The 144,179-nt window shown below is 40.3% G+C and overlaps 7 protein-coding genes across 16 annotated transcripts in view; 1 reads left to right on the top strand and 6 right to left on the bottom strand.

Annotated features, from left to right (window-relative positions):
* top1b (DNA topoisomerase Ib) overlaps window positions 1-17,275 on the bottom strand; it is a 26,001-nt gene extending 8,726 nt beyond the window's left edge. The window contains exons 1-13 of one of the 3 annotated variants that reach the window (XM_082145082.1): window positions 17,096-17,275; window positions 16,823-16,865; window positions 10,299-10,374; window positions 9,503-9,584; window positions 9,214-9,263; window positions 8,979-9,068; window positions 8,807-8,903; window positions 8,627-8,721; window positions 8,417-8,532; window positions 5,186-5,307; window positions 4,886-5,008; window positions 4,619-4,806; window positions 440-584 (exon numbers count right to left, since the gene is read on the bottom strand). In XM_082145082.1, the coding sequence (XP_082001208.1) occupies window positions 440-584; window positions 4,619-4,806; window positions 4,886-5,008; window positions 5,186-5,307; window positions 8,417-8,532; window positions 8,627-8,721; window positions 8,807-8,903; window positions 8,979-9,068; window positions 9,214-9,263; window positions 9,503-9,584; window positions 10,299-10,374; window positions 16,823-16,865; window positions 17,096-17,128 (1,260 nt within the window). In that variant the 5' untranslated portion in view covers window positions 17,129-17,275. The remainder of the gene's footprint in view (window positions 1-439; window positions 585-4,618; window positions 4,807-4,885; window positions 5,009-5,185; window positions 5,308-8,416; window positions 8,533-8,626; window positions 8,722-8,806; window positions 8,904-8,978; window positions 9,069-9,213; window positions 9,264-9,502; window positions 9,585-10,298; window positions 10,375-16,822; window positions 16,866-17,095) is intronic. The other 2 variants (XM_082145083.1, XM_082145084.1) reach the window with 2 other exon arrangements.
* A 9,505-nt stretch (window positions 17,276-26,780) lies between these two features.
* Window positions 26,781-49,169, bottom strand: LOC309480556 (protein spire homolog 2). Of its 2 annotated transcripts, XM_082145132.1 has the most exons (16): window positions 48,462-49,169; window positions 45,537-45,568; window positions 45,262-45,441; window positions 44,994-45,119; window positions 44,769-44,828; window positions 41,802-41,963; window positions 41,261-41,341; window positions 37,339-37,465; window positions 37,186-37,262; window positions 36,792-36,837; window positions 36,367-36,434; window positions 35,482-35,601; window positions 31,843-31,910; window positions 31,741-31,768; window positions 31,534-31,658; window positions 26,781-27,084 (listed from the first exon to the last, which is right to left on the bottom strand). In XM_082145132.1, the coding sequence occupies exons 1-16, from the start codon at window positions 48,727-48,729 to the stop codon at window positions 26,916-26,918; spliced, it is 1,737 nt and encodes a 578-aa protein (XP_082001258.1). In that variant the 5' UTR covers window positions 48,730-49,169; the 3' UTR covers window positions 26,781-26,915. The 2 variants fall into 2 exon arrangements, with proteins under 2 accessions (XP_082001258.1, XP_082001259.1); XM_082145133.1 differs by lacking the exon at window positions 44,769-44,828 and having other exon boundaries at window positions 26,782-27,084; window positions 48,462-49,166.
* Window positions 49,170-49,696: 527 nt separating this feature from the next.
* ncoa6 (nuclear receptor coactivator 6) lies at window positions 49,697-85,168 on the bottom strand. 3 transcript variants are annotated; one of them, XM_082144959.1, is made up of 15 exons: window positions 84,958-85,167; window positions 77,574-77,828; window positions 75,872-76,027; window positions 73,598-73,720; window positions 73,306-73,434; window positions 71,368-72,237; window positions 70,642-70,773; window positions 69,186-70,548; window positions 68,979-69,094; window positions 63,102-66,533; window positions 62,947-62,994; window positions 52,784-52,817; window positions 52,409-52,450; window positions 51,958-52,103; window positions 49,697-50,211 (listed from the first exon to the last, which is right to left on the bottom strand). In XM_082144959.1, exons 2-15 carry the CDS (start codon window positions 77,779-77,781, stop codon window positions 50,159-50,161), a joined length of 6,852 nt encoding a protein of 2,283 aa, XP_082001085.1. In that variant the 5' UTR covers window positions 77,782-77,828; window positions 84,958-85,167; the 3' UTR covers window positions 49,697-50,158. The 3 variants fall into 3 exon arrangements, with proteins under 3 accessions (XP_082001085.1, XP_082001086.1, XP_082001087.1); XM_082144960.1 differs by having other exon boundaries at window positions 77,574-77,825; XM_082144961.1 differs by lacking the exon at window positions 52,409-52,450 and having other exon boundaries at window positions 84,958-85,168.
* A 2,494-nt stretch (window positions 85,169-87,662) lies between these two features.
* On the bottom strand, window positions 87,663-115,024 carry ggt7 (gamma-glutamyltransferase 7). Of its 2 annotated transcripts, none has more exons than XM_082145116.1 (16): window positions 114,871-115,024; window positions 111,785-111,981; window positions 110,895-111,121; window positions 108,827-108,978; window positions 107,676-107,790; window positions 107,448-107,515; window positions 104,291-104,364; window positions 102,970-103,163; window positions 102,720-102,807; window positions 99,887-100,014; window positions 93,448-93,536; window positions 93,156-93,308; window positions 92,818-92,935; window positions 90,447-90,584; window positions 90,272-90,371; window positions 87,663-88,824 (listed from the first exon to the last, which is right to left on the bottom strand). In XM_082145116.1, the coding sequence occupies exons 2-16, from the start codon at window positions 111,972-111,974 to the stop codon at window positions 88,655-88,657; spliced, it is 2,004 nt and encodes a 667-aa protein (XP_082001242.1). In that variant the 5' UTR covers window positions 111,975-111,981; window positions 114,871-115,024; the 3' UTR covers window positions 87,663-88,654. The 2 variants fall into 2 exon arrangements, with proteins under 2 accessions (XP_082001242.1, XP_082001243.1); XM_082145117.1 differs by lacking the exon at window positions 114,871-115,024 and adding an exon at window positions 114,330-114,801.
* A 439-nt stretch (window positions 115,025-115,463) lies between these two features.
* tp53inp2b (tumor protein p53 inducible nuclear protein 2b) lies at window positions 115,464-125,045 on the bottom strand. 4 transcript variants are annotated; one of them, XM_082145247.1, is made up of 4 exons: window positions 124,738-125,045; window positions 122,121-122,461; window positions 120,119-120,548; window positions 115,464-119,159 (listed from the first exon to the last, which is right to left on the bottom strand). In XM_082145247.1, exons 2-4 carry the CDS (start codon window positions 122,242-122,244, stop codon window positions 118,892-118,894), a joined length of 822 nt encoding a protein of 273 aa, XP_082001373.1. In that variant the 5' UTR covers window positions 122,245-122,461; window positions 124,738-125,045; the 3' UTR covers window positions 115,464-118,891. The 4 variants fall into 4 exon arrangements, with proteins under 4 accessions (XP_082001373.1, XP_082001374.1, XP_082001372.1 ...); XM_082145248.1 differs by having other exon boundaries at window positions 115,464-119,156; window positions 124,729-125,040; XM_082145246.1 differs by having other exon boundaries at window positions 124,729-125,038.
* A 15,476-nt stretch (window positions 125,046-140,521) lies between these two features.
* LOC309480240 (actin, cytoplasmic 1-like) overlaps window positions 140,522-144,179 on the bottom strand; it is a gene marked incomplete at its 3' end in the record, with an annotated part of 11,408 nt that continues 7,750 nt past the window's right edge. Inside the window, exons 6-7 of the mRNA XM_082144652.1 lie at window positions 140,679-140,798; window positions 140,522-140,536 (exon numbers count right to left, since the gene is read on the bottom strand). Coding sequence (XP_082000778.1) covers window positions 140,522-140,536; window positions 140,679-140,798 — 135 coding nt within the window. The remainder of the gene's footprint in view (window positions 140,537-140,678; window positions 140,799-144,179) is intronic.
* Window positions 140,850-144,179, top strand: part of LOC309480533 (uncharacterized protein) — a 5,406-nt gene continuing 2,076 nt past the window's right edge. The window contains exons 1-9 of the mRNA XM_082145086.1: window positions 140,850-141,318; window positions 141,998-142,111; window positions 142,202-142,279; window positions 142,401-142,478; window positions 142,566-142,658; window positions 142,874-143,219; window positions 143,408-143,690; window positions 143,787-144,020; window positions 144,130-144,179. The exon at window positions 144,130-144,179 is cut by the window's right edge and continues 36 nt beyond it. Of these exons, the coding sequence (XP_082001212.1) occupies window positions 141,146-141,318; window positions 141,998-142,111; window positions 142,202-142,279; window positions 142,401-142,478; window positions 142,566-142,658; window positions 142,874-143,219; window positions 143,408-143,690; window positions 143,787-144,020; window positions 144,130-144,179 (1,449 nt within the window). The 5' untranslated portion in view covers window positions 140,850-141,145. The remainder of the gene's footprint in view (window positions 141,319-141,997; window positions 142,112-142,201; window positions 142,280-142,400; window positions 142,479-142,565; window positions 142,659-142,873; window positions 143,220-143,407; window positions 143,691-143,786; window positions 144,021-144,129) is intronic.

Below are 144,179 nucleotides of genomic sequence, written 5' to 3'. Positions count from 1 at the left end.
GTCAAATCTGTTTGTACAGTCAATCGCAAACCTCTTTCCCGTTTTAGATGTGTTTGGGGTTTTTCTCGGCATTCATGCTGAAAACAAATGCTGTCACTCAAGTCTTTTTGCCACTCAGCGTGTGTAACTGCAGTCACTCCGGCCGACGGTGACGTCACGCTCACACCCTCCATTACATACAGGTGACTGACCAATATACTGGCCAGGCCAATAGGCTAAATATTCAGATAAACACTGAATCTGAGATTTGAGTCTGTCATGCTGTAAAACACCTGCTGTTCTTGTTATATTCCACAATCCACAGTTTTAAACGTGAGGTGTTGCAGAGAGATAGAGGACACTTCAATCTTGGTGTGGGACTTGACATGTTGTGAAAGGACACGTTCAAGTGTTGTTTTTAAAATCAAACCCTTGTCTGACGTAAAGAGCCGTTTCTGACCTTGATCCTGGAGCTGGGGTTGAGCATGATGTATTTGATGGAGCCCTGAATGTTCTCCGTCCACGACACCAGCCATGTGACTTTGTTGTCATGACGAACTTCCTTCCACCTGGTGCCTGGGGGGGGTCTGGGGTGAACCGAATCTCTGAGGACAACAGACAATGGGAGACGGTCACACTCGCCTTAAAACACTTTCAAGTTTTAAAGCTTGTTGAAAAAAAATCTTGTTTTACTTGAAGATCTGGAATCTAATGTGGAAACTCTGAAATGAAAAACTAAGTTATATTGGGAAATGACATTCCTTCTGTTGGAGATCTGTATGAAAGATGTTATCAGAGTTTGAACATGACACATCTGCTCAAGAAAAACAGGATCAGGCCGGCCACAACACACACACACACACACACACACACACACACACAGGAAGCGGCCCTCTGACACACTCACAGGATAAACAACTCCTTCACGAGGGCCACAACAACATCACACTGACCGCTCTGCAACTACAACAATAGCCAGCTAAATATACGGGCTGTGGGCCAGTACTTAAAGCTCTGCCAAACACTTCTCTACCAAGAATTACATTTACTAGAGAAAGAATAATCCAGGAGGATCCGGAGCTCAAGTGCTTTGATCAGTGATTTTCATCTCAGAAACTCTCCATCAATTCCAACCAGAAGAAGCCTTTAGGTTACATTAACCACTTAGCTAACCCTTGTGAAGTGTGCCTAATTGTACTGAAATAGTGTACTTCAAATCTTAAAGTATGTTTGTTTTGTTTTTTTATAAAACTGTTTTCACAGAAAATATATTAATGAAATAAAAGCCCACTTAAGTGCACTTAAAGAGAGTACACGTATGACTGTTTTCTTAACACACTTAAGTACGCTTTTAAAATATGCACTTTGTATTAATGTCAAATTCATTATGACAATCCAACTGTCTCCATTGACCCTGCATTGCGAGAGGCTTCCTCCTTGTCATTTATGACTTATAACAAAAGACAGAAAAATGCCTAAAAGCTGCTGTGTGACAAGATGTACAGCAAACAAACAAAAAAAAAAGCCAGAAATAAGTTTTTATCTGTCGACCCCAAAAAACAAGCATTTAAGGACACAAAAGAGGATACAGGCAATTGAAACAGAGCGCAAGGTGTCATATTACTCTGAGAACTACGTCCACTGGAGCTGGGAACGTAATCTGCGACAGTATAGTTTAGCTTAAAAAAATATAATATATAAAACTGACATTTGGATATTTGACTTACCAGTGACAAAATGTTTACTGCATGTCAGGATCCCAATTTACTCATTCGTTCCAGCCTATACCCACTTTTGTGTCCTTAAACGCTCATTTTTTGGGGTCGACAGATTATAAAAACTTATTTCTGTTTTTTTTTAGCTTGTTTGCTGTACATCTTGTCACACAGCAGCTTTTAGGCATTTTTCTGTCTTTTGTCATAAGTCATAAATGACAAGGAGGAAGCCTCTCGCAATGCAAAGTCAACGGAGACGGTTGGATTGTTTTCCCCCCAGGTAGGCGTGGTCTTCAGATTATGACGCGTTGCGTCTCTATATAGACGTAATTATGAAATTACATATAAATGACATCTACTTAAAGTCCTAATTAAGCGGGTCAAAAAACACTCAAAATGTAACTAATTGTATTTAATATAAGTTTAAACTCTAGTACATTTTCATGCAATTGCAATTAACATGCAAAGAAAAGTATACTATTTCACTTTTATTTTAACAAGGCAGAAAAAACGAATGGCAGACCACGTTTGGTGGCAATTTTTTCACCAATCACTGGAAGCAGCAGTATTGGCCGATATGATCACGGATACCGATCACCGAAATAAATAATACTATTCTTAACAACAATGTATTTTAAGTATTAAAAATGTAAGCGATGAGAAAGTATCATGAATTGACAACTCTTTATTTATTGCAACATCTTCCATTCCCTCTCTTAGAGGTGATTAGGAACAGCATGGAGCTTAACAAATATAGCATTCCTGTGAAATAAATAATAATGATAAAAAACATAAGTCTTTACCAACAGAAAGTAATCAAATGTTAACCAACACTGCATAGTCTTTACTGTATAAATATATATTAATCCTAGTAAATCTACTAAAGAGCAGTGAGTGATTTTCTCTTTGTCTTTTGTTGTTTGACACATACAGCAGAAGGTTTATTAGGCTGCTGTCACTTTAAGACTGAATGCACAGATCCAATATACTACACATACATATGCGACTATTTCCCAACTGTTTATGTTCACTTAAGACATAACCGAAGGTGTTTAAGTGAATACTCACCAAGCTGGGCATTTTGAAATATTTCTGAGTGTATTTAACTGTTTAGGCACAAGCCTGAAGCGTCTACTACAGTTGCACACGCACAGAAAGCCGCTTGGAGAACAGTATCTCTTTCACAGCTTAATGCAGTTTAACTCTTATTATTATCAAGCACATCCTGCAGTTTAACAACAGTAGACAATATTGCTGATTTGGACGTTAAAGGGGTCATGAACTGAGAATTAAAATTTTCCTTGATCTTTTGACAGTTAAGAGGTTGTTAAAATATAAAAATCCAGTACGTTTCAAAACACAGTGTTTGCTTTGTTATTTATGGTGAAAGCATTCGTGGGAATGCAGAAATCGCGTTGCAATGATGAGATCACTGCATTCACGTGATCAGTCTGTTGATCAGGTGAATGCAGTGATCTCATCGTTGCAACGCGATTTCTGCATTCTCAGAGCTGTCATCTGCTCACTGCTCATCACTGCAACCTTTCATGTGATGGGAATACTTTTCACGATTTGTTATTCGCGACAGCTGTAATAGTAAAAAAGTCGTAAAGGTATTCGAGAGGGTTCCACATGTAGTACTTATTTCATATGCAAAGATGTCAGCCAATCACAGCAGTGGGCGTTTACACTGAAGTCTCACCGCAGACACACCCCTTCAAACATAGCATTCAAATCAGAGGATAAAATCAGTATAAAAAAATAGCCATTTCTTTGTACATTTTTATTTGTACAATTTTACTATTTTTCATGTAAAAATCGTATTAACATTATAAGTGCACCTCAGGAAACATTATAAAATAATAAAAATAATCCAGTTCATGATCCCTTTCAGTTTGGTCTTTTAGGGAGGAAGGAAAGCGCACCGTTGTTGTAACGTTGCGGTTGAAACATAGGAGGAAGCAGGATCCACGTGCAGCACACAAAGACAAACTCAGACTAGGGAACAGGACTCGGGAACAGAACAACCAACATACAACATCAAGAACTCACAAAGACTGAAACTAGACACAGGGCTTAAATACACAGGCAAACAAGCTAAACAAGATAACAAAGGGGCGTGGCTAATTAGAAACACCTGGGGAGACTAATAAACAGGAAAAACTACAAAGGACTACAAAACATGGCACAGGACAGGAAATTACAAAAGTCCACACAAGACAAGGGGAACACAAAACAGGAATCATAACAGAGCCCCCCCACTTAAGGAGCGGATTCCAGACGCTCCTCAGGAAACAGTCCAGGAGGGTGGTGGAGCGAAGGCGGACCCGGGAGTGGGATGGAGGGCCAGGCCCGTGGAGCGGAAGAGGGCCTGGAGACTGCGGCAGGACAGGAGGCCAGGGCGGAGCAGGCAGTGCAGCACACTTTATTTAAACAAACTCAAAACTTGACAAAGACAAACTCAGACTAGGGAACAGGTCTAGGGAACAGGACTCGGGAACAGGACTCGGGAACAGGACTCGGGAACAGGACTCGGGAACAGGACTCGGGAACAGAACAACCAAAAGACTGAAACTAGACACAGGGCTTAAATACACAGGCAAACAAGCTAAACAAGATAACAAGGGGGAGTGGCTAATTAGAAACACCTGGGGAGACTAATAAACAAGAAAAACTACAAAGGACTACAAAACATGGCACAGGACAGGAAATGACAAAAGTCCACACAAGACAGGAATCATAACAGCTGTGAAGGAAAGAAATGCACTAAAACCGCACAGCTCTAGTTTCTGTCGTTGCAATGTCTCCGCTCTCCGCAAAGAGAGACTCATCTATTTGTGTTATTCAATTCGTTTTTTAAAAATAATTCTACTATTATTCTACACCATGAAAATAGTAATAATACAGCATGATTAGGGACTCACTTGCTGCAGTTGATGATGATGTCCTCGGGTCGGATGCGGCGTTTCAGTTTGCCCATCTTAGGATGGTCCCCGCGTCCTCTGAACAGACCTGGAGGCTCGATCCGGAAGTTGCCGATCCGCTCCCTGTGGTTATCCATAACGCAGAATCCATACTCCTGCAGAATGCGTTCATTCTCTTCTTTGGTTTTCTTTGAAAATAAGATGAATTTTTCAGTTTAATAGCCAGTTTGTATTTCAGCAGCATGTATGTGTTGGTGGCATTCTAACCTGTTTCTCCTCTTTTGACATCTGTTTTCTGGCCTCAGATTGTGCTTTAAAGTATTTGTGCATCTCAGTGAAGTCACATTTCTTCAGCTCAGCGATCTTTGACTTCTCCTCCGATGTCATTTCCTTACAAGAAACATTTGTGGGACAATGTTTCTATAAGACACTGTGACAATGTTTCTATAAGAATAATGACATTTTCAAACTTTTGCACATTTCCATCGGCTGATAAAACTATTCCCTTAAAACTGGCAATTGTGAATAGTATGAGAGCAATAATATTAGAGAAGTAATGTTTGTTACCTTCCTCCAATCTTTGAAGAAGTTCTTTTTAAATATGTCTTTAGTTGTGTACTCGTGGTCAAGCATTTTTGCATAAAACGTAGCCACTTCCTCTGCACCAGGGCTCAATTTCATGGCCTTTCCTGTGAAACACAAGATAATTATCTCAACATTTAAATATATCCTCATTATACACCACACTATACAAGTGTTCTGTTGACTGATTTGCAGAAGTCCAGTCTGCCATGAAGCGAGAGACAGAGAAAATGCCAGAGGCCAATTTCGTCCCCGAGCCCATCGCGGAGTCTGGCCAGGGGCCTGATGTATAAACGTTGCATAGGCACAAAATGTAGTTATATTGTATATATACTTAGCTTGCGGGAAGGCAGCCGGAAGACGGATGTCCCTGGTAGAGAGCCAGATCTTCTGCACTGGATGGTAAATGAGTGTCGCTGCTCTTCTTGCGTCGGCCTGGATCTTGTGTCTCCGTACTGCCCTCTGAAGGTGGATATGAGCTGAGTCCCACATCCTCTCGCTCTCCTAGAACCAGTAGTTCACCGCTGGAACGTCTGAGGGCTCACCTGACCAGGGAAACATGGGCGGTTGGTAGCCGAGTATGCACTGGAAGGGTGTAAGCCTGGTGGTGGTCTGACGAAGGGAGTTCTGTGCATACTTGGCCCATGGTAGGAAACGGTTCCAGCTGTGTTAATGGTTGTGGCAGTATGACCACAGGTAACATCTGATTTCCTGGATCTTGCGTTCTGTTTGGCCGTTTGTCTGAGGGTAGTATTCTGAAGACAAGCTTACCGACACCCCGAGCAGATGGAAGAAGGCTTTCTACACACATGAAGTAAACTTAGAGCCTTAGAGAAACAGTCAACTACAACTAGGATGCAGGTGTTTGTGTCAGAGGGTGGTAAGTCTGTGATGAAGTCGATGCCAAGGTGAGACCAGGGTCTATTGGGAATGGGTAATGGTAAAAGTTTGCCTTCTGGAAGGTGTCTTGAAATAGCGCATGTGGAACAGCCTCGGACCAAATGTTGTACGTCCTGGGTCATACTGGGCCACCAATAACGTTCACGGAGGAGCGAGAGGGTTTGCTGGTAACCTGGATGCCCTGATCCTGGAGACGAGTGCACTGAGTTCATGAGGGTTACGCGTAGAGTTGATGTTACATACGTGCAGCCGTCAGGACCTCCCGGCGGAGCTGGCTCCTCTCTGGTGGCTATAGCAATCTGTTCGTCCATCGCCCACTGAATAGGACAAGTGAAGAGGGCTGGAGGGAGAATGAGAAAGATTTAGAGAATGAAGATGGGAGAGAGCGTCAGCTTTGGTGTTCTTGTGTCCAGGACGATAAGTGACTTTGAAATTGAATCGGGTGAGGAATAAGGCCCATCTGGCTTGACATGGGTTAAAACGGCGAGCATTCTTGAGATATTCTAAATTGCGGGGGTCTGCAATCACCTGAAACGAGTGGTTTGCTCCCTCCAGCCAATGTCTCCATTCTTCTAGGGCGAGTTTGATTTCGAGGAGCTCATGGTTCCCAATGTCGTAATTTTGCTCAGCCAGGTTCAGTTTCTTTGAAAAGAAGGCACATGGATGAAGCACTGCTGACTCACCCTGCCGCAGAGAGAGTACTGCTCCGACTCCGCTGGTGGATGCGGCCACTCCTATGACAAAGGGGAAGTCAGGATCAAGATGTTTTAGGATGGGAGCAGTACAAAATGCATTCTTCAGCTGTTGGAAAGCATTGGTGGCCACTGAATTCCAGGACAGAGACTTGGGTTGGTTCAGGAGGAGTGTGGTCAATGGTGCAGCAATTTGACTGAAGTTGGTGATGAACTTTCGATAGAAATTGGCAAATCCTGAGAAGCATTGAAATGCTTTGACGGAAGTGGGTTGTGACCTGTCTTTAATGGCGGTGACCTTCCACTGGTACATCTGAATGCCAGATCCATCAATGATGTAACCGAGGAATTGGATGGAGGGACGATGGAATTCGCACTTTTCCAATTTCAGGTAAAGGTGGTACTCCCTGAGTCGTTGAAGGACCTGCACAAAGTGCCTGCGGTGTTCAAGCAGATTCTGAGAATAGATGAGAATGTCATTGACGAATTGCTGGATGAATGAATTGCTGGAGCATGTCTCGGAACACCTCATCCATGAAAGCCTGGAACACAGAAGGTGAGTTAGTCAGTCCATATGGCATCTTCTATTCTTTTCCAGTTTTTCCAGGGCTAATGGGACAAGGGGAAGAGGACAGCGATACTTGATTGTTTGATCGTTGAGAGCCCTGTAGTCAATGCACAGCCTGAAGCCTCCATCCTTCTTGGCCATGAAGATGCTCAAAGCAAAAGGGGAGGTAGATTGTTTCAGGGCTTCTTTGATGTATTCATCCATGGCCTTCTGCTCCGGGATCAACAGAGGATAGACTTTCCCTTTGGGCATGGTGGCTCCATGTACCAGCTCAATCGCACAGTCCCATGGCCGATGAGGTGGAAGTTTAGTGGTCAGCTGCTTGCTGAAAACATCCAGGAACTCCCCGTACTCCTCTGGGAAACACAGCATGGAGGAAACATTCGGGCTTTCGATGGTAGTTGAATTCAGGGAGATGGAAGTTTGGGAGGAATGGATGGACATAATTTACTGTGATACGGTAAAACCAGAGTAGACTAATCACAACAGACTGGGTAATCCCACCAATCAGAGCAGAGTAGACCAATCATAACAGACTGATCCATCTGACCAATCAGAGCAGAGTAGACCAATCACAACATACTGATCCATCTGACTAATCAGAGCAGAGTAGACCAATCACAACAGACTGGGTCATCTGACCAATCAGAGCAAATAGACCAATCACAACATTCTGATCCATCTGACCAATCAGAGCAGAGTAGACCAATCACAAAGTAGGCTCTCAGAAAGGAGGGGTTTAGAGAGACTGAATCCTTTATCAAACCGCTTTGACACTGTAAGAAAAGAGGTGCATCTGCCTTGTATATTATGTGTTAGTAATATATATAATATATTATGTTTAGTAAGTGTTTTTTTTTACCTTAGATGCATGTAAACTTACTGTAGGAGACCTAAAAAAATAGGAACCTTTAAAATAGTATAATTGGGGCACTTTTTACAAAAAATGTATCAAATTGTAATTAAATCTCTAATTATTTTAGGATAGTATTGCATAGTATTTGACTAGAACATGATAGCAGACAGCTGGTGGGGTCAAAGGCCAACGCTACTCACCATCATAATAAAACCTGATATGGCCTGGCAGGGGTTCATATGGCGGGGGGAACACAGGACCTTTATGTTCCAGAAACTTCCATTTGGAGCCATCTGTGTGTCTCTCCTCTTCCCACCTAAGTAACAGAGGAAGAAAAAGACAGATATTGCATAAAAGATGAAGGGAGCGACATTTCAAGATTGTCTCAAATTCCAATTTTCTTGTCTCACCATTTCCACTTCTCCTCCGGCTCATTTTTGGCTTTCTTTTTCCCTCCAGTGGTGTCTTTCTTTTCCACTTTGGTCCTCTTCTTTGGTTTCCTTTCCTGGGTCAGTGAGATATGACTTCAATAACAGTACAAAGCCAAAGAGAAAAGGTGTACATAGTTCAAGACAAAGAGCAATGTTTACCTCCCTCTCCTCATAATCACTGTCATCTTCCTGTTTACGTTTTTTCACTTTCTTCTCATTCTCCACTTTAACCTTTTTGTGCTTGTGTTTATACCTGCTTTACAAATAGAAATAATTTTGTTTTTACATGCCATATGCTAAGGATCATGGGAACAGATCTTATTGCACATACTCATCTTCATCCCTCTCCCTCTTGAGTGACTTCTCATGTTTGATGGAGTGATGATAGCCATTATCCTCTTCCACTTTAATTGACGGTGGGCTGAAACAAGAGACGTACTATTTTTAAAAAATTTTTTAGGTTCGATTACAAGTTCAGCAGTTTATCTTGGTTTATATATAAAATTATACATCTTTTATATTTTACAATGTGGAAATGTAAACATTGCGGTACATCACTGTCTTACCTTACAAAGCCATTCTCTTTATCTCGATATTTCCCATCAGAACTATGGAACTTCACAAGAAAACAAAAACGCATCCAAAATAAGATGTACAGTACTGTGCAAAAGTCTTAGGCATGTTAATACACCCCCCCCCCCCCTCCCCTCCGGGGGGGGGAGTATTAACATACCTAAGACTTTTGCACAGTACTGTATAAACACATAAAGCATGTTCAAATACTTAGAGACACAAGGTGCATATTTAATTAATTATATTATTTGTAACTCTTTGGTATGGCACAATTGAATCGACCTTTTCTTCTTTTCGCTTTTCTTTCTCAAGTTGCTCTTTTTCTTTCTCTCGATGCTTCTTCTCTGAAGAGCTTCTGTGTTCGCTGTAAAACAAATGGAAAAAGATGAGATTCTCCTTTAGGACAATAGATAAAATAATCTCCAATGAATAATAAGTAAGGGTTAATGCCCGACGAGGTGTCCATTGTCAGGTATTAATGGACGACGGCGAGGCGTGAACCGTCCGACGCGCAGCGGAGGTCCATTAACTGGACCTGGACCTGGAGCTCCGCCGAAGTCCATTAATACCTGACAATGGACACCTCGAAGGGCATTAACCCGCTTATACCATGGTCATTTGCCAAATAACACATTTTTAAAACATTAGTTTATATTTTAATTAGTTTTACAATCGAAATCTAAAGTTTTTACAAACAATAACTTGGTTTCGGAGATATTTATAGTCCGCTCAGCTCGAAGAACCCTTCAGTTTTGTTTTGATACAATAAATTGTAAACAGATACTTTGACTGCCTGTTGCTATGGTTACTCACAGCTGATGTAGCCAGCGCATTTATTTATTAATTTCGAACGGTAAACAGTCAGTTTCACCAGAACTCCTTTACTAGGTGTCCTCTATCACTTTTTAATGGACACCCTGCAGCCAATCAGACTCGAGTATTCACCCAGACCATGGTATAAAAAATAATAATCATCTGCTAGACCTGAAAGTACAGGGAATGAGTTGTACACAATGTTAGAATTATTTCTGCCTTGAAACCAATGTGAAAATAAAGGGAGTAATAAAAAAAAAATCACCTGTTGCCGTTCTTTGAGTTGTCCCGCTCCCTCTTATGTTCTCTGTCTTTATGTTTGTCCTTGTGTTTGTGTGAATCTGAGTCAAAAATAATAGTTTTTTATAAGACTTCCCAGATTTAAAGGTGTCATACATCTGAATGAAAAAAAAATTCATTTAAAATAAAATTTAAATAAGGACTGTGATACATTCCAAGACTCCTCAAATGTATGTGATATACAATTACTTGATGTAGTATCATGTAAATGGCATAAATAAAATATCACACTGCATGACACTATATCATAACAATAACCAGTATATTTCTGTTATTATGGTATTCTACTAACAAAAAAGTAACAGAAGAAAACCACACAGTACCTTGTTGTACCATGTAAAAACCATAGTGTATGAATATGGTAATCATAGATTATGTCGGTATACTGTAGATTTAGGATATAAAGTAAAATAATAATTATAAATATTATAAATATGTCCGCATTATGCTTATTAAGCTATTATACACTTAAGTTTTAGTTTAAAACCATTAGAATTTCATTTTTAAATTGTATGTGCCTGTTTTAAACCTTTAAAAATGTACAACAGTGATTGGCATAAAACACATTACTCACAGAGTTCAAATACACTTATAGGAGCAAAATGTCACAATAAATGTACTTGTCGTGTATAAAAGCATTGTGCTGTTCTCATTCGACGACTCCTGTGCAACCTGCTTTTGTGCTACTGAACCATTAAAGACCATCTAACCAGCTTTCTTTTATGAAATAAGTAAAATATGATGCTTTGGCAGTACACTAAATTATGAAGCCAATCCAATGACTGTGAAGAGGGTTTGTTTATAAGCATAGATCAACATATTAATCTCTTAAATTTACTTTAAAATTAGCATACTTCCCAAATAAATAATTAACAAATATGAGCAAAATGACACAGCTCAAGTGTGGGATTTTTCGAAGCTATCCTACACCAGAGCCATTGAAAAACAGTTGCGACATGCTTTGATCTCTGGGTCATGTGGTTTATAAAGATAAAGAGACAACTTTAATATGATTTCTTGAGTTTAGGTGTTCTTTACTTGGGTCACACTCATACTCCTTGGCGGTCAAAAGTGACTGAATACTTTAAGTCTAATTTATTAGTCTAAATATTTTTTTTGCAAATATGTTTTATACATATATATCTAATTACAATTAGTGTAGGTTAAAATACGGGGTTAAAACAGAGTTTTTTTTTATTAGTGCAGAGGGTAATTAGAGGTTTCTGGTGGCCGGAAAAATAATATTCATATATAACGCATGACATCTACGTATTCTCAAATTTGCATTTTTGTAGTTTACACTTCGACGATAACAGTATTGTTTTCAAAAACTTGCACTTTCAATCCTGTTTCCAAAAGTTTGCGTTTTTTAGGCCCCAAAAAACCCTGTTGTTATGTTAATGACCGGCCAAAACACATAAAAAGTTCTTAGTTGAAAACTGTGTCGTGCAAACGGCCCCTTAGTCTAGTTTCTCAAAAGAGTGTTGCCGGTCAAAAATGCTTACTTATTTTTTGGGGGGTTTTGCATTTAAATATATATTTTATATATTATCAAACACTAGATTTTTGTAGATTAGATTTTTTTTTAATGTTACATTTAAAAAAGGTTCATTTCTCACAACCTAATGTTACTGTATGATACTCAAGAAGTGAATATTAATGAATGCAAGCAAATACTGAGTTTAACCCAAGAAAGAAGTTAAAAATAGTGCTACCCAAAAAACAAAACAAGGCAACCAATTGCATTCAACGAAACTCTTTATTATATAATATATCCAGTGAGGTGCTAGATAAGTTATTCCTTGAATGGGCAGTCTTCATAGAAACTCATTCGACCTCCTACAGGGAGAGAAAGATTGCAGAAAGACTAAAAACGGTTACAAATATGACAACTAGCATTTGGTTATGGTAGCTATTGAAATGTTGCTCACATTTTCTAACTGCAATTACCTGCAACTATTTATTATCTAACGATAGATATTAACTACAATGCGCTTCATAAAATAGCACTACTGGCTAGATTCCTGAGAGCTCAACTAATGCGTTAAAATGTAGTAGTAATTTCATCAACTTAGTGAGTGTGCTTGAGAAACACTGAAATTAATGGGGTTTAATGCTTGACTTATGGGTTATTTGGAACAATTAGTTGCTTGGAACTATTGGTTGTTTTGAACTATTGGTTGTTTGGAACTATTGGTTGTTTTGAACTATTGGTTGTTTTGAACTATTGGTTGTTTTGAACTATTGGTTGTTTGGAACTATTGGTTGCTTGGAACTATTGGTTTTGGAACTATTGGTTGTTTGGAACTATTGGTTGTTTGGAACTATTGGTTGTATTGAACTATTGGTTGTTTTGAACTATTGGTTGTTTGGAACTATTGGTTGCTTGGAACTATTGGTTTTGGAACTATTGGTTGTTTGGAACTATTGGTTGTTTGGAACTATTGGTTGTTTGGAACTATTGGTTGTTTGGAACTATTGGTTGTATTGAACTATTGGTTGCTTGGAACTATTGGTTGTTTGGAACTATTGGTTTCTCCAAAACAAACGTTCCTTAATTCCCATGAAAGTTTATGGGAGTGTCGTAACTCTGTTTTTCAACAGCTCTGCCCTACACACAAGTTATAATATCACTAGGGACTCCGTGTTTAAAGGACTCCTCACTTCATTTTATCTAATTTTGCAGGCTTGAAATCAAACTCGAACTCAAAGAGACAAACAGATCGAAGAAAATTGGTGCTTTTTATTGCTTCAAAGTTGAAAATAGGCAGAGTATGTAGGCTTATGAGTGCCCTCAAACTGATCTGATGGCATCACTGTACCTTCACAATTATGTGTTTGTAAGGTTTAGGCAGTTTGAAGGGGTGTTTAGGGAGTAATATCAGTGTACATGAGGTTCAACAACAACTGTAAAGCGAGATAAGAAGAAGCCACAACGACTGCAGTCAGAGCAAACCTTCACTAATGCTGGAATGCAACATTCTCTACTACTCAAGCAATTTTTTTATCTACTCTCTCTCTCTCTCTCTCTTTCCATATATATATATATATATATATGGGGTTCTCAAAGTGGGGTCCCTTGGGGGTCCTTGACCAATAGCCAGGGGGTCGTGAAGTTATTAGTTAAACCATATTTTACGGACTATAAGTTGCGTTATTTTATCATCTGAAAGGTGCTGTGACTTACATTCCAAAGTGACTTATATAATGCACTTAATGTCAAATAAGCAAAACGTAGAAACTTAAAAGCGTACTTAAAGGTTTTATACCCGTAGTTGTCATGTCTGTGAGGCAAGTAGGCAATACGCTGAGTTTCTGTTTCTTTTGTGACGGGCTCCAGAAAGCAGTTCACTTTCTATTCAAAACAAATATGAATTTATGTTTAACGTGGATATTTGGGACACAAGTGAAGTCTTGTGTGCAAAATAAATAATAGTTAGTATCCAAATACATGTGACTATGGAACCAAAGAGAGGAGAGAGGAGGCCAAAGATATTTTCTGTTTCGCTTTAAATAAATTTGTTTATTTGATGGCTACTATGAAATAAACATAAGGGCAACTAAATACATGTTCATAATGTTTTTGTAAATATATTGTTTTATCTAGTAATTTACATTAATTTTAAATATAATAATACAATGCGACTGACACACCAATTTTTTTTTTTTTTGTCAACAACTTTGAAGGTGCTGCTGTATTATTAAGAAGTCCATATGCCTACAGATGGGGGCCATTTGAGCCAATAAAACAAGTGTGTTCATTACTCCCATCCACATTAACTTTGGGTTTAATCACTGTTATAATGAGTCGTCCTTGGAAAACAATTGTTACCCTATACAGGCTGGGGGTCCCTGGCCACAAAAAGTTTGAGAACCCCTGCCAGTATTACCATGCTACAAATTTCCAAGACAATATGGTACTCCCAAGGTGCTAAAATGTCAGTACTTTTTGTTAATGTTACTACTAAACATAGTTTAAGCCAAATACCATAGTTAGTTAATGCTACAATAAAATAATGTTATCAGGACTGTTCAAGGCAAAAAAAGATAGCAAAACCTTTCCTATTACGATTTTACAGTGACAACTGTGGTAACTATGGCATGCAGGGCCGGCCCGCGGCATAGGCGGTATAGGCAAATGCTAGGGGCGCCACTCATCCATAGGGGCGCCAGAATGAGTGAACGAGTGAATTTTTTTATTTTTTTATTTATTTTTTTATTTATATATAATACTATTTTAAAACCATTAATTCGAAATACTACCAAAAAAAAAAAAAAAAAAAGTCCGGCTCACCAATCGTCCCCCGCCCATCGAGTGCTTGAAGTGCGTCAGAAACAGAGCGCGCGCGATCAGTTGTTGGTAATTTGTTGTGTAGCGTGCGCGACTCCGCATCCAATGTAGACAGCACTGCTTTTGTTAACACACAGCTCGTAGAAACGGGCCTGGCAGCTCGCGCCAGTTCTAGACGCAGTGAAAGTTTCCTGATTGTGACGGAAGGCCGAATTTACATGAAACATTATAAATGAGCATAGTCTGCGATAGATACAGTGCCAAAAAGAAGAGAAGAGGATAAAAGGGGATAAAGACAGAGGTAAAGTGATGTAGTGAATGAACAATTTATGGCATAGGAGTAAGATACTGTAATTTCATGGCAGTTATTTTTACCTTAAACTTAATGTTAGCAGTTGTTCTGAGTTCTCCAGAGTCCCCAGACTGTGTGGTTTTGTAACAATCATGTCAGTTTTAAGACGCATTTTTTATTATCACTTTTTTATTAATGTTTTACTCTACAGTTGTGCAGTTGTGGGGATACAGTACAGGCCAAAAGTTTGGAAACATTACTATTTTTAATGTTTTTGAAAAAAGTTTCTTCTGCTCATCAAGCCTGCATTTATTTGATCAAAAATACAGAAAAAATTATAAATATTGTGATATATTATTACAATTTAAAATAATTGGTTTTCAATTTATTATACTTTAAATTATCATTTATTTCTGTGATGCAAAGCTGAATTTTCAGCATCATTACTCCAGTCTTCAGTGTCACATGTGACATCCAGTCTATCACATGATCCTTTAGAAATCATTTTAATATTCTGATTTATTATGAGTGTTGGACACAGTTCTGCTGCCTAATATATTTGATGAATAAAATGTTAAAAAGAACTGCATTTATTTAAAATAAAATAAAAATATTTTCTAATTATATAAATCATCTTTACGATCACTTTTTATCAATTTAACACATCCTTGCTGAATAAAAGTATTGATTTATTTCAACCAAAAAAAAAAAACCAACTGACCCCAAATTACTGACCAGTAGTGTATATTGTTGTTACAAAAGATTTCTATTTTTAAAACATTTAAAACATTTTTTTTTTTACTATTTATTTATCAAAGTATCCTAAAAAAGTATCACAGGTTATGAAAAAATATTAAGCAGCAGAACTGTTTCCAACTTTGATAATGAATCATCATATTAGAATGATTTCTAAAGGATCATGTGATAGACCGGATGTCACATGTGACACTGAAGACTGGAGTAATGATGCTGAAAATTCAGCTTTGCATCACAGAAATAAATGATAATTTAAAGTATAATAAATTGAAAACCAATTATTTTAAATTGTAATAATATATCACAATATTATTTTTTTTTCTGTATTTTTGATCAAATAAATGCAGGCTTGATGAGCAGAAGAAATTTCTTTCAAAAACATTAAAAATAGTAATGTTTCCAAACTTTTGGCCTGTACATTTTATGGCATAGTAATGATATTTATTTACAGGTTTATTCAAAATAGCAAAGTTCACATTAAATCTTTATTGTAAATCGTGCTATAAAAGATAATGGGGACTTGACTTGAATGCTATGTAATGCTCTTGGTATTTGTGTTTAGGCTGTAATGTACACACATGTGTGTGTGTGTGTGTGTGTGTGTGTGTGTGTGTGTGTATATATATATATATATATATATATATATATATATATATATATATATACATATATATATATATATATATATGCTAAATCATGAACACAATGACGGGGTGAAATGGGCTGTGATGCATGGGGCGCCTGGTAAAATCTTGCCTAGGGCAGCAAATTGGTCAGGGCCGGCCCTGATGGCATGTTTGTGGTTGTAATGGTGAGCGAGTTGCCTGTCACATGAGTTATTGCTGCTCATATTCAGTCAGAGAAGAGAAAATGGCGCAGAGACTAAGTCCTCACGCATCCTTTCCCCACTTTCACCAGCCAAATTCAGCCCGTTACCCTTCAAAGTCCACACGATGACAGTCATTTCCCGATAGTCGATCTACTACTCTATGTGAATGGGATCTCAGTGTGATGCATTTCAGGTGTCAAGTGTTGTTTTGCAGCGCTGTTTCTGAACAATAGACAGCAGAGAGCGCGGCTGACGGGACTTAGTCTCTGACGCCATTTCTGCTCCATCTCACTGTGACTGTCACGAGCGCTGCTTCATCACCTGTAAACACACACTTACTGTAGTCCACAGACCCGGACTCCATCTGAAACACACATGTTTACAGCATTTAAACATACCATGTCGCATTTCAATAACAAAAACACATGCAATTAGAAGATATTTGCGCATAAAGTTGGCGTTGTGCTATTCACATATTTTCCATGTATGCACAATCTTAACTTTTCGTTTGTAAAGTTTACGTACAATTTCACTGCAAATAAATATGTCCTGCGCGAATAGTTTAATATAGATAACATGTTCGAAATGTGGTACCTGATGGCGTTTATGTGCATGATCTCCACTCATGTTGAGACTCTGAAGATGAATAATAAGATGATGTAGGTATTATCTAGAAATGACAAAGATGCCAGTATTTTAAAAGCTTTGACAAAAAAAAAAAGACGACTGTCGTCGAGTTAAGTCTGACTGTACCGCTACTGCGCATGCGCTGCATGCTGGCGTTTAAAACACGTCGAGTTCACAGGATCCTAAAGACTCTTCAACTAGACGAGACCACAACATTATGCAAACTTACATCTCAAGTTAAGATCTAAAGCCAGGTTTAACTAGGTCGTTTATCGTGTATTACGTCGAATTTAAGTCTTATGAAACCGAAATATGTGTGTAGGGTAGAATGGTGCTAGTTTTTCTGAAGACTGAGTCAAAAATCCAATTACACAAAATCTTGTTTTCTCCAGAAGTGATTTTTTTTTCTTTCTTTTTCAAACAGCTATCTCAAAAACCCCTTACGAAAACTGCACTATGATACGGGTCCAAGCATTGAAGGTGGAGGAAAAGGTTCATTTTAATATCATGCTGCCTCAGTATTTTATGTGCAGGCAAACAAACAACGCTTTAACTTCTTCTTCTTCTTTCTTTATTTATAAAGCACTATTCCAACAACAATAAGTTGTACCAAAGTGCTGTACAGCAATTAAAAACAAAACAAACAAAAAAACACAATAAAACAACATCACACTAAAATCCACATAGTAAAACATAGATGCACAAGAGCTCATCCCTCTACACCTAAAGAGGACATATGAAATAAGTGAATTTTCAAAAGGCTTTTAAAAGAGCCTATAGTCGGAGCAGACCTAATATAAAGTGGTAGCATATTCCATAGCTTAGGGGCAACTACAGCAAAGGCCCGATCACCCCGTTGCTTGTATTTTGTGCGTGGTACAGACAGCACTGTTCCTTTCTCAGCAGATCTTAAAGATCTAGAGGGCTTATGGACCTCAAGAAGTTCGGAAAGATATGATGGAGCTAGTCCATTTAAGCTCTTATAGGCATAGACTAGCATTTTAAAATCAACTCTATCTCGAATGGTCAACCAGCCCAGGGAGGCCAAAACAGGAGAGATATGATCATATTTACGGGTCCCTGTCAAAAGTCTGGCTGCAGCATTTTGTACCGCTTGCAGCCGACGTAAAGATGCTTGGGAGACACCAGTGTATAATGAATTACAATAATCCAGTCTTGAAAACACAAAAGCATGGATCAACACCTCTAAATCTTTTTTAGTTAAGAACGGCTTCACCTTTGCCACGAGTCTTAAATGAAAGAAAGCAGATTTCACCACTGAGTTTATCTGTTTTTCAAACTTTAAGGAGGAATCCAACATTACCCCAAGATCTTTTACCACTGGTGTACAATAGGGGTACAGTTCTCCTAAAATAGGAAGATCACTCAAGGCAGGACCTCCAAACCAGACAAGCTCAGTTTTGCTTTCATTTAAGTGTAAAAAATTATTTGACAACCAAGTTTTTACCTCCTGTAAGCAGATTTTAAGGGAATCCAATGATGATTTAAAGTTGCTGGATTTCATTTACAATATTTCTTTGTTTTTGTGCTCTTGTGTGATTCCAAAAATCATTATCATAAAGTAAATGACCACTAAAATAACTCATATAACTGTTTTTGTATTTATACAAGGTTATATTTATATAGGTTATAATTACTAATGATACTTAGCCTACTTCCTCATGTAAACAACACATTTTTCGTTTATAAAAGACAGGTAGTCAATGACATTTTAAGATTTATGAATACTATATTGCTGAATTAGGAGTTCTCTTACGAGAGGTCTCTCGTACTGCGTAAGATATCTTACGCTAGGGGAAAATCCTTTTTCCGCGAGATATTGAAGCCAAAAATTATCCTTAATTTTGTAATAATGCAAAACGCGTTGCAGCAGCAATGCAGACATAGGCGAGACAGCTCGCGCGCCTATTGGCTGCTCTGCGGCAACTGCAGCAGCCTATCGAGCGAGGCCTGGCGTGACGTCAGACCCAATCAGGGCACTTCGCGCCCGCTGCGTCACGTCCCGCCGAAATGGGCGTGGTCTAGGCCTATAAATATCGCTCGCAGGCAGCTATTATCTGATTTTTCATCCTTCAAGCGAAGCACACGCATCGCTGGAGCTGGATTAGGAGCCGCGCCGTCGAGAGAGAGCACCTTCAGCGGGACGAGTCACTGAAGTCGCTGGCCGCGCCGCCTTCCTGCCTTCCTGCCTTCCTGCTGCGCTTTCCGGCGCTTATATCCTTCTCTTTATTACACTGTATTTCTGTGTGTGTGTGTCGCCGCTGCGACACACATTTCTAAAAGAGCTAGCGTCTTTTTAAAGATGCCTTCCTGCGGCTCGTGCAGAGCCACACTCAGCGACGGGGACCGCCACGTGATCTGCGTTTCCTGCCTGGGTGAGGAACATGCAGCTCTCGCGCTCGCTGACGGCGGATGCCCTCACTGCGAGCTGATGGCAATGGCGACTCTGAGGACTCGCCTAGCCGTCTTCACCGAGACTGCTCCCCCGCCCGCCGCGGCGTCGCGCCGTAAAAAGCGCCGTGCCCAGCGGGCCCCGGAACCCTCCCTCAGCCGCCAAAGCTCGCCGGTTCGCCCGCTTGCTTCCCCGGCTTCTTCTGTTTCGCTTCCTGACGGACAGCGGCCGCCGTCTGCCGCCGCTTCCGTTGATATCGCGGATGAGGAAGCCCTGCTGGGAGAGGATGATTCCTGCTCTATCCTGGCGTCAGGCAGTGAGGATTGGGCGGGCTCTGAGGACCCCGCGCCCCCTGCCCGCACTTCGTCAGGCAAAAGAGCTTCCATCGAGACGGAACTCATGCGAGTACTCGCACAGGCCGCGGCGAGCCTCGGCCTCGAGTGGTCTTCGCCTGAGCAGCCCGCTCACAACCGGCTGGATGGATTTTTCCTGCCTGGGGAGCGCGCTTCACCTGTGTCCAGACCGGCGCCCTTTCTTCCTGAGTTACACGAAGAAGTCGCCAAGTCCTGGAGCGCCCCCTATTCTGCTAGAGTGCGTCCTGCTGTTTCTTTGGCATTCTCCGCCGTTGACGATGCCAAGAACAAAGGATACCTCTCGCTGCCGCCGGTTGAAGAGGCGATAGCGGCCCACTTATGCCCGCCCTCCGCTGGACGGCGCGCTAAGCCGGCCCTACCCTCTAAAGCTTGCCGCACGACGTCGAGCTTGCTCCACCGCGCTTTCTCCGCCGCCGGGCAAGCTGCGTCAGCGTTGCATACCATGGCAACGCTCCAGATCTTCCAGGCCGATCTCCTCCGTAAGCTGGATGAGGAAGGACCTGACGCGATCTGCGTGCCGGACTTAAGGAGTGCCACGGACCTCGCCCTTCGTGCTACTAAGTCCGCAGCGCAAGCCATTGGACGGACTATGGCTTCTCTCACCGTGTCTGAGAGACATCTATGGCTGACGCTCTCGGAAATGGCCGAGTCTGAGCGCACCGCGTTCCTCGACGCCCCGCTTTCCGCCGCAGGCCTCTTCGGATCCTCCGTCAAAGATTTCGCGGAGAGATTCGCAGAGGTACAGAAAGCGTCTCAGGCTATGAAGCACTTCCTCCCGAAGCGCTCCAGCTCTGCAGCAGGCCGTGCGAAACCGTCTGCTCAGAGCTCACAGCCACAGCCACCGTCCACTGCCTCCACTTCACAGCGCCGCCAGGCCAGAAGCGCGAGACCGCGCTCCCGCTCATCCGGTCGCCGCCCCGCAGGACGCGGCCCGCGACCTAAGGTTACGGTGAAGCCCGAGGCCCCGAAGTCGTCCTAGCACAGCTAGGAAAACGACGGTGTTCCAGTCCCGCTGCGGCCGGACTCACACCAAAGCTATTCGCTCGTCCAGTTCCAGAAAATGTGACTGTTCCAGTGTTTTCTGCAGCCAACAAGTCGGTTCTGTCACCCGCTTGCCTGCACACAAATGCCGTTTTCACGGCTACCCAGATAAATCCCCAAAAGAGCGTATTTTCTGGTGTCCCGGCCACGGCCGATGGTGTTTCGTGTGTAGTAAGAATGCCCACTGCCCAGTGCCCATCCCTACACATAAGCACAGCCTGTCACACAGGGCTCGCGCACATAAAACCGACTCAGGTCGGTTGCGCTTCAAACATGGTGAATGTGCCCACTACCCAGTGCCCACTAACACCACGTTACGCATGTCTCACGGTTTCTGTAAAAACGAAACCAACATGCACTCGCTTCACGCAAGCGAACGATGTTTTCGGTGTGATAAATGTGCCCGCTGTCCCGCGCCCACATCCACACATAGACATAACAGTTCCCACGGGAACCGCCCAGCCCCCCCCCTCGCGGTTAACCACCGTAGAGGAGTCGAGCGCGGGCAATCTGCCCGCTGTCATCAGCGCGCCCCATGCCTCAAATGTCACGAGCGACACGCTTGTGTTACAGCACACAGAAGCTTCTCCATCGCTGAGCGAGCGGAGCGCGCTTCGTATTCGACCCCTAGCTATCCATGCAGACGCATGGGCAAAGCTGCCCGGGGTTTCGAAGTGGGTGCTGAACATTATAAAAAGAGGCTATTCGCTGCAGTTTCGCCGACGCCCTCGCCGCTATGTGGCGCGCGTCGAGACCACGGTAAAAACAGAAGTAGCACATCTACTTCGAGCCGAAGTGACGAAACTATTGAGAAAAGGGGCCATAGAACCCCTCTCTCAAGATCAGAGCGAAGGAGGGCTATACAGCAGATACTTCCTGGTACCGAAAAAAGACGGGGGTCTCAGACCCATACTAGATCTAAGGCAACTGAACAAAGTGCTTGTGAAGCGACAGTTCAGGATGCTCACGACCAGGCAAATCCTTGTGCAGATTCGCCAAGGAGATTGGTTTGTGTCAATAGATCTGAAAGACGCGTATTTTCAAATACAGATAGCGTCACGTCACAGGCGATTTTTGAGATTCGCCTTCGAGGGCCAGGCATATCAGTACACAGTCCTGCCGTTCGGTTTGTCCCTAGCACCCCGTACATTTACGAAGTGCATGGACGCGGCGCTCGCACCCCTCAGAATGAGAGGCATGCGAGTGCTGAATTATTTGGACGATTGGCTGATTCTAGCGCAATCTCGCGCAGTGCTCATAGAACACACGACCATTTTACTCGATCACCTCGAGGATTTGGGTCTGAGTGTCAATTGGGCGAAGAGCTCCCTGTCACCCAGTCAGAAAATATCTTTCCTGGGCACAGAACTGGACTCACTATCCATGATAGCGCGACTATCACAACGGCGCGCGGTAGACATTCGACGCACAGCGAACTCTTTTCGCTGCGGCGCGTCTGTCCCGCTCAAAAGATTTCAGAAGATGCTAGGTCTCATGGCCTCAGCATCGTCAGTACTCCAGCTGGGTCTGCTCCGCATGCGCCCGCTGCAGTTTTGGCTGAAAGCGCGAGTCCCACGCAAAGCGTGGGCACCCGGTTTGCTTCGCCTCAGGGTCAATCAGAAATGCGTTACAGCGCTGAAACCCTGGAAAGCGAACGACTGGTACCAATCAGGTGTAAGCCTGGGGACTTCCTCGAGGGTGAAAGTGGTGTCCACGGACGCGTCCACCTCGGGATGGGGAGCGCTGCTCGAGGGCAGACAGAACGGGAGAAGCTCCTGCACATAAACTGCCTCGAAATGCTGGCAGTAGACAACGCGCTGACGCGTTTTTGTCCCCAAATAAAAGGTCACCACGTCTTGGTCCGCTCGGACAACATGTCTGTGGTATCCTACATAAATCGCCAGGGCGGCATCAGATCCGAGAAACTGTACAGGCTGGCAGAACGCCTCCTGGTATGGGCTCAGTGCAACCTGCGCTCGCTCAGAGCAGCGCACGTGCCAGGGATCATGAATATAGGACCAGACAGACTGTCCAGGAACAACGTTCCGGCAGGCGAATGGTCCCTACACCCACAGACAGTCCAACTGCTGTGGAAGAAATTCGGCAGAGCGGAAGTGGACCTGTTTGCATCTCAAGAAAACGCTCACTGTCAAGAATTTTTCTCCAAGAGCAGGAGCGCGCTGGCCCATGTGTGGCCCCGCCGCCCGCTCTATGCTTTTCCCCCCGTCTCTCTCCTGCCTCAGGTGATAGAACGGATCAGGGAAGAAGGATGCTCAGTACTGCTGGTAGCACCGTTCTGGAAAAACCAACCTTGGTTCCCAGCCGTGATGCAGTTAGCAAGTACTGCCCCGTGGCCAGTACCAGTGAGGAGAGATCTCCTCTCACAGGCCCGCGGCTCGATCTGGCATCCTCACCCGGATCTATGGTCCCTTCATGTCTGGGCCATCAACGGGTACATGTTGGACTCCCTAAAGGAGTATTAAACACGATCACGCAGGCTAGAGCTCCGTCTACAAGACGACTCTATTCTTCGAAATGGTCAGTGTTTTCGGGCTGGTGCACAGCCCGTGGTGTGTCACCCACAAATTGTGATGTGACGGAGGTGCTTTCCTTCCTACAAGAGCTGTTGGATGGGGGCAGGGCCCCCTCCACGCTCAAAGTTTATGTGGCGGCTATAGCAGCGTTCTCAGAAACAACGCTTGGTCAGTCAATAGGAAGGAACGATTTAGTCATCCGCTTCCTTAAAGGAGCTAGGAGACTGAATCCTCCCAGACCTCCCTCAGTCCCCGTATGGGACCTTTCTACGGTTCTGGAAGCCATGAAAGGTGCGCCATTTGAGCCTTTACAGTCAATCGATTTGAAACACCTGTCTTTCAAAACGGTGTTTTTGCTGGCTCTCGCTTCGGTGAAGCGCATAGGGGATCTGCACGCGCTCTCTGTGAGCGCGGCGTGCATGGAGTTTGGGCCCAATGACTCAAAAGTTATACTCAAACCTAAGCACGGTTATGTTCCAAAATCCCTCAACACACCGTTTAGGGCGCAGATTATCTCTCTGTCAGCCCTACCGGTCCCTGATGAGGAAAGAGACGCGAGCCTCCTTTGCCCAGTCAGGGCATTACGAGCTTATGTGTCTCGCTCGTCTGTTTTCAGACAGACGGAACAGCTCTTTGTTTCGTTTAGCGGACGTTCTAAGGGACTAGCCGCGTCGAAACAGAGCCTATCCAGATGGATAGTTGATGCTATAGCGCTGGCATACACCTCCAAGGGCATGCAGTGCCCTTTGGGTGTCAGAGCGCATTCCACAAGAGGCATGGCCTCTTCGTGGGCTTGGTCGAGTGGGATTGCCTTGCAAGATATTTGTATGGCGGCAGGCTGGGCCTCCCCGTCTACATTTGTAAGGTTCTATAACCTAGAGGTTCCCGCCCTGCAGGCCAGGCTGCTGTCGGTCTAGACTACCAGTATTATCTGACCTGATGCGTTCAGCTCAGAATGCTGCGTTTACTGAGCACAGCTCAATTTTCGACAGTTTAAAGCTGGGCAAACTGTGTAAGACCCACATTTTTTTCCATCAGTTCAGGCCGTACCCCGCCCTGTCTGTATGATGAAATTTGCGTCCCTTCGACGCTACTTTATGTGGAAAGTGAGGCTGCACCCCTCCTTCTTCCCGGACTCTCTGTGAGTTCACTGAGTGATTGTGCACTATATGTACCCCGGGCTTTCGCCCTTGGGTCTTTGGTGTCAGATCTCAGCACGCACGGCGTTTTACACTGGGTCCCCTAGCGTAAGATATCTTACGCAGTACGAGAGACCTCTCGTAAGAGAACGTACTCGGTTACTAACGTAACCTCGGTTCTCTCTAGAAGAGGGACCGAGTACTGCGTATCTTGCCGTGCATGCACACGCTCTGGTTGCTTCGATGATGAAAAACCAGATAATAGCTGCCTGCGAGCGATATTTATAGGCCTAGACCACGCCCATTTCGGCGGGACGTGACGCAGCGGGCGCGAAGTGCCCTGATTGGGTCTGACGTCACGCCAGGCCTCGCTCGATAGGCTGCTGCAGTTGCCGCAGAGCAGCCAATAGGCGCGCGAGCTGTCTCGCCTATGTCTGCATTGCTGCTGCAACGCGTTTTGCATTACAAAATTAAGGATAATTTTTGGCTTCAATATCTCGCGGAAAAAGGATTTTCCCCTAGCGTAAGATATCTTACGCAGTACTCGGTCCCTCTTCTAGAGAGAACCGAGGTTACGTTAGTAACCGAGTACGTTTACGGTACAATAACACACTACAGGCATTATTGTAAGACATTAATTAATCAGGAAATGGTCATTTAGTTGATCCTTTAGTAATATAGGCATATGAAGGCTACCTAATAAAAAATAAAGTTTTAAGTGGTTCTTTGAAAATAGTTCTTTATAAATTATTATTTAATCTTATTGATGTGGAAAGGAAATGCTTACTATCAATAAAAGCTGTTTAATAAACCATAAATATTATTATGCATTATTTTTAACGAGTAAATATTAAAGAATTGAATGTCAAGTGACAAAAAACATTTTCTTTTTTTTTATCCCAACTAATAAAAAAATAAAATAAAATAAAAATTGGTGAGGAAAAGGCACAGGCTATACACAGGCTGAACTGAAGTACTAAACCAAAACCAATATGTTGTACTGGTTTGGTCACTTGTCAGCCAAGCCCGACTTGGTTTAAAAAACTTAATTAGACAAAACTTATATATGGTGTTCAGTTTTTTTTAGTTTTTTTTTAAGTTTTTTTTTTTTTATGACCATTGAGTCATGTTTCTACAAATATTTTTTTCATTTTGAATTATCTCCTGAATAGACTCCTCAGACAACTTGGGCAGATTTGCACCAAATTTGGGTTGCATCATCATCTCGAGACCCTCATGACAAAACATCCCAGACTTGAAAACTGAGTCAAATGGGAAATTCTGAGGACAAACAATTCACATAACATTTTGCCCATAGGAGGCGCTACAACTGAAAAAACCCTCATAACTCCTATGTTATGTTCAATTAATGAAAATCAGTACGAGTCGTCTTTGGGGGAGATTGTGACAAAAACAAATGAACAATGAAACCACACTGACATACAGAATTCTCTAGACTGTATGGTGTAGAATATTTGTTTTGTCCTCAAATACATGACTGGAACAAGCAAATGAGTGGGAGACCACAGTGCACACTGATCTGCCATGACAATAAAACCAAATGCATAAAATCACGTGGGTCCTCCAAAACAGCTCTGATGCGTCGAGGCTTGGACTCCACAAGACCTCTGAACGTATCCTGTGGTTTCTGGCACCAAGACATTAGCAGCAGATCCTTCAAGTCCTGCAACTTGCGCGGCGGGGCTTCCATGGATCAGGTTTGTTGGTCCAGCACACCCCAATTTGGGAAATTTGGAGGCCAAGGCAACTCCTTAAACTCTTTGTCATGTTCCCCAAACACATTTTTGCTGTGTGCATTATCCTGCTGAAAGAGGCCACTAGTTAAGTGGCACATGCACAATTTACATCCACACGAGTGGCCGGACCCAGGGATTCCCAGCAGAACATTGACCAGAGCTTCACACTCCCTCCACCAGCCTGCCTTCTTCCCACAGTGCACCTGCTGCCATCACTTCCCCAGGTAAGCATCCATATGATCCAAAAGAAAACGTGATCCATCAGACCTATCATGGGCAGCATTACGGTTTTCAGAAATCTGAGCTACAGCAGCTCTTCTGTGTGATCAGACCAGACCGTTTTAGTAAAAACATTCAGCACATTTATTTAATTTAGTTCACAATGTAAAACCTAAAAATGAGCAAAGTGGTGAAAAAAAAACGTTTCGAACCAACATGGTGCCGCACTATGAACAACCCAACAACAAAAAACAAACACCGCTGATATACAAATAAAGGAACAGATTAAAGTGATGAAAAGGGAGGGTGGTCATATCTCCTGAGAGTCTTTGATGGGACAGCTGGACAGAACAGAGTCACAGGCCTTCGATAAATCCTTCTGGCAGCTCACACAGATGTCCTGACTGTACCAGTCGCGCATAGCCCGAGCGTGAACAGATGTCGAGTCCTTCCCGCGCGACACGAGAACCAGAGGAATCCTGTGGCAAAGAGCAGACACACATTACACAGAGTACAGTAGAGTATCGATCACATACAACTGATAAACACATTAATGAAAACACACAGGTCGGACCAATCTGTGCATAATCATTCAGCAAGTGATGAAATCGGATATATTTGAGCGATTGTAGTCAAATGTCCAGTATTTCTATATCGATGGCCATATTAATAAAGAGCGAAACTGGAATCATAACAAAGCTTCTTTTTTTTAAACGTTATTAACAGAAACTGAGAACATTGATATCAAATTAACCATTCATTTTTCTATTCAAGACTTAAAATCTATGTTCTTCAATAAAAAAATAAAAATAAAAAATAAAGTTACTGAGGGGGAAAAAAGAAATGCATCTTGATGTGTGTTTTTAGCAAGTTTCTTTATAATTAAATCATTTAAATAAGATCTCAAGTCTCAAATGATGAAAAGGATTTTTCCCTCTGGCTATGAACAAGACCAAGATAGCCATGTTTACATGTAACAATCAGACTGAAAAGCCTTAATGTAAACACCTCAATCGATCCGAATGAAATTTCAATGGGATTGGAAGGGGTGGGTGTAAACCTGCTCATAAATGTTTGAATCAGACTGTTTTCATAGGTTTTACATCTTAGGAACATGCATATCTTATTCAATCTTTTCCACAGGCCAGTTTACTATTAAAAAATAAATAAATAACACGTTATTATTTCTGAAAATAACCATAAGTAGTGCAGTTCAGCCGAGCGGCAACCTTCCAGTCTCTCTCTTGAAGCTAATGCGGAAGTGACTTAAACTGCAATTCATCGACTGGCCGCTAGAGAGAGGCTGGAAAAGAGAGTCAATCCCATATATCCCTCATGTTAAAATGCCCAACTTTACAGCAGAACAAAATATATGTTTACAGCCTGGTACAGAAAGTGGTTTTGGTCTATATAGCTAATTTTGCCCTTTCATGAAAACTGAGGGGGGTGAATTTTTTTATAACTCATCCGTTTAAATTATATTAAGCATTAAAAGTTCTGCATAATTAAGGGCGTGGTCACTTGATTGACAGGTGGATTGCTGCTGCTGTCACTACTAGCCGTTTATCTGCTGTCTGTTAGCATCACGTCACCTCAGCTAATCCCAGCTACTCAACTTGGCATCGCTGCTGTGTTTGTACTTTTTTTTCGGGATTATTTCATACACGCATTATACCGTCGCCCACGCCGTTGGATTCAGTCATTGTCGAGTAACGAGAGAACAACCAGCGCTGGTTTTCAGTTGTTTTCCTCTGTGAACATGCACTAATGGATGTCTGACAATTTTGTTGCTATTTGGAGTTTTCATATTTAAAAATGTCTATAGATATTGAGGCTACACTCGTTCTGAGGTACCGTCGCTCTCACGGATTCTGACTATGGTTTGACCCATTTGAGAGGCGGCCAAAATCTGAATTTAAAATGGACGGAATAAAGCTCTCTACGAACTTGACGTGCGACGCCGCGCTGACTGACATGTATGCACATGAATCAGTCACACGCTCAGAGCAATATTGTAAGTTACTGCATAATAAATTAACTAGCAGAATAATACAGCATCACGATAGTGTCTCACTTTTAGCTAGGTCTTTTAACTATTATAATATTTCGAAGGATAAAAACAGGAATGACGTGCGGTGACGCACTGCCAAGATGGCGACGGCTGGCTCCGCCCACTTTTGGCCTAAATGCTCTTCAGAAAACTACTGGTGACGTCAAGGACACGAACTCTTTTTTTTACAGTCTATGAGTTCAACATGCATACGTTTATAGCCTATGCTAAACATGTTTAGGCGTGGGCGGTGTGAACAATTTTTTTGTACACACTCACCTGGCCACTTTAGCTACACCTGTTCAATTTCTCATTAATGCAAATATCTACTCAGCCAATCACAGCAACTCTATACATTTAGGCATGCTACAGACATGGTCAAGACAATCTGCTGAAGTTCAAACTGAGCATCAGAATTAAGAAAGGTGATCATCACAATCTGCTGAAGTTTAAACTGAGCATCAGAATTAATAAAAGGTGATCATCACTGTCTGATTCTTGAAAAATACAGCATGTTAAACTTTGATAATATAATTGTGTATGCCAATGTGCGATTAGTTTTTAAAATTTTAAATATTGCGCCTCCTCCCCTGAAAACATTTGTCCAGCTCTGTTCGGAACAGATGACTAGGAGCTCCAGGTCCACGAGTTGCAATGATTGCAGTCTGCCTAAACGTGGCTCGGCCTTTGCACAGACGGCCTTCTCATTTAAAGGCATCAAAGAATGGAACAAACTCCCTCAGAGTCTGAAACTTAACTTAGACCTGAGGGATTTTTCTCACAATACAAGGAAAGTGCTATTGGAAAACCAGTCGTGTCAGCATAGATAACTGTGTATGTAAATATGACTTTTAGTGATGTTTTATAGTAGTAATTTTGGTATGATTTACTTGGACTGATGGTTGTAATGGGGAATGGTTGAATTAATTAATTAATAGTTGTATTTGAGTGACTAATTATATTTTATATTGTATATTTTGTATTGTAATTCACCTGCTCGGGGACTCCAGATGGAAACTAGCTTAAGCTAAATCTGGTGCAAAGCATCTTTATCCTTTAATTAATGTTTTTTGCACATTGTCCCTGTTGAAATAATAAAAATAATAAAAAATAATAAAAAAATTACTTTGAACGGGGCATGGTTGGTGCCAGATGGGCTGGTCTGAGCATTTCAGAATTTCTGCTGAACGTTCAACACGTCCAAGCTTGAAGCAGAAGAGCATCTCTGAACCCACAACACTTCCAACCTTGAAGCAGAAAAGCATCTCTGAACGCGCAACACGACCAACCTTGAAGCAGAAGAGCATCTCTGAACCCAGAACACGTCCAACCTTGAAGCAGAAGAGCATCTCTGAACCCAGAACACGTCCAACCTTGAAGCAGAAGAGCATCTCTGAACGCTCAACACGACCAACCTTGAGGCAGAAGAGCATCTCTGAACTCTCAACACGCCCAACCTTGAAGCAGAAGAGCATCTCTGAACGCTCAACACGTCCAACCTTGAAGCAGAAGAGCATCTCTGAACGCTCAACACGTCCAACCTTGAGGCAGAAGAGCATCTCTGAACGCTCAACACGCCCAACCTTGAAGCAGAAGAGCATCTCTGAACGCTCAACACGACCAACCTTGAAGCAGAAGAGCATCTCTGAACGCTCAACACGACCAACCTTGAAGCAGAAGAGCATCTCTGAACGCTCAACACCTCCAACCTTGAGGCAGAAGAGCATCTTGCATCCAGCCCGTATCCATCGTCATGTGGAGCAACCATTTCGGACAGGGACCCTCGGCCAATGTGCATCATGTGTATGGGCCCGAAATGCCCTCAAAGGTCTCTTTCGGAGCCACAAATATGAAAATATCCCTTTTTGGGATACGTATATGGTTTTAGAGGCCCTTTCTCAACACCCTTATGAGCCGTTGGAAGGCATAGGGTTGAAGTTTCTCTCTCTTAAGACGGCACTGCTTGTAGCTCCGGTGACAGCAAAGTGTGTGAGTGAATTAAAAGCCCTGTTTGTCAGCCAGTTTTGAATGCAGTTTTTTTTTCACCCTAACCATGCTTTCGTACCTAAAGTGGTAGACTCGGCTTATAGAGGTCCAACTATAGAACTTACAGCTTTACGCCCTCCTCGGTTCTCTTCTCCGGGGGATCAGGGTTTCAATTTGTTATGTCCGGTATGGGCGCTTGGTGTGTGTATATATGTGGAGAAGACAGCAGATTTCAGAAAGAATGACCAGATGTTTGTGTCTTGGGCAACTCCTCACAAAGGGAAGCCGTTGTTCACGACAGCGGCTGTCCCACTGGATTGTAGATGCCATTTCTCTAGCATATAAATGCAGAGGTTCTCGACCACCTGAGGGCTTAAGGGCTCACTCCACTAGGGGCATGGCTACAGCCTACTTGGGGAGGTTCTGTAGAGGATATCTATGCACCGGCAAGTTGGGCTCCGCCACATACCTTTGTGTGGTTTTATAGACTGAATAGGAGTGTGAAAAAATTTGCCTGCAAGTAGTGGAAGCAGAGCACTGCAATACTACACAAAATGGCTGTCTAACACACACGTGCACAAAACTGTCAGAAGCGTGCTAAAGTGGTAATTTATTCATCGCAGATTGATTTTTTTTTTTTGTAGCACGTGCATTATATATGTCGGACTGTACAGCCCTACAAAGTTAAACAAAAAGATTGGAGTAAGTTTGACACAAAAAAATTTCTACTTCAAAATCTAATGTTTAATTTAATGTGTCACTTGCCGTTTCTTTGTAATCATTTGTGAAATTTACTAGCAATTTCTGAGTGAAAATTGTTTCTACACCTCATTTTTTCACGATATCTTGCAAAAACTTTGTGTACTTGATGCAACAGATATTGTCTACTTACCAGGCTGAATTCCAGGACCAGCGCTCATTCCAGAAATTTCTCTGGCTTTGCTCACCATCTTTCATTACGATTTGCTTGAAGAAGCTCAGCGGAAGGTTCACACAGTGCTTGGAGGGCAGACGCATCTGTTACAGAGAACACATGCAAATGAACAGCCAGACGTCATTAATGGCATCCAAATATTCAATACATCAGAGCCAGGCTTACCTCAATACAACACCCAGGACACACAACCCTGTGAACACACAGCAGAAGTCACAAGACAGCCAGTTTCATCGTGAGCAGATTCAGAGAAATGAGTGATCTTACCGCCGACACAGAGAACAAATATTATGCCACGTGAAATAAAGACTTCTCATTGCACAGCATGAGCAAACCTAAGAAAAACAGACTTTTAGGCTACGTTCAGACTGCCAGCAAAAATCTTGATTGACAAAAATATATATATATTTTTCACATATCCAGATTTTATCCAGGTGGGTTTTTGAAAGTCTGGCCAGCAAAAAATAGTTATTTTTTTCTAAATTGATTCAAACCACATTTGGAGATCTGATTCCAATCAGATTTTTACAGATGCATCTCAGTCTGGCTGCTTAAATCGTCATTCTTAATGCGACGCACAACAATAACGCCAAAACCGGTGTATTCATACTATATTCAACGGTATGTCAGAAGATTTCGGCCGTGACTACAGCACAGAACATCACAATATACAGTTGCAATCGAAATTATTCAACCCCCATTGAAAATCAGGTTTATTGGCAAAATTTGCAGACGTTCAGCTGTTTGCAATAAACAAATCAAAAACAAAAGTAACTCAAAGTAACAAAAGTAACTGTTGAGCTATTTCAAGTAAGTGAAATAGCTCAACAACAAAGATTAAGCGATTTCCCCAAATTTAACTGAAAATGAAACTTTTAATAAACGGAGCAATTGCAATTTGGTCCTCACACCACCGGTGCTCGGGTCCAAATGACTTCTGCCGTTTCAAAAGTATTCAACCCCCTGAGTAGCATCCCCTCACAAAAAAAAGGTGTCTCAAGCACATCTGATGCAACTAATCAAGGGCTTCATTAGTTGCACCAGGTGTGCTTGAGCTAGAATACATAAAATATCTGAACTGGCTAGGTTTGTTGAGTGTCATGTTTGACTGCAAGCTAGAAAAGAATGGTCCAGAAAGTTGAGAATATATCAACGCCCTTCACAAACAAGGAACAGGACACAAAACGATAGCGAAGGCACTAAATGTTCTTAGAGACACAGTTGGAAGCATAGTTTGCAAGTTTAAGGTAAAGGAACTAGTGATGGGAAGTTCGGACCATTTTACTGACTCTCTTGTTCGATCTCGTTCATCAAAATTAACGAATCTTTTTTCGAGTAATTTCGTTCATTTAAGGGGCTTTAAATGTTATACTTTTAACAGGCAAATTCCCCGAACACATCCACCTACGCAATCTTGATCATATTCTGAATTAAGAAATCCATATAATGCAGTCAAAAATAATTTACAGGGAACATAATGACTTTACCTTCCGAGTCTTTCGTTCATTTGTCACATGACAAACGCAATGAACGACTCATCACTAAAAGGAACAGTGAGGAACCTCGACGGGGCAGAAAAAGGAAGCCATCAACAGCTCCAACCAGATTTCTGAGAAGGCAGGTTCAGAAAAACCCTCGAGTGACTGCAGCAAGACTTGGTGGCAACAGGCACTGAGGTTTCAGTACACAGTAAGGCACGTTTCTCCAAGACAAACACCACTACTGACCCAAAAGCACAAGAAAAGTCAGCTCCAATTTGCTCAATCATATAAATAAGCCACAGAAGTTTTGGGATTCTGTTCTGTGGAGCGATGAAACAAAACTTGAACTTTTCGGCCCTGTGGATCAGCGGTATGTCCGGAGGAAGAAGATTTGAAGCATGTGCTGGTAAGAACACTGTCTACAGTTAGGCATGGTGGGGTTCGGTGATGCTCTGCGGCTGCTTTACATCCTCTGGCACTGGAAACCTGCAGCGCATGGAAGGCAAGGTGGTTTTATTGAAGTATCAGGGAATCCTAGGAGAAAACGTCATGCCGTCAGTGAGGAATCTGAGGTTTGGACGTCATTGGACCTTCCAACAGGACAACAGCCGCGTTTCCACTGTCGGGCCAGGGCCGGGCCGTGCTAGTGCCAGTCGCGTTTCCACTGTCACTTCCGGGGCTTGATCGGGGCTTACTCGGGGCCAACGGCCAGGATTTCTGGCCCGTCGAATACCTTGGGCCAGAGCGGGCCAGCTCGGGCTAGAGGAGTGGTTGCGAACAGAGGCGGAGTTTACCTGAGTCGGGAGACGGCAGCGCCGGATGATTCTGTCAGCATTAAAGACTTTTAAAATAATTTAACTCGCGTTCATGTTTGATACGCATAGTAAAAAAACAGTGAACGCTTGAAGAAATCAGACCAATCATAAAGGCTATCAACAATCATGTTTTTATTTTATCTGTCAGTAGCCTACGTCTCGTCTCATTATACCGGACTACCATAAAATAAAGCAACTTTTTTTTCGGGAGCTTCCTCTGTTTCTCTGACGGAAAATATCTGTATGGGAGTCGAGAGAGTGCTGCTAAAGTTCCTCAGGTCGTATTTTTGGTGGCATATATTTGTAGAAATTATCATTCTTTCTAAATGTGATGTAAATATGTCCTGTAACTACCAGATAAACAGTAACAGACGCGACTGAAGTAGTAAGTGTGTCCTCTTTCTTTTGTGAAATAGACCTAACGGTAATTTATTTCTGAGTGACTAATGTGCAATTTTGACAAATTAATTCATTATGATCAATGTATCACTTTTTATTGTAAACCTGTGGTAAAACATCGATGCTTGGGTTTTAAATATTCAAGTAAACAACAAAAATGGCAGCAAACGGCCGCTTTTATCATGTTTGTTTTCAACGCTGTTTCCAGTGATTTCTGATTAGTTTTCTGATAAAACTTCCATTTGTTGGTGAATGGGTTAGTGTGACGTTTTTCCAGAGAGGCGTGTTACGGGCGTGTTTTAGTGAAGCGCTGTGGAGCTTCTGGCCCGACAGTGGAAACGCAGGCCCGGTGCTATTAGCCCGAGGCTATCAGCCCGAGGCTATCAGCCCGGCACGGCCCGTTTAAAGCCCTGGCCCGACAGTGGAAACGCGGCTAATGATCCCAAGCATACCTCAAATTCCACCAAGGTTTGGTTGCAGAATTCATCCTGGAAGAGTCTACAGTGGCCATCACAGTCCCCTGACTTCAAATCCCACCAGAGATTTTCTATGGGGTTCAAGGCAGCGGTTGCAGAACACAAACCCAAGAATATTACTGAACTGGAGGTCATTGCTCATGAGGAATGGCCTAAGATTCCTCAGAAACACTGCCAGAAGCTGGTGTCTGGTTATACATCTCGTTTTCAGCAGGTCTGAACAGCAAAAGGGTGTCATAAGTACTAAAGATGCTTGCCATGAAGTGGTTGAATAATTTTGAGACTGCAGAACTCATTAAAAGTAGCATTTTCTGTTGAATTTTGGGAAACCACTTGAAATATTTGTTGTGTTGAGCGATTTCAATAACTTTTGTTTGATTTGTTCATTGCAAACAGCTGAAATTCTGCTCATTTGCAATGGGGGTTGAATAATTTCGATTGCAACTGTATACCAGTCTCCTCCTTCACTGAATTTTCCTGTGTGACGGAAGAGTTCTGCATCACGACTCGACAGGGCGCTAATTTGGAGAGTAATATGATACACCTCCATTTTTCCTGCATCCGTTTTGAAAGCCTTGTCGTCACAAACATGGTCACGCCTACGCCGTTACCAAACCAACCCAACCTGTGGTTATGTCTGGACAGTGGACACACAAATCTCATTTGAATAGTTCAGACAGTCTGCCTGAAAAGATCTGATTTGAGAAAGAAAGTCTGATTTGCCAGAATTCTCACCCGCCAGTCCCGGTATCTCTCACACAACATATTATCCAGATCTCCTTTTTCTTCAGAACTATGCATTTTCATGACATCAACGATCGTTGTGAGAACAGACCCCTTGTTACTGCTCTTAACCTTGGGGGGAAATATGTATAAAGTCAAGTACTCAGTATTTTTCAGGGGGGGAATCTGTACCCGAGTTCTGTTAAAAACAAATACTTGTACTCATCAACATTTTAAAAAGGAGTAATTTTTTTTTTTACTCATTACAATTTCATCTAAACTTAGAGGTACAAAGTACATATGTCATTTGAATTAAATCCCTCGATTATTTAAAAGAGAAATAATTTTTCTTTTTTTCTTATTGTGACAAGGATGACAATTTTCATTTTTGGTTTAACAATCCCTTTCAGACACAGAACAATAAAAGTAGAACTCAGAATCTGTGTCTTAGAGTTTTACACTGTCAGAACAATGAGAAAAAGCCTTTTGCATGAAAAATACTAAAATAAAAAATTGCTACTGCCTCTTGTTTAAAGAAAATTTAAGAAACCTTAGAAAAGTTCATTTTTTGAACTTGCAAATACCTTAGTAAAATTAAATGTGGATACTTTTTTACTTTCAGTCAAGTACTTTTTAGGTAGGTGCTTTTAATTTAATAAAAGTTTTGCCATATTATCTGTACTTAAACTAAAGTACAGATAATCAGTACATTACACACCAGCAACAGTATAAGAATTAAAATGAGAACCTGGAAAAAAAGTTATACTTATGAGAGAGATTTTGTTGATATAAAAAGTGCAAAAAGACAGACAAGACCTGCAGTCTTCATTTCATGTAACTTAATGTCCACAGAGTAAATGTTTCAAGTGTTGTTTCCTTGATCCTAAGGTAACGCACCACTTTGAAGAGATCCCTGTTGCAAGCAAAAGATCTGGTCCGGCGCTTTCCTGCGCAGATTCTGATGTCTAGAGGGATTGGATGACATGTTAACCACATTTTAGAAAAATATATATTTTTTAAATTTGGTAAATCTTATGAAAACATTTATGTCCAGATCATATTTCATCAAAAAAAAACAAAAAAAAACTTTTTTTATTGAGACTTTTTCCAAGCCAGTTTATCCCCAATAACTGTAATATCCTTTTTTTTTTTTATGTACTAATGGGTATTATGCATTAATGGGTTAAATGTACTTCGTTCTCATAAAAGCAATTTTTTGTCATTTCTTTTGTTGTAATTTACATTTATTTTATTTGGAGGTCAATTGTGACAGACACAAACTACTCTGGTTTCACCTTTTGCAGCAAAAATCAAGATCTCACCTGTAACGCTGCCGTCTTGCAAAGGATTTCCTGAACCAAGAGTTTCCTGCACAGTTAGGGAATACATTTTACAAAACTATAAAACTGCAAAGATATCTGTTGCAAGTTTGCATTTGTGTAAGTGCTGCTTGAAATTTGAAGAGGACCAACCTGATCTCACAGGAAAAAAAAAAAAACATTCATCATCCTATGAATTCATACAATTTGAATCGTAAAAACAAAAAATACAAAGATCCTCCTCTAACCACACCCCTAACCATACCCATCACTGGTGCATGAGCAGATCGTATGAAAGTACAAATGAGATTGGACAAAATCATACAAATTACCCAAGTCATCAAAACGTAATAGTTACAAAATGCCATGCGAGGACTCAGAACGTGCAAAAACTTACATCCGAAGGTATCCTGTGTGAAGTTGACTTCAGAAAAGAGGCGTCTTCAGGCTCTTTATTAATGGTTGAGCCATCTGCTGCTTAAGGAATCAAAACTGTTAGTGGTTCACAAATTCAGGAGTTACAAAAAACTGAAAGCCCAGAGTTGTGTACATTGGTAGGTTGTCTCCCTGTTGTGTGCCAGGCGTTTCCAGTGGTTCGTAGAGCGAATCTCTTCCATAAGTAGCTCATGTAGACTGCTCTGCTCTTTGGGCTTCAGCCCCATTTTACGCTCTGAGGCCTGAGGAAGAAGAAATCAATAGAAAAGCAAAACCTGTTAGCTGAGAAATCTGATGTTGCAAAAGTAAACTTCCAATTATAAATTAAAACTGCAATCCACAGGGACTGGAAAAGTCTATTTATATGACAGATGGTTGGATGGGAAGGGTAAGAACGCTAAAACTGTTTTGGAGATGCAGGTTTTTATATGTTGATGAAACTTTAGGACGAAAAATGTCTCGGTTACTTATGTATCCTCGGTTAACTGAGATAACGGGAACAAGTATTGCATCTTTGCTAGACGCTATGGGGAAACTCCTTTTCTCAGAATTTTGAAGCCTTTCATTCAAAAAAGCAGTGCCACTGCACAGCCATAACAGTACATCGATCTGAGCTCGCCCATTGGCCGGTCAGTGGGAACTGCATGAACCTATGCCGAAGCAGCGTGTCTGCGCGAGCCAATCGCAGTGCATCCTGCCGAGAGAGCAAAGAGCCTGCCGAAAGGGGCTGGGCATCTGCCTATAAAAGCAGCTCATATTTGCCATAGGAATCAGCTTTAATTCGATTGAAAAGATGAACGCCAGTCGTGTAGCAACATAGCACGGCCGTCTAAGCAATACTCATTCCCGTTATCTCAGGGAACAGAGGTTACGCAAGTTCCCTTTCGAAATGTTTACTCATTGCGTCTTTGCTAGAAGCTATGGGGAACCAATCCAATCACGCCGTGCTATGCAAGCAGAATGACATGTTCTGTGGGACCTCCAACTTGTAATATCTGGCGAAGGTGGACAGCAAGGATGTCACCACTGGACCACGCCCAGGAAGAGGCCATGCCTCTCGTGGAGTGTGCTCTGATGCCGATGGGGCATTGAAGGCCCACCGAAGCATAAGCCAACGCGATAGAGTCCACTATACAGCGGGATCGTTTCTGCTTTGTGACCAGAAGCCCTTTGGTGCGGCCAACAAAGTATACAAAGAGCTACTCTGACTGTCTGAAATGGACAAAGCGCTGTATATATACACTCTCAAGGCCCGGACAGGGCAGAATAAGTGGAGTTGACGGCCGTCTTCCGAACCAGGAAGAGCGGACAGCATAACTTGTGCTCTGAACGGACTAGAGAGCACTTTGGGCACATTGCAATAACTTGGCTTGAGAACTCAAGGCAGGAAGCACTGACGGAGAGCGATTGCAGGTCACCCACTCGCTTGACCGATGCTAATGCTAGCCATTAAGAGGTCTTAAGTAAAAGTGGCCGGAGCTCGGCCGACTGTAGCGGCTCGAATGGGGGGTCTTTGAGGGCCCTAAGGACCGTAGATAGATCCCAAGAGGGTATGTAAGAGGACGAGGCGGGTTGAGCCTCCTTGCCCCTTTTAGAAAGCGGACGACCAGGTCACTTCTACCCAGAGATTAGCCGGCCACGGGAAAGTGCTGTGCTGCTATGGCCGCCACATAGACTTTGAGAGTGGAGGGGGTCAGACTCACAACCATTAGCTCTTGTAAGAAGAAAAGTACCAGAGTTATTTCACATGAAAAAGGGTCCTGGTTCCGGACTGAACACCAGTCAGAGAAAACAGACCACTTAAGAGCATAGAGACATCTCGTGGACAGAGCTCTAGCCTCTGAGATAGTATTCAGGACTCTCGCTGGGAGGTCCTTAAGTTCCCGTTGAGGGCCCACACGTGGAGTGCCCACATCTTGGGTCGGGGATGCCAGATTGTCCCGTTCGCCTGGGAAAGTAGGTCTTTCCTCAAGGTGATTGGCCATGGGGCTGCTGCAAGCAGCTGAAATCAACTCAGAGAACCAAGGCTGGATCTGCCAGAAAGGGACCACCAGAAGGGTGGCATGCCTGTCTTCCCCGATTCGTTTGATGACCTGAGGGAGCAGCGTGACCGGTGGAAAGGCATAAAGGGGGAGGCTGGGCCATTCGTGGGCCAGCACATCCATGTTCTTTGTAAAGAATATTGGGCAGTGAGAGTTGCCTTTGGAGGCGAAGAGGTCGACCTCTGCCTTGCCGAAGATGCTCCAGATTGTTTGAACCGTCTGGGGATGGACGGACCATTCCCCTGGGAACACATTGTCCCAGGACAGCAAGTCTGCTCCCTGGTTCAGTCTGCCTGGCACATGCAGCGCTCTCAGAGGCTGTGTTGTGCCCATAATAGAAGGCGCCAGGCTAGTCTGTAAAGAGGCTGCGACCTGAGTCCACCTGGGTGGTTTATATAGGACACTACCGCTATGTTGTCCGACCGGACTAAGACGTGGTGTCCTATTAGGTCTGGTAGGAAGGTTTTGAGGGCCAGCTCGTGGGTTTAGACGTCTAAAACCGCTCCCAGGAAAGATATTTTCTGGCTGGGAGACCGTGAGCTCTTGGCTTAACGGAGTCTGAGTCCTAGGCAGTTCACAGAGGAGCACAGATCTGTGAGAAATTAATTCTTCCTCCAACTGGCTCATCTTGGCCGAGTCGTCAAGGTTATTCAGGATTCGCATCCCTTTTGTCTCAGCCTGGGGGAAAGTGCTGCATCCATGCATTTCGTAAAAGTGCGTGGAGCCAGGGATAGTCCGAACGGAAGAACCGTATACTGGTAGGCCACCCCTTCAAACGCGAACCTCAAGAATGGTCTGTGATGGGGGGGGGCTATCTGGATATTAAAATGTGCATCTTTCAGATCCACTGAGAAAATCCAATCCCCTGGGCGTACTTGAGAGGATTTTTTTTTTTTCAAAGTTAGCATCTTGAACGGCCGTCTCGTGAGGGCACGGTTCAGATATCTGAGGTCTAGGATGGGCCTGAGGCCACCATCCTTCTTGGGAATGAGGAAGTAGCGGCTGTAGAAGCCTGACTCGCTGTGGGGAAGGGGAAACTGTTTCCACAGCTCCCTTGCTAGTAAGCTCATTACTTTGGCGCGGAGGACGTAAGCCACATTTGCTCCTTACCGAATAATTGACTATGCCCGCGAAGCAGGGCGGTCTGTGAGCGAATTGGAGTGAGTAGTCCAGTACCCATTTTGACACACCGGTGATGGCTTTCCACGCCTCAGCACGGGTGGCTAGGGGCTGAATCATTTCGGGAGACAGTTCGCTGCATCTGGGCAGGGAGCTAACGCCCATAGAGTTTGGAGGAAAAGGTGTCTTTTTATTTTTTTCACCATAACAGCAGGCAATTGCATGGGTGCGTGAACTTGATGGGCCCATAGTTTGCAATTGAAACATTTAGGCCAACAGCCGGAACTGAACAGGGAAACACCCTGAGGAACACTCAACACTTTATGGAGGGTGGTCCAGCCAGCGAGACTTAAACCTCCCCTCTTCCTTCCGGGTGGATCAAGATTGCTTCGGAGGAGCAGGGTCCAGCGTTATCTTAGCATTAGCTCATTTGCATTTAAAGGGACACAAACAAAAACGGTGTAATTTTGCTCACACCCAAATAGTGGCAAATTTGACAAGCTATTATAAATTATTTGTGGGGTATTTTGAGCTGAAACTTCATAAACACATTCTGGGGACACCAGAGTTTGCCGATATTACATCTTGTGAAAAAGGGGCATAATCGGTCCCCTTTAAGTTTTGTTAGAACTTGGCTTGATGCTAATAGGCTTCATGCGAAATGTTGCATGAACAAACAGGAAAACATGTCTCATCACAGAAAGTGTTAACGGCTGTACGATCTGAGAGTGACATAGACTTAAGGTAATCAGCTAACCTAGCTAGTTCCTTTTATTGGGGCTGCTTTATTCAATAATATAATATCTAAATAAACTTTTAGATATAAATCTGTATATGCGATGAACATCGGTTATGAAATAAACAAATTCTTCTCACCGGTCGTAATTTTGGCCGCAAGCGGATGAATTCTAGAAGAGTCTGGTGAGTGTCTGGCTTTCTCTGGCCTTCTCCCACATCCTATGAATGCAAGGATGCACATTTAGGCAAGACATCCAACAAAAATTCTGTCATGACAACTCTCGGGAGATTGGTATGGCAATAGATTCGGTAATAACACATTCGGACGGGACTAAAACCACAGAGAAGCTCTGGTGGTAATAATTATTTTACCCAGTCCCAGCCTCTCCATGTTAAACTAGTCCCGTCCGAATAGGGCTTAAGACATGCTGCTATCAGCAACACCCCGGTATTTATTTGAATGTTGAGCCGCAGCTCATTGGACGCCGATGCAACAGCAACCAATCAGCTGTGCCATGTAGATGATGATGTGATCACTACCAAATGAGTCAAAGACTTATCAGCCTGCACCATCTACAGTTGTAATGACTTTGATTATTTCAAATCATTAAAGCAGAATATTGACAAAAGTGCAAAAAATAAACATTCGAAAATGAACAAAGACAGACCGAACACAAACCTGAACTTTCCGTAGTGTGTATCGTCTGCACTGGATGTCCCGCAGAAACTGGTTAAATGGAGGGGTCTCAGCAAGCAGTGGGCATTTAGTTAAAGTCTCCGCTAACGGCCGCAACACTACACCTCTGCTCAACTCATCCACTAGATCCTTCCATGTGCACATCTGCAGTGTGGAAACAAGAAACACTGAAATTGAGACTTAAGACCATGAAAGCTCTATCTATCTATCTATCTATCACGTATATGTCTGTGTAGAAAAAGGCAATTAAGATTTTTTTGCATTGCAATAAATAAAAATAAAGACAGCATAGTTGTGAGTGTTTGTTACAGTAATTCATACTGATTTTAATAAAAACGACTTGTATTCGTACAAGATAAAGTTTGAGCAATACATTAATACATGAACAATACATGTATTAGATGACATGGGGGGGGGGGGGCACATTTTACTACTTTGTTCCCTCATTTCACTAAAATTCTGTCCCTTGTTTCATTAAATCATGGCCCTGTTATCATAAGTCTCTTTTCATTCCTTTGTTTTAAAGTCCCCCTGTAGTAAATTTTATCCCTTAAAACTCACCTTTGATCAGAGGTGGGTAGAGTACCCAAAAACTGTACTCAAGTAAAAGTACAAGTACTTATATAAATATTTACTCAAAGTAAAAGTAAAAGTAATAATCTTAATAGTTACTTGAGTAAGAGTAAAAAAGTATCCAATGAAAAAACTACTCAAGTAGCGAGTAACTTACTTCGGATTATATATAGGCTATACGAGATATATATATATATATATATATGTATATGAAGAAGACTTCAGATGCAAAAGCCTCTGAGTGCCATCTGAAACTTTCTTCTAAAACAAGCATTTTTATCAAGCTTGTATATTTAAGTTCAGTAATTTCACTTTAATGACAATGAATAGGTACTTTTCATTGCCATTTAAGTGAAATAACTGAACATAAACGTACAAGCTTGATAAAAATGCTCTTTTAGAAGAAAATTTCAGATGGTACTTAGAGGCTTTTGCATCTGAAGTCGTCATATATATAAAATTATATTATTTAGATGTTTTATTTTTATTTAAATTACTATTATTTTCATAAGTAGATTGGCTCTCTTTGCAACAAAAAGCCTTTTCTCCCATCTGTAGCCCGAAAAAGAAAATCATTGCCTGTCCTTTGGTTTGTATAATAGTAATATAACTTATACAACTACATTTGGATTATTAGACAATGTCGAAATAAAGTGAATCTGCAGAGTGTTGCATTCAAAGGCAAGCAATTGACACAGAGAAGAAAGAGTTAAAACTCTTCACATGTGCTCGCGCTCATGACTGCTACTGAACATCTGAACACAAAAAAAAAAGTTACATCGACGAATCTTCTTCTGTCGGTTCTCCAAAATATAATCAAATGTATATTTCTGAAAGCATGTTTAAACTGGTTAACTGTGTCTACGGCAGGCAATTAAAGGCATTCGTTTTCAAGTCGAGTTCGCACGCCACTGCGCAACAATACACACAAACTACCGCAGGATGGCGGGTGTTCATAAACTGTGGGCAATGGTAGCTTATTTAATGTAAATTAATGTATATGTCCAAAAAACGGGCAATGTCATACTTTCTAGTAGTGCTACCATGGCGTAATAATCTGTTTGGTTGTAAAATGTATTACCTGAGTGAAATTAAATCGAGTATATCGTCCTGTGGAATCATTCATTCACAGACAGCTTACGAAGATGTTCAACTAATAAAGATCTTCATCGCTGGCAAAAATATGATGCATTTGCAGATTTGCTCTCACTTGACTGTACTGTAGGTCCACGGCCACTTCATCCAACGCTCTTGATGTCCTTAAATCTTCCTGTTACGACTCCGAGTCCAGTGTGAATTGAAATCGCTTCAGATGATTCAGTGCGTGCAGGAACTGAACAGTTCAAGTTCATTCAAACTGATTCGCGAACCGATTTAGACAGATCTGACAACTTGTTTGATGAAGACTTTGAACAGAATCGACTCAAAAGAGTGATTCATTTGTGAATTGAGCATCGCTCAAGCCCAGAAAAAAGATACATCGCACTTACGCATTTAACAACACATATTGCATTAAAATAAAGTAACGAGAGGAACGTCGCCCAACGTAACGAAGTAAAAGTACAGTTTTTTCATTAGAAATGTACTCGAGTAAAAGTAATAAGTACCCACATTCAAAGCTACTCTTAAAAGTACAATTTTTCCAAAAAAATACTCAAGTAAATGTAACGAAGTAAATGTACTTCGTTACTACCCACCTCTGCCTTTGATCACCAAAATGACACATGTAAAAGTTTTCTTCATGCCTTAAAATAGTTTGAAAGTAACTCTACACCCTTCCCTCATTTAGTATATGTGGTTCTATGAATATGCAAATGAGCCCCGCCTCCACTCACAGCAGCTCAGAGATCCACTCGTTGACGATCACACGTTGATCTGATTGGTTACACGGTTGTTTGTGACGTCAGAAACACCAGCGATTTCAAACCGTGTTTTTGAGACTGTCTTTGGTTCACTGCAGTTTTAAAGGAACACGCTGGACTTTTGGGACTTTAGCTTATTCACCGTATCCCCCAGTTAGACAAGTCCATACATACCCTTTTCATCTCCGTGCGTGCAGTAACTCGCCCAGTGAATAAGCTAAAAGCCCCAAAAAGTTGGCGTGTTCCTTTAAAGAGAAAATACTCAGTAATGCTGTTGACTTATGAATTTACAAACATCACAGACATATAAACAATAAAAGAAAAGCTTCATTTTCACAAATGACTTGATTTTCACAAATTAGTTCAACGTGGCGACGATTTACTAAAACGAGGGAACAAATACTTAATTCTTAGGCACAAATTGTTCACGTTCTGGGCTCACCCAGGAATACAAGTAAAATATAGTAAATGTGAAGTTGATTTTTTAATTTTTTTTTTAAAGCCCATTACTTACCCAGTTAGTGGTCACTCGTGCAACCAGCTGGGTCTCCGATTCAAACAGTTTCTGCAGACTCTGAGTGTTTTTCCATATAAAATTGGGTCACGAAATGAGTCACTTCTAAAAACACCATCAGCAGGCAAAAACCCTCCAGAGTTCATGATCCATTTCACTACCATAACAACACTGCACAGAGAGCTGTAGGTTAACTATACTGATCCCACTCTCAGACTCGCTCACCTCGCGGGACTGTTGCACGATCTGCAGATACTGGCACAGCTCAAAGGTGTGCGAGAACAGACTGGAACACACGCTCCTGTAATGCTTGACAGCCTGGCTGGGGTCGTACAGGCGCTCCTTACAAACCTGTCAGAAACACAACCGGCACACAGAAGCCAGGAAGATCAGGACACATCCTCATGCTTTCACACATTCAGACCAACAGCATATTCGGCTTCTGTGACTGGTCCCGAGCGCAGTAGACGGATGATTCTGATGACGTCAGCACCTGGATGACATCAGAGATGTTGCGGACGGGTCGGCAGGAGCGGTCGGCGCTGATGCTGTGGTTCACTTTGGTCATCTGACACAACAGGATCTCCAAGGTCTCACTCAATTCCCGCTCCACCTGTGTCTCCAGACCCCAGTCCAGACTCAAGTACACAAGACGGCCCACAAACTCAACGGCCTATAGAGACAGTGACACATGCTTGAATTAATGACTTTTTTATTATTATTATTATTATTATTATGCACCAAACTGAAGATAAACTCTTCGCCTACCTGTTCCTCTGTCTCGATCACAAATGAATCACCTACAGACAGAGATGTTAAAAAGGTGTTTTATTGCATTGACAGGTTTGTCTGCTTCACTCACAACAGTGCAGTTTATTTCAAAAAAATTAAGCATTTACAAATATGCTATTAAAATCTTTTTAACTCATAAACTGAAATTCTATGAGGCAAGAAACTGCACCGGAATGAACATTATTTAAACAGTGTTTTAAAGACAAGACAAAGTGTGTCAAGATGGGATTATTAATTTATTTAGAAAATGAAAAACGCCCATAAATCCCCAAATTACTTTCATTTCAATTTCTTGTAATTCCATGTAAATCTTGTAACTTTTGAATTATTTCATTGTCAAGGATATAAAGAAAGACCCATCCATGAAACAATTAATGTAATTGCTTTTACAAAGATATCAATGCTGGGCAGATTAGGCTGACTCTAGTCTGTTATGGATTACAAATTACATTACTTACTATCTATCTTACTCACCTTAGATATTGTATTCTGACTACTTTTAGTTTAGATTACCTTACTCATTTATAACTTAGGGTTCGTTTAAACGACAAACGAAATGCTTAAAACTGAGATGTTTTTCCTTTGAGTTTTCCACGTACAGACGACACCATTATCAAAACGATCCCCATTCACACGGATCCCAGAAAACGACTTAAAACACTGTATTTTGCGGCCAGGCCATTAGATGGCGATGAAACAGACTGAACATGAAATACGCATGTGCATGTCATCATAGTTTTCAGAGATATTCTTTTTTGTCGTTTACCAGAGTATGTCTAATAAGGGGAGAACTTCCACTCTCAGTAAACTTCCAGCTTCTGAACTGGTTGCAGTTCCACTCTGGTTCCACATGAGGGCGCTCACAGGACGAGTGCAGAATGAATGGAGGTCTATGGCGCTATACCCCTCAAAACCCACTTTTCTCAGGATATCATTTTTTGTCTAGTAATTTGAATGTTGTATTTGAAAGGAGATGCAAAGAAATTACACATTGCTGGGTGTTAGATTTTTTAGAGTCACTTATTTGCTTTAAAAATGTCAATGACGTCATACACATCGTACGACCAGAGATACTGCTTTACGGCAATCCTTCAGTCACTTTGGTGCTTTCGCGCTCTGCACTTTCTTTTCTCTCGAGGCATCGACAACACAGCCGACACAGGTAAACACACAACACAGCCGACACAGGTAAACACACAACACAGCCGACACAGGTAAACACACAACACAGCCGACACAGGTAAACACACAACACAGGTAAACACACAACACAGGTAAACACACAACACAGGTAAACACACAACACAGGTAAACACACAACACAGCCGACACAGGGAAACACACAACACAGCCGACACAGGGAAACACACAACACAGCCGACACAGGGAAACACACAACACAGCCGACACAGCCGACACAGGGAAACACACAACACAGCCGACACAGGGAAACACACAACACAGCCGACACAGGGAAACACACAACACAGCCGACACAGGGAAACACACAACACAGCCGACACAGGGAAACACACAACACAGCCGACACAGGGAAACACACAACACAGCCGACACAGGGAAACACACGTGCTAGAAGGGTTTTTGTTTTGTTGTTTTAAAAGACCACGCCGAAAATACACACACACGATGCCATCAAGTGGTATCTCTGGTCGTAATCAGTCCTTCACTGACCAATCAGCGTTCATTAGCAGAATGCTAGCCTGTTATGGGCAACAACAACTCAACCTGTAAGAAATCGAAAGGACATATTACTCGTTCGTTCAACTTACGACCTATAACCCATGTTGAACTTGCAAAATCTACAATCAAATCTGAGATTTCTCAACGGCAATCGGGTGAAAGAGACAAATTTAGCCGTCTAGCCCCATAGACTCCCATTCATTTTGCACTCATGGGCGATCACCCCCAGTGGAACTCTGGTGGAACTACAACCAAAATTCGGTACAATAGGACTTAATAGGGAGTGGCCAGGCTCTCCGTAGACGTTTACTCAGAGACTGTTTACAAAAACTTGCACTTGAAACCAGTTTTCAAAAGATTGCGTTTTCAGGCAACCAAAACGCTGTCGTTCTGTAAATGAACAGCCAAAACGCACGGAAAGTTTTACATTTTTAGTTGAAAGCGGTGATGTGTAAACAGCCCCTTAGATTTGAATGGGATTACAGACAGATATATATTATATATAATATATATAATATAATATAATATATATATATATATATATATATATATACACACACATGTTACACATACACACACATACATAGGCCTACATACATACACACATGCATGCATATACACATACATACATGCACATAGGCCTACACACACACACACACACACACACACACACACACACACACACACACACACACACACACACACACACACACACACACACACACACACACACACACACACACACACACACACACACACACACACACAAGAAATATTAAGCATTACATTATGCCAAGGTTTCCCAAACTGGGATTAATGAAAGAACTGCAGGGGGATTGTGAGTTGATGAAAATATAATGTTTACGTAAATCATCAAAATATTAAATAAATAAATTACTTGAAAATAAAATCTAAATATTATAATTACAATACAATTATGAATAATACAATTCTAAATAATGAACTGCCATTGTGTGAATATGTAAATCAAGTAACCCATAAAAAAAGTAACTGATCTGATTATGAGATTTTAAAAAGGTGATGAAAAGTAGGCCTACTAACGTTACATTTGTGGAATGACAACATGTTACAGAGCTCTTAATGAATCCAGAACATTTCTTTAAATAGGCCAATAAAAGTCAAAACACAAGTTATTAAAATGTTAAATCTAACTGACAGATACAGTAACGGTATCCTCACCAGCGCCACCAGCGCAAGGCCGCAGAGAGACGCTGCCGTCGCGGGAGAACAGCACTCCTCCTGCGGCCTCGGCTGGCACCAGAGTCCGCCTCATCGAGCCCTGCTGCCGGGGCTCCTGAGAGAGGACGGAGCTCAGCTGGAAGCACAGGGCCCAGGCCTGCTCCTCACTCACTGCATGATCCTGGATCTGGAGCATCTCACCCAGAGACATCTGATCATATGAACACATCTGACCCGTGCTCGTGTCATATAAAGACAACTCCATCATCTCCTCCTCTAACAAAACCTGTTAATGTCAACTTCAACAAGTGTTTAAAACGCAGCTTGAATAAAAAGATTATACTTTCACAATGATAAAGGCTATTATTCTTTCCTTCGTGTACGCGTGCTTCACAATTCTCCTATATAATGGTAATGACCGTAATTAACTGCACCTGAGAACCGAGTCACTTTGATCTCGCGGTCTAGTGTTGAGAACTGCGATTCATCTGGAGTGAATCGGTTCGTTCAGATGCAGTTGCAGAATTGTTTCCACAGAGATGAATCACATCAAAATACTGCGATAGTCTGTGTCTACTTGAAATCTCTCTGGTGTTATATACTAGTGTCCTTATGTATATCAGAGGTCTGTAATTTGACAATTTTTCATATACTCCTGGGACCCAGGAATAGACTTTTGTCCTCTGAAGTGGACATTACCATATATTTTAGTGAATTTCTCTGACACCATACATCTCACCATGTATGTAAATTGTTTAGATTTTTTCTGCAGAAGTGTGGTTTTGACATCCACCAGCAGGGGCTAAATGGGGTTGCTACCCAGCTAAGCCTTTTGAGGTTTCATTTTTATGGTGAAATACATTCAAGAAATTCATTGCATACTAACTTCCATTTCCTGTGTGATGAATGAATCAGAACCATTATCCACAATCTATTTCTGACTATTATTTGATTAGACTTCAGCATATCAATCTCATAAATTAGCTGCTTTTTGGTAGTCACAGACTGAAAGACCATGCACATAATGAGGGTATGTGGCAATTAATCAGTATGCATGCTAGCATTACATTTTGAACTTTTCCCTGTCTTGTCTTTAAACCTGTTCTAATTTAAGTTTGCTGACATTTCTAGTAAATCAAATGAAACTTATGGTACTTTTGTATTAAAAACATCACAATTTGTGAGGGAGCTTCTATTAGCAGCATGCTCGTCTAGAGACAAAAACAAGTCAGATGTACACTTGTAAAAATAGTTTAATGCATGTGATCCGGGGGCTAAATGGGTGAACATTGGTGCTGACAGTATTGAAATACAGTTATTCATCATATAAGTCATGGTGGGGGAAGTACAAATTCTGATTCTGTCACATTATTATATTGTGATACTACAGACATGATTCTATTCTTAGTCTGCATCACACGATTAATCTAGAATTTATCAATATTAATAATAATAATAATAATAATAATAAAAAAGTCACACCAAAACAAAAGACATACAAACACATCATACACAATTCTAAACATCTCATCTCATCTAGTAGCCAGGGACAAAATACAGTATCATGATTAAAAAAAGAAAGAAAGAGAAAACTTCTGTACATGGTTATCTTGCTCAAGACCAAAAGGGAAAAAACAGCAGATAAAACAAGTTCAGAGAACAAAAAAATAATGTACAATTCACAGGTTTACTCATGATTACTTTGACTTCCTTCGTTTTGCCTGGGTGGGACTGGCTCCAGTGTTTGATTCTAGAAAGAGGGTGGAAAGAAAAGGTAGATTAGACACATCTCAATCAGGTCATGTGATGCACAGCGGATGCTTTCTGCTCTGAAACATCTTATGCTGGACATACCGTCAAAACATTACAGAGAGGAACATCCATTACTGGAGCAATTTATTCTAGTCTTATCAAATTATTATTTTTTCTATACACATTTATACATTTTGCAACTCTTTTATATAAAAGAATCATGCACTACTTCACCACTAGTCGGCGCTGTAGGAAGCCATCGAGTACTGGAGCGCATGCATTCTTCACAACACGCCTGTTTATCTTAACATGAGCCATGACCGAGACCAAAGAGAGTATGTGACCGCGAACACACTACATGAACTGTGTCTCATACTATAATAAACTATTCTGAAGCGGTTGATTAAAGATCTAAGTGGTGTAAGTACAGATCTGTTATTGTTTACACTGTTGAAATGTTGTACAAAGAAGCTAATGTTGCTTATACCATAGTCCATCTGAATACTCGATTCTGATTGGCTGGAAGGTGTGCAATAAAACCGTTTAAAGTTGAAAATCCACCTTTTTAATGTTGTTTATGTGTCTGTGTGGTGTTTTTAATATGCTTTAAGACAAACCATGTGCAAATTCATAAGTCGACAGCATTGCTGAGTATTTTCTCCTTAAAACTGCAGTGAACCAAAGACAGACTCAAAAACACGCTTTGAAATCGCTGGTGTTTCTGACGTCACAAACTACCTTGTAACCAATCAGATCAACGTGTGATCGTCAACCAGTGGATCTCTGAGCTGAGTGAGTGAGTGGAGGCGGGGATCATTTGCATATTCATAGAACCGCGCATACTAAATGAGGCAATAGAGACAGAGCGCAATGCGTCATAATCTGAAGACCACGCCCACCAAGGGGGAAAAACAAACCAACTGTCTCCATTGACTTTGCATTGCGAGAGGCTGCCTCCTTGTCATTTCTTGCTTCTAAGAAAAGACAGAATAATGCCTAAAAGCTGCAATGTGACAAGGTGTACAGCAAACAAGCTAAGAAACCCAGAAATAAGTTTCATAAGCTGTCGACCCCCAAAAACGAGCGTTTGAGAACATAAAAGTGGATACAGGCTGGAACGAATGGGTGAATTGTGGGATCCTGACACTCAGTATGCACTAAAAATACACCACGTGTGCAGTAAGTTAAACATTTGGTCACTGGTGAGTCAAATATCCGAATGTCAGTTTTATATATTATATTTCTGTAAGATAAACTATCCTGTGTTGCCGATTACGGTCTCCTCCAGCGGACGTACGTTAGTTCTCATAGTAATGAGACACGTGACGCTCTGTCTCAACTGCCTGTATCCACTTTTATGTCCTAAAACACTCGTTTTTTGGGGTCGAGAGCTAATAAAAACGTATTTCTGGGTTTTTTAGCTTCTTTGCTGTACACCTTGTCACACAGCAGCTTTTAGGCATTTTTCTGTCTTTTGTTAGAAGCAAGAAATGACAAGGAGGCAGCCTCTCGCAATGCAAAGTCAATGGAGACGGTTTGTTTGTTTTCCCCCTGGGTGTGGGCGTGGCCTAAATACGCTCTGTCTCTATAGTGTAGAGTTACATTCCAAGTTTTTTTTTTTATATATTGTATGCTATATACAAACCATGAGCACTCAAGTAACCGACTAGGAGAAATCAGTAGTCGTGGCAACCCCTAATTTATGGCTGATTTCAATTTAGTTGACCAGAGTGCTAACCTGTACCTTTTCCTATGTTAGATGAGGCTGACCCTGGCCTAGCAGCTCTTTTCCTCTGTCCGTTGTCGGACGCTTCCTCCTCAGGTTCCTTGTCTGTTCGTGAGCTTCGTCGACTAGGACCTTTTGCTTTCTCAGTGGTGGCTCTTGTATCCCTGGGGAAGGAAGAAGGGCAGTGGGGTTAAGAAATTAACCGAAACGTTCACAGAGCACGGTCAGTTTGCAGTCGTAAAGTCAACTTGTATGCTATATGCACTCTAATTTTCTTTGCGTTTGGAAATCAACTGTTCTCAATGAAGAAAGTTACCACATCTGTCCCCTGTACAACTGAGGAATTCATACTTGCTGTTTTTCCTCATCTACCACAGATAACGTCCGTCCTGTTCATGACCATATTTACTGAAATGGCCACGCTGCCCCGTGCAGGGTATCTGAATCTACAGGTCTGGTATATACATACCTTGGGGCTAAGTTGACGGGCGTCTTTCTTTTCTTTGCCCATCTGTTATAGAAGTGGAAAAACAGCGGTAAACTGCTTTGATGCTGAACAACATTTTTTTCTCCTTGCCCATATTTTGAGTACAGATCAAATAAAAGAATGATTTCATGAATCATTCCATGATTATTAGTGTCATGAGGTGAGCTTATTCAGATTAACCAATAAAATTACACTTTGATTGAAACACTGAATCAACAAAAGTATAAAAAACATATTCATGTTAAAATTCAGGTAAAGAATAATGAAAATAAAGGTGAAAAAAGACATTGCAAGACAGATGATGCTGAACAAGTTTATAGCGTATTGATGACGAACGAGAATTACATATTGCCTTACCCTTGTTCTGCTGCAGTGGTAGTAACCCCTTGACCTGTCAATAGAGAGAACTGAAATTAGTTTTGTGTTAAACACTAGATTGTGAATTGTATTTTCTATATGTCAACTTCAGGCTATATCCCTGGGAGTTTGTCTGAGTCAAGCTGTTAGAAAGCGGAGCAAAAAGTGTTAGTACGGAATACAAGAAATGATTTTGGTCGAGGACTGGATCCAGTCTTGATTACATAATCTTTAATTAGATTAGCATACGCTAAAGCCTAAAGTATACTTCAGTTTTTGTGTGAGCTAACTAGAGCATGTATACAGTGCACATGATGGAAATTTCTTCATCAGTACGCACACATGCACTTCCGGAGAGAAATAGCGCAGACACTGGACAAAGAAGAAACTGTCTAGTGGGCATTAGGGGTGGAACAACTTTTATGTGATGAAAGTCGAGTCGACGTCGACTAGTCGCTGATGCATCATTGATGACAAAATAAGCCTGAACCTCGAGCTGAGACTTGAACACAGGTTGCCTTGTGCACAGCTATGGCATTTGACACGGCGCTCCTACAGCTTATTTTATCAGTTCTTTTGTCTTAGGGTCGATATATTTCTCACAGATTTCTGCTTGTTCTAAATCAGAAATAGATAAAGTAGCTCAGTACACATTACATTTATATCTATGCATTAGTGAGAGAGCGATTGCGTGTGAATTAATTCTACCCGGCAGTGTCTCTCTACTAATAGTGAAGCTGTGGGTTTTGGTTACCAAGAAATATATGCTAGACCCTTTCAGTTTCTAAGCTATTTTACTGATAAATCACAGAACAGAGTTTACAATACATTTCTACGCTACTGAATGATTCTGTGCGCGCGCGATCTGACTGTGATATGCACGCTACTGTGTGTGTGTGTGTGTGTTATGCGACAGCAGTTTAGAACGGCGATTAACTTACCTGTAACAATAGGCTGTGTAATACGTGCATTCACACACTCAATTTTGAGCATCCAGATGGTATAATCAAACATATCTAATGAAGTGCTCTGAGTATGCATTTATTTGTCATTTTAACAAACGAAGCGTAAAAGTGGACTTCAAAGATTTCTTATCCTGTTTTGCCCTCTATAGGCCATGATCAGCGATTAGTCATCAAGCTTAAAAGGATAGTTCACTTTCAAATTCATTTTTGGTATGTTTTAGCTTACCTCAAGGGCATCCAAGATGTAGGTGTCTTTTTTTCCGCAGTAGTTTCAATTTTGATATTTTTAGGTCAAACCGTTCTTGTCTGTCAGTCATATAATGCAGGTCTATGGTCATTATCTCAAAACACAAGCACAGAGTCCAAATTAAAACAATTCCCCGTCGTCCAAATTAAACAATTCCCCATCGTAAGTACACATTGATGGCCTAAGACACGAAACGAGTGGTTTGTGTGAGAAAACGAACAGTATTTATGTCGTTTTTACCGCTTATACACAGCCATGTCCGAGTGATCTGATCTGATGTGTGCGCAGACTGGTGCATAGATATATACACACTAGATGTCGCCTTGTCTACGGCAGTTCATTAGAACGAATGTCTTTAAGGCGACATCTAGTGTATATATCTATGCACCAGTCTGCGCACACGTCAGATCAGATCACTTCGACATGGCTGTGTATAAGACCTAAAAACGATATAAATACTGTTCGTTTTCTCACACAAACCGCTCGTTTCGTGTCTTAGGCCATCAATGTGTACTTACGATAGGGAATTGTTTCATTTGGACGACGGGGAATTGTTTTAATTTGGACTCTGTGCTTGTGTTTTGAGATAATGACCATAGACCTGCATTATATGACTGACAGACAAGAACGGTTTGACCTAAAAATATCAAAATTGAAACTACTGCGGAAAAAAAGATACCTACATCTTGGATGCCCTTGAGGTAAGCTAAAACATACCAAAAATTTATTTCAAAGTGAACTATCCCTTTAAAGCTTCATGGCAGAGCATTAAAGGTGAACTAAGTAACTTTTTTTAACTTAAGAGCTTCGGAGTCATTGGAATGGTTATATTACTTATTTCGGGTTGAATGGTGGTCGTTTCGCACCCCCCTGGTGCCCGTGAGCGGAAAATACGCACTTGCAACTTTGAGCCGGCGGTTCGCCGGCCGCTGCGTCAGGAAGTCTCGCGATGTAAACAATTGCTTTACGGCCAAAAGAAATCTGCTAAAATGCTGTCATTATTGCGCTCCCTCACGCTGTCCAAACCCGAATGAAGACGACGTTTTAAAGAACGTCCCATCTGCTTTGATGTCGTTGATCTATAGCCTCTGGTGTCTGAGAATCAACAACGAGTTTTTACAACAGTGTTGTCAAATATCTATTCCGAAGCTGTGGGGGGAGCTCTAGAGAGAAACCTGCGAGCAAAAAGCGAGAATACAGCGAAGAAGTCCCGAAGCTACTGAGTGCTGCTTTAAAGTCGACTAGTCTGTTCAACCCCTAGTGTGCATGTGATAGGCAAGCGTACCGCACAAAGTGTCTCGATCGCCCCCAGGTGGTGGGTTCCAGTATAGGTCATAAACCCCACCCTCTCCACATAGTCTAATGGGACGTGATCAAACTAAACAATTAAATTACACTTCAAATAATTTTTTCCCAAAAATGTTTTGTCATTTTCTGTCGTTTTTTTCACGCTGATGTAAGTTTAGGTGTTTTTTTTATTTTTTTATAAGTTTGTTTTTAGTTAGCTATTTGATGCTATAAAAATGGGAATGTGATGTCATGATTGACAGCTGTGTGACTGACAGCTTATCTGAGCGAAGTAGTCACTGAAGCACCAAATTACTTTTTGGGGAATTTTCGGGAGGAGATTGGAGCTTCAACTTTAATTTCTACATTTCCCAAACTGTTTATTTCACACCTACTTAATGAGTTCAGGGTTTTTCCTGGCTGAAAATGAGGCGGAGGTGGCAAAATCCGATAGCTCGGTACCTCTAGGGGGGTCCGGGGGCATGCCCCCCCGGAAGAAAATTTTGTACATTTTAAAGATAAATGCATTAATCTGGTGCATCTTTTTATGTATAATGACCACTAGAAGGTGAAAAAAAAAACACTTTTTACAAGCATGTATTTATTTATTTTTAGGTATTTTAATAATCAGATTTTATTTTATTTACAGTTCATAGGGGGCCATGAAATTACAAAACAGTACTAGTAAATTACGTGACTGCTACTTGTGATAGCTTATTTTATAAAAACGGCAGAAGAATTTCGGCTATTGCCTAAGTCAGGCTGGCTCTATGGATATATTTTAAGTAACCTAACTAGTTTGAGAGCCGAAGCTTACAAAAAACAGTATCAGTACCTGGCTGTGACAAGTGAAGGCACTTCGATGCTGCAGAGAAGGTGCTTCTTGACTTTCGTGCGTCTGTGGAGGTTGTGATAACTGACAGGTGATGTTGAAAAGGGGGAGGGGCAGGGGCTCGTGCGCTTTCGCAGAAATTTACCTTGCTCCGTTTGAGACAAGCACGTTTAGTATGGAGCTTATAATATGACAAAATGATTTGAATTTGAATTGTGTAAATTTGAATTATTTGCAAGTGTAATCTAACAAAATTGAATTTTAGGTGGTAGTTTAAATAGTTCTGAATTTGATTTTTTTTAAATGAATATTGAATGTTTGAAATTTAACAAATTGAAATGTTTTTATGGCTGAATTGTATAGACATGTATTTTCAAACAGCTCGTTTTTTTGTTCTGAATTCGTATAGTGAAAATATTCAGTTTAAAAAAATACAGATTCAAGTTTTCAAGATGAAGAAATTCGGAACTTCAAATTCAGTTTTCTAAAATTCAAGTTCAAAAATTCAAGTTCAAAAATTCAGATCTTACAGAAAGTAGGTCACAGGTCATCCACAGGGAAGAGTAAAGGATCTCAGATAAGTCGAACAGAGCATTTTGGCTGCACTGCAGTAGTTTTCTGCCACAAACGCGGTGGTGGTTCAAGAGAATCTGTGTATCTTTCGCTCAGTCGTTTTTTATTTCATATTAAGAGTAGAAAAATGAGAAAACAGCTTGAGTATTAGATTTCTTCTAATATTCTAGTAATAATAGTCCGCTGCAGCAGTTGCACGGAGCTTACAAAACGCGTGTATTGCAACTATAGGCTACATTTAATTTCCTCATCAAACAACTAGACTAGCGAATGGCTCGGCACAACAGAAGAGCTTAGACAGGGCTTTCTCTCTGTGTAGACCAGCAGTTGGTCTGAATTTGCTATAACCTATAGCCTATTTTCTCGACTGTATAGGCTAAGTCACGTTTTATCATGAAACACGCTGTGATTTATTCCAAAGTGACTCAGGCATATATAATGCATTTAACGTTAAATAATCTAAATGTCAGAGCCGGACAGTAACGGAGTACATTTACTTGAGTACAGTACTTAAGTACAATTTTGAGGGATCTGTACTTTACTCGAGTATCATTTTTGGGGAGTACTCATGACTTTACTCAAGTACATTTGAGAGGCAAATATTGTACTCTTTACTCCACTACATTTCTATCCATAACTGTGAGTACCCGTTACTTCTTCTAAAAAAAAGGAAAAAAGAAACATCTCGGAAACCCTCAATTTGTTGTTTCCCTCTCAAATGTGATTGGATTGTGCAGGCGCCACTGATTGGGACAGCCTATCAGCAATCACCTTCAGCTTTCCGCCAAAGTCAACTCCATGGTCAGATTTAGATAAGAGACGAAACAATGGATGAAGCAGGTCCATCCCGGGAGCGATATTTTTTTTTTTTCAAGATGGTAGGGGAAGACTGATGAATATTCATTAGGGAAGTCATCCCTGATTGGTCTTAACCCCAGTGACGGGTAGTGACGGGATTATGGAGGTCATAAGACCCCCAGTGACGGGTAGGTTTAGGGGCGGGGTTATGGAGGTCATAAGACCCCCAGTGACGGGTAGGTTTAGGGGTGGGGTTAGGTCATCAGACCAATCAGGGATGACTTACCTAATGAATATTCATGAGTCTTCCCCTACCATCCTGGGAAAAAAAATATCACATCCCGGAAATGTGCCAACCTGTGCCCCACCTCGCCAGACTATTTCAATTTTCTGAACAAGTTAATGATAGTTTTCGCTTCAAGTGTTTGCTGTGTTTACCAATATATGTAAGCACTGTGGCAGTAGTAATGCAATATTTAGAAAATGTACTCTTGTACTCTTGATACTCAAGTACTTTTAAAAACAAGTACTTTAGTACTTTTACTTAAGTAGACATCTGACTGTAGTACTTTTACTTGTACTTGAGTAAAATTTAGCAAGAGGTATCTGTACTTTTACTCAAGTAATTAAGCTGTGTACTCTGTCCGCCTCTGCTAAATGTTGACTTTCAAAAGTAGGCGCGCCAAGAAGGCTATTCTCTGTATTTTGGTTCATTTTTGGTGAGCGCCAGAAAGATCTAAAGAGACCGAGACGCGCTAAAGCAGCGCATCATGTTGTTTTATTTATTTTTCAATGGCATGATATTTTGTAGTCATTTTGAATGTACACAAATAAAAATATACATTTTACTGTTTCGGATGATGTCATATTATCTGTATGACTATAAATAACAGAGTATTAAGTTATTTCCCAGCAGTGGAACAAATCCAAGTGATGGCGCTCGCGCTCTCACACAACATAGTAGGCTATCAGTTCTGGTGTTGCTTCATATCGCAGACTGTTCATTATCAAAATGAAACACAGTCAACCAAACATATAAAAAGTTATTCTGCGTAATTTAATTGGTCTGTTGTACAATATGAAGGGCAAGCTGTGCCGCACACAGTCCTACTTGTTATTCCAAACATTTCCCTTGCTGTAAAGACGCTGATTTAGCCTATACGTGTATTTTGGGACTCGACTGAAGTATGACGCCTTTTTATTTGTATTATAATATAATATATTAAAATACATAATCTTCTGAGTTTTATGATGTAGGCCTTGTGTGTTTTATTAAAATGTATTATAATTTACATCTCAAAAGGATGCGCTTTGTGCATTCTCTGACATTATATTTATTTAATTAATATTGAGTATCAATTGATGTTAAACAAAACGGTGTGTTATTTTCTCTGGCAACTAAACTTAAAAAAAAACAAACAAAAAAAAAAAAAAACTTCCAAAGCAAAGCCATTGTGTGTTCTCTCCTCGCTCCGCAGCTTTTCCACACAGATTTTGAGAACTGGCCAGCTAAAAAAAAATAGGCCAAAGAAGTAGACTAACGGCTAGTGTCCGGGAAATGCGAGGTACGTTCATATTTATAAATAAACGTAACTGATTTTGTCTACACCTAAATACATTTCCTAATAATAACAGTGATTAAGCCCAAATGTGGGTGGGGGTAATGAACACAATATGTTTTTTTTTGTTTGTTTGTTTTTTTGCCCAAATGGTCTCCACTCTATGCATTTTGTAACAATACAGCAACATTTTTTAACTGACCGTATTTGCCAGAAAATAAGTCGCATGCACATGAGTGCAAGTCACACCGGATCATGTTGAGAGAGAAAGGCGTCATAATTATTATGTTTTTTAATATATATTAGCCTATTCAGCAATAGTGTAAAGACCTGTAAATAAAATACAACATTTACATGATAAACACTATTAACATGTAGGCTATGTGTATATTTTACTTTCCCTTATGACAAATGAATGCAGAAAACAACAAGAATGAAAAATAAGTATGTAGGCTAGGCTATAATAAAATAATATATAGGCTATAGACTATAAAAATAGCCTATATTGTGCCCTTTATAAACGCCAAGCCTAAACAAATTTATTTAAATCGAAACGGTCGCGAATCTCTCATTCAGTCAAAAGTTTTCATTGCAATGTAACATGTGGATGCTAACTATTAATATAAAGAAGGCTTCATACTTCAGTCGAGTCCCAAAATACACGTAGGCCTATAGGCTAAATCAGCGTCTTCACAGCAAGGGAAATGTTTGGAGTGGGACTGTGTGTGGCACAGCTTGCCCTTTATATTGTACAACAGACCAATTAAATTATGCAGAATAACTTTTTATATGTTTGGTTGACTGTGTTTAATTTTGATAATGAACAGTCTGCGATATGAAGCAACACCAGAACTGATATCCTACTATGTTGTGTGAGAGCGCGATGCGCGAGCGCCATCACTTGGATTTGTTCCACTGCTGGGAAATAACTTAATACTCTGTTATTTAGTCATACAGATAATATGACATCATCCGAAACAGTAAAATGTATATTTTTATTTGTGTACATTCAAAATGACTACAAAATATCATGCCATTGAAAAATAAATAAAACAACATGATGCGCTGCTTTAGCGCGTCTCGGTCTCTTTAGATCTTTCTGGCGCTCACCAAAAATGAACCAAAATACAGAGACTAGCCTTCTTGGGGCGCCTACTTTTGAAAGTCAACATTTAGATTATTTAACGTTAAATGCATTATATATGCCTGAGTCACTTTGGAATAAATCACAGCGTATTTCATGATAAAACGTGACTTAGCCTATACAGTCGAGAAAATAGGCAAATTCAGACCAACTGCTGGTCTACACAGAGAGAAAGCCCTGTCTAAGCTCTTCTGTTGTGCCGAGCCATTCGCTAGTCTAGTTGTTTGATGAGAAAATTAAATGTAGCCTATAGTTGCAATACACGCGTTTTGTAAGCTCCGTGCAACTGCTGCAGCGGACTATTATTACTAGAATATTAGAAGAAATCTAATACTCAAGCTGTTTTCTCATTTTTCTACTCTTAATATTAAATAAAAAACGACTGAACGAAAGATACACGGAATCTCTTGAACCACCACCGCGTTTGTGGCAGAAAACTACTGCAGTGCAGCCAAAATGCTCTGTTCGACTTATCTGAGATCCTTTACTCTTCCCTGTGGATGACCTGTGACCTACTTTCTGTAAGAGCTGAATTTTTGAACTTGAATTTTTGAACTTGAATTTTAGAAAACTGAATTTGAAGTTCTGAATTTCTTCATCTTGAAAACTTGAATCTGTATTTTTTTAAACTGAATATTTGCACTATACGAATTCAGAACAAAAAAACTAGCTGTTTGAAAATACATGTCTATACAATTCAGCCATAAAAACATTTCAATTTGTTAAATTTCAAACGTTCAATATTCATAAAAAAAAAATCAAATTCAGAACTATTTAAACTACCACCTAAAATTCAATTTTGTTAGATTACACTTGCAAATAATTCAAATTTACACAATTCAAATTCAAATCATTTTGTCATATTATAAGCTCCATAGTTTAGGTGCTTAAAGCCCTGCATTTCAGCCCGAACCCGACGTGCCAATATTATTATTATTGACTTATTTATGTCCCTAGGGCCGGGCTTCGGGACAATTCTCACGTCATAATTCACATGCGGGCCGGGCCTCTGGCTTTTTTTGGGTTATCCTTCTTTTTATATTTTTAGACATTAATTAAAAAAATATGAGAAGCTGACGACGACGATAGAAAAACAAACATAGAAAGACATTTCATAACCTCATAACTTTAATAATCTTATAATTACACAGTGACATATGACTGACATGACAGTCTCACGCACGCACGCACGCACGCACGCACGCACGCACGCACGCACGCACGCACGCACGCACGCACGCACGCACGCACGCACGCACGCACGCACGCACGCACGCACACACAAGGTTTCCCATCAGCGCGACCCACGATTCACCTCATGTGCAAATAATGGAGAATATTAAGAGAAAAAAATCGCAGATGGCCAACTTAAAACGCAGCGGGAAGAGAGAAGAGAGGAGGACTGGGTTAAAACCTTAGGCTACACTGTGGATGCTATTCTTTTTCTCCACGATGCTCTGTAAAAGACTGCTCTAACTTTTCGTTTCATTGGACTTTATTTTCGTTTAACTGTTGGAAACTACGGATGCTTTTCGTTTGATTGGACTTTTATTTTCGTTTAACTGTTGGAAACTACTGGAAAAAAGAATGGCCATTTTCTGTCGTGCATTTTTGAGGTAAGATAACCTGCAAGTTTATTTAATTTAATTGGTTTAGATAGGCTATTGCTCCTTTCGTTTGCGAGCGCTGGTTCGAGCAGCCTGAGCCTGCCTCAGTATTTCAAAAAAAGTTGTTTTACTCACTGTGGTTTAATAAATAATCATTTGTTAAATTAACTGTCTGTGTGATATGCTTGAAGTGTTTTATACTTGAAGTGTTTTATAGCCTATCTATGGATTGTAGCCAAGTAAAGTAGCCTATTAGCGTTGATTTGAGAGGCTAAATTGATCAAACATGTTGTAGGCTATACTCGCTGTCGGTTCGGCTGCTTGGTCGTCACTTAAAAAAAAATGCTCCAAAACATGTCTAAATTAACATGATAAAGAAATGAAAAGAAACATAACTAACAAAACTGACCTATTTTAATGGCTGCAAATAGGGCAGGCTGCCGCTGTGTAATAATAATAATTTAAAAAACGGACTCGAGTCGGACTCGGGCTGATAATTCTGATGAGCTGTCGGACTTGTGCTTGAGCGTCTCGGGCCAGGGCCGGGCTCGTGCTTATTCTGATGCAGTCGAAATGCGCAGAACGGTTTGAGAATGGAATGGAACCCGGCCGTGAACCCGCTGCGGAATCGTGTCGGTGGAAAAGAGGTATCTAATCATGTGATTCCGTCTTGAGTTTTTGTCGACAGACGGAGGCGGCCCGAAATTTGACGGAGGCGGCCGCCTCATAATTCTCTATGCAGGAAAAACCCTGGAGTTGCTCTGCAGTAAACTGTCCAAACCATTTCTGCGGGAGTGTGGGCGGGACATTGATATCACGGCTTTACTTCCCGCTCACTACTGTGCAGAATCAGGTCCCAAATCAGCACAAGATGTCGGCGCCATATTGGGACATTGGCGGCTTCACTTTTCTACAATGGAAGACAGTGAAGGTGCGTCGTCCATCTTTTTTTACAGTGTATGGTGTTCGCGCACACTATCAGATGGAGTGTACTTTGAAAGGCTATGCCTTCATCCATATGCATACGCTAATCATATGCTTAAAACCCGAAGTATACTTTGGGCTCAAGGTAGTTCACATATTACTGCCATTTGCTTGACTTTCATTTGCATGGGTAAAAATAGATTTTATATAAAAAATAAAGTCTTTACCAGCTTGGTCACATGAAGCTTGGTCTTCTTGTGCAGCTTCAGGGTGAGCTGTATAGTTTACGTTAAATAAAATAAAGAATAACTAAGAATTAAAAAATCATTCATGTTTGACTAGACAACTAATGAAATTACCTGTATTATCGTAAAGCAGTTACCTGAGACGTTAGAAGCATCAACAATTGCTTCTTTGGTTTCAGTGGAGTCTGGAACACTAGTCTCCACCAGTGAAGAAGGCTGCTGTTCCACAGAGAGTTGAGGGGATGTTGCTGTGGAGGAGCCAGAAGATGTAGTGGAAGGTCCTGGAGCAGATGCAGCAACTGAAACTGCAGGCAAACTAGAGGGTGGCGAAGAATTAGCAACAGGACTGGACAGGTGAAGCACTCCAGAGGTAGAGGCTGGCGGTGGCATATTAGACGTTGGTGTCGAAGTCAGGACTGGAGAAGGAGAGGGCACCGGTTCAGGAGAAGACACTTTTGGAGGAAGTGCAGATTGCTGAGATATTTGAGCAGCTGTAACAGCCACTGGAGCAGAAGGCTGGAGTACAGAAACCGTTTCAGATGTAACCGCACAAGAAGCATGTGTTGTGGCAACATCCACAGTTTTTCCTAACTGAGTGGCAGGGGTTCGCACTTTTTTATCATTGTCACTGCTTGAAGAGACGGTGAGTGCAGTATTTTTGCTTACAACAGTCTGGACTGAACTGCTTTTGGCTAAGACTGTTGTTGGTGAGAGGGGACTTCTGCGGGAAACAGCTGTAGCCCCTGGGCTAGAGCAAGCAGGTGGAGAGGCTAAACGCTGTTGAAAGGGTGAGGGCATGCCAGAATGTAAGGATGACTGCCCAACAGGACTAGGTTTCGAGCCACTGGCATCAGAGACACCAGGACTTGGCTGTTGAGTTGGTGCTACAACACTAACAGAGGAAGCCTGGCTTAAAGGAACTTGAACTTGAAGCTGCCCAATGACAGTGCGGTTCTGCTGAGTAGCAGCTATGCTGACGGCAGGTGAGCTTGTCTGCATAGGGGTTGATGCTGGTGCAGAGGGGGATGTAGTTGACACAGAGGTAGGAGTAAGCTGGATACTGGCAGAAACTATGGGACCAACCATTGTGACAGGCTGAGACATGACGTTAGTGCTTGACGGTACAGACGTAGCTTGAAATATGGAATACACAGGTCCTGTTGTGATGAACTGTGGACGCGTTTGTGCAGGATTTTGATGACGAATATCTGGAGGTCTTATGTTTTTATTGGGAACTGCCAGTACCTTGGAAACAATAGCTGAAGGAACTACAGAAGCAGTGTTGGTAGCAGAGCTAATGGGATTGGATGTTACATAGACTGTGATCTGGTTTTGTTGAGTTGGTGCTGATGAGATGGGCCTTTGCAAGACTGTTTGAGATGGATTTGAGATGGGTATAAGATTGTGACTCGAACTTACTGAAGGGTTGGGAATTGAAGTGAGGCTTAACAGCACAGCTTGGTTTGAATTAACGCTCGATACTGCACTAACAGACTGCAGGTTTGCACTGCTACTGGGAACAAAGTTTGGACTTGATACTGCAGCAGATTTAGGTTTTTGATCCGTTTCACTTGTGCCAATATTTGTGCTCTGTGAAACAACAGGATTGGTTTGGTTCTCCTGAGCTAGGGGAGCATGAGGGCTCAATTTCTGCACGGGGTCTCCACCCACTTGAGGAATATTTTGAGATTTCATTGACAAAGATTGGGAACCTGTATTGTCCAATAGTTGATTCAGAGACGTTGGAGCATCTCTAAATGCTGGTGATACAGCAGAGCCAAGGTCATGTGGTGTAGCCCGAGGTGGTTGTTTATCTTCAGCACGCTGTTCAACCAAATTGTTAGCCTCTTGCCGTCTGGGTTCCTGAGATGGCACCCGAGGGCTTGCCATTTTAGGTGCAGACTGCTCTCTTAACTGAACTGGCTGATGCTGCTCTGGCTGGCCATCTCTGACTGAATCAGCACTGCCAGGTTTGGTTTGCACAGAATTTAAACTCTGTGTTGATTCTCCAGGTCCTGCTGATGGTAAAGATGCAGAGGTAGTTGGGAGCACTGAGTTGGGACTAACCATCATGTTCTGTGGACTAACCATGATTTGCTGCTGATGTGGAGGTGCTGTCAGGGAAGTTTTGGCACCCTTCTGTCTTCCTGGGCTTGGAGTGGCAGCTTTTTTATTTGAAGCAGGGTTGGATCGTCGACTATTACTGGGACTAGCCCTTTTAGCTTGCCCAACACCAGTCTGTTTGTCTTGTTTTCCTCCAGAGCTTACTAAGCCACCACCTGACGGATAAGACTGTGGGCCATTGTTGTTGCCACTGGTATTATTGTTGACAGGAATAGTTGCTAAGCTTGGTGGAGCCTGACCAATAGCTTTAAGGGTGGTTGGGTTAAGACCTTGCTGATCAAAGCCTCGATTAAGGTTTGGCTGCCGCGGTGGCAGAGGAATGTTAATTTTTGGAGGGAAAAGACCAGCAATAGAGGCATTCAGTCTCTCGGGGGACAGATTTATTTCAGAGGGTTCAGTACTAGGTGGACGGTTGGTTGGAGTTAAAGGGTGGTGATATGGTCGGGGACTGGCTCGGTTAGGGGTTTTAGGGCGGGAACTTTGGGAAGTTGGAGGAGCACTTGGAAAGTGAATATTATGTGAGCTAGCCATTGTTGCCACTTGCTGAGACTGCTGTTGGGGACTTGCTCCTGGCTGGTGGGGCACTGATAAAGGCACAGATTTCATTAAATGAGTATTAGGACCTTGGCTGGGAATCATTGGTTGATTTCCATTTCCTGACTGTTGACCTATTTCAAGAGGTCCCCGGTCCTGCAAGCTATGGTTTCCAGGAGTTTCCTCTGGTGGTGTTGGTTGTCCAACCTCTGAAAGGGGTGTCCTTCTCGCTGCTCCACTGAGAGATGGATTCACCATGAGTGGCATGCCTCTGGCTTTATCAGGAGAAGGTGGAACGCCTCCATGCCCTTGAAGATCAATCATTACAGGCATGTTGCCCGGCTGCGATACAGGCATTCTCTGAGATGGATCATTGGGATTGACTAAACCTTTTGGCATGTGCCCACCTTGCTGTAGTGGCATTCGATTCTTAGCTTCTTGTTGCATTTTAAGCAGCATCATCATTTGTTGTTGCTGCTGCTGATGTTGTTGCTGTTGCTGCTGTGTCTGTTGTTGTTGTGGCTGTGACTGCAGTTGTTGTTGGAGGTGTTGAGGCGGCTGTTGTTGTTGTTGTTGTTGCATCTGCATTGACTGTTGTGAAGAATGAATCTGGGTCTGGACATGATGGGGTCCTTGTGATGTTCCAGCTTGGCCTTGAGGACCCTGCATACTCTGCATTTGCATTTGCTGCTGTTGCATTTGCTGCTGCTGAATTTGTTGATGCTGTTGTTGCATCTGTTGCTGTTGCATCTGTTGCTGCTGCATTTGTTGCTGCTGCTGTTGTAACTGCTGCTGCTGTTGCATTTGCTGCTGCTGTTGCATTTGCTGCATCTGTTGCTGCTGTTGTGGGGGCATGAACTGCATTGGCATTTGCTGTAATACCCTTTGATCTCCAGACTGACCAGGCTGACCTAAAAATAAAATGCAAGTAAATAAAAAGTGTTATGTATAGGGATGCACCAATAACACATTTTCCAGAACGAGTCCGATACTTTGTAATTTTTAAATGTATTGAGTAGAGAAATCTACTGGGATTTATAAAAGAATATAAATCATATTAGTTGGCTTAATTTGTTCAGCAAATATACATTTCAGTTTTTACAGAAATTCTGAAATAACACTGCATATTCATTACTGTATAAATAAAATATAGATGGATCTTTATAAAAGTTAAGAGCAGTGAGTGATTTCTTTGTCCTTTGTTGGATTAACATTAAAACACAGCAGCAGGTTTATTAGGCTGCTGTCCCTTTACGACCGAATGCACGCATCCCATGTGAATATACTGTCTACGTTCACTTGAGATATAACCGACTATGTTTACTGGGATACTCGCCAAGACCAACGTTTTTACATAATTTTGTGTGAATTTGTCCGTACAAATGCAAGATGTGAAAGAATTCAATTCAGTATTCGCACGTCATCTGAGACAGCAGCAAACACTAAGACGCGGGTTTTCTGGGCATGTGCTTCGGATGCTTGAGTTCATGAAACTTGACTTGCAAACGTCCTGTAATGATATAGGGAACCACTGGTTATATATAAATCTCAAAGCAGTTCATGTTTTACTTGCATATATCATATATGATTTATTTTTAATCCAAATGACACGTGTGCTGGGTGAACGATCGGCAATCAAGAGCATTCAAAGAAGTGTGCGCTCTCTCTCTCTGCAGTTAACGTTAATAATAAGCTACATGCCTCGTTTTACTTTCTTTGCCATTGACGTCCGACTGAACAGCAAATTTTCCACTGATGTCTGTGAAAAAGGGATGCGCTTGGCAAGCTCACGCGTCTGTGTCATTGTGTGCTCAATCCACTGCACATTTTTCGCTTATCAGCTCACGCACCACAGCTATAGGCGTTACTATATTTTGTTTAATATTCCACTAATTAGATCAATTTACTCCACAGACATCCTTTTTTATCCCCATTATACTCTCTGTTGTCAGTGTTTCTTTGTCTGGACACTAGGGCTGGGTATCGATTCAGATGTTACAATTCGATTCGATTTCGATTCGCAAGCTCTAATTCGATTCGATTTCGATTCTCGATTCGATTTTCGATTTCGATTCTCGATTCGATTTTTCCAATTTCGATTCTAAATTAATTTCGATTCGACTCACTCAATGAATATTAAATACAAATCCTATATTTATTAAAAAAAGAAAAAGAAAAGAAAAAAAAGTGAACAAGTTTTCAAGTGTTTAATTAATAAAAAGAAATTAAGAGCTACAAACCTGTATATTAAACTCTTTTTATTTTAGGTACACTTGGGTACAATAAAACAGAACCCAACTCTATATTTCAAATGCATACAATGAATAGACAGGATTTTGATGCAAGATGAAAAATTGATGCTGAAAATTGGACAAGTCAGAACAGTCGCATGTCTTGATCAAACAGGTTAACAATCCTCACATAAACCCACATATAAAAATGTTGCATATAATATAATATGTGCCCTTCCTGTCTAACAGCTAGGCCATACAGAAATTGAATAAAATTATCAAACAGTCTGTGTTGCATTAATTATAAATTATATATTGACTAATCAAAGTTACAAAAGTTCTTTATTCAAGAGCAGTGAGTGTTTTTCTCTGTTCTCTTTGTTCTTTGATTAACTTAAATGACAGAGATAATTAGTGGCTACAGTGTACTGTCCCTTTAAGACCAGCCGCTGTTGACAGAGACGCGGAACTCACATGCGGACTCATTCTCTCACGAGGCACAACTCTTCACGTTCGTCATAAGACTGCTCTTATGTTATAAAGATACTCGACAAAAATACATTTTGGCATAATTGTGTGTGTTCTTCGTTCAAGCGCGAAAGATAATTCTATTCTGTGCTGTCTTGTGCGCACGCACGATATCATCGCAAGTTTTTCTGTCACAGTCACGACAGCATTTTGGCAGCATTTTGGTCATATAGCCTAATTGCGTATAGGCTTGTCATAGCGATTGCGATATGATTAAACGTGCAGCACTAATTGAGGTTATTTTATGATTTAGATAAAACTACCATAAAATCTCACAGCATTAGCTATAAAATTGAGTTTGCAAGCCTATGAACAGTGGAGGAAAACTAATACATAAAGATGGAAAAAAATCGATTCTTGGCGTTTGAGAATCGATTTTGAATCGACCACATTTTAAAAAACGATTAATCGAAAAATCGATTTTTTTGCCCAGCCCTACTGGACACAAACACTGTGCACACGCTGCCTGGTATCGCAAATTTTTTTTGAGTACGAGTACGAGAGCACAGTATCGGACCGATACCAATTCTGATATCGGTGCATCCCTAGTTATGTAAAAACAATCAATCATCGAACAAGAGAGATCTGATTATTTACCTGGTCGATTTGCGAATTCAGAGAGTTTGGAGTTAGAGTCAAGGCCGGCCCCTTGATCACTACCCAGCCCTTGCATCTCTACTTCCTCCATTCCATGAGGCACAGAATCCAGACCACTAAGACAGAGATAGATAAACTTTGTAGTTATTTGCAACAGTGTAATTTAGTCTGCTCCAGTGTAAAAATCAAAGATTAAAAAGCCCTTACCACAGACCATCAGCGGACTGTTGTCCTTCTCCTACTTTTGGTTTTTTCTTACGAGGAGGTTTTTTCTTCTTAGGCTTAGCCTGGTTAGCAGCAACCCCACCTGCTCCTTGCTTCCCACCAGGACCAAACTGGCTGGCAGAAATATCACTTTGGAGAAGATTTACTAACAAGGGACTGGTTAATGTCACATCCTTGTTTACTGGAAATCCACCTGCTTGCCCACATGGGCCTCCAATTTGCAGCTGACCAGCAAACTGAGGATTGAATTGCATGCCATGACCAGGAAAATGGCCATTGCCAACCTGTAAATGTTGAGAGCCCAACATGCCCTGCTGTTGTTGCTGATTCTGCAGGTCTGGAACCATCTGTTGGCCGATATCAGGATTTCCACTAGTATCTCCAAGCTGATGTTGATGTTGCTGACCAGCCTGTTGCTGCTGCAGCATCACCTGCTGTTGCTGTTGCTTCTGCTGAAGCTGTTGCTGTACTAAATGGTGATTTCCTGGAAGTCGCATTTGAGGCCCATGAATTCCTAATGGTTGGTTGGGGTTGCCATTCATTGGAATTTGTTGAGACTGTTGTTGTACCATTTGCTGATGGGGTTGCTGCTGTAGCTGTTGTTGTTGCTGTAGCTGCTGCTGTTGTTGCATTTGTGACTGTTGTGGCTGTTGATGTTGCAGTTGTAGTTGCTGCTGTTGTAACTGTTGTTGTTGCTGTAGCTGCTGTTGCTGTAATTGTTGCTGCTGTTGTTGCAAATGAGCCAATTGTTGTTGTTGTTGCTGATGCGGAGTCATCTGTTGCTGACCCATCTGAGATTGAAACTGTGGCAGATTACCTTGAATATTGGGTGAAGGACCTCTCATCATCTGGCCTGGCATTACCCCAGGCTGACCTTTTGGCCTCTGTATCTGACTAGCTACAATGTGCTCCATCATAGCATTTTGCTGCTGTTGTTGCTGCTGTTGTTGTTGTTGTTGTTGCTGCTGAAGCAATAATGCCTGGTGTCCCGGTCCTCCACTGTGTTGGTTTTGGTTTTGCATGATCCCTTGACCCTGTGGTGGCATCATTTGCTTGGGAGGAGTCATTCCTCGTTGCCCGGTATTCACTGGCCTGGACAGGACAGTCTGGCCCCCTGTTTGGCTTTGTACAAGTTGACTTTGTGAGGAAACCACTGCCTGTGTTTGATGTTGGGTCTGCGGTACACCCATCATTTGAGTCTGAAGCCCTTGCTGAGGTTGCCCCATACTTCCTCCTGAGGGTGTGCCTGGGGGTTGTGCTGGCATGCCAGTGTGGTGGGTCATTACAGCACCTTGAAGGGGATTTGACTGCATGTGGTTTGGCCCTGAGGCTGAAGACTGGACACCTATGGAAAGATTTTCAGAGGTGTTAAAAAACGAATTAAATTATAGATAGAAAGTGGGCATAACTTCATACACTTTACATGTGCACATCTTACCAGTGTTTGCCACGCTCTGATTATTTTGTAATTGGGGTGTACTACCTGCTCCAGTGGTAGTAACCTGTCCTTGTGCAAAGTTATGATTAACAGGAGCATTTGGGAACCCCATTGGCATTCGTTTGGGCATACCTGCAAAAGTTATATAAATTAAAATACAAGCAGCCAAATAGGCTAAATAACAATTTACAGGGTTCATACAGATATTGTAAAATGAAATTGAGGGACTTTCAAGGACTTTAAGCACTACTTCTTTGATTTGCAAGGACTACAATCAGAGATTGCACTTATCAAACAATATCTTTAGTATGTTTTAAGGATTTTTTCAAGTGAAATTACAGATATAAAGGTATCCAAAATACAACTTACAACGCATTTAATAACATATTAAATATTAAATACAAAGTTTATAATGGCTACTATTGTTCAATAAAGAATATTTTATTTATATTATATAATGTTGGCGTACTTCGTATCGAGGAAAGGTCTGATGGGGGTTTAACAGACGGGCTGCAGTGTTAATTTTGCGTTAAAGTGTTAAAAAAAAATTACATTTCATAAATTGTATTTAAATAAGTCAAGCACTTTAAGTACCTCTTTGTAAATATGGCTGTTTTCAAGGGTTTTGCCGGACTTCAAATTTCAAAAAGTCAAAGTCAAATTCAAAACACCTCGTACAAACCCTGAATATAATATCACTTTTACATTAAACAGCTAAAGACATACCTCCCATACCACCTTGAGAAACCTGTCCATGTTGAGGAATGCCCATAAAGCCTGGCTGAATGTTTCCTGCCTGTCCCATCACAGCTCTCCCTGGAGACCCAACACCTTGTGGGAACCCCTGGGGGGTTGTGGGACGTGGACCAAGTTGCCCCTGTCCCTGTCCCATCATTGGAGGAGTTCCAGGTGAGCCCTGTTGGAAAGGAGATGACGACGACCCAGGGGACTTAGCTGCAAGATTGCCTTGCGCGGCAGAGGAAGGAGGCAGAGGAGGAGGTGCTCTTGAGACGACTACACCTGGTGCTCCCTGAGGGCCTTTGGGCTGAGGGGTGGCGAACTGGTTTACCCCTGTCTGCTGCTGCTGTTGTTGCTGTTGCTGCAACTGAAGTGGTGTCATTGTATTGAAAACCTGTCCAGCCTGCTGGCTTCCAAATGGATATGGTGGTGGTGGATGATTGGGCGTCTGAACCGATGCCAAAGAGGGTGGACGCTGCCCCATTTGTGGCTGTGGGGGGGCTTTCCTCCAACCTGGCCCCATGGGACCCTGGACAGGTGGTGGTTGGAGAACACCAGAGGGCAACTGGTTCCAGCCAGGAGGTACAGGCATCTGGTTAGAGGGGTTGAAAGGACCACGTGCACCACTTAGTTGAGCCAGCTGAACCTGCTGTTGTTGGTGCTGCTGCTGCTGTTGTTGTTGTTGTTGTTGAAGTTGCTGTAGGGCTGCTGGATTTAACTGTCGATTTGCTTGCATGGCTTGTATGTGATGTCCCTGTGGGCCTAAGTTGCCGAGTGGAACATGTCCCACTTGAGGATGCTGGAGTTGTTGTTGCTGTTGCTGTAAGGCCAGCCCTGACAGCATGGGATCCATTGTGTCTGAAAAAGAAAGTGACAGATTTTGAAAGGTAAAATGAGAACTACATCCCTGTTAATAACACTTTTTCTTTTGTTGCTTTGCATAGCAACCTTTAACCCACAAATCACCTCAACTTTACTTTTAAATTTGATTCATATCTGTCTTAGGTGATCCGGCAACAGAGGTGGAGTGCCTACTCTCCTGTAAACCAACAGTTGCACTACAGCTTTAAACTTCAGTTTGAGCATGGTTTAAATTATTATCATCATTAAATTAGGAGACATAAAAATAACACTTCACAAGTTGCTTCAATTTCTTCAATGAGTGACAAAGATCATATGAAGCACAAACCTCCAAAGTTAATTTGATGCATGTACTAAAACTTAAATTCAGCTTGAAAGATTACATTACAAATATGCTTGCATTTCTTGTTATGAGCAAATTCAGGAACTACCCTTCCCATTACAGTGCGATCTTTGAATGGGTCATTAAAACATCGACTCACTCGATTCGTTCAAAAAGGCAGATTCATTAATCAAGGAAACACCGCTTTTGCTCGGAGATGCACAACGGCTCAGCTCTGACTTCGTTTGAAACAATTGTTTGTAAAATCAACAATTGCACTGATATTTAGCAAAATCAGTCATCTTGCTCGTGTGATATTGCTCAACTATATCATGTATTCTAAATATAAAAAACAAGAACTAGTAAAGGCGCATTTTTTTGCGCCCATATCTCAAATTTTGGTGGCATTTATGCAAATTTTGCTGTATTCTGACTAACTAAAACACCTTGGATTGGCCATTGTGTCTCAAGAAACAACAGATATGTCTGTGATTGGCTACATTGCTCAACACTGCAAAACTCGTTGTAAATAGAAACCGTTGACGCTCTCCAAAAAACAAACCCATATACGCACTGGGTTGTTTGTGACCCATTAAAAATATGCTATTACTAGTTTTAGTTGAAGCTGCACACTTTAGCAGAACCAGGCCTGATCAGGTCAGTCGCAGTAGGCCGTGTGGAGCTTGAAAACAGGAGTCATATCACTGAATTAACAAATGTCTTGTGGCCGTTTAAGGCATTACCTGTCTGTGAAGGTGGTCTTGGTGCTCTTGGTTGCATCTGTCCACCACTATTGGGTACCATTCCCTGTGGTGCCATATTAGCCCCAGGGGGCATCATGGACACCGAAGGGTTATTCATTCGCATTCCAGCTGAAAAACAAGCATTTCTTCAGCATACATGTGCCTAATGAAATTTAAGTCATCCTGAAGACCTTGATTAGTTTGTTCAGGCGTGTTTGATTAGGGCTTGAGCTAAAGTCTGGGAGCAGGACTGAAGTACACTGTTTTAAGATGAGCACTTGTGCATAATTACCCTGGCCCTGCTGCATGGGGAAGCCAACATCCATTCTCATCTGACCAGGTGCACCGAGGGGTCCGTTAACCCTTACTTCTTGATTTCGGATCTGTCCAACCGCAACGTTGATAGCACCTTCACCTGTATGAACCCATCAGACGAATCAACACATTTGCTGATTGTAGAACAAAGGCTGAAATCACACTTATATCTAGACGTCATAATAACGTAATAATGCGTGTGACGTCACTGTCAGCCGGAGTGACTGTGTTAAGTGGCAAAAAGACTGAGCGGCAGCATTTGTTTTAAGCACGAACGCCGCGAAAAACACACAAAACACATCAAAAACGGGAAAGAGCTTTGAGATTGACTATACAACTAGATTTGACAAGAAATCTGAGGTATATTTTTACAGACTGCCAAAACTACAGAACAGAGAAGCAAATAAATTGCAGCAATTCATAGAAACAACTGGACTCGAATGGTGTTTTTGTGTCCATATGCTGAATTTAGGGGTAAAATCACACCCTGTATATTGTATTGTATTGACAACTCATCAATTAAATATTTACCATCGTATATTCTGCATAATTGGATGTTTTTAAATAAACACTGACAAAAAAAAAAGTTTTAGGGTTGGACGATATGACAATATATATATATATAACATTGATATGAGTGATCACATGGATTTAGACCTTCCTATAGTGTATTTATGTAAAGCATTCAGGCAAATTTGCTTTATGGATTTCCCCGGCGTCGAAATCAGGCACATATAAATGCCAGGAAACACGATTCATGGTCGCATGTTGATATCCATGGATCTGTGGCAAGTTGTAAGGAGCACTATATCGAGTCCAACCTTTAGTTTAAAGTCAAGTCAAGTTTATTTGTATAGCGCTTTCACAATACAGATTGTATCAAAGCAGCTTCACAGTATTAAATTAAAATAATACAACAAAGTTTGTTTCAAGAGGAATTTATTGATTGATCAAATTAAATTAAATATCCCCAAAATATCCCCAACTGAGCAAGCCAAAGGCAACAGTGGCAAGGAACCGAAAAACTCCATCAAGTGACCTAATGGTGTCCTAAAACTCCATCAGGTGACCTAATGGAGAAAAAAAACCTTGGGAGAACCCAGGCTCAGTCGGGGGCCAGTTCTCCTCTGGCATTTATGAGCTAGAGGCCGGATTGTAGTTTGAACTGTAGGATTATATGAATGCCTGGCTGAAGAGATGCGACTTTAATCTAGTTTTAAACTGGGAGAGCAAGTCTGAGCAACGAACAGTATCAGGAAGACTATTCCAGAGTTTTGGAGCCAAATGTGAAAATGCTCTCCCTCCTTTGGTGGTTCTGGATATCCTAGGTATGACCAAAAGCCTTGAATTTAGTGATCTTAAAGAGAGCGATGGATTATAGGGCGATAGAAGATCCGTTAAATAGACTGGAGCTAAGCCGTTTAGGGCTTTATAAGTCAGTAGCAATATCTTATAATTAATACGGAGCTTTATAGGTAACCAATGCAGTGATGATAAAATCGGTGTTATATGATCATATTTTCTTGATCTAGTAAGAACTCTAGCGGCGGCATTTTGGACTAACTGTAGCTTGTTTATTGAGGATGCAGGACAACCAGCTAATAAAGCATTACAGTAATCCAGTCTCGAGGTCATGAATGCATGAACTAACTTTTCTGCATCAGAAACTGATAGCATATTACGTAGCTTAGCAATGTTTCTAAGATGGAAAAAGGCTGTTTTTGTAACATATGAAATATGATTTTCAAAAGACAGGTTGCAATCGAGTATAACACCCAGGTCTTTTACTGTAGAGGATAAAGTAACAGGACATCCTATGATGTTAAAGTTGTATTGTGCAAGGTTTTGTGGGCGGTTTTTTGAACCGATAAGTATTACCTCTGTCTTGTCTGGATTTAATAAAAGAAAATTACGCGTCATCCAATCTTTTATATCTTTAACACACTCTGTCAATTTGGAAAATTTAGCGTTTTCATCTGGCCGTGATGAAATATATATTTGAGTGTCATCAGCATAACAATGGAAACTAATTCCATGTTTCCTTGTAATATTTAAACCGATAATCGTTTGTTTTACTCGCGTTTTCCCCTATTAAATCCAGTCACGCAGAAGCTCTCCTGCCACTCAGTCCGCCTGAGGGGGGCGTGATCCGCCGGGAAAGTGATGTCAGAGCATACCCTCTATTACAAAAATACAAAGCACTAATAAAGTCAAAGATGCATTGCAAGTGGTTTGGATGAGCCAGATGTACCTTCGATCTGCACAGAGAGGATGCCCAGGTCGCGCAGCTGCTGCTGGTTGTTTTGAGCCAGGAGACGCAGTCGCTCGGCCGCCTCTCTGGGGATGTTGAACGTGACACGCACACTGTTCCACGGCTCCACGCGCTCGGGCTCCAGCTTCTTCGTACCTTCATGAGACACAGAGTGGAGGACAGGAGAAATATAAGCCAACGACGATGGGGGAAAAAAGCTTAAAGACCCCATGAAAACAAAACTGGAGTTTGGGTCTTTTAGTCCATTGTCTGTTAGCTTTGCAATACAACAATACAAGAAATAAAACTGCACTTGTCAAGCCATTTCAGGAAAAGGAACCAAAAGAGTCCTAAACTGCACATACTAAACACTGAGCAAAGACAGCATCAAACTTGATCTTTTTTAAACAAACAGCATTTAAATCAAATGTATAAACTCTAAAAAATATAATTTTCTGGTAACACTTTACAATAAGGTTCATTAGTTAAAGGATTAGTTCACTTTCAAAGAAGTTTTTGCTGATGACTCACTTGGATGACTTGGATGACTCACCCCGATGTCATCCAAGATATCCATGTCTTTCTTCCTTCAGTCGAAAATAAATGAAGGTTTTTGAGGAAAACATTCCAGGATTTTTCTACACAGAATGGACTTCAATGGCAACCAACTATACCAATGTTCAAAGAAGGTTCAAATGTCCCTCTCAATGCAGCTTCAAAGTCTCGACACGATCTCAATCGAGAAATAAGGGTCTTATCTAGCGAAACGATCGGCCATTTAAAAAAAATAAAAATAAAAAATCTATATATGCTTTTTAACCACAAATGCCCGTCTTGTACCATCTCTGAGATGCGCCACGTATTACGTCATCACGTTGGAAAGGTCACAAAAAAATTAAAACAAAGATGATGAACGATTTTGAAGTTGGAGGAGAAAATGAGATGACATTTTTCACCCTTCCCTACCTTTCTGAACCGAGTACACAGACAAATAACTTAGATGACGTGACGCGTGACCTTTCCAACGTGATGGTGCAATGCGTGGCACATCTCAGAGATGGTACACAACGAGCATTTGTGGTTAAAAAGTATATATATATATTTTTTTTTTTTAAATGGCCGATCGTTTCGCTAGATAAGACCCTTATTTCTTGACTGGTATCGTGTAGAGACTTTGAAGCTGCTTTGAACATTGGAATCATTGGTTGCCATTGAAGTCCATTCTGTGTAGAAAAATATTGGAATGTTTTCCTCAAAAACCTTCATTTCTTTCCAACCGAAGAAAGAAAGACATGGATATCTTGGATGACATCGGGGTGAGTAAATTATCAGCAAAACATGTTTTGAAAGTGAACTAATCCTTTAACATTAGTAAATGTATTAACTAACATGACCTAACAATGAGCAATACATTTATTCATCTTTGTTAATGTTCGTTAATAAAAATCCAGTTGTTCATTGTTTGTTCATGTTAGTTCACAGAGCTTTAACTAATGCTGACAAATACAACCTTTGATTTTAATGTGTTAGTAAATGTTTTAAATTAATATTAACTAAGATTAATAAATGCTGTAGAAGTGCAGTTCACTCTTAGTTCATGTTAACTAATGAACCTTATTTTAAAGTGTTACCAATTTTCCAGTAGAAATGCATCGTTCTCATGAACATGAATATTAATCAAAGTTTCAAGCCAAATCTTGACCTAGTAAGAGCATATCAGGCATCCCGTTTAAGATGGTGTCCAGCTTCTGCTGAAAGTCCTCATCATTCATGTTCCCTGTGAAAGCAACATAGATAGTGGAGTTTGTGGTGGGGCTGCGGGAGCCGTCGTCTCCATCTTCCACTCCGGAGTCGTGATCCGCGAGCGAGACGCCTCGGGAGAGCTCAGACGAGCCGTGCTGATGCGCCATAGCCCTTCACCAAAAGAGCTGTGTGGCCTCTGGAGACTGAGACACTGCTGAGAGAGAAACAACAAGGTTTGTCACCATCCATGAGGAAACCATCAAATAAAGAGAAATAATATACTTTCCTAAGACCTTGAATACACTACGGTTCTAAGATCATCTATCATGTGTAAATGCTGTTGTTTTGATCTTCCTATTCATCAAAAAATCCAAAAAAAGAATTATCACTGTTCCCACAAAAAATATATGAAAATATTTAAAGTGCCCCTATTAGGTTTTTTCAAATATATTATATTGATTCATTATTTTGCGCATTTTATTTTCGCTTTCAAATTAGCGCCAATTCGGGGGCGGATTGCTTGAATGGTGAGTTCATGAGCCTATTATTCTTAATGAAAAGAACAACAACAAAACAGTACGATGACAAACTCGCTTAAATAGGCGCTTTTACATTTCGCTTTGACACCAAATATTCCGCCATCATTGTGTCATGAAATCTGACTCCTGCTGCTGATCTTGTGCTGCGACTCTCGTTCAGCTCACGATTTATTAAGCAGACACGTTCAGTTTTATAATTGTAGTGTCTGTTCTCTAACTGAACTAAATTATTTTATTTAAGGCAAGACACTTCAGGTGAATAAGGTAAATTTTTTAACTAGCAGATATCACCATGAAACTTTCCCAGTTGATTACCTACATTAAGATGAGAAAAAAATGTATGACAAGTTTTCTGTAATTTAATGTTTAAATATGCAAATTAGGCAATATCTATTAAATATGCACTAATTTGCATATATAAAAAAAAAACGAAATCTGAGTATTGGATAAAGCCAGGTTAAAAAATATTTTTTAATTGTGTTCACAATTAGAGGGGGGAAAATTACAGAGTGATTTATGGATATCTACTTTTGTTATCCTGTAAATCAGAATATATTGTCAATAGCCTTAAAAAATTGATTTTCGCCATGTTTTTTGGAATTAAATGTTATATAAATCAGGCTAGGAATAATATATTTACAAATCCCTCTGTAAATGTCTTCATAATATGACTAGGTACAAGACTGGAGAGTTTGGTGTATATAGGTGCTACTGAAGTGGAGATTTCAGACTTGGAGTATGAGAGAAAAGTCATTTTGAGAAAACGGGCTTTAAAGATTTATGATCAGCCAATGAGATTGCGCATTCAGCCCTTTTACTTTCACGATTGGTTGCTGATAAAAAGGAAATGACCATATTTGGATCCGACAGCATTGTACAGGAGAGAGCTTTCCAGCGGTGTGTGTGATGACAGGGAGCAGACAGAGATCGCGGAGAGGCATGTTGATTAATAACGCCAACTTTTGTTGAATTTATGAGAAATCTACAGACGCAAACAGACAAAGTGTAGTAAAATAAAGACCGAAATGTGTATTTCTGACTTTTTTTCACCACAAGTCTGAAAGACGACATGTTATTGAGGACAAATATCCAAAAATCTCAAAATTGACCAGTAAAAAAAAAAAACAGTTTTTGCCTGCCGTGTCTCGCCTTAAAATTAAATCATTTAAAAAATGTGCATCGACGATGGGGAGAGTGATGTAACCGGTGTAGCTTCTGAACAGAACACCGTCAACACCGACTATCGTAGCAAAGCCTAGTGTGTAGCTTCCGACGTGCGCTGTTAGCGGTAGACCAATCACAACAGACTGGGGCGCCTGACCAATCAGAGCAGAGTAGACCAATCACAACCAATGTAGGGGAAAGTTACTTTTAAAAGTAATGCATTACAATATTGCGTTACTCCCCCCAAAAAGTAACTAATTTCGTTATTTAGTTACTTTTTATGAAAAGTAATGCGTTACATTAGCCTGGCTCCGACCTCCTACGTACTTTTGCTCAATTTTCATTTTCCTTCAATACTCCGTCTGGGTTTGCTATATATTCTTGGGTTTTCTCCAGCCAATTTTTTAGAGGTCCAATCAGCGAAGAGAGGGAGTGGCTGAGAACGATGACGTTGAGGTCGTGCGCTAGTTTGAGTTATAGGGTTACGTCACGACCAAACGTTAGAGATTGGTTATGGCAGATCCAATAGATCAACAGAGTACCCGCCTTCAAGGAAGTTAAAGGGGACCTATTATGCAAAATTCACTTTTGCATGCTGTTTGGACATAAATGTGTGTTGGCAGTGTGTGTACACAACCACCCAATAGTGATAAAAATCCACTCACTCCTTTTTTATTAATCCCCATAAATCATAAGCAGTGTCTCCCAATAACCTGTTTTCAGAATGCGGCTTTGGTGACGTCACTAAAGCCACAGGCCCCGCCCACGAGTGTTGACAGACACTGCCGTTTTAACATAGACCCGCCCTGATCGAGTTCACAGCGAGTTGTACACATCCGCCATTTCTGCACTGACGAGAATGTCTCCCAAGCGTTGTAGGTGTTGTGTGGCTGGATGTAAAGAAAATGCTCCCTCAACTCTACCGAAATTCGTTTATGTACTTACGCACTTCTTATACCGTGTTTACTCAGCTCTTACAGTGATTTTCTGGTGTAAAACTGACGCTTCATCTTGTGTGTGATGTACAATAAATTTTATTAAACTCATCAGTATATGTTTGATCATCATTCGGACCTGGTCTGAAACAGCAGACTTGTAGGCTATTAATAGTGGATACATACAAGCAGATGACAAATACATTATAACCGTAATTAAACTAAACTATACCTGTTCCATCTCCATACAGCACTCTGACTCTGTAGGCATTATTGTCCGACTCCGGGTCGAAATGAACACCGTTACTGAGAGTTTCTGATATTATCATCATTCCGTGAGATGAAATTGTCCTGAAATTGAGCGCGAGCTCGTGAAGCTCCGCCCCCTGTGTCGTCCAGCAGCAGCTCATTTGCATTTAAAGGTCACACACTAAAACAGCGCGTTTTTCTGAGCACCAAAAACGGACAATTTAAACATGCTGTAAAAAATGATCTGTTGGGTATTTTGAGCTAAAACTTCACATATTCTGGGGACATCAGAGACTTATTTTACATCTTGTGAAAAGGGGCATAATAGGTGCCCTTTAATACTTGTCAATGGAGACTGAGAGTGGCCAGAATCTCTGTACAAATGAAATGTACGAGAGTCTGGTAGGATCAGGCTAGCGTTACATTACTTTTGAGTTGCTTTTTCTCACCTGGGCTGGGCTTGCTTGTTTGTTTTTTAATAAGTTATATCTTTGGCAAATGTTAAGGCCCTTTCACACCAAAAGTGAACTGAATAAGCCTCACGCTGAAGGAAATGCATATTTACTCCTGTACAGTAGAGGGCGCCGCTGCCATTCTGGATTAAAGAACAACAGGATACAGGAGAAGGAAGTTCAACACTCTTATTCTCTTATCTAATGTAAAGTAATTTTTGCTCATTGGTATGGTTGAATTAGATCATTGAAGGTAAGCAGCAAAGACATTGGTTAATAAAGTGAGATTAAATACATAAACTATATGTGTGTAATTTAACTAAATTTAATATAGTTAATTAAAAGTTCTTTAAATTTAAAGTAATGTGATTATGTAACTCAAGTTACTTGTAATGAGTTGACGGGTCACTGAAGACAGGAGCGCTATACGCTCGCTAGGAACGGTTTTTCTTTGTGGAAGATTTGCATTTGGTGAGCTAATAAAATATTAAAACTCAAGTCAAATCAATATTTTGTGTACAGTTATTTAATGATGTATTTAAAGGTACAATATGCAAGAATTTTTGCCGCTAGAGGGCGCTACATTCCAAACAACAACAACGGCGTAGCTTGATGACGATGTGAAGGAGCGTGGAATGATGGGAACTGTCGTTTTAAACTCCACCGTGGATGTAAATCAGTCAGACGGGAATCGAAAAATCATGTTCATGGATGAGGCTAAGTTCTATTTTTATAAATGTTGCGTTTAATGACATGCTTTTTGTGGCGAGGGGGGCGTGGTTCAGCGCGGTCTGTGATGGGAGAGAAAAGAGACGAGCAAGTAGGCCAAGTGCAAATGCACCTGTGTCTTATTGCAGTGATCGGCGTGGAGAGACCGCTTATAAGCCGCGCTGGAACGAGAGAGAGACTGGAGAGAAAATTGGACGCAGAGGAAGAAAACCGGTGGATCCAAGCTCTCATTTTTGAACTGTTTTGTGCCGTCGCGGTTGCCACAGTGAATGCGCGTTGTGCGCGGCTTTTGTTTGTTTTGCTTTATTTTAATAAAGTACGAGTCCCAGTCACGACGACGCGTCTTCTTCCTTCCTGACTCTTAAACCTCATCACACTTTTACTTCATTAAAATGAATTAACCGCAAGAAAAGTAAGGTTTAAAACTTCATAGATGTGACTGTATTTGTTGAATTCGTTGTTGTGATAACGCTGCGCAGTTTTACATGTTCTAAACAATTGTTGTAAAAGTACATTCGAACATGCCCACATCATTTGCCAAAATACTGATTAATCTTTATGTATAAGACATGATATGTTTATTTACATGGCCATAAACACCAGACGTGATAAACAATGTCAATAAACTAAACACAAATCTAAAGCAATAATACTTTCCTTACATAAACATAACTATTACCGAATGCTACATTTGGAAAATATAAAATTAAGCATGCTTTGTCGACAGAACCAGCTGCAATCGGTAAAGAATAATTGTGTACCATAACGACTGCAAGAAACAAGCTAAAGTTTGTAGCTTGATAGACGCTACAACTACAACTTTCGCATTTGTCCAGGACTCCACGCAGTACGAGCGGAAACCGAGGGTGACGCGGATATGACGCAATTGACTGGCGACTCCCAGCTCACCCCTGCTCTAACGCCCTGTTTCCTTGGTTAAAATCGCAATTTTCTCACGATTTAAAAATAGTTGGAAACATTTGGGATATTGTAAGTAATCAACTTAACAAAATATATAACACTGGCCTTGAGATTTTGGGATATTTTAATGCAAAATTCTTACATATTGTACCTTTTAAGTATCGTGGACTCGCTCTCTCGTTTCATTCAAATGCACACTTGTACACTGTTGGATTATAAGACAACAGGTTTAATCTGAAATCAATATCTCTCATCCCCTTAATTATTTATTTGACGAAATGCCGTGAAATAAGTGCCGTGTAATATACGGACTGTATACCGAATAATGTCCTTCATACATCATACGACCATTATAACGAGATTAATTAAAGAACACCGTCTTTCTCATTTATTTAATTCTGACATATTTAACCACGGCTGTTTCTCATGTCTTTTACCTCGGTAAATGTAGGTAGCGCAACAGGTAACAATGTTGACAGTTCATCATTACAAGGTAATGTCAACACTAAATTCAGCTCCTATGGTGGGAGTTCGGGAGTCGACTGGGATCGAATCGCACACCCCTACATGATCCCATTCATTTCAACAAAGAGCGGGCAACTCCCAGCGGCGCGAGCAACAGTGACTGTTGGCCACTGGATGTACGCGTGACCAGTGACACGACAAAGTTGAGATGTGTTTAACTTTATGCAAATGAAGTGCAAATGACAACCAGCAGTAGTGAAGTCAGAGGACACATTGTTGTTTTAAAGTCCCCCTGTAGTCAATAATTTTATCCCTTAAAACTCATCTTTGATCACCAAAATGACACATTTAAATGTTTTTTTTCCCTTGAAAATAAAATCTTTATGCCTTAAAATATCTTGAATGTAACTCGACACCCTTGCCTCATTTAGTATGCGTGGTTCTATGAATATGCAAATGAGCCCCGCCTCCACTCACTCAGCTCAGAGATCCACTGGTTGACGATCACACGTTGATCTGATTGGTTACAAAGTAGTTTGTGATGTCAGAAACACCAGCGATTTCAAACCGTGTTTTTGAGACTGTCTTTGGTTCACTGCAGTTTTAAGGAGAAAATACTCAGAAATGGTGTCGACTTATGAATTTACACATGGTTTGTCTTAAAGTATATTAAAAAACACCACATAGACACAAACAACTTTAAAAGCTGGATTTTCACCACAGGGGGACTTTAATGTGGCCAATATCAGATTCCCGTGTGAACAGATCGTGGTCCTGGACTGACCCGCATGCGCAAAAGTGCGATAAAAAGACGTCACGCATTTGGTCTACATTTACCTGCAGTCTGAACATAAACTATTATGTAATTTCTTGTATTATTTTATGTAGCCTATATGACAGACTTGCTGTATTTTCCTTTTTGAAGTGATTCCAATCATATTTCAAGCAATTCAAACCCATCATGTGGAACAGCGCTCATCTGAAGTGTCTCAGCTGGAGGAAATAATACATTTATCGGCCAAATTTTCTTATCGATAACGATAACGTTAAAAATGAACATATATCGTCCGAAACCGATACGTTGACGGCATTTGCTCCTAAACAGTAAATGCTAAAATAACTTCATAATACGCGATAAAGCAAGAGAACAGGAAACAGTGACTGAACATTATATATCATGAAGAGACCCTGTTTAATGTGTACTTGCAACAATAACCAGCCTTATAAAACTACTGAGTAGATACCATGGTATAGGAATGGTATTATCAAATTGTAATACTATGATTGATACTTCGATATACACACAACGTTTCTTTACCGAATAATAACATATATAACGCAATAACATCTCAGCCAGTCAAAGAGCGCACAGTGAAACAACACTGATACTTTATCATAACTCCTGACACTTCTACTGAGATGTCAGATATTGGTGTGAGGTGCCTATAGAAACACAGAGAGGAGTTTCACTGCACACTGACCACACTGTAACTTTTACATATCTATTACACAACACCAAGAACATTATTATCCTTGCAATTAGTGATGACTTCACTCGAAGACCTTCATTTGGGGTTTATTTCTCTAGCATTAGCATTAGCCATTTCAAAACAAAGACAAACCACATCTTCACTTACGCACAAGACACACAACACAACATTATAACGACTTTAAAGCTCATATCTGGTGCGCGCGATCCTAACAATAACACCGTAGCGAACACCTGCATTATTATAATGAGTTTACCTCACTCAGGCTAATGCATTAGCTACACAAACACAGAGTCGCTATCACACTAATATAAGGCTGTTTTCTCCATGCACTGCACACACTTGCGTGCTAATTTCATGCTAGTGTTTCTATGAGGCAATGAGGAGGTAAAATCTCACCGTTGTCAGTCCATCAGGAGTGGTTTTACTGCAGTAAACAGGTAAATGCTAACAGACGCTAGCGGCGCGCTCTCGAGGCGGCTGTGCACGTAAGTTGAGCGCTGTGCTGTGCTCTCAGTAACGCAGGAGCGGCTCCGATCACAGAAATATCCACACAGAAAAACCACCGGCCCAACACACGGGTGACCGGAGGGGCGGGTGAGCGGGTGACCGGAAGTGAACGCTCGCCTGAAAGACGCAGCTTCCGCTCCACGAACTCATTAAAAGATACGATTTTTTTTTGTTGTTTTTTTTGAGTAATGTCCGCTTTGGTGAATATGATAACATATTCATTTTGCATTTAAGCTTCATGTAAATACATGAATACACGAACTAAACAAATATCTTGATGCATTACCCTAGTAGTTTCCCCTTTTTAATTATAACCTTTTTTTTTTTTTTTTTGGAGTATAGTGACCACTTTGCTGAATATAACATCTTCATTTTGCTGTTAAAATAAAATTTAGCATTTCAGCTTCATGTAAATTCATTATACACGAAATAAATAAATATCGACGGTTATCGATAGTTTTAATCTAATGTTAATCGTTTTTACGTTATTTTATGATAGGCTATAATTTCATATCATTTTATTTTATTGTTTTGCTTTTAGTTTTCTCAATTCATTCACTTTCATTAGTTTATTTAAATGATGTTCAGTGAGACTATCAGCTTGAGTGTCTGAGACGTTGTGGAGCCTTTTTTATTATTTTTTATTAAAGAACAATTTAATTTTAGTCAAATGTATAGTCCTTCCAGTGGTTGATAGCCTAAATAAGCAATTCTATCATATTCAAAGCATTGATTATAGTATAGGAGGCACAAAACAATGAGTTTGGAAATAATGCAACGAAACTACACATAAATATTTATTCTTCATCTTGGCCGCTCTCATTGTAAAGCTACTAAACACAACAGTGATGCTGTTACAGTGCAATTATGTTCATTTGGGAGAAAAACACACATAAATGCTGGTCAACAGATTGTCTCTCAGAAAATATGTGCAGCAAACATTCAAGGCATTAATTTCACTGTTTCCACATTAAAGAGACAACTCGTTAAAATTGAATCAGCAAACGGACAACCACAATTTTAAAATAAAAACTGTTGAAGCAATTATGGTGTATATTAAATTGCACGTGAAAGATTATGACACACATAACTGTAGGAAAATCCATCTTATTTGCCTCGTATTACAATTTAGCTTCATTCATTTTAATTTCCTTGGCTAATAAAATAAGACTATAAATTTACACCAAACCCTCTAATATAATCAATATATAATATACAACATCATTCATTTGTAAACAGCAGCATTTACCCTCTCTGTCATTGCAAGAATGTCAGATTCACTTTCATGTAACATTTACACACATTTGTGAAGCTATACTTCTTCACGAAGACTTCATAGACCTTGCGAGATTTGTGGGGGGGAAATCCCTCCATTTTCCTTTCCCTAACCCTGGAGTCATTCGCATATAATAAGGCATAATCCCACACAATCCTCAAAGAGCTAGTAATTACGGTAATAAAAAGACAGTGAAATATACAGTACAAGTTAAAAGTTTGGACACACTTCAACGTAAAATGTTTCGTGATATTAAAATCATTTCGATGTAAAGTCTTATGCTTAACTGCTTGAAATGAGTTTTCCAGGATGGATGGATTTCAGCTGAGAGTGAAGGAAAAGCAGCCATGCCTGGAACATCTTCAACACGGGTTATTTACTTTTTTGTAAGCATCCCAAGATGTATTTCATGAAGTTTTTTTCTTTTTTTCATAGAAGTGAGCTAAGCTGAAACTCTAGATAAAGAAATACGCTTAAATCTAAATTTTATTTTTATTTTTTTTTAGGTAGAGCTGCACGATTAATTGTTAAAAGTTTGCGATCTCGATTCAAACACCCACACGATTTATTTCCTACATGACAACGATTCATCAGTGACTATTAAACCTTTGACAAGTACGATTGAGATCCGAGTTGGCGCTACCGCTGATCCAGAGAGAGCAGTTATCATGTTCTCAAACAGTCTTTTCAACCACAGTTTCATTATTTCTGTGTTAAAATAATTCAAATTTTTACAAAAGTACTGGGATTAAAGTTTATAGTTTGCATATAAACAACGGTCTACGGTAGTGACTGATTACATCATTACACCAGTAGGTGGCGACAAGAGACTGTTAAAAATGTATTTGTCTTTGAATCATTCATTCAAGAGATTTGTTAAAAAACACTGATTCATCCAGTAACAAAACAAGTTAAGTCTTTATGAGTGAGTCATTTAATCATTCATTCAAGAGATTCTTTCAAAAACGCTGATTCATCCAGTAACGAAACAATAAGTCTTTATGAGTGAGTCATTTAATCATTCATTCAAGAGATTTGTTCAAAAAATGCTGATTCATCCAGTAACGAAACAAGTGAAGTCTTTATGATTGATTCATTGAATCATTCATTCAAGAGATTCTTCCAAAACGCTGATTCATCCAGTAACGAAACAAGTGAAGTCTTTATGAGTGAGTCATTGAATCATTCACTCAAGAGATGTGTTCAAAAAATGCTGATTCATCCAGTAACGAAACAAGTGAAGTCTTTATGATTGATTAATTGAATCATTCATTCAAGAGATTTTTCCAAAACGCTGATTCATCCAGTAATGAGTGAGTCATTGAATCATTAATTCAAGAGATTCTTTCAAAAACGCTGATTCATCCAGTAACGAAACAAATTAAGTCTTTATGAGTGAGTCATTGAATCATTCATTCAAGAGATTCTTTCAAAAACGCTGATTCATCCAGTAACGAAACAAATTAAGTCTTTATGAGTGAGTCATTGAATCATTAATTCAAGAGATTCTTCAAAAACGTTGATTCATCCAGTAACGAAACAAATTAAGTCTTTATGAGAGAGTCATTGAATCATTCATTCAAGAGATTCTTTAAAAAGATCGATCGGTGAATGAGATTAAAGTCCCGCGAGAGCGAGTGGAAAGCATAGAGCCGTCTCCCGATCAATCTGCTCAGCGCCAAGTCCAGCAAACCTAATGAATCGCTCATTCAAACCCATTAAAAAAATTTTTTTTTATATAACAATTAAGATTTTGTCAGAACCTCTAGTAAATTACGTTATTTTGTTTAGTTGTCTGTTCAGAATTGTGATCTCGGTTTTAAACAAAAAATAATAATAATTTAGCCAGAATCGTGCAGGTCTATTTTCTCTGTCTCTGCGTAATTCTCACGCCTCCTTTCGTGTTGTTTTACAGTTTTGATGACTTTACTATAACTCCACAATGAAGAAAATATCAATAAATAATGAGCAGTTATGTCCAGAAGTTTTGACAGGCACTGTATGTGTCGGAGCTCAAGCGGACTCATCTAGTCATGAGTGAGAATGACATACCAGCGTCACGAAGAGTAGTTCTTGAAATCTTTAGGTAAATGAGGAAAAACACTGCAAATTTCTTTCTGCCTTTCACAAGCTGTCATCATTATCATGCTCGTGTGCGCATGCAAGCTGTTTTTCTCTGTTTGTGGCTCATTTCCATCATAACTGAGTCCTCATAACTCACCTATTTAATGCACAACAGTATGACAGTACAATCCCGTGTCTATCTACAAGCTCCGGTGTGTGTGTGTGTGTGTGTGTGTGTGTGTGAGTCTAGGGCATGGACATGGACAGTGCGGAGGCGTCGCTGCTGCGCGGGTCCTTGACGCCGATGATCAGGTCGTTGGTCCTGCGGGTTCCCTCCACCAGCGAGATGATGTCCACCTTCTGCACCACATGGCCCTTCTGGGTCAGAGACGCCACATCCGCCGGCAGAAAGTTAGCTGCACACACCAGAGACGAGTTACAGCGCAACCCGACCCCGGACATCACACACTCATAGCATCATCGCATCACAAAATGCTGCTTTCCACACAACGGACACTTTCCACATAAAGAGTCCAAAACAAGACTCTTACATTTCAGACTGTGCTCAACCTTTGAAGAGCTGATGGTTGACCTCAGTCGTCAGATTTGTTTTAGCATTTTATATTCTCTGTTCATATGAGGTTTACAGTCTTCATAATGTGACCAAAATACAGCATGTATAAAAACAGTTTCAAGTTTGTTATTTTCAAGCATCAAAATTGAATCTACAAAATTCATCATATTAAAAAGGCAAACGTTTGTTTGCAGTTATTGATTTAATTACATAATATTAAAATTAGTGCTGGGCAACTATTAATTGCGATTAATCGCATCCAAAATAAAAGTTTGTGTTTACATAATTTAAGTGTGTACTGTGTATAATTCATTTGTATATATAAATACACACACACACACACACACACACACACACACACACACACACACGCATGCATGTATATACACTACCGTTCAAAAGTTTGGGGTCAGTAAGATTTTTTATGTTTTTAAAAGTAGTATCTTCTGCTCACCAAGGCTGCATTTATTTGATAAAGAACAACAAAAAAATATATATATTGTGAAATATTATGACAATTTAAAATGACTGTTTTCTATTTTAATATATTTTAAACTGTAATTTATTCCTGTGATCAAAGCTGAATTTTCAGCATCATTACTCCAGTCTTCAGTGTCACATGATCCTTCAGAAATCATTCTAATATGAGGATTTGATGATCAAGAAACATTCATTATTATTATCGATGTTGAAACTGTTGTGTACACATTTTTTTCAAAATTCTTTGATGAATAGAAAGTTCAAAAGAACAGAATTTATTTAAAATAGAATATTTTCTAACATTATAAATGTCTTTACTGTAACTTTTGATCAGTTTAACTCATCCTTGATGAATAAAAGTATCCTTTTTTATTTATTTTTTTTAAATAAAAGAATTCTTACGGACCCCAAACTTTTGAACGGTAGTGTTTAATGTTACAAAAGCTTTAGATTTCAGATAAATGCTATTCTTTTGAACTTTGTTCATCATAGCATCATGAAATAAACATGTAAATAACTGTTTTCAACATTGATAATAATAATGAATGTTTCTTGAGCATCAAATCCTCATATTAGAATGATTTCTGAAGGATCATCTGACACTGAAGACTGGAGTAATGATGCTGAAAATACAGCTTTGATCACAGCAATAAATGACACTTTAAAATATATTCACATAGAAAACAGCGGATTTAAATTGTAATAATATTTCACTGCTTTTACTGCATTTTTGATTAAATAAATGCATCCTTGGTGAGCCGAAGAGACTTGGCAGTACTATAATATATAATAGTATTTTCTTAACTCACAGTCCACCAGGAGGGTGTTGTTCTGGATGAGAGGATGGAGTCTCCCGTAGGACACGCTGTCACTCATGTTTTTGCGTGATGACAAGACATTAATCAGAACCTGCAGAAACACACAGCAGAGTCAGTGTGTGTGTTGAGTGCGGCGAGTGCTTTAATGTGATGGACTGGGCCTGACCTGAGCGATGCCACTGGCGGCGCGGTCTGCGTTAGAGGAGCCCAGGGCGATGTAGGTCCCGCACACCCCCAGCGACGGCCTCACCACCACCGGCATCAGGAACGAGGCCGGACGCTTGCCCGGCTCAACGCTGTTCCGCTGAGGACCACACAAGCCTGACACTTACTGAACACATCACTGGAGTCTTAACCGTAACACACGGTCAAAATACTACGGTAAAAAACTGTTAATCGGTTGACAAAGATCACTTACTCTATAGAGAGCCTAAGTCCCTCCCCTTCCGGTGGACCACCATGGGACCTTATTTCGGAAATATATTGTATGGTAGTCAATGGCGAGAGACAACAAATATGTTGATCTCGTTTGAATTTTGCCCTGAATTACACATATGATGTTTGTCCATTTAAAAGATACATTTTAAAGTCAAGAAAGTCACAGTGTGATGTAAAACTGTTGAGGTATAAGACTGTGAAAATACGTAATTACAAAGACTACAAACCCAAAAGGCGCACATGTGACATCATACCTTTTCTCTCAATGAATGAAGCTAACTTTACTGAAGCTAACTTTACTGAAGCGAACTTTACTGAAGCGAACTTTACTGAAGCGAACTTTACTGAAGCTAACTTTACTGAAGCTAACTTTACTGAAGCTAACTTTACTGAAGCTAACTTTACTAACTTTACTGAAGCTAACTTTACTGAAGCTAACTTTACTGAAGCTAACTTTACTGAAGCTAACTTTACTGAAGCAAACTTTACTGAAGCTAACTTTACTGAAGCTAACTTTACTGAAGCTAACTTTACTGAAGCTAACTTTACTGAAGCTAACTTTACTGAAGCTAACGTCTGTCATGTTTTCTATAGTCTTACGTTATAATCGTAACGTTGCGCCGTCATGCCTGAGTGTTTTGTACCAGACTGCACACATACGTACATGCGAGACGAGAGATGTAGTTCATTGAGCGATTTTCACATAAAACTAAATGTTAATCTTCTGTTTTATGACAAACTGCGACTTTCTTGACTTTCATAATTATCTTTTAAATTGACAAACATCATATGTGTAATTCAGGGCACAGTTCAGACGGAATAAAAAGATAAGGTGTCTCTCGCCATTGACTACCATACATATTGTTTCCGATATAAAGGTCCCATGAGCCGGAAGCGGAGGGGCGGGACTTAGGCTCTCTATAGACCCTATGTAGCCCCGCCCCTTTTCAGCGCTGCGCTCGTTGTCTTCTGACTTCCGGTCTGTATTTTCACAGCGATCTTGCGTATTTATGAATGAAAGTCTCGTTTTAAAATCTTCCCGGTCGACTGACATTTGTTTAGTCATCTGATTTAAACATTACAGTCCTCATGATAACTTTCGTTAACTTTACATTAAGTAAATCCACTTCAAAAGCTAATTACTCCTGCAGCGCCATAGAGATATACAGAGCGACCGCAAAAACGGAAGTTAAAAGACAATATTCTAAAGATGGCGGCGCCCTCGTTTCTCTGGTGCATAAGGTCTATATGGTGAAACACTAATAAATGTGCAAGTTTTGGTAGTAACCATAAACAGACATTGCCAGAATTATGTGTGTAACGCTTCACATTTGATGGTTTTCAATTTAAATAACCAATTCATCTTTGTTTTTTCTTATCATTTATGCACATTAGGGTTTTATGTTAAATATTCTGTTGTTAAATTAATGTTTATTGCATTATGTAAGTGTAACCATGATGGTGTTTTATGATAACGTATGTATTTGTGTGTGTGTGTGTGTGTGACACAGCGGCACCTTCATATATAATAGTATTTACCTCAGTTTATGGAAAAGCTACTTTGATTCATCATGTGAATTTCTCTGTTTTTAAGGTGGTTGTTAGTTTATTATAAAAAGTAATAAACATATTTTAGTAATTTGGTGTATTAACATTACTTAAATTGTTAATTTAATTTAATTAGGTAAAACTTCAAATGTTGATACCAATACTTTTTTGAAGTAAAACTGTGGCAACCATCGATTTTTACAGACCATTTTTTATGGAAACATTTTACAGTGTTGAAACGCACGTGTGTCTTGATAAATCACACAATAATACACTAAAAAAATTGGCTTTTTCAGCCGATCAGAAAATCAGCCAATCAGAGTCACTCTCAGATGCCATATTGGGGTTTGCTGACATGACTTTCTAAAGAGCAGTTTTGCAGAAAGGGCACGTCTTTTGGCGAAAGCAAACTAAATGATTTAAAGCACCTTTTAAACCAAATGGCACTACAGGATGACTCTTTAATTAGGAAAAATCAATGGATGCAGAAAATAAAAACCCTTTAAAAGTTGAACTGCACGTTTTGGTGAAGCGTGTGCCAGTTTTTGTACCTGATTGAACGCTGCAGAGCCTTGGGTTTTATTGGGCCAGGAGAAGTCCAGAATCTGACTGTTGAGGAGGATCCCAGAGGGCGTCACGATACGACTCCCAAACGGCCGGTTTAGTGAGCTAAGAGCAGAGTAAGCACAAATGACATCATTCATGACTGTGAGTCAGCCGTTAGTTTAGCGTCGGTCAGGGGTGTCCAATCCTGCTTCTGGAGGGCCAACCTCTGCATCTCCTTGAAGCTTGAAGTGATCCTGAGGAGCTCGATGAGCTGGCTCAGGTGTGTTTTATCGGGGTTGAAGCTGGACTGGACATCTACACAAACACTCTTACAGTAACTCACCTCATAACAGACACGATCAGGTCATCGGTGCCCATGATCATGAGCTGGCTGGCCACGGCGCCCTCCTGCAGCTCGTAGGATGGGACGTAGTGTTCGGCGGCCGCCGCGAGCGAATCGTTGATCATTTGCCGGAAAACAGCAGCCTGGGTTTTACTGTCAAAGCCGGGGAATGTCATCGAAACAAAAACATATAGAGAAATGCTATGAATAAACTGATCACTGCCTTGAAAAACACACTTTTAGAAAAGAAAATGTTGATTTTAATAATTGTTTGAAGGATTGTGTGTGTCACCTGAGCATCTGCGCCACCAACTCAGAAACCGAGTCGTCAAACATGGAGTCTCCCAGTCCACTGGCCTGAGACAGAGCGATCTTCAGCGACTACATGTGGAGCAAACGAAACGGACAGGAATATTCAACATTACATGAGCCTGAGCGTCAGGGTTATTCATAAAACCATTTAACATAAACATTCAGTCAATTAAAACAAATTTAATGTCAACTAAAATAAAATAATAAAAAACATATTTTATTTTATATATTTTAGCTAGTTGCCAAGGCAATATTTTTCATTTAAACTTGATGTCCTAAAACAGAAATGAATAAAAACTATATGGACATTTACAAAAAAAAAAAAAAAAGATGTCGCCTTGGCTACTGCGAAACTGTAACCAAGGCGACATCTAGTGTATATATCTATACCCGCCCGCGCTCTCAGATCACTTGGACGTGGCTGAGTTCAAGAGGTAAAAACGATATAAAAACTGTTCGTTTTCTCACACAAACCGCTCGTTTCGTGTCTTAGGCCATCGATGTGTACTTACGATGGGGAATTGTTTAATTTGGACGACGGGGAATTGTTTTAATTTGGACTCTGTACATGCTCTTTGAGATAGTGACCATAGACCTGCATTATATGACTGACAGACAAGAACGGTTTGACCTAAAAATATCAAAATTGAAACTACTGCGGAAAAAAAGACACCTACATCTTGGATGCCCTTGAGGTAAGCTAAAACATACCAAAATTTTATTTCAAAGTGAACTATCCCTTTAACCCTTGTGCGTCCTAATGGACATTTGTGTCTTTTTCAGTTTTGTTTTTCTGATAGCTTTGCCTGTGTTTATGCTAACTGCATAACATTTGGCTCAGGTGTGTATTGTTATTGGAATTTGACTATTTCACCCCCATTTCTTTAAAAAAATATGTTTTGCAGTAGATACACAGTTCCTCTCAGCGCCTTTTGGACAAAAATGTCCCCATTGGAACCCATTAAAACTGCCATTTTTAATCCCAGGGCCGTTTAACTATAAAATGATGCAATCTTGTTAAGAGGCTTTCATTCTGTTGGCAAGCCTTCACATTTTTTTTTTTTTTTTTTTTTTTTTTACCAGATGGTGCAATTTTTTCAGGTTTGGCCTATAAAGCAAATACTTGCTTTATTCCTGTTTTCGCTTCGGCATATTATAGAGCCAAATGGGTAAATGATGTAATGATAATTGTGTGGGTGTGTTGGTATGGATGTCAGAGTGTGGTTTATGTGTGTAATAAAGAAAAATATGTGTATGTGTGCGTGTGTTTGTAATATTTGAGAGAGAAAAACTCTGCTGCAAATAACAAATCAAACCTCTGTGCCCAAACAAAGCAAATTTTTTGAGATATCAACCTCAAATTTTTAACACAACTTGTGTAGATTTATGGCTTTAATTTTCTAGCCATTTTAGAGTTCAACATGTTTTTATAAACTATAAATTTTATATAAAATAATGTTTATAAATCATTTTCATAAACCTATATAACTTTTTGGGGGGTTTTACTTTTTACAATTTTTTGACTTCAGCAATAATCTGCCAAGGGTCTTCTTTAAAATGAGACCAAACTTTAGTCTGTGCTTCTAAGCTTCATTTTTTATGACAGTTTTTTGGCACGGACATCTGTGTTCACTGTGTATCTATGTGTAACTTTTTTAAATTGATGCACAAGGGTGAACGAGGTGATCACATGACACTTCTCATTACATTGACTTCCGTTCATACGCATGAGAATCATTCAGGGAATGCAAGCTCATGTGAATTTAGTTAATTTCCAAATTCAACTTTTAAAAATAATTTGAAGTGTAGTTGGATTTTTTTAGTTTGGCTCGCGTCCCATTCGATTACATGGAGAGGGCGGGGTTTAGGGGCTATTCTGCAGCCAGCCACCAGGGGGCGATCAATGCTCTGACTTCACTTTTCAGGACTGTGCGGCACCATAGATATGTATACGTAGATGCCACATTCGACCGCTCCAGACACGTCCTCGTCACTCACAGTGAGATAAATGACGCCACATCAACACTGCGCAGCTTCTGGTTGTGAAACTGCCGAGATTTAAAAACCCAAAGAAATAGGATAACCTTTCAGGGGTTGCTTTTTGTTTTTATAAGTATTAACTCAATATTACAGGTTTTTACTATGGTAACTTTTAATGTTGTGTTAGCTCTTGTGTTAGTTTATCAAAATCATCTGCTGTCAATTGCAGAAATATATATATTAATCCGAAGATTAATGAAAATCTTATGGGTTTGGAAAGACATAGTAATTAATAACAGAATTAGAATTTTTGGGTGAACTTTCCCATTAATACTCAGCACTATTATTGATTTGCCTGCACTGACACTACTGGAAGAGAACTGAGCTAAGATGGATGATGAATGGATCCAGATCTGCGTTATAGATGAACTAAACTCATTCCATAATTGATGATCTTTACGCAGTTATTGAACTATACTGAATAAACACTGAACTGACATCAATGACTGTTCACCATTGTCTTTTAGAGCTGCTTTACAGCAAAACTCAATTATGTTTGCATCACTGAATCATTATTTTAATGTTTATCACTGTAAAGCTGCTTTGAAACAATCTGTATTGTATAAAGCGCTATAGAAATTATAGTGACTTGATTTAAGCGCTGGAATGTCTTAAAGGTGCCATGTGTAAAAATTGAGGTAAAAATATCCAAAAAATGAGCTACACGCATCAAAAGAATGAGAAGAAATAAGGGCGATGATGTCATTAAAAAAATGTCAAGTTAAAGGCACAATATGTATTTTTTTTTTTTAAATATAAAAAATCACTATATCCATGTTATATATTTTTTAAAGTTGTGTATTTACATTATCCCGACAGTTCCAATTAACTTCTAAATCCAGAGAAATTAATATTTTAATTCGAAGACACGGACCGTGTCTTTATTTCCGTTTTGTCGCCGTCAATGCCGTCAGATCCGTGTTGTCTCTGGTTTCCGCTCGTGCTGCCATGGCAACCAGAGCTATGAACCAGAGCCCTCTGATAGTAACCAAACTGACGCGGACAACTGTGTAGTTCGCAATGTCTATTTGCACGCTGTTGTTGTTTCGTTCAAACATTATGGACCATGGCAAGCAGACTTTGGATAAAAAAGGAGAACTAAACCGAGAATCAATATCAGCGCGGTGTTTTCGAGATGTCGAGAGCTCCCATGGACACTATATAAACGAGAGCTCCACGTCCGAGACTTCGACAACTCCTACATGTACTTTATTAAACAGGTGAGCACATTTACATAAAACTAATCAAGGTTATATAGTTCAACAATGATAAAATGTTAGAATATGATCTGTATGTTATTCTAATGTTGATCTAGCTAGCTTACTGCTAGTCTCATACAGGCAAACTAACGTTAACACATAGGCCTACATTTCAACACATTCAAATGCAGTTTAGAGTGATAGTGTAATGTTAGACCAAGTGGAACAGCGCTGCGTTACCTCACAAGTTTAATTTGTCTAATAAACTGACCTGTGAGTAGTAATTCTGCGTGTAGTTCGGTAGAATGGAATGTCCATATTCCTTTTATATCCGCGGGACTCGCATCGCGTTTGGAGCTGATAGCTGTCTCTTAGCAATCCCGAACTGCTTCATATCACAGTCATGATAAAAGCATCGATGTATTCAGTAATCCATTATACATTATTAGATCGGTCGGCTTGACGTTGACGACAAAATCCATAATTCATAGCAAATGTTGCGTCATCAATCTACGCCTTTGTTATTGTAAATAGGTTAGCGACCCCTAGTGGAGAAAAAATCCCATATTGTGCCTTTATAGTGCTGCAGAGATATCAACCTTAATTAGCATTAGCATTACTAGCCACGGCCCGACAGGTGTCGTAATACCAGTTTCGGCCATGGGAGGCGGTATGCGGGCAACATAACCACCAGCCAACCTGCAATACACGAATAACTCGCACGGCTTGTGGGCGTACTTGAACCTGATGTCAATCGTGTGGAAGTACAGCCCACTACTTCATTTCAATTCAGGGAAGAGAGCGGAAGGATGGCTGAAGCCCTTGGCAAGAGACCCCTACCACCACCACCCGCTGCAGGGAAAAAAACGCGCTCTGAAGCACAAATCAAATCAGATAAGAAAAGGACCGCTCGTCACAGTCCGGGCTCGAAAGCGCGAGGGACGGCGAGCGAACTGCAGCGCATAGCCCTGTTTTACAACGTTCAGCACCCATTCTGACACGCCCGGGATCGCTTCCCATGCTTTCGCACGCATAGCTAGGGGCAGAATGGTCTCCGTGTTCTGACCGCCGCACTGCGCGGGTTCGAGAAACTGAAACGGAGGTATCAACGCGGCGCGCGCGCCCTCGTTGTCTGAATATTGCTGCTCGCTGACGACAGCAGCCGGCTGTTTCACATTCAATGACTCGGTCGCTAAGGACGGAGAACAATTTGTGGCGCGAACAGGTCATTTGTAGCCTACTGTATCTTTCAACAGTGTTCATGTTTTTTTTACTATAGTAGAGATGATCGGTTCACGTGCACTGTCTGATGTTGACCAATGATGTTGACAGAATGCTGTCTGTCAAATTAATTTAATTCAAACAATGTGTATATACAACTCAAAATGTAATATGAACAAAACGAATATGAACATATTCACTGGTAAAGGTGAAGGGGAGTAGCTTGAAGATGTCATGTTTCAAAATCACTTGACATCACCCAACGTTCCTCTGGAGGCAAAACGTCCTCTATGGCTCTAGGGTTGTTGTGAAGGTAGGGGCGGAGCATAGAGACTGTCGGTACACGATCCGTTCCACCTGCACGATCCGTTTCACGCATGCGTAGTAGACGCAGTAGAAAACGCACATGCGCAAATGATAATTCTGTTTTGCGACGATTTACGACACTGCACGATCTGTTCCACGTAGTTCTTTCTTCATGTAAGTGCAGATTGTCTAGGCAGAAATGCATATTATGTTCCTTATTGTCTTCTGTAAACAACATTGAAGGGATCATTTTCCTCATTTAGATTATATAGACCCATACCATACTAATACAAAATTACTCAACTTAAAAGTTAACTAATATTAGCAGCTTTTAATAATAAAAAAAACGACACAAACCGTCTTTGACAATACTACTGACCTCAGACCAAAACACGGCAAGTTAAGCCTAATACCATACAGCAGTGAATCGCAAAGGAGAGTAGCCTATGGAGGAAACTGATCATGTATGTTAATGTAACAACTCACAACTCCTTTATTATTTTTGGATTGGCAACCACGTAAACACATCGTAATGCATAGCGTAAGCTACATTTAAAAGCATCAAAATAGACCCGCTGTGAAATGTTAAACACAATACAACGTTACACAAATATGCCGCAAGTTGTGCCATCGCATGCGTGGTTCCGATAGTGTAGGAAAACCGTGACGTTTTCTACTACGTAATTACGCGCATGCGTGTACGGATCGTGCAGGTGGAACGGATCGTGTACCGACAGAGACTATGCCGTTTCTCGTCTGTTACTCTAGAGTAGACCAATTCACTTTATGGAGGTATACTGCCCCCATCTGTTATGGAATGTGGAGTATGACTTGATTTTTTTGCCAGATAATACACATGGCACCTTTAATGTTACATTTTAATAAAACTCTCCCAAAACATCATAAATCAGCTCAAATTAGTTTTTTCCTCACACAATCAAAACCAGCTCAACTGGGTTTAAAAAAAAAGAAAAGATGTAAACCCAGAGTAAAGCATATTGTAAAAGTTGTATACACTGCAAAAAAATGCTTTTGGTCTTATTTCCAATCCAAATATATAAATGTATAGGTAGGGAGGAGTTTATAAGAGCTGGTCTACTACCTGTACACCTAAGAGTGGAACAACTTAAGCTGAACCATATGTTTGACATTTTTAATGGTCATGCCCCCAAATATTTATGCTCTAACTTAACCGTGGTCCATACGCAGCATAGTCATCATACTAAGGCCAGCATCCACTCTTGCATAGTTCCTAGAGCTACTAATTATCTGCCAATGGGGTAAAAAATTATAATCTTAATTCAAACGGAAAAAACATTATTTTTCTGACCCCATTGGCAGATAATCTTCTTCTTTTTTTTTTTTACTGACTGATTTTTTCCACCAGAAAACGAGACATAATATCTTATTGCATTTGACTACTTTAGTAAAAGCATCTTGATTTAAGTGTTTTTAGATATTTGGACTGGAAATAAGACAAAAATACTGAGTAAGAAAAGCATTTTTTGCAAAGCCTGCATGAAATGGCACAGGAAACTCTTTAAGTCAGCGTGAAACACATCATGGAAAGAGCAAGCAGACAATAATCTGATTACCAAGTACAAACACATCACTATTAAAAGCAATGAATCCCGTGAAACGAGAGGCGAGTACCTCAGCGATCCAGTGGTAGATCTGTCCTCTGGAGTCCTGGCGTGTGATGTTGAATCCCTCCAGGATGTTGAGGGCGGAGAGGAGGGCGGCTCCGGCGTGGGGCGGAGGAGGAACAAACACCCGCTGGCCTGTCAGAGCAACGCACAACACCGTCAACCTTTCATTAAAACACTGCGGTATTGGAGAACTGAGCCATCAAAGGCTTGAGGAAAACACAGGCTACAGGAAAAGTATAACATCGTTAACACATGCAGATTTTTAACTAATGATGATGAGTAATATGCTAATAAGCAACTAGTTAATAGTGAGAATTGGACCCTAAACTAAATTGTTGCCGCACCGTTGCTAAAAATAAACTTTGAATTGAGTGTGCAGTTATATTGTTCTTCATAAAGCACTGAGACACGAGAAACCGTCCATTATAGTGATCGTACCACACTTCTTAAAAAAAAAAAAAACTTGATTAGGCAACTGTAGTTTGTTTAGGGTTGCCAAGTAAGACATGAACTTGGCACATTAACACATAAGTGTGTGCATTTAACAACGCCTTAAAATACAGATCATCCAATCAGAAGTCAGAAATGGAACTACCCACTTCATGTTGCTCATTTTACTATTCACATTTTATACAGTGTAGATTTCAAAAGGGAAACAATAATAGACCTCCACCATAATTCATTCGTCTGAATAGTAGAGGCGTAGAGGAACAAAGCAGAAACACTCAGTTACTGTACAGAAGTAAATGTTTGTGTTGACTTTGCTACATTTTGAAAAACAATCTTTCTACTTTGTTTCTTTTTGGATTGTTTCTTTTTCTTTTTGGATTGTTTCTTTTCGGATTGTTTCTTTTTCTTTTTGGATTGTTTCTTTTTCTTTTTGGATTGTTTCTTTTCCTTTTTGGATTGTTTCTTTTCGGATTGTTTCTTTTTCTTTTTGGATTGTTTCTTTTTCTTTTTGGATTGTTTCTTTTTCTTTTTGGATTGTTTCTTTTCGGATTGTTTCTTTTTCTTTTCGGATTGTTTCTTTTCCTTTTCGGATTGTTTCTTTTCGGATTGTTTCTTTTCCTTTTCGGATTGTTTCTTTTCGGATTGTTTCTTTTTCTTTTTGGATTGTTTCTTTTTCTTTTTGGATTGTTTCTTTTCGGATTGTTTCTTTTCCTTTTCGGATTGTTTCTTTTCGGATTGTTTCTTTTTCTTTTTGGATTGTTTCTTTTTCTTTTTGGATTGTTTCTTTTCCTTTTCGGATTGTTTCTTTTTCTTTTTGGATTGTTTCTTTTCCTTTTCGGATTGTTTCTTTTCCTTTTCGGATTGTTTCTTTTCGGATTGTTTCTTTTCGGATTGTTTCTTTTTCTTTTCGGATTGTTTCTTTTTCTTTTTCGATTGTTTCTTTTCCTTTTCGGATTGTTTCTTTTCGGATTGTTTATTTTCCTTTTCGGATTGTTTCTTTTCGGATTGTTTCTTTTTCTTTTTGGATTGTTTCTTTTTCTTTTTGGATTGTTTCTTTTTCTTTTTGGATTGTTTCTTTTCCTTTTCGGATTGTTTCTTTTCGGATTGTTTCTTTTCGGATTGTTTCTTTTTCTTTTCGGATTGTTTCTTTTTCTTTTTGGATTGTTTCTTTTCCTTTTCGGATTGTTTCTTTTCGGATTGTTTCTTTTCGGATTGTTTCTTTTTGGATTGTTTCTTTTTCTTTTCGGATTGTTTCTTTTTCTTTTTGGATTGTTTCTTTTCCTTTTCGGATTGTTTCTTTTCGGATTGTTTCTTTTCCTTTTCGGATTGTTTCTTTTCGGATTGTTTCTTTTTCTTTTTGGATTGTTTCTTTTTCTTTTTGGATTGTTTCTTTTCCTTTTCGGATTGTTTCTTTTCGGATTGTTTCTTTTTCTTTTCGGATTGTTTCTTTTTCTTTTTGGATTGTTTCTTTTCCTTTTCGGATTGTTTCTTTTCGGATTGTTTCTTTTCCTTTTCGGATTGTTTCTTTTCGGATTGTTTCTTTTTCTTTTTGGATTGTTTCTTTTTGGATTGTTTCTTTTCCTTTTCGGATTGTTTCTTTTTCTTTTCGGATTGTGTCTTTTTCTTTTCGGATTGTGTCTTTTCCGATTGTTTCTTTTCCGATTGTTTCTTTTCCGATTGTTTCTTTTCCGATTGTTTCTTTTCCGATTGTTTCTTTTCCGATTGTTTCTTTTCCGATTGTTTCTTTTCCGATTGTTTCTTTTCCGATTGCTTCTTTTTCTTTTTCGATTGTTTCTTTTCCCGATTGTTTCTTTTCCCGATTGCAAACCACAGAAAACAACACGCGGACGGCTCAGTGATCGTGATGATGTGTGAACAAAAGGCTGAGTGTTTTCAATGAATCAATGAAACCTAACAGGTCAAGCTGGGCAGTTATGCTTTAACTACACCATTACACTGACATAAAGAGCTGAGCCATTATTTATGGATTCCATTGTACATTAACTAATATCAGTTACTTTAATACATTAGTATTTTTTCCATGGACTACCTTAACTTTTAGCTAATTTCCATACAGACATATTTACCTTAGAACGACTATTGTGTACTTTATAAAATACTGCTGAACTTGCACTTGCATTTCTCATCCACCCAGTTCTGAGAAGTCAAGTTACAACAACAATTGTGCACTACTTATGAAATTGATACAGGATAAAGCAGAAGGGTGTTTTATTGCTCTACTGTTTGCAGTTTCTGCTTTGCAGCTGTGAAGGTCAACAGAGACCTAAACTACTGCAGTAAATCATGTAATAAACAGCAACAGACAGACATTTCACAGACTCATAGGGTCTTTTAGAGCTGCTTGGTGTAAAGCAATGGGTATTTACCCTGGTAAAGCGTTTGCAGTGGCTTCTGTATGATAGTGGAGTAGTTTTTGAAATCCTCCTCTGTCAGCACACCTCCTTTAGCTTGAACCTGGTCACAAACACACATAATAATCCTACTATTATAACAATATGTTTTGTTGTAAAGCTATATAAGTGATTGGAAGCACAAAGAAAATATCTGCAAAATGGCAGTGTTTGAAAAAATATATAATAGTATATAATGATAATAAAAATAACACTGGAGACATACCACTGATGTCATTTCCTGAGTCAGATTCCCACTGTAGAACTCTGAGATTCCATTGGCTGCAATCTTGTCCAGAATGGCAGCCAGATCCAGACGTTTAGCCAGAAGTCCCGCGAGTGGAGCCTGACCGTTAGGCAGGAACAGATCTCTGAACGTCTCCGACACATTCTGCTCCTTCACTTTAGACAACGCATCAGCTGTGGAAAGATGAAGGAAGTTACACCAAACTGCTTCAACTTCAACATAAAAACTAAACTGACACATTTACTTTTCGGCTGACGTCTCTAAACCACTTACTTTTCAAGCCTGCATACTAGGGTTGTCAAATGTACTGCTAAAAAATGAATAAATAAATGAATAAAAACAGTTGACGATATCTTAAACGTGTGTTTGAGTGCTTTCTAAGCCACAAAAGTTTCTATTTACAGTGGCTACAATGATCCACGCTTGTAAAAACACAATCACAATCATATCTGTTGAGCGCATGAACGCAATTGCCAATCGAAGGTGATAGTCAGTAAGTTAGTCAGAATCCACTTAACGCTGAAAACGCACAAGCTGTTGTTTTGTTCAACGTGAACCTCACGCTCGCAAATCCTTTCATTATAAGCCAGAGTTTCTCAAACTCGGTCCTGGAGGGCCACTGTCCTGCACAGTTTAGCTCCAACCCTGATCAAACACACCTAGCTGTGAGTTTCTAGTGATCCTGAAGACATTGATTAGCTTGCTCAGGTGTGTTTGATCAGGGTTGGAGCTAAACTGTGCAGGACAGTGGCCCTTCAGGACCGAGTTTGAGGAACCCTGTTATAAGCCAACCAACAGTGTAAACACGATGTAAATAAGAGATTCATTTTACAATCAAGACAGCTTTATTTTATTATAACGTGAGTTTTTGCAGGAGTGCAGAATTCAGTGAGCTTGTGTTTTAGAGGTTGACAGCCTTAGTCTTCTCTTGCTTGCTGGTTATTACCTATTCACAATCTGAATACAACTTTAGTTTTTCATGCTGCTTAGTACACTGCAAAGTTTCTGGATCGGCAGCCGTATTTAAATGTGCGACTGAGTCAGAAACTGCGATGAATGACAGTGATAACCAACGGATTGGACAAAATGGGAATAAAAAAAATAAATAAAAAAAATAGAAAGTACTTTATTTAGCAGTTTTCGCTCTGGTACCGAAATCTGCACACAGATTTTTACTGGTATTGGTACCGACTACTGTAATATTTGTACAGTGACAACTCTATACTACCTACAAACCCGTCCTGTAGACCTCAGGGATGTGTGTGTGTGTGTGTGTGTGTCACGTGTGTTGCGTGCTCACCCAGCTCATGCGTAACGTTGAACCCATCCCTCGCCACGTCTGCAGCCGTAGTGATGACGTCTTTCCACGACATTCTAGAGGAGGGCGAACATGCACCACTGTCAAGCTGTTTTTCCATAAAGTGAGAATTGATAAAAATATGAAAAATGAATCTCTATTACTCAGTAAGATGTCTACTATTTGGACCTTAAAACTGACCATTATATCACAAAACTACAAGAAGAAGTCTCATTTCCAGTGGCCAGTTGCATAAAATGCCGAGACAAGTCATACAAGTTAGCAACCTAATTTATTTCTTTAAGAATAGTTATATCTTTTTTAATTATGTAACATTAAAACGTGCAGTCATGGTAGTAGGGGAGCCAAAGTCTCAAAAGCTCAATAAAATGGGGTGAACCTGACATGGTCTGCCATACTTTTTATTTGTGTTTTGTCTGTTAAATCTGACCCTTAGAGCCAGTAATTGGAGGGTCTGCTCTGCCGGCAATATCGCAGAAAAAAATTGTGGCCATTTTAGTGCATGCACCCTTTATTTTTTTATCAGAAAAATGTGAAAATTGATTTTTTTTTGCGTCCAGCCTAAAATTCTATTGAGGTTCTGAGCCTGTTGATCAACTAGTAGTGAAATCATCACAGATCCATTGATTTTGGTTGGATTTTTATGATTTTTTCTGTGGAATGAGTATACTGTTTGGTGAAAAGAATGACATATTGACTGATGTCATAACTTGGGGGAATAGTTGATTGCCAATGAAGTAAAGATGGAAATATTGGAAAAAAGTTAGAAAACGCCAATTTTTTTTGCATTAAATTGATGCAAAATCATGTAGAAATGTGTTTTAAGAGTCATTTTTTTCAGTGGATGTTTCAGCACATGTGTTCTGTGTATCTGGAATGCATTTATTGACAGCCTACCCAACCCACTGAGGATTTGAGGAAAAAAATCTTTTCTCTGATAAAAAATAAAGGGTACATGCACTGAAATGGCCACGATTGTTTTTTTGCGATATTTCCAGCAGAGCAGACCCTCCAATTATTGGTTCTTAGGGTCAAATTAAACAGACAAAACACAAATAAGAAGTATGGCAGACCATGTCAGGTTCAACCCATTTTTGAGACTTTGGCTCCCCGACTATGGGCAAAAAGGGTCCATTGTCTACAGTCAATAGTGTAGTGATGTAGGAGGCACAGCTCACACAGAAGTCACTTGCAAACAAAGCAGCTTTCTGTTGGTCAACACAGCGAATTTGTGTGAGCAACATGAACTTGTTGCTAGATATGCGTGTAGAAATCTTTCAGCCTCACGTGACATTCCCGATCATGTGATTTTCTAAATCCACACTGGACTGGATTTTGAACAGAAAACTCCAGCCTGAAATGCCCTGTTTGTAGTTCTGCCATTATTTCTGTGATGTTCATCACCATGTAACATCTCCACAATGTCCGCCCTTCAGGCTCCTTTGGACTTATGGTTCATTATCAAAAATTATGACCATTAAAATAGCAGCCTAATGACTATGTTGTAATAATGAGAAGGATAACGGTGTTGTTAGAGTCTGCTGCCTCAAATGATTTACACAGACATGGCAAAGCAAATTAAAAGAACTGAAAACAAGCAATAAAACGCAGACCTACAACACACTCATTATTCAGACAAATGGATATTAAAATGTAAGAGGGTGAAAAAAAATAAGAGTTGGGGGGACTTTGATGTATTTTTTTTTTTTTTTACTATAAACCCATGACAACAAAGTTCTGTTTACATAAATAATCCATCCTGTTATCACATCCATGATCAGACATATCGCTGTGTGATGCACATATACATTTCATTTTAAGAAGACATGACAGAATGTGCGTGACAGTCTGGGTAATCTGACCAATGAGAGTAGAGTAGACCAATCACAACAGACTGGGTCATCTGACCAATCAGAGCAGAGTAGACCAATCTCAACAGACTGGGCCATCTGACCAATCAGACCAATCAGAGCAGGGTAGACCAATCCCAACAGACTGGGTCATCTGACCAATGAGAGTAGAGTAGACCAATCACAACAGACTGGGTCATCTGACCAATCAGAGCAGGGTAGACCAATCCCAACAGACTGGGTCATCTGACCAATCAGAGCAGAGTAGACCAATCCCAACAGACTGGGTCATCTGGGGCACGTTCAAGTTCAAAACGGTGCGCAATGTTTTGCAACGGTTTCCGGGTTGAACGTCATGTTTCCTGGAAACGGCGTGCACCGGTGTACAACGGGGTTTGAGATACGTTTTCTCTTGTTTGGTGGGTGTGTCAGAACTGCAGTCCAATCAGCAGCAACATGTATATAAAGCACGCGATATTAAAGTGAACTCGCACAATGGGTTCAAGGAAAGTAATTTACAAATGTGTTCGATGCAGCTCGGTATACGCAACAACTGAGGATATTAGAAGACATGTTTGTCGTAAGTTTTATTGTAAAAATATAGGATATCAACATAATGATGTAGTTGTTTATATTTTTAGCTTCATTGCAAGTGTATGACATTTGGTATAGAAATAAACAATGGTAATTAAGTGCTTTTCCTAAAAATGAGAAAGAAAATACAGGGTATTAAAACAGTATGAACTACAAATAAAGTCAGTATGTGAGGCTAAATAGATGTGTTTTAGTCTGAATTAGGTAAGATGTGTGCTTCCATTTCAGTTTCAGCAATCCCTTCACTCGATTGTGATGTTCTCTTTTGTTCTGGGCGGCAAGTGCAGTAACTGTAACATCGAGCATATTTTGTAGTATTAAACACATATTTATACCGACTTCATCAGGCTCCGAAAATTCTTCACAAAGAACACAAAGAATGGCCTTCTCAGCTGCCATAGTTGCAACTCTTGCGTCATCAGAACAGTGTGTTCAACGCATCACCGTTTCTGTTTAAAAAACGTTGTGCAACGTTTTGTCTGGGCTGAACGCAGCCCTGGCCAATCAGAGCAGAGTATACCAATCACAACAGACTGAGCCATCTGACCAATCAGAGCAGGGTAGACCAATCACAACAGACTGGGCCATCTGACCAATCAGAGCAGAGTAGACTGGGCTTTTTGGAAGAATGGGCTTTAAAGAGACAGGAACTACAGAGCATTTCAGGCAGAAGGTGAAGAGAGGTATTGCTATACCTTCCATACAGCTGATGAGCTTGATGCAGTCCACTGATCATGCCTGGGACAGCCACGGACAGACCTGACTAACAGACAGAGACAGACACATCAGCGACAGCAGAACGAGCACAGAGCAGACACTGTGTTTGTGGAAACACTTGCACTTGTTGATTTGCTTCGGATTTTTAACACCATCATATGAAGCACATTAAGCCAAGATGAAAGCAGATCAAAATAAAGATTTACCCTTTGATTAACATTTATCATCATGTCCTCGTGAATACCAGAGGGTGCCATCTCACGGAAGTCAATGACCCGGCTCTCATTATTCCGGATGTCATGGATGAGCATCACGCCACCACTGAGAAGAAAGCCAGATAGAGTCACTCACTGTGTTTGATGAATCCCCCCACAAAATCAATTCCTCCATCCCTGCACACATGCCTTCTCGTAACGCTTTCTTTAGGCTTCCTGGAATCTCCATGAACTTTACAGTTATTCCTGATTTACTGCAGAAGGACTTCTTTTTAAAAATCCTTTAACAGAGATTTCTGGCTAGACTTTTGAAATAATATTTAAACAATTATAATTAAGGAGACATAGTACTCAAGTTTCTCATTGATTTCTCAGCAAGTTCTACTTTGGACAAACACTCACAAAGAGATACTTAAAATATTTTACAACAGAGCAAAAAATCTAATTCTGATTTTTCAGATTTTGCTCATTTCTATTATTATTTTGTGTCTACGTTCTATGTTTGTATTTTATTTTAATTTTCTTGAAGTCTACCAGGGGTGGGTGAGTTCTATATTTGTATAGTTGCTTTTTGCTTTGTATTATTAGTATATTAGTATATTATTTTGTAATATTTTTGTGTTTCTTGACTTTAAAAAAGAAAACTCAAACAGTTGTTAACAAAAAAGATGATTTTGCAAATTTCTATTACTTTTCCAGTGCAAAACACAATACCCTGATATGTAGGTTTTTTTCCATAACAGTGGGAACCCGGTTTCTACTTTTCTTAGAAGCTCGTAATCTTTGAAGGGATAGTTCACCCAAAAATGTGAATTCTGTCATTATTTACTCACTCTCATGTCGTTCCAAACCCATAAGACTTTTGTTCATCTTCAAACACGAACCTGAGAGATTTCTGTGCCTCCATTGAAAGTCCATTACACCAAAATTTTACACTTGAAAAAGTTCATAAAGGCATTATAAAACTAATCCATATGAATGGAGCAGTTTAATCCAAGACTTCTGAAGAGACACGATTGCTTTACATGTTAGATGTTTTGAGCTTCTGTTTACCAATGATCATTTTGGGGTAAACCAACCCTTTAAAGTCTCCCTTACAAGATAAAGAAAGCCTGTATTAAGCCCAGAGCTGGAGCTCGTACCCGCCGATGCCCGAGGCGTGGGGATGGATGATGCCCAGGCAGAGGGAAGCGGCGATGGCAGCATCAACGCTGGACCCGTGTTTACCCAGAACGTCAAAGCCCAGAGACGTGCAGCGGGCCACATCCGTCACCACCGCGGCTTGACTGTACACCTGAGGGAAGAGGTTACACAGAAGCAAAGGTTTTATTGGAATAGAAGTTGAAATTTATTCTCCGCCAGCCAAACAATTATACGTTTGATTGGACAAAACAGTAATAGCACACCTTTTCCCAACAAGCAAATCAATTAGAGGCATCATTCACTGAACACTACCAAGCCCACCAACTACTAACCCTGTTTACCTTTGGCTAACACTATATAAAACAACTACAAACCCTGTTTTCATTTGGTTAAAACTATATAAAACAACTACAAACCCTGTTTTCATTTGGTTAAAACTATATAAAACAACTACAAACCCTGTTTTCATTTGGTTAACACTATATAAAACAACTACAAACCCTGTTTTCATTTGGTTAAAACTATACAAAACAACTACAAACCCTGTTTTCATTTGGTTAAAACTATATAAAACAACTACAAACCCTGTTTTCATTTGGTTAACACTATATAAAACAACTACAAACCCTGTTTTCATTTGGTTAAAACTATATAAAACAACTACAAACCCTGTTTTCATTTGGTTAAAACTATACAAAACAACTACAAACCCTGTTTTCATTTGGTTAAAACTATACAAAACAACTACAAACCCTGTTTTCATTTGGTTAAAACTATATAAAACAACTACAAACCCTGTTTTCATTTGGTTAAAACTATATAAAACAACTACAAACCCTGTTTTCATTTGGTTAAAACTATACAAAACAACTACAAACCCTGTTTTCATTTGGTTAAAACTATATAAAACAACTACAAACCCTGTTTTCATTTGGTTAACACTATATAAAACAACTACAAACCCTGTTTTCATTTGGTTAAAACTATATAAAACAACTACAAACCCTGTTTTCATTTGGTTAAAACTATATAAAACAACTACAAACCCTGTTTTCATTTGGTTAACACTATATAAAACAACTACAAACCCTGTTTTCATTTGGTTAAAACTATACAAAACAACTACAAACCCTGTTTTCATTTGGTTAAAACTATATAAAACAACTACAAACCCTGTTTTCATTTGGTTAAAACTATATAAAACAACTACAAACCCTGTTTTCATTTGGTTAACACTATATAAAACAACTACAAACTCTGTTTTCATTTGGTTAAAACTATATAAAACAACTACAAACCCTGTTTTCATTTGGTTAAAACTATATAAAACAACTACAAACCCTGTTTTCATTTGGTTAAAACTATATAAAAACTACAAACCCTGTTTTCATTTGGTTAAAACTATATAAAACAACTACAAACCCTGTTTTCATTTGGTTAAAACTATATAAAACAACTACAAACCCTGTTTTCATTTGGTTAACACTATATAAAACAACTACAAACCCTGTTTTCATTTGGTTAAAACTATAAAACAACTACAAACCCTGTTTTCATTTGGTTAAAACTATATAAAACAACTACAAACCCTGTTTTCATTTGGTTAACACTATATAAAACAACTACAAACCCTGTTTTCATTTGGTTAAAACTATATAAAACAACTACAAACCCTGTTTTCATTTGGTTAACACTATGAAAAACTACAGACCTTAACAACTACTGACCCTGTTTACCTTTGGTTAAAACTAAAACTAAAAAACAACTAACCCCACCAACTCCAACGTTTACCTTTGATTAGCACTTAAAAAAACTACCAGCCCTACTAAACCCTTACTAAACACCTACTTTAAGGATATATCCAACCCTTGCAGCATACAGATAAAAATGATTAAAACAATAATTTATTACAATTTAAATATGCATACAACTTTGTTTTAAACCAGTGCTTAACCCTCATTGTAAAAGGCTTTATATCATGTACTGCTTTTATCTCAATTGGCAACCTCTTCCAGAGTTGGGATCCCTTTCCAGAAAGGCTCTCTGATGCTGTGTGTTTGAGCGCACCTGTGGGTCCCCGAAGTAGATCTGCATGATGAGGGCCACGGTGACCCCTGTGGCGAAGGTCAGGCAGGCGGTGATGATGACGGTCAGGCCGTCCCGTGTGCACGCGCACTCCTGCGCCAGCGGGTCTCTGGTGGTCTCTCTCAGGGGAGAGATGTCATGCCTGGCCAGGTCCGAGGCGGAGGAGGGCAGCCGCTGCAGTCGGGCCGAGTTCAGGAACAGATCCGGCTCTATGGAGAGACAGGACCGGAGTCAAGTCACCTTCATTTATACAGCGCTTTTGACAATATAGATTGTTTCAAAGCAGCTTTACAGTGATAATAGGAAATTAAAGTAACAGAGATTGTTTTGGCTTTACAGCAGCTCTTGAATAAAGTTATTGTCCAGCTAAAGTTACTTTTGATTGATTCACTTCCATTGCAAAGACCATTAGTTATTAACTTAGGGGGCGCTTACACAACACCATTCTAACAGAAAACCCTTAATGCGATCCGGCCCGCTCATCCACACAACAACAGTGCCTGGCGGCTCGAGAACGCAAACCAAAGAAATATGTTCACGGTGCAAGTGCTGACATTTTTTTAAACTTTATCATCTTTGCGTAAACTATAAAAACGCAAATCTGTGAAAACACTGACGGCGTGCACATGCGTATTACGTGTTTAGTCTATAGGTATGCACGTTTGAATATATGTGTGCGCAGCCATGTAGTCTTTCTCTACAAATTTACCTCAACAAACTACCTGTCTGGCCTTAAAAATGTATAATACAGTTTATAATTGTAAAATTTATTTTAAAGGTAAAGGGAAGGAGGCCTTCACAGGGGAGAGACTAGTTGACACGGACCGCATCAGACTGTGTAAGCATCACTATGATCAGAAGCATTAGTTCACCTGTGTCCTGCTCACTGAGGAAGTTATCGTCGTCTTTGCGTGATTTGAAGGCGTTGTCTGCGGAAGCATCATCTTCCGGGAGTCTGGGGAAGCTGGTGATGCTCATGTAGTCCACAGGGGAATATGCACTGGTCAGAGCTGCATCCTTCTCAACCACGGTCACTCCCGTGTCGGCTGCCGGAGCGTACATGATTCACCTGAAATCACAGACCAGTGCTGCCTTCGTCAAGCTGGACATTCATGGAAATTCACTTTTGTAGGCCAAAACCCTGGCACGATTTAGCATTGTAAGCACTTAAACATTGTCCTGAAGTCAATTAATTATTTTGAACAGTTTTTTTTTTTTTGGTTAAATGTCTGAAATAAGGTCTGTGGCGAAGCTCAAGATATGTTCACATTTCATTCTGCAACATCAAATACATCAATAATACCACCTTGTAATTTATTAATGCTTTTGCTTTCTATAGAGCTGCTTTATAGCTGAATTGAATTTGTTTCATAATTGATGAACCCTGTTATTAAACTGAACTAAATAATGACATTATTGTTTCCTCTTTTCTAGAGCTGCTTTACAGTTGAAATAGAAGAAGTTGAAATAATTTCAGAATCGATGGATTTTGAAACAATAAAGGGTTAGTTCACCCAAAAATGAAAATTATACCATTATTTACTCACCTTCAAAAAAGCCATGCTAGGTGTATGACATTGTTCTTTCAGCCTAACACAATCAGAGTTATATTAAAGGGCTGGTATAATGCCCTTTTCACAAGATGTAAAAAACGTCTCTGTTGTCCCCAGAGTGTGTATGTGAAGTTTTAGCTCAGAATACCCCACAGATATTTGTATATAGCATGTTCAAGTTGTCAATTTTTGAGGGTGAGCAAAAATGCACCGTTTTGTGTCTGTTCCTTTAAATGCAAATGAGCTGCTGCTCCCGGCACAGGGGGCGGAGCTTCAACAGCTTGTGTCCTTTTACCTCACACAGACATGCACTGAAAATTTCAAAAACTTTGAGGCTTTTATGTTCAAACCGGAGTCAGATGATGTCAATGATGGAGAGACTCAAGAAGTGACAACATGTAGAAGCAACAGGACATTTCTGAATGGTTAGTTGATGAATTTATGTAGCTAAATAATAATAAAATATCTCCCTTTGCTTTGAACTTTGAGCTTCATAACTTTGCAGATGTTGTTTATGCTCAAACAGCAACATTACACACTGACTAAAGTTACAAAAGTGAAATCATAATCAACCACCCCTTATATAAAAAAACATACCCAGGCTCTTCCAAGCTTTATAATGGGAGTGAAAAGAGCCTGAGTTTTGAAGCCCAAAAAAGCACATCCATCCATCATAAAAGTAATCCATACGACTCCAGGGGGTCAATAAAGGCCGTCTGAAGCGAAGCCATGCGTTTTTGTAATATAACTCAGGTTGTGTTTGGCTGAAAGAAGGAAGTCATATACAGGATAGCTTGATGGTGAATAAATTATGGGATAATTTTCATTTTTGGGTGAAGTAAAACTTAAGCATTACTTTCCTGTTTATTAGAACTACACAAATAAATGTAATAACTTTTTTTTAAAAGCTCTAGAGAGAATAATAAAAGCTCTAGAGATTCATCCAGGATATACAGCATTTGCTCTGCTTCGTGTCAAGTTATTAGCTACTTTTATTTGCCTTTGACTGCATCATGTTTATCCATAATTATGGGTGTCTGACACGCAACTCTTCACCTAAAACTATTTTACACATTGCTTCTCCTTTTATAAATATCAGGTATACATTTTATATGACAATATTTACAAATAGACTACATACATCTTATTTTTTAAATGTCACACCACAGGAACAATTCAAATAAACTAAGAGCTAATAAAAGAAAAAAAAAGACAAGTTAGGCTATACATTTTTACTATATCGATGTTGATTAAAACAAACAAACAAGTTTTTAAATGCATTTTGTAAACCGTCCCTTTTATTATAATTATAATGACCCATTGCATTCACAGTGATTTAACACAAACCAACAATAGGTCATTCTTACTATTTGGTGCCATTTCAGCTTCCTATAAATAAATTTAAAAAGATACAATTTCCACAATTTAATCATTTTATCTTGTTTATACAAGAAAAATAAATCGGTCCAGCTCAGGATATTATTCTTTAATAATTTTGACCAAATTCTTCACACAGGAATAGGACATTCTCATCTCAATTAATAAGTGTCTTGAATGCACCCTTATTGTAAAATTTAAGCTAAAATGTTCCCCACTTTACCATGCAAATGTATTAAAGAAAGTGTTGAAAAGCAAGCATTATCTTGAAAAACTGATCTAAAAATCACAATTCAACACTTCTAGAATGACATGATATCACAGGCCTCCATATCTTATATTCACTGAGAGTAATGAAGGCCTGGATGATGATGATGCTCGTTTAGCTAATATCGACAGCATCGCCTGCCTATCTGCGATATCCAGAAAAAACAACAATTTGTCATGGAAATTACTCGCTAGGCTTTAATAAAACAGCCCATCATACCAGAGACAGGAGAGGCGCGTATGAAGAGCTGGCGCTTTCTGGATGAATCAGCTCGCCGTCACAATATCACTGTTGTGTTACAGATCACATCCGAATAGATCACAGACTAACCAGTGTCGAGTGAAATACATCTGCGTGCGGGGTCATCCGTCACACACACACACACACACACACACACACAACACTAAAACAAACCAGAGCGCGCGCGTTCAACGCGACATCGACTTAATTTCCATCCATCTGTGTTTCCATCCGTGACTCGGAGGTCAGAGCTGTGTCTTGTAAACATACAGCTGATTCATTCACACACTCGCTGTTTTTACACGGATGCGGAGAGGAAACCTGAAGGATCAGCTGACATCTTCACCGCAATGTTAAAGACGCAGGTGTGCGCGTTTCTCGCGTTCAAAATACCAACGGAATAAAACAAAACACAAAGGTCTTGGCATGTTTAAAACGGCCAGAGACGCCCGTCTGACGTACATTAGCAATTAAACAATAGCAATAATGTTTTTAAATGCAGCCTTTCCATCATACTTACGGGTGAAACGTGCGGTTCAGCTCCTTTGGCACATATTAGTCCTGGTGAACAAGTGCATTCATTTCTTTAAATGAATCAAACACTGCGCATGCGTCACATCTCATGAAGAGACGCTGATCCTGCAAAACAGGTTCATCAATCAACCCTCAGGAGAAGGTGTGTGTGTGTGTGTGTGTGTGTGTGTGTGTGTGTGTGTGTGTGTGTGTGTGTGTGTGTGTGTGTGTGTAACTAAATACGTATGTCAAACACACAGGTTTCTCAGAATAATGGACAATGCGAGTGTAATAATTAAGTTTACACTGTAGCTAACCCTTATTTTGATGTAGGGTAGCAGGCAACGCAAACAAAAATACTACAGCTATGTACTACACCTAAGTAGTATTGTAGTATTCTTTGAAATGTCTCTATAAGACACTTTTTGTGGGGTTTTATCTTATTTGTTGATTTTTTTTTTTTATTTATATATAGAGGCTTTTATTTTTTGTTTTATTGTTTCACAGTTAGATTTATTTTTAACATATTCGTTGTCGATAGCTATATTTTCAAGTCAAGTGGATGAAGAAATAAGCACACAGGTAAATAATGAGCCCAGATTGCAGTTACATCCTGAGTATTTATTGTTATTGTCTGGTACCTGCATTTCTGAATGGATGCTGGAAACCCATCATAGTATTTTGCATAGGTCTCTGATGCCGGTGTCGTATGGATGAAACAGTCGGCACATCATGAAAACCATGCAGAATAGTGAAAGGCACAATCACCATAGATATCATAGACACCAATCTTTATAATACTCTATTTGTTTTACTTTGTTACTAAGATGAACATCTCTTCTAAATAACAATATGAGGAAAAATACAAGCATGTTTATTTTTGTCATTTTTTGTCTCATTTCATGTTTTCAGTCAACCCTCCCTTAAATCACAATAACTATAATCACTTCCACCAGCCTCTCATGAGGCCTAATGGACATCATTCTATAGTCCCACTGATTAAATAAATCATATTGAACACACGCGCACACACACACACACACACACACAGAAAAAAATAACAGAGTATACAGTGCCCAGCTGTGACGGTGAACACAGAGGTGGATCTCTTCAGAGGGCAGAGATCACTGATTTTATGTTCATTACGCGATATTGCCATGTCCACTTCATCTAATACATAGAAACAATGCAAAGAGAAGACGATCTTTGAGTGGACGATGTTAAGGACCCTTGTAAGGCTACAGGGCATTGGATTTTTCTAGATGCACCACTGAGATTCGTACTGCTCTCTCTGTAGAGTCAATATGATGAAAAATCAGTCCATTTCAAATGAAAACAAAGAAATAAAAGCATATTTAGATTTACATTATACTTACATTATTTTGTTAAGATATAGCTAACTACAATAATAGATTTACAGATTTTGGCAGGTGATAGGAAAGACTACAAGAAGAATTCTTAAAATGATTAAACATTAAATGACAGAAGAAATAAAGAAAATTGCATGTAAAATCAAATAATGTAACAACAGTGGTATCAACAAACATGGCAATTGTTGGTTTGTTTCGTAAAATACCCAGCAGACGGAAGTGTACTCAAGTTTTTGGAGCAACATACGGTCAAACGATACCATGAAAACAGAGAGGTGATGTTTCAAAACGCAAACACTGAACTGTAAGTAGATTGCAGTTATATACATTTGAATGCAACTAATTGTTTACCTCTTAAGGTAGCTTTTTTCCCCAACTCATGCATGTTGGAATGGCATCTCATTCACCAATGCAAACGAAAACATACTGCTAAATACCATGATTCTCCATAAAACATATGACAGTGAAACTTCTCAAAAAATGTACAAACAGTCATATAATTATATACTTTCAGCACCATTGTTAGTCTATTCATTACTGAATACACATATAAGATAGATCACAATGTGGTGGACGCATTTCCTGTAAATGTGCTGAGGGGGTTTGCTGACTATCGAGGAAGAGCACATTTTAGGATAGTTAGTGTGAGTGCATGTGCACCGAGTCCGTCACAAGAGAGACGCTGACCCAACAACCTCTGACAGGCAAACATCAGAGTGCATTGAAGATGTAAATCACAATCATATAATCAATTTAAGAGGCATGATGAAATAATGACATTGTCTGAAAACGGATGAATTGAGAAATGGTCATAAGAAGTCTCTGTGGTCACAGTGATTTCTCACACAAGTATCACACGTGTGGGACAGGGGAACTTTCGAGCCTTTTTTTGCTACACCACAAAAAATAAGCATCTACATCAATGGATAAGCACGTGTATATATGGGGGGGCTATTTTTGTAGGCAAAGTATAATATTTTCCTTTTCATTTTGAGGTCATTTTAAGATTCTTGACATTTTTTGGAAGAGTCACCAATCAATAATCCTCCACAAAGCAAATAAACAGTCATAATCTATACTCTCCTGCTCATTCTTTAACATGTGACCTGTAAAGACATTGCACACTGCCCCGACACTCCCGCGATATTTTCCTATTAGATCAGATGTTGACAGGGAGCTATACTTCAGCTTCACGTCACATTTTAGGGAAATGCTAAACCGCTATATCCCTAAAAGATCACTGAAAAATAATAATTAATCTAGTGTTGTTGGCAGAGTATCAGTCCCGTCCATGATGGGCCCTCCCTCAGTTTAACTACAGGCTCTGTTACTAAATCTAGGGAGCTCGATTACTTTAGAAGCTGCCTCAAGATACTCCATTCCAGTAAAGTTAGATGTTAGCATGTTGCTAAGCTAATGCAAGGCAACACTCTAATAAACACAAATTCATGGTACACATACATATTGGGTGAAAATATCTATTTTTAAATGGACTGGGGTATTCATTACCATGCAGAGTATGTATAGAAGTGACGCTGCCCGCTTTCTCCACCATTTCACCATTACTTTCCCCTGGAACTAACTTCTCTAGGAAGGGTTCTGCCTTTGCAGGAGCACACCTATGAAATTTGTTCCCTATTGTCATATAATAGCAATCAATTCAATAAAATTGTTTGGGAGTTGAATTACTTTTGAAAGTTAGCACCATAATGTTGAAAATCAGGCAGCAACATCTACTTTGAAATGACCTCTTTGCAAACATATTCCACTATAGTTGTCTTGCTCTGTAAACTCTCTTTATCTCTTTATCTGTTTAATTCTTGTTCACACTTTTATCTACATACTTTTCATTTTTGTTGTTTTCAAGTGACTCTTTCGTTGCTGTAGGACTTTACTACATTACATTACTGGGTACAATTCTCTTCTGGAAATCTTAAGCCCAAAGTATACTTTGGCTGTACGCGTTCCCTGATGGTGGACGGTGCACGTACAACGGCACGTATGTGAGTGATTTAAGCGCTTGAATACAAAAGTATTCAATGAGATTAGTATTAGAGAAAGTATTCGCACGCGCCGAACCGAACGCACCTTTCCATGCTCAACCAAAGAGTATACTTTGAAAGGCTCAGAGCGTAACACCGAAAGTGAAGTATACCCTGGGCTTTAGGGTAAATGCGTTCAGTGTTTGGCTCTTTTTGTCTGCCAACAATTTTCTTTTTTGAAAAATTAACCTCATTGTATTTCAACAAACAGTGCTAATGTACCTGAAGTGTCAGTGTTATACATTTGGAGGGATGTTGTATGTAAAGATACAGAGTTTACATGTGTCTCCTTTTCTGCTATATTCCCAGATTTGAAAACTTTTTCAAGGACACCCTAGCCCAACTGGTACACGGCATTTAAGCAAATATACGGATCATCTTAGACAGAGTAATTGTGCTTTGTGGTGGCCTGCCTGCCAGATAAGAGTGAGAAGAGGATAAAGATAAAATAGCTTGTGCTCAAGGACAAACCTGATTAATATGAAACTGAATAACATTATGGACGTAAAACGAGTGAAAGCAAGAGGACTTTAGAGGACATTTGAGAAGGAGGGGGATTCATTGGTAGGTATGGGTTTCTATGTGTAATAATGCCCTCAATGTAAACTTTGATGCCTCAGTGGCAGATGTTGCGCTGGCACGGTTGGTGCAGGAAGGAGTTGCGGGTGTGGGTTGTGCGCCGTTGGACCTGTTCACGCACACGGTTTTGGCGCTGTATGCGATTGCGTGCCAGGTGCCGACGCTCAGTGCGGGCTTTGGCCCTCTGGACCCTGGAGACCTGGGTGACTTTAGCTAGGGCACCTGCCTGTGCGGCCGCTCCTCGGGTCACCCGTGTGGTCATGCTGCTCCTGGTCACAGCGGGCACGGCTGATTCAGACATCCTGCTGGAAGAATGGGAAACATTTGAGTGAGAATGGAAATAATGGTGTGAAACTGGAATGTGAAAAGTAGTAAGATGGCAGTCAGAATTAAAGACAGCGGCCTTCCAGTTTTTGATATTCAGCATGATTTTTATTTGATGTAAGTCAGGGGTGTCCAGTCCTGCTCCTGTAGCTCCAACTCGCCCCAACACACCTGCCTGTAAGTTTCTAGTGATCCTGAAGATCTTGATTAGCTGGTTCAGGTGTGTTCAGGATTGGAGCTAAAGTCTGCAGGACAGAGACCCTCCAAGAGCAGGATTGGAGACCCCTGGTGTAAGTGCTAACATATCCTACAATATTAGTCGTATACAGATGTTAAAAGCATTAGCTTGCAGATGAGCAAAAATGGCTATCAACAGCCAATTAAATTTCAGGAGCCAATATTTCCAATTACAAATATCTGATCTTTATGATAGTGAGAATATTAGTATAGGGCATGTTTAAGAGGCGGTGTACCAAATTTGTAAAAAAAATCTTATTTCTTATAGAATAAGTAGGCCAAGGCTGTGCAATTCCAAGGCAAGGCTGTATGTCCTGCATAGTTTAGCTCCGATCAAATTAACCTGTCAGTAGCTTTTTTAGTAATCCTGAAAACCTTGATTATCTGGTTCAGGTCTGATTAGGGGTGGAGCTAAACCAGTGATGGGCAACTTCAATCCTGGAGCCCTGCAGAGTTCAGCTCCAACCCTAATCAAGCACATCTGAACCAGATGATCAAGGTCTTCAGTATTATTAGAAGGCTACAGGCAGGCAAGTTTTTATCAGGGTTGGAGCTCAACTCTGCAGAACAGTGAACCTTGACCAGAGAACCCCTGAATTAGGTGCAACACAATGTTAATGTCATCAAGTGATAAATAATGATGTGTTAGTCCTTCCATGTTTTTTCATGTAATTCAGAGTTACATGTGTACAACTTTTTTTACCTAACACTGCCGGCCAGGCTGGTGGTGCTGTCTTCCATCGGAGGGAGGGGGCCAGCCGAGACGTACACGGACATGCTGGGGTGCTCGATGAGGAGGTCCTCCATGGGACTAGCCTCCGCCGTGGCTCCCTCTGCAGTAAAACAGGGGGGAGGGGTGACAAACCAGCTCTCATCCATGCTGCAGTCACTACAGGAGCACGAGCCCCGCTCGCTTAACAACACATTCACTTCTACTGACTCAAGGTGAGAGAAGGAGGCGGGATCAGGAGGAGAGCAGATGGAAGGGGAGGAAGGATGTGCTGCCTCTCTCCTGCCTGCTCTAGACCTGCGGTTTTTGCAGGAATGAGGAGAGGGGCCACATATCAGAGATGCATGACATTCATTGCGGGGACAGGGGCGTGCTACTGATGCTGTCTCTGGCCCATCTTTGCCTTAAGTGAAGTAGGAAGAGATAGGAGACAGAACAGGGTGTATTTCCAGAATGAGAAAGGTTTGGTTGAAGCCATGCGAATGGGGGATGCCAGTACCATGAGCACACATACCAGTAAAAGGAATTCATTCAAATATGGAGAAATGAGAAGGGATACAGAAACAACAGAAAAACATAGAGAATAGGAATACTGTCATTAGTTTCTTATAACCCTTTTAAAATATTGCTATTCTCTAATCACCATGTACTACTTTGTAAAGTCTCAATGACTTTGTTCTAAAACCTTGTGATATGTCGCAACGCTGCCTCAACTTTTGGCTTTTGTTGGACTTTTGTTGGGAATAATGGCTAATGGGGGAGATTGGCAAAGAAATTTCACACTTCACCTTCTGTTTTGTGGGCGTGACAAACCTCAGAGCTCAAGGGGGTGATAAAGTTATCTTTGAATGACTGTTTATTAAACCAGATTATTATTCAGGTAGTTATAAATATGATAGGGGTGTCGCTCAACATTGCGATATGTGATATTATTCGCATTTATGTACATATATTGTTCCCCTCGGTTAAATCATGTTCTGGGGCAGGGGGCAAGTTCAGGGGTGGTGTTCCCCTCGATGAAAATTGCATTCCATGGGGTGGGGGAGAATCGCCACCACCTTTCTCGCCTCTAGCGACACCTACTTTTTTCGGCGAGATTTCAGAGTGCACATTCTATAAGCACTTTACTATCCTGTGAAGCAGGAGAGGATTTGTGAATAGCAATTTAACAACACAAACAGGGTTGCCAGGTTTGCGTAACAAAACCAGCCGAACTGCTATTCAAAACCCGCCCATCACGGCCAAAAATAGCTCCATTACGTTATGGGGACTAAAAAGCGAGGTTCCTTGGGGTGAAGCGGGGAGGGGATCCCCAGTAAAAATTACGTTCCGGATGGTAAAAAGTGAGTTCCTTGGGGTGAGGCGGGGAGGGGATCCCCAGTAAAAATTACGTTCCGGGGGGTAAAAAGTTCCTTGGGGTGAGGCAGGGAGGGGCTCCCCAGTAAAATTTATGTTCCGGGGGGTAAAAAGTGAGTTCCTTGGGGTGAGGCGGGGAGGGGCTCCCCAGTAAAAATCACATTCCGGGGGTAAAAAGCGAGTTCCGGGGTGGGGAGGGGGGTGTCTAGCACAATCCGGAACTCGACACACAAAATTGAGCTCATGTAGCTAGACGTATTTATGTTAACACACTCAAGTAAAGTATGTTCACGTCTTTAGCTTAGCAACATGCTAATATCAAACGCTATTGGAATCAACAATGTAGCATTTGACATTTCTTAAGCGTTTTTTTGTGAAAAAGTATTCCATGGTGGTTATGATAATGATGTCTTAGAAGATAATTGCCTATATAGACAGTAAATAGTGAGGCAGTTCACTAGGTTTTGGAACCAAGCCAACGTTTTCTGAATTCATATAGATTGATCCCCCCATATACAATACAATTTTGCCTTGTTACTCCAACATACTCTGAAGCTACCTTAATAAATTTAGGTCCCATTAAAGACAGTGTTTTTCGTTGTTTGTGTAGGACACTCACCGGGCAGATTGACCAGAAGCCATCCCTCTTCATCAGCCTCAGTCACACAGGGCTTTGGTCCCTTTAGTTCTGGAGTACCTTCTTCCTCGCTCCCAAAGAACAGACTGCTGAGCTTCTGGAACATGGCTGCCTCGGAGGTCAAAGGTCACAGTTTTTTGTTTCCTGAGGGATAGCTGCCTTAGAATTTTTTTTATTTTTTTTATTAACTATAGTGACTAATGTTTTTTTTTCAGTGATGTGACGGATGGCTGGTTGATCACAGACGTATTGGCCTTTTTTTGTAGTCTCAGAGAAGGCGCAGTACAATATAAGGTCTCACTTGGTTGTTGTGGTGCAAAGATCTACATTTGACAAAGACAGAAAAAAGAACAGGAGGGATGGTCAAGAAAACCATATCATGAAATATTTTTCAGGGTTTATGAAGGTAAATTTAAGACTTTTTAAAGACCTTTTTAAGTAACTTAAGGAATAATTGAAGGGAACACAATACATCAATAGAGTCAAGATTTTGAAAATACAACTTTCAGATATCCATTACTTTTTAATTCATTTTACAAAGAAGAAGCTCTGCTCCCAACCACTAGAATATGTAAATATATTTTACTGTATCTTCTAAACACACTGCACAAAAGTGATGTTCTTCCTCTGTATATTTGTCTTGTCCTCCAGTGCAAATGTTTAAAGATTCTTAAATCAAGATCCAAAAAATATGAAGTCTTGTTTTCTGTGAAATTGATCAAAATGAAGTGAGTTTATGATTAAACGAATAACAAATATCTGCCAATGGGATCAGAAAAAAAAAACTTAATTCAAAGGGAAGTTTACATAATTCATTGAAAGATTCATATATTTGTTCTTGTTAAATTTTTCAAGAGTTCATTTGTATCTCAAGTAAATGTATTTTGAGATTTAAAGATGTTTAGATATTTGTATTGGAAAATAGGACAACATTACTAAGGAAGATATTGTTGCAATGTATGCAACCTTTAATGCCATGACTTTATGAATTTAAAATGATTTACGACCTTTAAGGCCTTAATTTGTGTAAGAGCTTAGATTTTTTTAATGTGATCTATAAATAACCTATAAATGATCTATAAATAATTTACATGGGATTACAGTGTTTGTATTTTTGGTGGATACGCTTTTTATAAAAAAAATCACTGTGAAAAAAAAAAATCATAATCGTGCTAAATACGCTGCATTCTTTATGCAAAATTAAAGAAATCTTTTTTCTCCAATTTTGGATTAAATTTTATGACCAGATCTTGTTAACTATGACCGAAATATGAAATATGACCAGTACCTGTTCTTGACAGTTTGCTTAAGATTCACCCAGGCCAGAATATTATCATAATATTATTTGCACAATTGTCTGTACATCAACATCTATTTGCATACCATATGACTCATTAATCAGTTAAATTAAAATGAATCGAATTTAAAACCATTAGAGAGATTTAAAATAACATCAACTATTCATAGTTAATTTATGCGCATTATAAATTATCTTTGAGGTGATGAGTTTATATCCATTCTTATAATTTTCTTGTGTTAAATAATGAAATTGATAAACAGATTATTCTAATGTCATAACCATATAATCTTATTTTTAATTCACTGAACTGAAGCCCCTTTAATTTCAGTCCCATTGGCTCCCCTACAGGCAGGCAGTGTGACTCTGGCCGTCAGTGGGCGGGGCTTCAGATGACTGATGACGCTGACGCCATAGACGCAACAGGCCCCGCCCTCTTCAGACTAGCGGACAGAGGCCGCAACAACAGAAGAGAAGCAGGTCAGGTTCGTTTTGATAGAAACAAGAAGAAAAAAAAACCTGTTTATGAATACAACAAGGTATAAAAATAGGTTTTTTTTCTCCTTTTAGGCCAAATTAAATGCGTACATCAAACATAATGCGTTGATTAATAATAAAAAAGGTTTTAGCGTACGTCTGACAGATGCAGCTTGAGAGAGAGAGAGAGAGAGAGAGAGAGAGAGAGAGAGAGAGAGAGAGACTGAGCGCAAAGGGTCAAAGCAATGACAGCTCGGATCAAGGGTATTACCAGCGCCCTCAAATCGCTCAAATAACCACAGACTGTATATCAAACCGAAAAATCACATCCTATTCGGTTATACAGCTGGTTTAATCAAAAACCGAGGGACGATAAACGGGCAATGAAGCTGAATATACAGGTTTGTCCCTTACGCAAAATGCCAAAAGTTACATCCATTGGCATTCAACGTCGACTTGAAAACACAATTTTGGCATGCATGTTATTTTTTTAAGACGGATTCTGTGAGAAGAGAAATCAGAAAACCGTCGAGAAAACTGGCTTTGGTCAACGACTGCGATCTAAGACGAGAGCAAAACAGTGATGGTGTATGACAGGAACGAGAGCGCGCGCGTAATAACGGAAAACAGAATAAAATACTGTTCAAACAGATCCGTTTATGGGCAATATATGGGTTATGCACAGCTGTTGTTATCGCTGGCGTTCAAAAGCAGGTCAGATCTAGAGCAGTCTCAACAGACCGACTCAATTCTGCTGCAAAACAGATCTCGCTTTAAAAAGACAGAAAGGAGATATGTATGTATTTAGCGTCTTACCTGTATTACCTGCAAAATTATTCAAGTTGTAAACGCGACGACCACACAATAAAAAACAAAACAAAAAAAATCTTAAAGCATAGCTTTAGGTATTCTTTTTATATGAGGTAGTAAATTCACACAAAAAAAGAAAAGAAAAAAAATATATGAAAAAAAGTATTTCTTCTTAGAAGAAATCGACGTGTAAGTTCTGCTTTACACGACGTTTGAGCCGCAGTATCTGCGAGCTGTGTGTGTTTTTCGGCAGATATGGTTTGGGATGTTATTGCTTCGCCCAGCTGATCCGCAGATCAGAATACAGAGCGTACAAAACAGCTGATGGTGACGTCACGGCGCTCGTAGCAACGGCCCTGACCCCGCCCACCCCGGGCGCTGGACCAATCACAGATTTACACCAGATCTAGAGCTGTAAGCGAACGGTGGGGGTTGGGCTGATAGTCTTATCCATAGAAATATATATAGATGCCTCATAGACCTCACTCAGTCAGTGCCATGACAGCGAGGCTGTGAGGGACAGACTTACCGTGTTTTCAATGGCATCTGCTGTAAAAAAAAAAAACGATATAAAGCTCCTTATAAATCTCCATAGCTCATACTGTCTTTTTTTTTTCTACTGGAATTTCTTAGAAAGATATTTTTGCTGTGTTTTGTCATCAGATCAATCCAAAAACACATTATATAACAGTACAACCCACTGAAGAGATGTATGTCTCACAGCATCACTTTTATTCCAGTTAAAAATAGAATAAGGTGAGAATAAGGTCATCAGCGTCCGTTTCTATGGGCCGCTGTATGTAAGCCGTCCGCCGTATTGGAACGGTCAAATCCGGTCCGTGAACGTTCGAGAGCAAGTTGACTGAGCGTCTGCAACTGTAGTCAGACGCAGGAATATCATCTATACCTGCAATAGACTTCAACAATTGATTTAGCTAAACTAACACAACACAGCAACATGAACGCATTAAAAAGTTACCTTTCTGAAAGTAAAAGCATTAAAAAGTACTATTGTAAAATCCTGTAATATTGAGTTAATATTTATAAAAACACAAGCCAACACATTCTAAACCGTGAAAGTTTATACCATTTCTTTGGGAATTTAAATCTCTGTGGTTTTACAACCAGAAGCTGTGCAGTGTTGTTGTGGCGTCATTGATTGTTACGGTGAATGACGACACGCTGACTGTTCCAAGATGGCTGACGAGCTGGCGTGTCAGGAGGAATGTTTGAATGTGGCATCTACGTATACATTTCTATGGTCTTATCATCTATTCTATTCTTTGCCAGTGGTGCTCACTGCAGATCCAAATGCTGTCCAGCTCCCCCTCAGTGGATCTAACGGGGGAGGGATCGAGCTATGGGTCGGGTTAGGGGGTGGTTGGACCTTCCTGCTCCACCCATGACCTCCAGAGAGGGGGAGCTGGATGTCATTTGGCTCTGCAGTGAACAGCCTCTCATTTCTTGACCCTTTTGAAATCGCATACAATCAGCATTAAGATGATGGCATTTGAATGGTTAACAAGAACTATAACAAGAATAAGGGTTCACAGGTGTGTTTACACTGCTAATACATGTCGTTTATTTGAGAAAAGTTGAAATTTAAATGATCAAAATGTAGAGTTAGAATTTCATGACTATGGAAGATTTGGAAATAAAGGCCAAGCAATCTGTGGTTAAAGATATAAAGTGATGATTTCACAGTGGTTCCTTCTGGTTTCCACTGGCACTGGTTTGAAACATGCTGTCCCTGGGCTTTGTTTGGATGAGCTGCATATACTCTGGTACTGCAGGTAATATGATCAGCAGCTCAGAGGTCGTGTTTTGTGAGCTCTGTCTCTTTAAATTGTGTTTGTAAATATTGCCTGCCCCTCCCTCTCCACATTCCTCCATTCCCACTCACAGTGGGGGCGGGGCTTAGACTGCCACGTGTCACCAGTAACCAATCACAACACTCGGTCTGAACACTGATATGATGTCAGCAGCCTGTGGAGGACTACGGATATAAAGACCTTGATGGTTGACTGGCGTTTTTAAGCTTCAGGATCTTCAGATAATAATAGTTCCCTGTAATTCGGATCGTTTTCATCTGCATATTTGCTCTTATAGCAGATATATGATCATTTTGCATGGTGTTCACACAGCCTGCTAACCAGGCAATTTTAGCAATAACTACACTTTTGATTGATTGCATTTTAGGATTGTACATATAAGAAATAAGAGAGCTATATGTATTTTTGGATTGCTGTTTTTGATTTAGTAGCAGTTTATAGCCTATAAAGGTTACAAATGATGTTATAGAAATAGATGTTGCAACATCAATTACTATTTGTAGATATGCTCATATTAATGCGACTAGACATCGGTTGTTGTTGCCAGTCATTTCAGTGATTCTTCATTTAGTAAAAGCAAGTGCACACAGCCACGTATTATAATAACCATATGTAGCCATTTCCACAGTCATAGAGATGATCCTATAGTGTGTGTGTGTGTGTGAACTCCCCTCGTTCACCTGCTGACTGGACTCACACACCCTGGGCGAGGTTGTCATTACTAATAAAGTAATAACAATAAACATGGACATGATCCTTGATAAAACTGCTGAAACAGTTTTGTAATAATAATAAACACAGACTTAAAGCCTCCAGCCGGTTCTTTAATCTGTGAAAGCACATGCACAGGCAGGGCACAACATGCCCCAGTGTTCGGTTCGGGACATGATATTACATATTAAACAACCTGTCCTGTCAATAACTGATGTTTCACAATAACGAATGCCCCTCTCTCTCTCTCTCTCTCTCTCTCTCTCTCTCTCTCTCTCACACACACACACACACACACACACACACACTCGCACACAGACACACACACACTCTCTCTCTCTCTCTTTCTCTCTCTCTCACACACACATACACACACACACAGACAGACACACACACACAATCTCTCTCTCTCTCACACACACACACACACACACACACACACACACACAGTTCGAGCTTTGTATTTAGTTTCGTTAGTTTTTTTTTCTTTGTTCCTGATTTTAAGTCTAGTTTTTTTATTTTCTCTAGTTCTCCCAAGCTTTATTTTTTGGTTTATCTCTTGTTTTTGCTTTTGTTAACTAATCTTTTATTTAGTTTCTTTTTAGCTTCCCTTCAAGGTTGCAGCCTTGTTTTATTTCTTTGTTTTCTAATTCCAGTTATTCAATATAATTTATTTTTCCTTTGCTATAGCTCCAGTTTTCTTTACTTTATTTTGTTTTCTGGTGTTCTAGTTTTGCGTTATCTCTTGTTGTCTTGTCCCACTGCTGGTCCTTCTACCTTGGACTGGTTCAGGGTCTGTGTGCAGCCAGTATCAGATCTCTGCTTCATGGTTCTTGCCCTGTCTTCACCTGGTCACGTCCTTGCAGTTCTTCGACCTGTTGTCCTCTGGCGTTGGATCCATCAGTCCCCCACAGCTGTCCTGACACAGTTTCCCGCTGACCCTTCGGTTTGGACCGTTCCTGCCTCACCCTATCTTATACTGTCTTCTGTTAATAAATATCACTACCTCGCTCATTCTGTGTCTGGGTCTCCCCCATCTTAAACCATGACACATAATGATTAATAAATCTAAGTATCAATCATTTGCCACCTGTTATATATATACCAAATGATATGTGTATATTAGCACCGTTTGCTTTTGGGATCGATCTGAGCGATGGACCAGGAAACAGTGATGCGTGATGGCAGACTTAACCGGATCTTTAGTTTTATTTCTTTTAACTTAGAAGAGCACTTTTTCCAAGAATGCTTTAATGTTGCCCAAAATCAAACATTCAGTGTCTAGTGGAGTGCAAATGGCACTCATGAACTAAAAAAGAGCCGATTATTAAATTTAGAATTTTGCCCACAATGTTTCTTAAAGCAACATCAGCTTCTGACTCAGCCAATAGCGTGACTGTGGGGTGGGGTTGGGTGGAGGGAATGGTTGGAAAACCTGTTTGGAAACAATTTTTGCAATTCTGGTGCCATAGACCTTGTTCAGGTTAGACGCCATATCGAATTATTATTATCATATTGAATTACTCGGATGAAAACGAGGCTGTGAGGGATAGAGGTTCCCGCACTGCTATGAAGATCCTAGATCATGTTATTTTCACAACTCGCATGTTTTAAAACTGATTCATGGAGTTTTTGTCCACTGAAAGATGCTTCATCAGTCTTTCATCAGTTCAAGAGTTGGTATGTTGTTAAATAACTGTATTCTTTCCCTCACAGCCTGAATTAGGCTCTGTTTACGGCTGGTATTAAGATGTGTTTCGGTCGATCGGATCACAAGTGGACGACTCTAAACACAGGTGTGAACGGGGTGTAAAATGTTTTGAGCTTGTCCACTTCCAGAGGTTGAAAACACATTCGTCCGGATTACTTCAGTAGTGTAAACGCTCATGTGGTCGAATGTGTTCAAACAGCCACTAAAGACCGTCTTCTCTCCGTCTCCTGAACTAATGCGTGACATTATGAGAAGAGCTCTAGACAGACGGGGTTTAAACTGTCGGCTGGAGACTCAAGTTTGGTTTGAAGATGAAAAACATATCAAGCACAATGTTCTCTCATCATTCCTGTATTCTAACACACACTCACAGCGTTCGGCTGGTCTTGTGTCTGTCAGAGCAGAAACTAAAGCTGATGCTCTCCGCGTGTTTCCCGTCGTCTCCGGTCGTGTTCATATGTAAATTACGTGAGCTTATTTTATCCATCAAAAGATCTGAAAAAGCGCAAACATTTACCCGTCCATAGACCCTCCGCTCGAAGAAATCAGGACAGAAGTGGATGAAAGTGGACAAAAGAGACGATTAAAACACCAGTTGTAAACAGGAATGTGTCTCCAGCATCTACTTGTGATCCGATCGACCAAAACACTCTTAACACCAGGTGTAAACAGGGCCTGAGGTCTATTGCTGCAGACGTTACACACCACAGCTAAAGCACATTCCTTGAAACATCAGATTCTTGAAATATCTCTGTCTCGGTGTTTCCACCCTTGCATACTTCATGTACTTGTTTTGCAGCCACTTCCTCTCTTAAAGCTCGGTTTTGTCCGCTTGTTTGGCAGGCATCTTTCTGCAGGCATTCACCTTAACTTAAAGGTGAAAAAGTGTGTGAAAGTTCACCGTGAGGCTGTGTTGTACTTTGGCAGCCTGTGCATGACCCTTGACTGAGTAACACTATTCTCTTTTCATGAGCATCACAGAAGCCCAAACGGCATAAAAACAATGGAAATTGTAGTGTTTAGTTTAAATCTGTGTAGTAAATGCACTGTAACAAGCTTAGCGAGTGTGGGGATTTACAAATGGGGTCCTAAAGTGGCTGTGAAAGACTTTCCCTGCTGGAAATCTGCATGTACACCAGATGTCTGATAACAGAGAGATAGACGGCTGTTTTGAGAACAAGCTGATTTTATTGGAGCTCTCCAGCCTGGTTTGACGTTCCCTTCATGGCCCTCTTAACCTTTCCGGCGTCCTCGCTATAAACAGACGCTGTGGCAGTGAACGGTGTGATGATGAAGTGAGGATGAGCCTGATGAAAGTGTACAAACTCTCAAGTAAACAAGGCGGAGGACAGACTCTATGGAAACACACACAAACTCAAATGCCAGGCAGTGTATGTAAGGGAGAGGTCGATCCTTTCTCATTTTATTCCGTCACAGTAACACACCTGAGGCACATTCAATGGAGGATCTTATTAGTTTAACTATGTTAGGAATCCAGGTAATGACACATGTTTTGTGATCTACACAATCTTATTGGTGCACTGAATGCTTTGTTTACGGTTAATGATTCCTATCAAGGCTTTCTAAAATAGCTCAATTCCAAACCCAACTTAGCCGTCTTCCTCCCTCTTAAAATAAAGGTTCTTTGTTGGAATCGATGGTTCCATGAAGAACTTTTCACATCCACATCCACTTTTAATCAGGTTTGATTAGTCATGTAAGATAGTGAGATCTATGTAAGATTTTTACAGTAAAATATCCCAAAACCACTAGGCCAGTGTTATATATTTTGTTTAGTTGATTAATTACAATATCCCAAAAGTTTCCAACTATTTGTAAATCGATAGAAAATTGCGATTTTAACCAAGGAACCGGGAAGTGTGAGGGAGTCGCCAGTCAATGGCGTCATATCCGCGTTACCCTCGGTTTCAACTCGTACTGCCATAGTAACCATGGCAACAGACGTGGACAGCTGGGTTACGCCTAGCGGCACGCTCACGCTTTTGTTGTTTTGTTCAAACATTATGGACCATTGCAAGCAGACTTTGGGACAAAAGGAGAACTAAAACGAGGATCAATATCAGCGTAGCGTTTACGAGATACTGAGAGCTCCACATCCGTGACTAACTTCGACTTGACAGAGACACGAGTGGCGTCTCTGTCAAGAGTGTTGCATGTACTTTATTAGACAGGTGAGCAAATGTACATAAAACTAATCAATGTTATACAGTTCATCATGATGAAATGTTAGAATATGATCTATATGTTATTTTAATGTTGATCTAGCTTACTGCTAGTCTCATACAGCCAACAAACTAACACATAGAATAACATTCAACACACTCAAATGCAGTTTAGTGAGATAGTGTAACTGTTTAATCAAGTGAAACAGCGCTGCGTTATCTCATAAGTGTGATTTGTCTAATAAACTGACCTGAGTGAGTAGTAATAAAGCACTTGCGGATAGTTCGGTAGAATTAATTGTCCTTATTCACTCATCCATAAACATTATTAGATCCATCAGCTTGAGGACAAGATCCATAATTCACATCCATAAAGAAGCTTAATGCTTATGCATCATCAACCTACGCCTTTGTTATAGTAAGAGGTTAGCAACCATATTGTAGCTTTAGATCTTTATCTAAAAAAGTCGGTTGCGCATATCCGCTATGTTTTGTAGTTGTTGTTTTTTTACACTTTTTACTCGTGTTTGTAGTTCCTCCTCCGAAGCGCACTGGGTTGTGGGCAATATTAGCCTTTAGAGTGAGCATGGATCCACACTTCGAAAATCCACCGGAAATAGTAGACCATCCGGGGACTTCTGGCACACTCTTTTCACACACACTTATTTCACATAGTATGGACATTGAGACACAGGGAGAGTGAAATGAGGGAACTAACCAGGCACAGGTGGAGGAATATGGACTAATCGGGGACTAACGAGAACAGGTGCAGACAGGACAGAACATAATAGCAACAAAAGGTTTTTGTGGAACCAAAACGGTTTCTTCTACTGTGAAAACCCACATTTGGAAGCTTTATTTGTAAGAGTTCTGAGAGTGTAAGGCAGGGGTTTTCAAACTGTGAGCCTGTTCACAGAGCTTGTTGCACTGCTTCTGGGATTGCCTTTGTGAATTTGGCCAAAACGAGGCGTCTTAGAAGGCAACCTAATTTTCGGCAGTCTTGTCCGTATGATATGATGCATAATAATGCTGTCTAGGTAGGCAGCTGACTAAAGTTTTGGAAAAAAGCCAATCTGTATCTCATTGTGCTGCATCTCTACTGGAATATAATATAATAATATAACCTTCAAATCTAAAGAGCAGATATGTTTGCAGAAAACATCCATAACAAACTGAACTTCATGCCTTCGCTACACTCGAATGAGCCAAAATAAATCAACAGATCACCTGAACCTCTGTTTTCAGGCAGATAACTCCACGATTTTCCTCCATGGAAGCGGCTGGTCGTCCTGTAGTCTCCCCGACAGTGGGCGCGGTTCTCTCCACTATGTCAGCGGGGATAAGAGTGCAGCCTGATCCGGACCCTGGAGATTTAACTCAACACAGAAATCAGTCTTGTCCTCAAAATTAACTAAACTCAGATGACTATTTGCAGTCATACGCCAGTTTATTTTTTGTCAGTTTTCCTCTGAGCCTGCTTCCCAGCGCAGCAGGAAGCTTCAGAATCTCTCCAATCAGAAGATCCCTTATATTTACAGAGGCGAAATATAGAATAAGTAAAAAATAACCAATCACCAATAAATGAATAAACATGCTGGGCAAAGACACGTTTTGAGCAAGTACATCACAAACAAACTTTATAGTTTAGCGTAACTCTTAAAGGGGCAGTACATGTATATTAAATGAACACACAGTCACCGTTAATATAGGCTACTATCTGAATCATAAAACCTTATAGATACCCATTTAATCAGTAAATAGCTGTTAATGTGCTAACTAATAACCCTCACTGGGTTACACAAGGTTTACTGTAATCAGCTGGATCCGGACCGTATCCAGATCAGATGGTGGACCAACGCCTAGACACGACCACAACGCATGATGTAGTCAGCCGGATTCGGGCCGTATCCAGATCAGATGGTGGACCAACGCCTAGACACTATCACAACGCATCCCTGAAGTGTCAGCAGAGGTCGTGTCAACTAGACTCTCCCCTGTGAAGGCCTCATCAACACGACAGCCATCGGCACTGATCCTCAACAAACCCGTCTCTATACAGGCGTGATGACTCTGATCTTAAACCAGATGGAACTGGATAATATTCTGATTGTTCCAATCCAAATTGACTTCTGACCTGTAATGCTGTCTGAATTATAATCATACACTGTTCATTCGCTGGCCAGAGGAGAACTGCCCCCCGACTAAGCCTGGGTTCTCCCAAGGTTTTTTTTTCTCTCCATTCTCCCACCTGATGGAGTTTTGGTTCCTTGCCACTGTCGCCTTTTTCGCCTTTTTTCACCTTTGTTACCTTTGGCTTGCTTAGTTGGGGACATTAAATTTAACATTTATACATTTAAGGCTTTTTTATACATTGGAATACTTGATCACTCGAGCGTCACTTCACAGCGTCATCAACAGTGCTCAAAGGATCTGCCCTTGTTGTTGAAGTTTGGTTATTTTTAAAGCGTGAAGATGTCACACCCTCTGGAGGTGTGTGAGCCAATAAGAAGATTTCCATTTGGAGGGTAATTTTTACGATCCATTATGTTCTAGCAGGGCATTTGAATATGTAATTTCATTGGGTGTTTAAGAAGAGAATCTTCAAGATTCTTATAATACTAATGCGTCACAAAGTTAGCAAAATGCAATGTAAATGAACAAATGGGGGACGAAGATTGGAGTTTATAGAGAACAAACATGCCACACATATGATTTTGGTAAACCATAGTATGCAAAGTCTGAAACATTAACCAAATAGAGTTTACAAGAAAACATAGGCCAAACCACATAAAAGGAAAATCATGAGATGGGAGTCACAACTCTCTGGAAATTCCTTTTGGGGTCGTAAAACTCTTATCAGTCTCAATGTGTCCTGTAACAGGACACCAGGTTCTGCCAGTGTGTTAGCTTCATTTGGGATGTTAGTTTTGGGGGAAGTTTCATAGACCTTTGTTGGGAGAGTGAGTTTGCTGGATTATTCATTAAATATAATGAATAATTTGTGTGTGTCTAATTGGTCCAGATGTTACACAAAGATAAGACAAAGTGAAGAAATAAAAAAGCAGCAGACGATCTTAAGACAAGCAAGCGGTGACTCAAATGAGGTAAACATGGACATGTTAAAATACAAAATGAAACCAAGATTTCCACAAAAAGGACCGCAAAGACGACCAGACAGTACAAAACACAACGAAGACAGAAAGGGATGTGGCAGATGTGGAAAGCCACAAGCACACTCACTGTTTGTTTATATCGTCTCTTATAGCTGTCCAGCGAGGGAGGCTGAGTGCAGGAAGTGCAACAAAAAAGGCCACTTCGCTGCAGTCTGCAAAACAAAGAAAAGACTGGAGGAAATATATCATTGTGATGAGACAGAGAGCATAGAGACTGTGTTCCTGGGAGTTGTAAAGTCTGAGAATTCGACTGATGTCTGGCAAAAGTCCATTGCAGTGAACGGTGAGAAAATTCACACAGGACACAGGAGCAGCAGTGACAGCCATCCCAGAGAGCGTTTACTCAAAGACACGGTGTTCTCAGCCCACCGAACAAAAAGCTGTGTGGACCAAGCAACATGTCAATACAGGTGAGAGGGCAGTTTAAAGCATCACTTTGTCATCAGGGAAGAGTGATAAAACACCCAGTGTTTGTGATACCAAGACTTGTGTCCCCTCTCCTTGGACTACCTGCCATAAAAGAGCTGGACTTACTTCACACAGTGGATGCAATTCAAACATCAGACCCGAACTACAAAGAGCTGTTCCCAAAAGTCTTCACAGGACTTGGAAAATTGGAAGGAGAATACAAAATCAAACTCAAAGAGTTAACCATTCAATTTGCTCTGGCTGCCCCTCGTCGAGTGCCCTTGCCCATGATGAACAGAGTGACAGAGGAGCCGGAAAGAATGGAAGAAATAGGAGTTATCACGCCCATTGAAGAAGCAACTGAGTGGTGTTCAGGAATGGTGATGGTGCCGAAACCAAATGGCAAGATTCGAATCTGCGTTGATTTAACACATCTAAATAACAATGTCTGCACAGAGAGACATATTCTTCCTGAAGTTGATGAAACACTGGCTAAACTGTCAGGTGCAACAGTGTTCTCTAAGTTGGATGCTACTGCTGGATTCTGGCAGATTCCTTTGCATAAAGATTGGGTCTATCACTACCTTCATTACGCCTTATGGAAGATACTGTTTTAACCGCCTTCCATTTCGCATTTCCTCAGCACCTGAACACTTCCAGAAACGTTTGACACAACTGCTCGAGGGCCTGGAGGGCACACTGTGCCATGCAGATGACATCCTGGTGTTCGGTGCTACATGCAAAGAACATAATGCAAGACTTGTCAAGGTCCTGAACCGCCTGGAACAGAAAGGGTTGACACTGAATGAAAAATGTCAATTTGCAGTGCCTCAATTTAGGTTCCTAGGACACATTGTCAGTGCAGAAGGCATACGAGCAGACCCAGATAAAATAAAAGCTATCAAAGAAATGCCAGAGCCTAAAAATATGGCTGATTCCTCGGCATGGTGAATTACGTCGGAAAATTTTCACCCAACATTGCAGAGCTGACTGGATCTATCAGAGACCTGCTCAAAGCTGAAAACGTATGGGTGTGGGGGAGTCCACAACAACAAGCTTTTGAAAAATTAAAGCAAGAACTCAGTTCTTCGGCAGTATTAGCACAGTAGTGTCCAGATCTTTCTTTGGATTAGGAGGAGTATTATCTCAGCTGCAGCCAACAGGTGAATGGAGACCTGTTGCTTTCAGTTTGAGGAGCTTGACACCTATGGAGAAAAGGTATGCACAAATTGAGAAGGAGGCCCTAGCAATCACGTGGGCCTGTGAAAGATTTCAAACTCATCTTCTGGGACTGGATTTTGTGGTCAGGACTGACCACAAGCCACTAGTCAGTCTACTAGGCTCGAGATCACTAGATGACCTGCCTCCACGCATATTAAGATTTCGTCTACGACTCCTGCGGTTCTCCTACACGATCATGCACGTTGCTGGAAAAAATCTGATCACAGCAGACACGCTCTCCAGAGCTCCAGAGCAAAGAAAACCCATCTGAAGCAGACCTAAAAAGAGAGGAAGAGGTAAAAGTGTGTGTTGATCATGTCATTCAACAATTGCCAGCAACACCTTCCAAGCTTGCTCAAATAAAGAGGGCTCAGGAAGAGGACAAAGTGTGTAGACAGCTAAGTTCTCTCGTACGTACAGGCTGGGATGGAAAAAAGAGTGTTCCACCACACCTAGCATTGTTTTGGCAACACAGACATGACCTGCTCAATGCAGAGGGGTTGCTGATGAAAGGAAAAAGACTGGTGATACCTGGCAGTATGCAAAAAGAAGTCCTAGAGAAGTTGCACCAGGGACATCAAGGCATCACTAAATGCTTGGCAAGAGCGCAAAAGTCAGTATGGTGGCTAGGAATAACAAAGCAAATCAAGGACAAAGTAAGTCATGTTTCAAAAACAGCTAGTTACCCAGAACCCCTGTTGACCAGTCCTTTACCTTCACGACCATGGCAGAGAGTGGCAGCAGATCTTTTCCAATGGAACAAGGATAATTATGTTCTGCTGATAGACTACTTTTCACGCTACATAAAAGTCACTCACTTCAACAACATCAAGAAATGTGATGGAGAAGCTCAAAGCGATGTTTGCTCGCCAGGGGGTCCCAGGGGTCCTAGTTACAGACAATGGCCCTCAGTTTGCAGCATTAGACTTTGCTGACTTTGCAAAAGACTATGATTTCCATCATGTAACCAGCAGCAACGGAGAAGCGGAAAGTGCAGTGACAACTGTTAAAACACTACTGCGTAAAGATGAGGACCCTCACAAAGCACTTATGGCTTACAGAGCTACACCATTAGCATCAGGAGCTTCACCTGCTCAACTCCTGATGGGACAGAACATCCGAACTACTCTCCCAGTGAGTCCATCCACACTGAAACCAGCCTGTCCAAACTTCAACACCTTCAAAAGAAAAGACAAAGAGTTGAAGGAAAAACAGACTAAGTGGTACAATAAACGCCACAGAGCACACACAAAACCTGCTCTACAGTCTGGATTAAGAATGTACCGAACCCAGGCAGAGTCATGAGTCCTGCTGATGCTCCACGTTCCTACATTGTAGAAGGGCAGTCTGGTAGTTTGAGAAGACACCGTTCCTATCTGAGAGCAGTTCCTTCACAGCCAAGAGAGCTTAGGGATTGTGTTAGGGCGCTTCCACACTAGCACTTTTGGTGCGCACCCGGGTTCGAATGACGTCAGAGTTCGGTTCGTTTGGATGATGTGAACGCTGTTTTCCGAACTCGGGAGTGCACCCGCGAATCGTACTCGAGTCCACTTAAAAAGGTGGTCTGGGGTACGGTTCATGTGAACTCGGGTACGGTTCGCTGCTGATATGCTATCAACCGCTATTGATGACGTATAACCTGGTGCGTGCCTGCGTGCGTGTGTGTTTAACAACTGTAAAAGGGTCTATATACACTTACCTTGACGAAAAGCGGGATTGACGCACTGCAAGCAGAGAGATGATTTCTGCTTGCCTCCACAAAAATAGTCTTCGGCAGGCGGGCGGACAGCCCGCTGTCTTTGGAACGGTTTTAATACTTTAGCGGCAGACAGACGCAAGTGTGTTTCTGTATCTTTTCTTTGAAAACAAAACCAAAGGTTAAAAAAAAAGAAGAACAAATGTGAAGCGAGCAATTCTATCCATTTTGACGCCTTTTCATAGCGGTTACCAAGCAACACGAGTACGCGCCTGCTGCAGCTTGATGACGTAAGCGTACCGCGGTTCGGATACAAATAATATAATGTGAACACAGTCCATCGGGGGCAGGGGGAGGGGGGAGCAATCGAACTCGCGTTCGGAACAGGCAATCGAGCCAAGTGTGAAAGACCACCATGAAAGGTCCCATTTCATGGATTATTTTATTATTTTACAATGTTTCCTGGGGTGCCCTTATAATGTTAGTATGTTTTTTAGATCAAAAGTTGTTATAATTTAGAAATAAAAGGCACATTTCCTAGCCTGATTTTAGCCTCTGATTTGAACGCTCTGTTTGAAGGGGCGTGTCTGCTCTGCTGTGAGACTTCAGTGTAAACGCCCACTGCTGTGATTGGCTGACATGCTTGCATATGAAATATCTAGCATTACATGTGGAACTCTCTCGAAAACTTTTACTATCACAGCTATTATACGTTTTTTTACTATTACAGCTATCGGGATTAACTAATCATGAGAAGTTTAAGTATTTAGATCTATTCCCATCACATAAAAGATTGCAGTGATGAGCATTGAGCAGATGACAGCCTGTTGATCACGTGAATGAAGATCTTATCATTGCAATGCAGTTTCTGCACTCTCACTAATGATTTCACCAATGCAAACATGAGGTACTGTAAGTACAGTAAGAGCTTCGTTGTGCAGTGTAACAGCGTCATTGATTTCATAACGAGTTTTGGCAAGTGTCCAGATAAACTCGCGCTGTGTGATTGACAGCTTGGGCGATTGGAAAGGGATTGTTCTTTGATCACTTTCTGTATATATTAATCACAGTTTAAGTAAGATTATTTTCATCCTACAAAGAGAAACGACGTGAAGTTGATCGTTTAGTCACTGGCTTGATTTACTGATGCATAACAACGACTTTGAGAGAAAGATTATCTGTCTGAACTTGAACAATTACACATCAGAAATTCACATAACCCACTGGTTCTTCAGAGGCTCAGATGAAGGAACTAAAAAAATACTTTTGTGTTCATTTGTACATCCAAACACTGAGCAACTGCCATGCTTCGCTCATTTGCAAGCCATGATGTTTCTCGAGGAAAAATCAATATTGCGCTCGTGCAGCTCATTTTCTCATGGGCGGGCCAAATTCTTTTTGCGGGCAAAGCAGAGAAAGGGGAGGTGACCTTTCCCCTTGTGACGACATAAGGGGAAGATTTCTAGATTCGCTCGTCTGAGCTTTCATTTTCTCAAAAATACCCAGGGCTTGGTTTACACCCATCAAAACGTCTAGCCACTGGGGGACCATAGGGAGGCTAGGGGAACTCATATTAAGGTTAAAAAACCTCATAAAGTGAAATTTTCATGCAATGGGACCTTTAAGACTAAACCTTTAGAGTTTGACTTGTTGTTTTGATGAGCTCAGTCATCTTGAAGGACATCTCAATTCTCTAACTGCACCGCGAGGAGGCGAGGATCGAGGAGGCTTCCTGAGGAGTGATAAGCGAGGATACACGGGTATCCCCGTGTTTTATCAACTAAACGTGACGCACATATAAATTCTCCTCCCCCTTACATCGGTCACAATCATTTTAATTTATACTTTACCTTTGCAGTTTATATAAACCACACATCTCACATATTTCAACAGGGTATCTAGCTTTATTATTATTTATTATGAATTTCTTAAATAACCAAACTTCAACAACAAAAGGGAAGATCATTTGAGCGTTGCTGATGACGCTGTGAAGTGACGCTCGAGATCAAGTTTTCCAATGTATAAAAAAGCTTTTCTTCGATTCGTCCTCCTTTTCCTTCCTTGCAGCCTTCCCTCGCATCCTACCAGGGTGGAGCTAAGACGCGAGGAAAGGAAGCGAGGATGCACAAATAAGAATTGAGAAGCACCCCGAGTGTGGTCTAAATTTGAAAAACCAAATTGACATTTTCTATTATAATTTTTCCGTATTCAATTTACAATCAAATCTAACAATAATTATGAGGATAATGTAAATCAGAGGTCTTCGACTCTGCTCCTAGGAAGCCACTGTTTTTTTCCCATTACCATTCTGCTTTTGTATTTTCAAGCGATCCTAAAGAGCTTTATTAGCTGCTTAAGGTGTGTTTTATTAGGGTTGGAGCTAAACTCCGCAGGACAGTAGCTCCCCAGGAGCAGGGTTGAAGACCGCAGAATGTAAATTCACTTATGGGGTTGAAAAGAAATGTATGAAAGGCCTTTTTTCCCCCAAATGTATATATTTACACACAATCTGAGTTGGGTAGAGTCAGTAAACTGAATAATAGAAGTTAAGATTATGAACATGTGTTGAGGTAAGTTATCCAACATGAGAGAAAATGAAAAATAAGTGCTCTCAATTCAGGTTTCATTGTCCGTAACTGTATGTCCAATTCCTTATTGAAAAAGTCATGACATTCCCTGTATGTTTGACTTCTAATGTGACTTCTAATGTAAAAAGTTAGTTAAGTTTTGCTAAAAAAAAAAAGAAAAGAATAAATCCTTTGTAAACATTTAGGCCTCGCCTGGTTTCACAGGTAGAGCTTAGATTTAGCTAGGATTAGGCCTTAGTTCAATTAGAGCATTCAAATACTTTTTATAAATGTGCCTTAGACATTACTGGTCTGCATTGAGACAAAACAATGGCAGTGACATGTTAAGATGTCAGTGCAAGTTGCTTTGTTAAAACTGCTCAAACATTCATTTTAGTCCAGAACTAGGCCTAAATCTTGTCTGAAACCAGGGGTTAAGGTTAAGACTGCAAACCAGTCTAAAACTGTAAAGCGACTTGAATTTAAAGAATAATCTGATATGGACGGTGGACAGGGAGGCCAAGATGGAGCCGCCGATCCAGACGGAGTATTTGCGATCAGGGGGAGCAATGATCTACAAGAGAAAAGAGATGTTATCTCATCCTTAACCATTGCAAGCAAACTTAAAGGTACCGTATGTAAGAAATATATTTCAATTAATCATAAAATTGCCCTAATATGTCACTAGACATTAAGAAATCATGTTCATTTCAAATACTTATATCACTGACAACAGTAGTATGGCTAGGATATTGTCATTTAAAAAGTGGACTTGCAGCCCTCAACTGATGTTGATGTTGTCATTTTGTGTTTTGGCCTGAAGCGCCTCCCTCCACCATCTACCAATCACGAAGTCAGTAGTGTTTCGGGATCCGGGTTGCCAGCTTTGCTCTAACCTACCCTAACTCTAGTCGGATAAAAATGTCTAACGTTAATAAATCCAAAAGACCTCGTTACAATTCAGAAATTCTTCGTGACAAAGTCCGAAATAAAACCAGAATTTGTATTGGAGATGCTTTTGACAGATGGAGACGGCTGAAAACGGAGAAGAATTTTAAAACAGACGCCAACGTTGCTAATTTTCTCCTGGACAGGTAAGATTCATCTATGCTTGGATAACTTGTACTTGATGTCAATGGACATTTCATATAACGTTATTCATGACAGTCGAACAAAGTTATGCATGCTCGTGCAAAGTAACGTAACAGCTCACATGGACGTATGCTAACATTAGCAATGCATTATAGGAGCCCGTTTCTCTGTACTTATGCTGAGACGCTGAGGAAAACAACATTAGCACACCCATTAACTTATGGCAATTTGAAACGTAACTTAATTGAGACAGCAGCCTAACTTTACCTCAGAAAAAAATTATTCGTCATTCGTTCTTCTAAGTTACACATGCTGCAAGTTGACCTATATGACCATTGCTAATGTAATGTAGTTACTCTAACAATATATTCTGATGGGACTGAAAACAACCCTGTGACAGCCATTGGTGATATTGACTTTGTCCCGCGTTATAATTGCTGTGGAAAATGTTTTGGTTATTTTTTAGCCTACTTATGACATAAACTTTTTTTTTTTTTTTTTTTTTTTTCGTATTGAAAAAATAAGGAAGTTTTATTTTGTTGTTTATATGTTTTTTGTTTTGTTTTACTATTATCCTTTTTTTTCCTCCAATTTTTTTTAAAATTGTAATTGTATTTATATGTTCAACATAAAGAAATCAAATCAAATTAAATATCGAATCAAAAACGCTTATCTCTTCAGCTATTATGGCCCCAGCACCTCAACACCCAGTAAGAGAGACTTGAAGAAGCACCACCTGACTGCACCATCACTTTCCAGTATTGTATGTGCATCATCTGAAACACTTTCAAATCGGTCAGTAGTCAGTACTACTTTTATTTATTTATTTATTTTCATTGCATATTCTGAAACATTTTGGGTCTAAAACAACTACACCATTTACAGAGAGGACCTGTCGCCTATTGAGGAAAGACTGGAAGATGATGAGTGCACCATGGATGCCTCTGAGGTTCTGGAGGAAAGGTAGATAAAGCCTCTCAAGCTTCCTAATATGCCAAATGAAAAGAAATGTTGTTTAAATGTGAAAAAAAAAAAAAAAAAAAAAAAAATTCCATTGTGACCGCTGTATTGTTTTTGTTTTTAGTCTACAGAACATGAGCATCCAGGATGCTGAAACCCAGGTCATGAATGAGCAGGAGAGAAATGACCTAATGAACAGTGTGTAAGTTCCACTGGGTTTGACTGTACATTGTGTAACAAGATGTTCTGCTTTGTATTAACAAATATAATTTTCTATCACATTTTCCAGAATTGATTGGGGGGACAGTGAAGGTTTTAGTAATGAGGAGATTGAAGCAGATGACAGTGATGTTGAAGACTATGTCCCTCGTATTTGTATTCGGTATGTTAACATTGGATCCTCTAAGATTATTCACAATACATCCTCGAACATTGATTCAATGAAATATGTAAACATAAAAATAGAAGATGTCTGGTCTCTGTAGTATCTCAAAGATAACCCCCTCTCTGTATTTGCCATTTTTATTTTATTCATCTGATTGGATATCTATCTGTAATTGATATATATATATATATATATATCTTTCATGTCTTTAGGTTGGGTGGAGCATTGCAGGCACCACCATGCATTGACAATCTGCCTGTGATAGATGCCAGTGAGACAGTACATGACATCCCGGATGTAGAGCCTCCATCAGTCACCTTACCTACACTTCATCAACCTGGCTTTCCTGATACACTGGAGGTCATGACTGAAGATGACCTAATCGGGAAACGGGCCTCCGTCACTTATGAGGACTGTTTGAAGCAGCTTGCAACATTCCTTGTGCTTCCGGTCCAAAAGTGCCCATACAAATGTGACGTCAGTCAAGTGGAGTGTCAGTGTCGCCCTCCATTTGAAGTTTCCATTACGCGCAGGGGTACTGCAAGCATCATGGAATGGGTAGGTGTTATAATCATACTACATAGAAAATAAGTGTAGATTGGTGTTGGATGCAAAGTTAATACCTTGACAGTGGTTTTGTGAAACTCAATCAAGCTTCCTGAGTTGTAATTCCACTTAGTGGAAGAAATTCTATGTTTGTATTTGATAATGCTAAATAGCATAAGTTGTGTCCCATTTATTGTCAGACCTGCCCTGTTGGCCACACTGTATGGAGATGGAGCTCACAGCCCACTGTGAGGTACGGGATGCTAGCAGGGGACTTCATGTTGGCAAGCAACATACTACTCTCCGGAAGCAACTACGCCAAAGTCTCGCTTCTGTTCAAGTTTATGAACATGGGGATGGTGGACCGTAGTTCATTTTTCACAATTCAGGACACATACGGTGTAGACACTGTGAAGGACTTTTGGGAGGAGAGGAGGGCTGAGGCAATAAATCGCCTGAAAGACAGAGATGTGGTAATAGTGGGTAATGTACATTTTTTATTCATTTAGGCTATAGTATGTTAATATGTCAGTTTGATGTTATGTGAAAATCATTGATTCTTGTTTACAAATTGAATAGCGGATGGAAGAATGGACAGCCCTGGACATTGTGCCCAGTACTGTACATACACTGCCATGGAGAACGAATCCAGGGAAATCATCTCTGTCATCACTGTGGACAAAAGGGAGACTGGGCGAAATTCTGTGATCATGGAGAGAGAGGCATTTGTGCGGACAGTAGACACTCTTTTGAATGAAGTGAAACTAGTAGAGGTCTGCACTGATGCCCATGTCCAGATCTCCGCACTAATGAGTAAGTTGCCACTGAAATTTTGCGTTACTTGTAGAATTACAACAACTTTTTGGAGGGGTGGGGGGGGGGCATTACTGTACTAATTATACATATTATTTTTCCAAATAAGACAAAGGAAAGTACAAAGACCTTGGGCTGCAGCACAGCTTGGATATGTGG

The sequence above is a fragment of the Leuciscus leuciscus genome (assembly GCF_965113295.1).
Source record: "Leuciscus leuciscus genome assembly, chromosome: 18".
Taxonomy (NCBI): domain Eukaryota; kingdom Metazoa; phylum Chordata; class Actinopteri; order Cypriniformes; family Leuciscidae; genus Leuciscus; species Leuciscus leuciscus.
Note: the sequence above shows the minus strand (reverse complement) of the source record. Positions and strands in the feature narration are given on the sequence as shown.

Excerpts from the sequence above, each read along its gene's own strand:
- LOC309480556 (XM_082145132.1), bottom strand. The coding sequence starts at position 48,729 with ATGATGGAGTTGTCTTTATATGACACGAGCACGGGTCAGATGTGTTCA. Across the intron at positions 37,263-37,338 it reads CAGGGAGACAACCTACCAAT|CAGATGGCTCAACCATTAAT; the intron begins GTACACAACTCT and ends TTCCTTAAGCAG. Across the intron at positions 31,769-31,842 it reads ATTTGTTCTCTGTGTCGGCG|GGTTGTGTGTCCTGGGTGTT; the intron begins GTAAGATCACTC and ends GTGTGTTCACAG.
- ncoa6 (XM_082144959.1), bottom strand. The coding sequence starts at position 77,781 with ATGGCGCATCAGCACGGCTCGTCTGAGCTCTCCCGAGGCGTCTCGCTC. Across the intron at positions 69,095-69,185 it reads CAGTCCGCTGATGGTCTGTG|TGGTCTGGATTCTGTGCCTC; the intron begins GTAAGGGCTTTT and ends TCTCTGTCTTAG. Across the intron at positions 52,818-62,946 it reads AGCTTCATGTGACCAAGCTG|GTCAAGGGGTTACTACCACT; the intron begins GTAAAGACTTTA and ends CTCTATTGACAG.
- ggt7 (XM_082145116.1), bottom strand. The coding sequence starts at position 111,974 with ATGTACGCTCCGGCAGCCGACACGGGAGTGACCGTGGTTGAGAAGGAT. Across the intron at positions 108,979-110,894 it reads TCTACTTCGGGGACCCACAG|GTGTACAGTCAAGCCGCGGT; the intron begins GTGCGCTCAAAC and ends CTCTTCCCTCAG. Across the intron at positions 92,936-93,155 it reads CTGATCGTGTCTGTTATGAG|CTCACTAAACCGGCCGTTTG; the intron begins GTGAGTTACTGT and ends CTCTGCTCTTAG.
- tp53inp2b (XM_082145247.1), bottom strand. The coding sequence starts at position 122,244 with ATGTTCCAGAAGCTCAGCAGTCTGTTCTTTGGGAGCGAGGAAGAAGGT. Across the intron at positions 120,549-122,120 it reads GCTTCTGGTCAATCTGCCCG|GCAAAGATGGGCCAGAGACA; the intron begins GTGAGTGTCCTA and ends ACTTCACTTAAG. Across the intron at positions 119,160-120,118 it reads AGCCTGGCCGGCAGTGTTAG|CAGGATGTCTGAATCAGCCG; the intron begins GTAAAAAAAGTT and ends CCATTCTTCCAG.